The sequence below is a fragment of the Hemiscyllium ocellatum genome, chromosome 36, assembly GCF_020745735.1.
Source record: "Hemiscyllium ocellatum isolate sHemOce1 chromosome 36, sHemOce1.pat.X.cur, whole genome shotgun sequence".
Classification (NCBI taxonomy): domain Eukaryota; kingdom Metazoa; phylum Chordata; class Chondrichthyes; order Orectolobiformes; family Hemiscylliidae; genus Hemiscyllium; species Hemiscyllium ocellatum.
This window is the reverse complement of record NC_083436.1, coordinates 37,105,557-37,209,353: the sequence shown is the minus strand read 5'-3', so window position 1 is coordinate 37,209,353 and position 103,797 is coordinate 37,105,557. Positions and strand designations below refer to the sequence as shown.

General features: G+C 41.9%; 1 protein-coding gene across 2 annotated transcripts; it reads left to right on the top strand.

The window, feature by feature from the left end:
- Positions 1 to 19,595: 19,595 nt before the first annotated feature.
- On the top strand, positions 19,596 to 97,175 carry LOC132833336 (alpha-synuclein-like). 2 transcript variants are annotated; one of them, XM_060851521.1, is made up of 7 exons: positions 19,596 to 19,786; positions 19,889 to 20,025; positions 21,098 to 21,139; positions 36,828 to 36,973; positions 92,264 to 92,356; positions 96,570 to 96,598; positions 96,718 to 97,175. In XM_060851521.1, exons 2-7 carry the CDS (start codon positions 19,905 to 19,907, stop codon positions 96,785 to 96,787), a joined length of 501 nt encoding a protein of 166 aa, XP_060707504.1. In that variant the 5' UTR covers positions 19,596 to 19,786; positions 19,889 to 19,904; the 3' UTR covers positions 96,788 to 97,175. The 2 variants fall into 2 exon arrangements, with proteins under 2 accessions (XP_060707504.1, XP_060707505.1); XM_060851522.1 differs by having other exon boundaries at positions 96,737 to 96,809.
- Positions 97,176 to 103,797: the final 6,622 nt, after the last annotated feature.

The window sequence follows — 103,797 nt, the reverse complement described above, 5'->3', positions numbered from 1 at the left end:
TTTGACCATCTTAGTTCTGCTACGATGTTGATACCTCTTTGGTTTTGTATATGTAGCAAAGGCTTTGTAATACTAGGTGTGACAATGTGAATTTCATAGAATCAGACAGTACAATAGAGGCCATTTGGCCCATCAAGTGTGTTCTGCTAAAATTATGCTACACCTAACTCTAGTCCCACTTATCAGCATTAGGCCCATAGCCTTAATTCTTTCGACCATTTCAAGTGTTCATCCAAAGGCTGTGAGGTTACCTGCCTCTATTACCCTCCCACAGCAGTGCATTCCACACCCACACCATTCAGAATATTTTGAGGGATTTGGGTCATCCTCAATAAAAGCAGAAAGGATAAACATAGATGGGGAACTGGTGTTACCTAGTGTGCAAAGGACAATAATGGTTTCTATAATGCTCTTTTATTTGTACTGTACTGTTTGAACACTGTAATATATTATACCTCACATCCTAAAATTAACACGCCAATAAAGAGTCAACTTTGAATCATTGAATGTCAGTCCTAAAGGTCTTCACCTTTTTTTCTTACATAAGGCCTAAGTTGAGTCAGCTGTTTCACCTTAATTGGCAGAAGATATTTTAATTTGTTCAGCTCTCTTTGCTATGACTGCATTTTTTTCTGTAATTAATCTTTGAGCTGTGGAAAGCTCGGAGCTTCCTGTCAGATTTGATTGCTTATCAGACATCTACTTAAGGTCTGTTTGAAGACGAATGGTGTAGCTTTGACATTTGTGGCAGGATTACTATCTGGTATCTCCACAAATTAGAGTGAAATAAGTTGTAGGATGTAACAGATGACCTGCTGTTATTTTGTGGAACCGAAGCTAGGATCATGCGAGCCAATTTAATAGGAAATGAGATTGCCAGCAACCTTTTGGACACCTCTTCTGAATTAGGGAATTGATTTATCTGAGGTTTGTCTGATCCATGGTCATGTGATCTCTCCTATTGACAGCACCAGAATTTTTTTATTAATTGTAAAGTACTTTGGTTACAAATAAAAGTTGTTGGTGCTGAAGACCATACAGTACAATTTCAGGATAACTGTTCTGTTACCATGTTACTGACATACTGTTGCTTGCTTTAACCTTCCACCACTGGGGTGGATGATAACAGCCCCAAAGAGAAGCTCTGGTGAAAGATCGTTGACCTGAATCATTCAGTCGATTTTTCCTGCAAGAGACGGGAAACTGGTTCAGTTCTAGATTGTGAAGTTAGAAGTGACAGTGATTGTCCATGAGTTGGATTCTTACTCAGGTAAGGGATATACCTGCCATCCAATTACACTGTGTCACGATGAGAATAGATCCTGCAGGATGACTGCCTTTTTAAAATAGTTCTCAAAGTATTCCTGTGTCTAAGACAGTAAAATTGTGGCTTTCAAACCAGATTGTCAGCAATCACTGACATACACAGTTCTCTTGGTAAGCTCATTTCTACCTTCATTGAAGCCAAACCCAGAGAACAAATCAGTGCATGCGCAATCTTGGATGTGTTTAAGGTAATCTTTGTGCGTAGAACTCATCTGATATATTTATCTCCACATAGACCACTACCTTGTGCTTCTTATCACCTTAGGTAGCTCTTCTATTGTTTCCTTATTCTATATTACTCTAAGTAAGATGTGTAACTCAATTCAATGTTTTACACCATGCCACTAACCTTCATAATATATTTTTCTCTCCTGTTTCACCCTAAACACAACACAGTATTGCTATATTAGTCATAGAGATGTACAGCATGGAAACAGACCCTTAGGTCCAACTCATCCTTACTGACCAGATATTCTAACCTAATCTAGTTCCATTTGCCAGCACTTGGCCCATATCCCTCTAAACCCTTCCCATTCATATACCCATCCAGATATCTTTTAAATGCTGCAATTGTACCAGCCTCCACCAAAATTCTTGGGCAGTTCACAGCTACCAAACCTTCTTCCTGGTATTAGCCTAAGCTACTGATACCGTGTAGGACAGATGCCCACGTGAAGTTTTTGTCAGAAGATAGGGATAACCTTTGACGAACAATGAATTGGTTTATTATGTATTACTTAGTAGTTAGTTACATTACATCTGAGATACATGATGCTCTCTTGCGATGCTCAATTTATAAGTAAGTTAACTTTACTGAAATATACTGAAATAAAGCAACAGCTTTATTAACAAGCAAAAAAGGGCTAGCCGCTCCCAGGATCGATTCTTTTATCCCTTCGGGGTGGTGCTGATCTCATTGTGTCAGTTAGCCCTTCCAGGTACTAACTGCCTTATACAACAGTACTTTTTCTCCTTCCAAACTATATCACTCACATTTCCCATCTGAATTCCTAACTAGACCTATTTCATAATAACATCCTGAATAACAATAGCCACATCAAGCAGGTAAGTCTAATTGTAATGATTGTAACACTTGCATTGCAGTGCATATATGAATGAGTTAGAGAGATTCTGCTCAGGTAAAATCACTTCGCTGCTGGCACTCCCATCATGAAAATAGTAACAGGTAAGGTTGCCAAAGTCTCAGTAGAATGCTCTCTCATTAGAAATAAACGATTAACGGTGGTTTAACCAGAGGGTCACCATGTCTCAGAGGAGGGGAGAAATTGAGAAGGAGAGTACTTTATGGTAACCTCAATTGGAGCCAGAATTGAACCCAAGCTGTAAGCATTGCTCTAGACTGCAAGCCATCCACACGGCCAGCTGAGCCGACCAATACATGTCACTAAAATAATGCAACACGCACTATTGAAGTGGAATTTTAGTCAAGATTTTGCAATCAAAAAAAGTTTAAAATTTCCAGAAAAGCTCAGCTGATGTGTCAGAACTGTTCAAAAGATTTCATGGCAATGTTAATGTTGGACACTGGGACACGTTGAGTCCCATGAAACCAATTTCCTTAATTCATTAACAGTACAGGCTAACCTTCAAATTATAATCATTTGTCATGGTGCTGATTTAAAGTTCAAGTTGGTCAGGTCTCTCTAACATTACAAAATCTATGAATGAGCATTTCGTCCATGCCTATAATACCATATGCCTGTACCTAAATTATCATGTCAACTTGTGAACCTCATTATGCAGGTTGAGGAAACCAGCTCAAGTGAAATCAGGTATACTTCCTTATTACTGTCATTTAGCATATCTCCCTAGTGTTAAAATAGAATTATGTTTTTGCTTTGAGTTATGAATTAGAACTTACATTAACTCTTTAACTGGTCACTAAAACATATGAAGATATAATTAAGGTAGTTGGCAGTATGGGGAAGAATACACAGAGCTTTATAACAAACAAGCTACCTGTGTCTTAAGAATCCCTGCAGCATGAAAGCAGGCCATTTAGCCCATCAAGTTCACACTGACCCACTGAAGAGTATCCCACCTGGACCCACGCCTCTTTCCTATACCTTTAACCCTGCATTTCCCACAGTCAAGACACCTAACCTGCATATCTTTGGACTATGGGAGAAAACTGCAGCACCCAGAAGAAACTCACACAGACACAGGGAGAACATGCAAACTCCACAAAGACAGTCACCCAAGGGTAGAATTGAACCCGAGTCCCTGGCGCTGTGAGGCAGTAGTGCTAATCATTCATGTATTGTATCACCTGAAGCTGAATAAAACATAACAATGAGACTCAGAACAACAAACAAGGATATTCAGCAGCTCATAGCTCTCTTGTGGAATCAGTCTATTTCTTTTAAAGTGTTCAGTGTTTAGCTAACTATGTATCAACATTAATTTTGGCAAAGCAATTACTAAAGCTGCTTTGGTGAATGATAATTGAAATAAAACTGTTCTCAAGCTATGCATGAAATAAGGAAGTTGTATTTTCTCATTAGGAAGTCTTATGATAACACCAGCACAGCTTCTGTCTCTCTGATATATTAGCTCGATACGATTCAACATTTTGTTTTTAAACAAAGGGTTCCAATCAGAGTCAGTTCTTAGTCAGAATAGTGTGATTTCTTTCTGTTGTTTTTAAAGTTCACATACATGAAATAAATATCCTTTGAATTCCTAATTCAACTCATTATCAACAGTCACTGGTAATGTGTATGAAACAACTTACTAACTGGATGGTGTTGAGCTCCTTGATTGTGTTCTGGATGTAGGTTTGCTCACCAAGCTGGAAGGTTCATTTCCAGACGTTACGTCATCCTATTAGGTACCATCTTCAGTGGGCCTCAGGCGAAGCACTGCTGAAAATTCCTGCTTTCTATTTATATGTTTGGGTTTCAACCAACTAACACAAAGAAACCAAAACATATATATAGAAAGCAGGAATTATCAGCAGTGCTTCGCCTGAGGCCCACTGAAGATGTTACCTAGTAGGGTGACGAAACATCTGGAAATGAATCTTCCAGCTCAGCGAGCAAACCTATATCCAAAATCTCAACCTGAGCTACAAGTCTTCTCAAAACTCACTTCTTGATTGTGTTTTGGGAGCTGCATATATCCAGACATGTGAAGGGTATTCAAGTACCTTGTAAATAGTGGTCTGGATCTGGAGAGTCAGAAAGTGAGTTACTTGCTGCAAAATTCTTACCCTCTGACTTGCTCTTATAGACACAGTATTTGTATGGCTAGTCCAGTTAGTTTCTTACCTGTGGTAACCCCAGGATGTTGACAGTGGGTGATTCAGTGATGGTAAAGCTGTTGAACATCAAGGAAAAATGGTTAAATGCTCAACATCCATCACTGTTGTTGTGGTTCTGTTCGCTGAGCTGGAAATTTGTGTTGCAGACGTTTCGTCCCTGTCTAGGTGACATCCTGAGTGCTTGTGAGCCTCCTGTGAAGCACTTCATAGGAAGCTCCCAAGCATTGAGGATGTCACCTAGACAGGGGATGAAACGTCTGCAACACAAATTCCGAGCTCGGCGAACAGAACCACAACAATGAGCACCCGAGCTACAAATCTTCTCACAAACATTGAATCCATCACTGTTGTTTGAGAGTAGGCTGATGGGCTGATAATTAGTTTGATTGTATTTTTCCTACTCTTTGTGGACATAACTGGGCAATTTTCCACACTATTGGGTAGATACCAGTGTTTGTACAGAAACTGCTTGGTATGATACATGACCAGCTCTTGAGCACAAGTGTTCGATATTATAGTCAGGGTGTTTTTAAAACCCTTAACTTTTGGTGTGCCAGTACATGCAGTCTGTTCCTGATATCACAATATTAAAGAAACTTGATTGCTGCAAATAAAACAATATCTCATTGTTCACCCAGATCTAACAGAGCACCATTATCTCTGATAGGATTTCCTTCCCTTTCATAAATTACTCCTGATAAATAACACTTTGTTATTTATCAGGACTAGGGGTCAAAATGAGAAAATTGTTAAATTGCATTAAAATCATAAGTTGATCATGCAAATCATTGCCTAGATTTGGCTCTAGATGGTTTATGACTTGTCCATTCAATAGAGGAATGCAATATGTAATGGAAATTATGTTAGCACTTTTAGCACTTGGAAACTGACCATGAGCAGAAGGTTTGTCCATTGTGAAACCTCCCTGACTGTTGTTCCATTGATTTAAAAATCATGTCAATTACTATCACCTTCAATGAGACTGTTGGGAGTTGCACAATTGCTTTAAATTTATAGAATTCCAAATGGTGCTTATACCCTATTAAAAATGAATAATACAAGTGATAGTTGCCATCATTTCATTCATTGGCAAATTATGGATACTTTTGCAAATCGTATATGCTTCTGTTGAATGTAAAAGAAGTAGATTTTATTGGATTTGAGATAGTTTAGAGGAATGATCCGCTAATATCATGCAAAATTAATAAGGCCAGGCTAGGTTGGAAAACAGAGCCAAGACGGGGTCACAGCAGCCAACTGTGATGTTCTGACTGGAAACATTGTGCAGAAGAAAGAGGTGAATGAAGACAGGGAGCCAGACAGTCTAGAATCAATGAACATGATACCTTTATTCTGAGCACAGCGGCGTCTTGTAAAGTGGCAGCAAGTCACCTGCATGATGTCTCACATATTACACAGTTACCAAGTAGTGCAAGTTGATTTGGAATGGTCAAGGTTTAGTGCATTAACTTGATACACGAGGCAGCACATGAGCATTAAGGTCACAGTCAGTTAAAACTATAGGTCAATCTATGGCTTGATATGAAAGAAAATAGGAAATAAACATTGGTTCATTTTGCTCCTTTTGCAGCCACAGGATTTCCAGAAACACTTTTCAATAAGCAAAAGTGGAGTGGGGTGGGGTGGGGTGGGGGGTGGGTCGGGGGTGGGGGTGGTGGTGATGCTAGGTGGGGACAAGTGTGGGGGGAAGATAGAATCAGTCAGCCAGCTGGCAAAACAGACTGATGCCAACAGCTTGGGTTCAATTCCCACACCAGGTGAAGTTGCCATGAAGGATTCCCCTTCTCAACCTTTCCCCTCCCTGAGGTGTGGAGACCCTCAGGTTAAACCACCCCTCTGTCATCTCTCTGTCTAATTAGATAGCAATCTATGATCGGGTAAAACGATGGTGACTTTACAACAAATTAAGTACTTTTTAAAAGTATGGTTACTGCTGTTAAGTAGGAAACATGGCAGCTAATTTGTGCACAGCAACTCCCACAAGCTGCATTGTAATAATGACAAGATATCTGCTTTCCCACCATTGATTGAGAGATTAATGTTAAGCGCGTTAGCAGTACTAACTCCCTTGCTCTTCTTCAAAGTCATGTGCTGTGCTATGAGAAGGAAAATGAGGTCCTAGGATAATATTTTTTTCTGAAGGACAGTACCTTTGACAGTGCAGTACTCCCTCAGTACTGTATTGGAATGTGCATTTTAATTCTTTCCCTCATGTTCCTGGAGTGAATCATGAACAGCCTATCTCCTATATCAGAAGAATGGTACCAACTGCTACTTACAGTATAATAATGAGTAAATAACATATCTTGTCCATCTGACAAATCGTAAACCTACTTCATTTATATTGCGATATTGGCAACACTAGCAACACAAAAATGTATTGCTCATTCATTTATTGCTCATTCCCTGAGATCATTTAGAACCGTCACATACTGTAAAGTTGTACCTGAGTAGAAATAGCCTGGGATTTGACCCTGAAAGACATCAATAAAATAGTGAGGATTTTTGTGGAATTCTGACAATTTTCATTATTTAACTAAAGCCAACTCACAAACTAGGACGTTCATTGCACTAATGTTATGTTTGTCATATTGCTCATGTTTTCTGCATTGTGTGATTAATATGCCCTGTTTAAAGTTTGGAGTATTTTATATACATGGCACTATCACTTTCTGATTAAAAGTTAAACCAAAGTCCCATTTAATCTCTTGGGCACATTTAAAACATCCCATGGCACTTCCAAATAAGAGAAGAGTTCTTCCATATGTCCTTGACACTATTCATCTCTGGATTACTGTAATTACAGTAAAACACCTGGTCCTTATCACATTGTTGGCTGTGGGACTTCACAATGCACAAAATAGGAGCTGTTCTAATGTGCTTACATTTTCAAACAATGGCTCCACATCAAAAGTAACTTCTTGGGCAGTATAGTGCATGGAGGATGTCAAGTTGCCAGAGACACTATAGAAATGCAAGTACTTTTTTTGCATTGGATGGAAAGAAAATCAACATTAATGGAACAAACTGAATATTATAAACAACTTGGACTCCAGTCACCCACTAAGGTTACTAGTTGGCTCCAACTGGACAACTGCAGCCTCTGAAAATGTAACATAAGATTTGAACACAGACAGCCTAAAGATCAAGAAGCATGGATTATTTATCCCGCTAAAAACAGAAGAAAATTGAGGATAAATAAGGAACTGTTTACACTATACACATGAAAAGAGGACATGGGTGAGGAATTGCTTTTTCTGACTCCTGTCTTCCCATTAGCCCTCTATCCACCAAATACACTTTCTCTCTTTTTCTCTCTCTTTCTCTCTTTCTCTTATGGAGCATAAGTCCATTCAATGGCTCCAGATGCCCTCCTTCACCATCCCCATCGGCTGCTTGAGTACATCAATCAAAGGCTCTCAATGCCCAATCTTGGGATTGGAATTTGGGAAGGAGCAGCCATCACCCTATCATTGCAACTGATCCCACAATATCTCTCCCTCCCCACCCACATTACTTACCTGTAGCTTGGGCCACTTTATAGTCCTGAGAATCCTTAAGTATACTTCTGGCTACAGCCACCACATCGCTAATGGCAGTGGCAATCGCAAGAGCTTTCAACCTCTGAATGGTCTCCTGATTGGCTGCAGTCCTACCCCTGGTGTGTTGATTTCAGGCAAAGGCTATTTGTGGCCTGATTAACTGATTGGTTGGGTTTTGGTGTGGAAAAAATGTAGAGAATCACCAGGAGACACAGCGAGTCCCTCAAGAAGTAGGTCTTTTATTTGCAAACAAAAAACCATGACATTGAGAAAGCAGATTCTCGAATGCCCACAAACCTCAGGGTCTGTGGATTTTTTAAAAATCATGTTTCTGTTAGTTCCTCAGTCTAGCTACATAATAAACCAGTGCTGTTAGTTCCCATTATCTCTTTAGTTGTACATTCTACTTAATGTTATTCTAATATCACGGTTAGATATTCAGTGCTAACTCTTGCAACGATGGTCTTTCATTCCAGATCCTACTTAATACTTTCCTAATATCATGATTAGATATTTATTATCAGCTCTGCTACAGTGATTGTCCATTCCAGACTAACCTGTCATGCTAGATATTTAGCTATTCCATCTATTACAATCATCTCCTGTCTCAAGCTAACTCTACTAACTATTAATTAGGTATTTTAATGTCATGTCCCAAACATTTATGGTCCCAATCCTGTCATAATAACACTTAACAGAGAAACTTGCTCTATTACTTGTGTTATCTCATCTCTTCATAGTGACCTTTCAGCTTAACCTTACTCTGCTAATTGGTGCCGGTGGAAGACAAGAGGGGATAAGCATAGTGGAATGCTCCACCAGTGGTCTTCATGCTTTAACCCTTCCCATGCTTTCATGTTCTTTATTTTCTATAGTCTCCACCCAAACGGCAAGATCACTGATACCACAACAAGACATAGAAATGTACAAACTAGTAGCAGAAGTAGGCTATTCGGCCCTTCAAGCATATTCCACCATCCTGTGAGAGTATGGCTGATCCCATGTACCTGCCTTCGGCCCATATCCCTTCTTATGTTTGCTTAACAAAAAATTATCTATCTCAGATTTAAAGATAACAGCTGGTCCAGCCTCAACTGCCATTTGTGGAAAAGAGTTCTAAACATCTTCCACCCTTTGTGTATAGAAGTGCTCCCTGACTTCTTTCCTGAATGGTCTGGCACTAACCCTCAGGCTATGCCATTTGGTTTGAGAATGTCCAACAAATAGAAATGGTTTATCTTTATCTAACCTGTATTTTCCTGTTAATATCTTGAAGACTTCAATCAGCTCATCCTTTAATCTTCTAAATTCTAGAGCAAACAGGCCTAATCTCTCCTCATAACTTCAACTCTAAAATCAGGTATCATTCTTGTAAATATATATTATACTCCCTCCAAGACCAATATATCTGAAGATGTAGTGCACAGGTCTACTTAACATAATCCAAGCGGGGGTTAACCAGGGCTTTTATATAACTGCAGCATAACTTTTATATCCCTATACTTCAGTCTTCTAGATATAAAGGCCATTACACAAACTTAATGTTTCAGGTTGGTGAATTTTCGCCAGAACTGGAAAAAGTTCGAGATATCATAAGTTTAAAGAAAGCACAGAAGGAAGATAAGTGGAGAAGGAAACAATAGGAGGGAAGATCAGAGACTGTGTAGTGATTTAACAAGGTCAGCCAGGTGGACCTCATAGATTATGAATTCCCCGAGTGTGGCAGTTAACCTGGTCCAATCAGGGAGTCCTGGTTGACAGATTTAAACGAGACTGTAGTTGAATGGAGATTCGCGCACTTTGTGTCTCTCTTGTACCTGCGCGCATGCACCATGGGTGCTGGGGAGGGATGGGCACTGCCGCAATTGGACGGTGGTGTGAGGGTTTAGAAAAAAAGGGAAATAAAGAAGAAAAAATGGAAAATATATAAACAGGAATGTCAGGGGTTCTGTTCACTCTGAGAGCTGGCTCTTGAGGGGAAAAAAAATTAAACGGGACTGTCAGAGTTTCTTTTACCTTGAGGGCTGGCTCTGAGGAAGCCGGACCAGAGTCAAGTACCAAGCACAGGTGAATAAAAGGTGACTTGGTGATGAGTTACTGGCCTGTGTGGAGTTATCTCAGATTGGGTGGTGGTAAAGGTGATTAAATGACAAAAGAGGATAATGCTGAAAGGCTAAGGAAGATGGTGGTAGAGCAGGGGAACAAACAGAAACTGGCTCCAGAGGACGCATAATGACAAATGCAAAATAATAATCAATGATTGCTGTTCAATAGAATGAAAACAGTAGTTATGATGTGAAATGGTTGAACTTTGTATTGAAGCTGAAGTCTTTAACATGTTTAACCAAAAGAGGAGGTCTTTTTCCATTTAGTTTCAACAGAATACACTCAGAGGCTGAGAATAGAAAGGTCAGATTGGGAATGGATAAAAGAAGTTGAATGATCTGAAGCTCGGGGTTGCTTGTATTTTGAATAGGGCCTGAGCTCCTTAGAGGCTGGCTCAGGTGGTGCTGACTAAATGTCTCATAATGTTGACTGAATAAAGAGAAGAACTGAAAATGTGTTGCTGGAAAAGCGCAGCAGGTCAGGCAGCATCCAAGGAGAAGGAGAATCAACATTTCGGGCATGAGCCCTTCTTCAGGAATGAGGAAAGTCACTTTTCTCATTCCTGAAGAACGGCTCATGCCTGAAACGTCGATTCTCCTTCTCCTTGGATGCTGCCTGACCTGCTGCGCTTTTCCAGCAACACATTTTCAGCTCTGATCTCCAGCATCTGCAGTCCTCACTTTCTCCCTGAATAAAGAGAAGAAACCTTTTTCACTCAGCAAGTGGTTGGGGTATGGAATGTACTGCCTAGAAATGTAGTGAAGGCGGGTACAATTGAGATATTCAAGAGGGTATTGGATGCTTTATTTTGGAAAGTAATAGGATGCAGGAATTTGGTGAAACGACAGGAAAATGACACTAGATATTGCAGACAAAAAAAAATCTGTAGATGCTGGAATCCAAAACAAATAGGCATGTGGCTAGAAGAACATAGCATGCCAGACTGCATCAGGAGGTGGAGAAGTCGATGTTTGGGGTGTAACCCTTCTTCAGGATTGCATGTTACAGAAAGGTTACATCTGAAATGTCAACTTCTCCACCTCCTGATACTGCTTGGCCTGCTGTGTTCTTTCAGCCTCCTGCCTGTCTATATTACATAATAGAGTCAGACTAGATAACAGAGGCAGTACAAGCAGAATGGATCAATTAGCCTCTTTTTGTACTATAATAATTCTGTGAAGATCTGAACCAACAAAAACGTTTTTAAAATGGCATCTCTTTAAATGTGGTATAAACAACTGCAACAATGCAGACTTATTGAATATTGCATTTATCCACTTGGTGATTTCCAAGACTTATGTTTTTCCCACACTTTCTGTTTGTAATGACTTTAATGAGCTATCAACCTCTGCACATCAAGTAAAAGCAGAAGGTGGAAAGCATTGGTTTTGATGTTAAAAAATATAATTCCTATTGATATCCAAGCAATGAGCACAGAGCTATGAAATTTCTCCTGTAATTCCATATATAAAGATGCACCTGCTTGATTTTAGAACTGCTAAGCTCATAGTCACTTTGACCTTCTGGTAATGACGACAAATAGTTTGTATTGTGATAAAGTAACAATGTTTTGTTTTTCTTTCACCTGAAGAAAGGGATTATTACATTCTGAAGTGCTTACTGAAGTATTAGATGACAATGCCAAAGAAGCTGACCAGCGATTTAAGTCTCTCATGCTTCAGGCTGTGAGTGAGCATTGCAGATTCATTGTGTTATTCTGATTTACAAAACCTTTTCCCAACTATAACCATCATGTGACTGGAATTGGTAATGATGTCTTCCTGAAACTCAGTTTGATAAACATGCAACGAGACATTAAACATAGATTCTGGTAACTTTTCACCTTTATGTTCTTGTTGCAGAACAATCCTTAAACATATAATCTGAACTTGTGCCTTTATAATTTTAGTCTGCAATGTCTGAGCCAATAAATACACTGATAATGATGGCAAAACCGTGTGTGCTCAATATTGTTAGTCTTCTGAAACTGATAGCAACTTCTGCAAGACTACTCATGCGCCAGATTACATGGAAATCCAGAAGTGGCCGTCATACTGTTCCAGAGATTATGCCATTGAATCACACCTGCCCACCCAACACCCCCATTCTGAGATCAATAAAGAATCAATAAACATGTGGGAATTTTCACATTGACATTGTTCACCAGACTGTTAAAAAATTGAACTATTAAGAGACAAATATAAGGTAAAGTTTCTTTTCATGAAGACAAATCAATATTTGAGTAAACAAAAACAGAAATTGCTGGAAAATGCAGCATGTCTAGCATCATCTGTGGTGGGAAAACAGAGCTAATGTTTATTAAGGCGAAAGTAAGGACTGCAGATGCTGAAGATTACAGTCGAAAGTGTGGAGCTGGAAAAGCACAGCAGGTTAAGCAGCATCTGAAGAGCAGGAGAATCGATGTTTCAAGCAAAAGCCCTTCATCAGATTTAAAGATTTTTAAGTCCAGTGACTGTAAAGTTTGGAGTGATCTTCCAGACAAAGCAGTGGACACAAGGCTCCTGGAATTTATGTTTGGTTGGTCCTATGCCCACTTGTCCCATAATGCAGTGCAATTACCTTTTCAGCACTCCCTCAACTATTTTATATGTAGGATAAACTTTCCTCTGCTAAGCTCTTGGATTGTTGATATATTTCCAGATTTTTGCGTAGTCACCATCATGAAATTTATTTTCCTTTTGTCCATTTAGTGTTTTTAAGAAGGTTTCATTTTTAATTTGTTGTAATTAGTGTTACACATGCTGCTTCCAATATATTTTCACCTTTTGTGAAAGCTGAGACTGTGATATTTTCCAGTGGTTGTTTGAGGGTCTACAGAAGAGGCACTGTTCTTAGATAACGAGAAGTTTTATTACAGAATAACAATATGTACAACCATATTTGGTCAGGTATAATTACCAGAACCTTCCAGAGTTGGTCCAGTCTGTTCCCTCCAAACACTTATCTCCATCCATAGATTGAGTATAACCTCAGTAAAAGTGTGGTACAAATGTAAAGTGAACATTAACTGCTTCAGAATCATTACCATATGCAAAACCTCCCTCCCAAGCCTTTTTTTCCCCATTGTTAACTCAATATTCAATCACGGAGGTAACTATATCACACTTACCATGGCCCTATCTGCTCTCAGGTTTCTGGTTGTGGGTGGTATGTTCTGATTTCACACCCTCATCAGATTGTACTCTCTTCACATTTGAAACAATGGTCCTCTTGCTTCAGGACTATTAACTCTCATTCTGATCTATGGATTATTTCACCATTGAAGGATCTCTTTATCTCTTCCATGTTCTTCAGAGATGACCATATTCCTTGTGCACCTTGCTATTAATCCAAAACCTTATGTGGAGGTACCATTAACCTCCTGAATTTCCTTCCTGGAAGAAGCTGATCCTTTGAAAAGATTACATCCTTCCTTGTCATATCCTGGATTTCTGGACCAAGTAATATCTTTCTCACTGGAAATAGTAGAGAGCCCTTTGATTTTGCAATAAATTTTCAGTTTTTTTTCCTACTTGACAATGTGCTGAATCCGTGAATGTCAATCTTTCTCACATAGAGCCTGAAGCAGCTTATTTCCCTGGAGTTACCAGTCAACAAGGACGTCTTCACTCAGCATTGTTGCTTGTTTGGTGAAGTAAATTTTTTTCAGAATATTGATCGTGTTACTGAAAGGTTGTTATGCAGTCAGCGATATGCTCATCACTAGCATGGGCTGCTTCGTTAGTTAAAGAGAATCAGTGAAATATTCCTGAGGGGGCCCAAGTGGATTGTGCTGCTCATTCCTCTTCTCAGTACTCACTTATTCTCACAGGTTTTTGCTGGGCGTTAGCTTCTGATCTGCCTCCATTGATGACAGGGCTGTTTTGCAAACTTGCCATCCCTGTATAATTGCCACCCCAATCCTGCCACATGACGAAACTGGAATGGCTTCTGTGCTGATTCCTCAATCATACTGAAAACTTGCCACCATTCCCTCAATCCTTCTCTCCCCAACAGCTCAGTTACTGACATCTCGGTGGAAACGTTAGCCAGATTAAAATTTGGAGCAAGTGCTGGTGAGCACACCACTGCCGTGTTTCCGCAGCTGAGCGAGGGGGAAAACTCCCAGGTCACTGGAACTCGGAGGACTGCTGAAGATCAGGCACCTGCTCAGCCCCAGGCAGGTCAGGAGTCTGCCTGCAATGTGTAACTTCACTGATGTGTACAAGCAGACACAAGAGCAATAGGCATGTTTGTCAGGGACTCTGGGCAACCTGACCCAAAGGTTGTGGGACTGCAGTAATACAGTTGGGACCATGCTGCCTCAGACGTGCGAGTGTTTGGCTGCATCCGCAAGATGGCACTCCATCACTCTAGCCATTGCTGCTCAGCACCAGCAGCAAGGTAACAAGGAGGCAAGGGGCCTTGACCTCCTTCCAGGAGACCCTTCTCCACAAGGAGGCAAGGCAGTGTTATCAACTAGGGAAGGAATCACACATTGGAAAACCCCAAACACCTCCTTTCAGGACACTCCAGAGGTCTTCCATCTCCATCCTGCCTACTGTGCCTGTCAGTTCTGAACAAGGGTTACTGGGCCCAAAACACTAACTTTGCTTTCTCTCCATAGATACTGAGTTTCTCCAGCAATGTCTGATCTTGGAAGGACATGTAGGTGGCACAGATGACATGTCACTGTAGATCTGTAATCATATTTGTTAACGTATGCTTACTGTTCTCCATTTGTTATGTGAGCAAATGCCCGTCCATCCTCAGCTGCTGTATTGAAAAAACAGAACTGAACTATCCTCGGAGCCACACAATATTATATGGTCCAAGGTTTGAAGTAAGCATCTCCTGCATCATTCTCAGGCTCTAGGAACTTCAAAGGTGCTTGCTACATTGGCAACCAGGGTGGTTCTTACCAGGCCACAGTGCATTGCTTGTGGATCTCAGTTATTAATGGGGCTGATTCCTGGCTGTTGCCCAATGTGGTCAAGAAATCTTGAGACAAGGATTTGAACTGTACATAGAAGGTTAATTCCTAAGGTTCACATAGCATGTAATGTTCAAAGGTGTCTTTCAGCTTTACTGTATGGGTGCCTGTGTAATGCTGTTTCCCATTGAATGGCTTAATCACTCAAAATCAAAGGTCCCTCTCTCACAGAAGGAAGCACTTACCCCATCCACACTGGGTGTGGTAGCAGCCATTTTCAGTTCCACGGCACCATTGTTTTCTATCAATCTTCATGCAGTGAGTCTCTGGCTCAGCCTCTCACAAATGGTGAACCCTCAGTATACACATTCTTTGCTTGTTATCCCTTGCTATCAACCCCCACCGACCCATCGATCTAAATCTTTATCTCCCCACTTTAACCCTCTAGTCCCAGGCTGGAAACATGTCAGATATTGTAGAGCACTGCTCCCTCTGAGGGAGGCCAGGGTGCCACTAATTGTTGATGACCCAATGTCCCATATTACCACATTCTCTTCAATGTTCAACCGTGTCCCTGTTACATGTTGCATTGTCCCCATATCAGAGTTGAAAAGTGTGGTGCTGGAAAAGCACAACAGGCCAGATAGCATCTGAGGAGCAGGAGAATCAACATTTCGGGCAGTCCAGCACCACACTTTTCAACTCTCTCCTGCTCCTCAGATGCTGCCTGGCCTGTTGCGCTTTTCCAACACCACACTTTTCAACTCTGGTCTCCAGCATCTGCAGACCTCACTTTCTCCTAGTTGTCCCCATTTCATAACTACAATCCCTCTGCAAACCAGCATTCTGTCTCCAATTCCCACAATTAAACTCCCAATTTTCCTCCCATAGCAATGACCCCTAATAATCATCCCCTTTTCATTTTAGTGAATGGACCCTAGGACTGACAGTAGCCCATCCTATTGAGTGACTTCAATCGACAGCACCAAACGATGAGTGACCAGAGCTCTGACTGATATATGTACAAATCCTCAACTCTCTTTCCACAAGTCCCTGGCTAGTTGCTCTAAACTCACAGGGATGACCATAAATTACTCACTGCACTGCAGACTCATAGACCCTGATCCTGACTGCCCTGAACAGTCGACTGACCATACTCTGATATTGGAAGCTGCCCTGTGCAGGCATCCCCTGCTTGAAGGGTATATCCCTTGACTTGACTGATGTCTACTCCCTTTAGACTTTGAGACATGACCATTTGCTGATACTATATGTACTGTGTTTGTAGTGTACTTGGTGTGTACTGCTAGCCCTGAATGCAGATGTGTGATTGACATATCGTGGTGCTGTATGGTAATACGTCCACTACTTAACTGATGACCGTTGATACAGTCGGTTCTGCTATAACACATTTCTTCAACGCAAATTGGCTTTAACGCGATTAAAAAATTTAGACCGTTATTTGTAGTACACAAAATGCCCTTACCTATATTAGTTATAATATGATTCTGGCCCCATTAACTTAAATGTGGCCTGTGTAGATTTTTTTATAACGTGAGATCGCACAAGAAAGGAGCTATTGCGTTATATCAGAACTGACAATAACTGGGTCAAAATGCCTAGCTTTCTGTTGCACAAAAAACCAGGGAAACACTGATGAGCCTTTAAGCTCTGGCTGAAGTTCAAAAACGCAATGCAGACATGCTGTGAGTGTAGATGTTGGCACAAAGTGAATGAGCGCTAAGAGAGCAAACGAGAAGCCTTGAGATACTCCATGGAATAATCCATGATATGGGTGCCTGTCCCTGCACATCAAGTCTTTTTGCAAAAGCATTGCAATGATAGGTGCAGTGTTGGAATCAGAACCATATTGTAAGTGGATCAGAGGAATACCATGATGATGTTGTGGGGCTAGTAAGTATCAATGCCAATGTATGTAGACAGTGGCCAGATGTGGTCACTGCCTATGGAATGTACTGTATGATTTTGGTGCTGGTTGTCCAAGATGAAGGTACAAAGGGGCAAGTGACAATCTGGAGTCACCAGGTACCCACTGTGACTTTGTTGGGAATTTTCAGTGTCTAGTTCCAGCTGGTTGGTGGGAGACAGGGAAACTGCACACTAATGAGATGTTAATACATCAAATAGGCCTCATGCTGCTCACTGGTGAGAATCTCATCTCATTGTTCAACATTTGCATCTACTGAATGACAAAAAACATTTTGCTGCCTATCTCAACTGATTTTCCCAACTTTCTTACCACAGCCCGGGTCGTTCAGGGGCAAGAAACCTCGGGCCAGAAAAGAAGATTAGAGTGAGTGTTGGTTGGAAGATTCCATCCCATGTATTCTATGTATCAACAGCAACAAACGTATTAATTTTCCCAGACCTCGGGGTAAGGTTGAAATGGCGTCAAAAGTGCCAATGTTTGACACAAGACTTTGCTAAACAAGAGAGACAATTTACAGGTACTTCAGGGGGTGAAGTTTGGTGTAGACACCACAGGAATGGCCCTACATGGGTAAGAGGTGTGGTTGACATGAAGTCAGGTCCAGTGATGTACAAAGTTTGAGTAGGTGCAACGATCCTGAACAAGCATGTGGAAATTCCAAACATGCAAACAGTGCAGGAGGAAATCATACTTGACTCCTCGACAGCCTTCCCAAATGTTCCAGAACCTATGGGTTCTCCATCCCTGTCAAGCATTGAAAATACCTCAGAATCTGAGATGGACACATTGGATATCGTCACCTCGACAACTTTGCCACCTGAAAAGGAAAATCAATTTCTTCCGAGATGCTCCAGGAGCAAGAGGAACAACATGAAGCTGTATGCTACATGATTCCTGCACCAGAAGCAAAGTTGGAGGAATCTGACCAATGCCCCAGGAGGAGTTACAAAAAAAAACTGACCTCTCTCCTGAAACTCGGGAGGGGGACGGATGCAGTGATTGTAATGAGGTTAGCCAGGTAGACCTCACAGAATATGAGTTCCCTGATTGGACCAGACTAACAGCCCCAATCATGGAGCTCTGGCTGACAGATATTAACAGGAATCGAGAGTGTGGTGCTGGAAGAGCACAGCAGATCAGACAGATCTGAGGAGCAGGAGAGTCGATGTTTCAGGCAAAAAGCCAAAAGCCAATGATGAAGGGCTTCTGCCCGAAACATCGACTTTCCTGCTCCTTGGATGCTGCATGACCTGCTGTGTTTTCCAGCAACACACTCTCGACTCTAATCTCCAACATCTGCAGTGCTCACTTTTGCCTAGATAATAAGAGTGTCAAACATTCTGTTCACTCTGAGAGCTGGAGTAGTGTCAAGGACTGTCAATATGTAAATAAGGGGTGTCTTGGTGACAGGATACTGGCCTCTGTGGAGTTATTTCATTCATTGCAATCACTTGCAAGATTTGTTGAGGCAATGTTCCATTGTTGAAGTGTCACATCTACACTCCCTCACATATTAACACAGAAAATCTTGGAGAAACAATTCCCTCAGCAAATATTAATACAATTACTTCATCCCTCACAGGCCTTACTTTAATGATTTTTCTTCCCACAGTGCAATCAGATCTTATTTTACACTGACTTTGTTTTTCATTGCATGGAATGAAAAATTAATTCAATTTGACTAGTGACTATTTCTTTCTGCTCTATTTAGCATTTACACTTCCCCAGATGGCAAAAGTCACCAGTTTTTGTGAGGCTGCTCCTTGTGACTTTGCGCACAACGCATTAAGAAAAATAAAAAAAATTACTATCAAAATATTACAGAAACAACACAATTATTGAGGAGGCTTTTTTTTAATGCTGTCAATACATGACCTTATTTAATTTGCCATAAGAAACAAAAATAGGACCAGCAATTAATTTAAAATCTCAAAGAAATGTTCATTTTCACCTGTCTGGTTACGATTGTCAAGAAATTACATTAAATTAAACCCTATCACAGTAATGGAGGGAAGAGAGTCTCTGTAGTTTTTTTTTACACACGCTATATTCATTGCAAATCTACCAGACACTACAAAAAAGGGTAACGTGTTAAACATATATTGCTGTGCATTTCTCCATCTGAAAGACTTGAAATACTGCAGGGCTCTAATCTTCAGCGCACATGGCAACAGAGGAATAATTTCCACAGGCGAGACAGATCCAAGATGATGAAACATTACCTTCAATAGAAGTTGTTGATGTGTTTTATGTAAATGTTGGAGCCGAGGGCGTAGAGGAAGAGAGAAAGGTGGAGGGGAGGGGGCGGAGTTGGGTGGTCGTTTGTCCCACTGGTGGTGGGAGGTGGGTTGGAATCGAGAGATGAAAGTCCTTCACACCAACAAATCAGGAAGCACGTTTGCCTTCCTCAGATCGGGACGCAGTGGGGAGAAGCTGGGCTGCTGAGTTGGAGTCAGAGCCAATCCGTTCCAACACCAGGCGCTGGGGTGTTCGGTAGTTTCAGCTCTGCGCTGCGTTTAGCTCAGCCATCCTAAACCAAACCTCGACGCTGCAGTGATGTACTGAACGGCTGGGGAAATTATTTCTCTTTCTCTCTCTCTCTCTCTGCCAAATAAAACCAAACGGTAAACTTGCCCATTGCGTTTGTGGTTCTATGAGATTTTAGGTGGTTTCAGTCATTGTGGATGCTACTTATTGTGTGATCTCTCTCTCTCTCTTTCGTCCAGTGACCAAAGAGTAGCCATGGATGTTTTCATGAAAGGGCTGTCCAAGGCTAAGGATGGGGTAGTAGCAGCCGCCGAGAAAACGAAGCAGGGAGTGGCAGAGGCGGCGGGAAAAACGAAGGATGGGGTACTGTATGTGGGTAGGTAGAAAAATTAATGTTTCACATGGCAAAGAAAATGCAGTGTTTGACGTGGAAAAACTCCATTCACCTAATCTTACACCTTGGGGGGAGGATGTGGAAGAAACCGGAGCATTAATAGAAAGCTTTTCTTTTCTTCTCTGGTAAGAACGTGTGTAAGTGGTTGCCAATCAGGGAGAAAGGATAGCTGACACTTCCAAATCCGAAATGTTTAAATTGTAGAGCAGCAAAGCATCAAGTGTTTGGATCCGCGAGGTAAAGAGATTTATATAATATATATTACAAAAAGACAGGACTAATTCAGTGCAGTTTTGTAAAATGTAAACTGTTGGGTGCTAAAAAGGAATCCATTTTTTTTCCAACAAATTAAAACGAGTGTAGCATTAGATATGTGTTAAATTCGACGAGGGGGAAGGTTAGCGTCAAGGTCATTTCACTGCTGAATTATGAGGACCTTTTCTGCTGTGTGCACCGAGATTGAGACATTGACCTGTGTCAGTATAAGGTCAATTTCATTCATTTCCTGGAATTTGAAATTTTAAGAAACTAAAACCAGAATTTCATTTATTTTCCACTAATTTAAGGTTTTTAATTCTGCCCTTGCCCTCCCGTTCCTTTCTTGCACAAACCTCAGAGCTGTGATTATTATTAGTTTTGTTATTAAAACAAACTGTTTGGACATGTTATGACACAGCTCAGGGGCAGGTGGGATTTGAAGCTGTTTGCAGGCTGTCAGTTCTCCCGCGGTCCGTCCAGAGGGAGGAGAGAAGATGCAAGGGTGGGGATGGGGAAGGCAGAAGGTCCTGTGTGAGTGGAACAATGGTGTGTTTAACCCTTTCCTGACAGGTAGCTCCTTGCCCCTTGCTGTTTCCAATCCCCTTGGCTCTCCCCCAGGTGACCACCCACTTGTCAGTTTCGCCAGCTTGAACAGCTCTTGATAGTAGCTTTTCATTCCTTTCCACATCATGATGACTTAATTTGACCTGGGGAAAGGGAATTTGCTGCTGTGATTTGTGACAATTTATTAACAGGGGTTTTTATATGTTTTCTTCTTAAATGTATTTATCTCCAGGCTCCAGGACTAAGGAAGGTGTATTTCATGGCGTATCTTCAGGTATCAGTAATCAATAGAATTCTGTAATGTGTGTGCTAGTCTCTTTGTCCACGTGTATGTGTCTGTCTGTTTCTAGGTACAGAATTAGGAACACAGAAAGAGGCCATTCTGCCTTCCATCCTGTTCTGCTATCCAGTTCGATCATGGCTGACCTATAAGTGAGCTTGGTCTTGTAATCCTGAATGCTTCTGCTGTCAAAACTCCAATCTCCATTTTGAAATTTTCAATTAAGTCACGGCCTCAAATGTTTTTGGTAGAGCAAGTTGGAGATTTGCACTACACTTTGTTTGAAGAATTAGTTCTTGACACCACCCTTAATTAGCCTAGTTTAAATTTTAATTTGTGTTCTGCTCACCCCCTTCCCCCCCCGCCAGAAAAAGTACTCTGTCTCTCTCTCTCTCTCCTACCAACTCCTTTAATCATCTCAAATCATAATTTGAACACCCTTCATCTCTTGTACTTAAGGAAATGCAAAGCAAGTATTTCTCATAAGTTAACTCTGTTAACCCCAATATGTACAATGGGCCAGATTGGCCTGTCGAATGGATTTGAATTTTTCTTTGATGCTACATCTGAGAGGAGAAACAGCCACTGTTGCAGGAAGCATGGCGTGAATATCCTATACTTACTACTGGCTTTCTGAGCAGTGAGTGTGGTTTCACCGCCAGATCACATGTTTAATGCCATTTCCTGTTGGCAGAACCTCCAATGTTGCACTGTTTTGCCTCTGGCATTGTGTGACCCATAAAACAAGGGCGAAGGAGATCCACATGGAGATTAAAGCTTGGCAGGCCACTTGGACTATTTCTGTGTGATAAATTTCTATCCAATGCAGGTCACCATTGAGACAGAAAATGTTAGAAGATGTAAATCAAGAAATAGTAACATTGGGGCTTGAAACTGTAAGAGTGCAGTGTACAGCCAACAATGTACCCTAGCTCTGTAGAACTTGTGTGGATACAGGTTAACTCAGTCTTAAAACTGCACCTTAAATGTTGCATCTTGTGTTTAACTGTTTACGTTTCCTGTGTTAAGTGTCTGAATTAATTCCTTTAAGCATGTACAGAGAAAACCGGGACAAGCTGGTAAAAGGCAACCTCACAAAACCATTCTTCACACCAAGAGAAATTAACTTGTTTGATTTGGTTTTTCAGATGGTGCCAGAATCAAAAGTTGCAGACTTATTGAACTATTTTAAAATGATGAGTTCTGTGAGGTTGCCTTACCTGTGCAAACCTTGTAACAGAATTATTTGGAGTACTGTTGTGCTAAGGCGTTTTTGGTGTCTGTGACAAATCTGATATTTCTACATGTAGCAGTTTTCCATGTGACTACCACCACTTGCTAAACTTGTTGAAAATAGAAAAATGATCATGTGTGTAAGTGCTGATGGATGTCAAACAGGCAGCAAGGAGCTGTCTCTCAGTGACATGTTTTGATTCACTCTCTGATCACTTTCCCTTCAATTTTTAATTTGAGTCTTGCTCCTTATGTTCCCTCATGGTGCAGTTCCAAAGGCTATAACAGGCCTCTCTTACGTCATTCAACAGATACTTATTTTGTGCCTGGACATTGGCTGGTAATAGGTAATCAAAGCCAAATAAACAATCGCTACGTCATAACAGGTTCGCAAACAAAGTTGGATTTTTGAACAATAATTTCTTGATGTCTGGTCTATTGACAGCACTGAGTCTCACAGCAAAGACTTTTATCCTTTCCCTTGTTGCTGTTTATCAGCAGCTGTCCCCATTTATATCACTTGACTGGCATTTAGGAGCCTCTGACTGCTGCTGTCTGCATGAACTTGTTTCTACTTTTCTACTTTGGAGATTTTTTTGTTTACATTTGCAGAGGCTGGCATGTTGGAGAAGAAGCTTATTCCTCCCAGTGCCTACGGCAGCATTGGTTATGTAAGCAAATGCTTTCCAGAATATCAAGGCCAATTGATGTGGAAGGATAGCCATTGCAGCTTTGTATTTCAAAGAAAATAATCGAAGTCCAAGGGAAGACTTAATGCAGGTCTGCCACCAGTTTTTTTTAATTTACCCCCAACACTACCGCCTAACTGCGGTAGTGCTTATTTTTTCCCCCGGCACCCATGTTGTGTGTGTGCAGGTGTGAGACACAGTGAAAGACACAAGGTGCACGAATCTTTATTCAAATTTCCATCACCAGGAAGAAAGGAAACCCCTGAGTGGCCAGTGACAAGCAGTGCCCTTCATATCAAAGGGCAATGCTGTGTGCTGCCACCAGTTGGTGGCCATTTGCCCATGTTGCTTATTGGCCCCCAAGACAATCACTTAGTCAATGGGATGAGGGGTTTATGATTAGATCAGATCCCCTACAATGTGGAAACAGGCCCTTCGGCCCATCAAGTCCACACCAACTCTCCGAAGAGTAACCCACCCAGACCCATTTCCCTCTGACGAATGCACCTAATAATATGAGCAATTTACCATGGCCAATTCACCTGACCTGCACATCTTTGGACTGTGGGAGGCAACCCACACAGACACAGGAAGAACATGCAAACTCCACGCAGACAGTCACCCAAGGCTGGATTCGAACCTGGGACCCTGGTGCTGTGAGGCAGCAGTGCTAACCACTGAGCTACCATGCCTCTACCTCTAGTTTGGTTTCTCTCTCAGAAAATGTGGATCTTCTCTGCAGTAATATGTAGTTGAACAAGTTGGAATTGATGTACGAGGCTCACTCTGTAGGAGAAAGATGGAGGCAAATGAAAGATGGATGAAAGAAAGTAGGCAAATGGTGGAGATCAGAGTCAAAAAGTACAGTGCTGGAAAAGTACAGTTGGTTAGGCAGCATCTGAGGAGCAGGAGAGTCAGCATTTCGAGCATAAGCTCTTCATCAGGAATGTGGGGATGTGAGAGCCCGGGGGGCAGACAGATAAATGGGAGGGGGTTGGGGCTGGAGGGAAGGTAACTTGGAAGGTGGGTGTTGATGATAGGTGGGAAGGGAGATGAACAGGTAGGACAGTTCCAGAGGGTGGTGCCGAGTTGGAGGGTTTGATCTGGGATGAGGTGGGAGAGGAGAGATGCAGAAGCTGGTGAAACTGACATTGATCCCGTATGGTTGGACAGTCACAAGGTGGAAAATGAGGTGTTCTTCCTTCAGGCATGGAGTGGCTAGAATTTGGCAAGTGGAGGAGGCCCAGTACTTACTTGTCCTTGGCGGAATGGGAGGGGGAGTTGAAGTGTTCAGCCACAGGGTGATGGGGTCGATTGGTGCATTACTCCCAGAGATGTTCTCTGAAACATTCCGCAAGTTGGCGCCCTATCTCCCCAATGTAGAGGAGACCACAGAGAGCAATGGACACAGGAGATGAGATGTTTGCATGTGCAGGAAAATCTCTGCCGAATGTGGAAGGATCCTTTGGAGCCTTGGATGGAGGTGAGCAGGGGAAGTTGTGAGCGCAGGTTTTACACCTCTTGTGGTGGCGGGGGAAGGTGCCAGGAGTGGAGGGTAGGTTGATGGCGGGGGGGGAATGGACCTAACCAAGGAGTCATGGAGGGAAGGGCCTCTGCGGAATGCTGAAAGTGGTGGGGAGGGAAATATGTCTCTGGTGGTGAGGCCTGACTGTAGGTGGCGGAAATGGCGGAGGATGGTGCACTGTATCCGGGAAGTTGGTGGGATGGAAGGTAAGGACCTTGTTGTAATTGGAGGAGTAGGGTTCAAGGGTGGCGGTGTGGAAAGTGGACCTCTGCACTTGAACCCCACCCCTCCAATCGCAACAAAGATAGAACCTCACGGTCCTCACCTTCCACCCCACTAACCTCCAGATGCAATGCATCATCCTCCACCATTTCTGGCACACACATTCAGACCTCACCACCAGAGATACATTTCCTTCCCCACCGTTTTCAGCTTTCCACAGAGGCCATTGCCTCCATGACTCCCTAGTTAGGTCCATGCTCCCAGCACCTTTCTTTACCATGACAAGAGGTGTAAAACCTGCAACCACATCTCCACCCTCGCCTCCATCCAAGGGTCCAATTGCAAACACCTCATTCTCTGTGTCCATTGCTCTCAATGTGGTCCCCTCTACATTGGGGAGACAGGACGCCAATTTGCGGAATGTTTCAAAGAACATACGCACCAATCAACCCCACTGCCCTATGGCCAAACACTTCAACTTGCCCTCCCACTCCGCCAACAACATACAAGTCCTGGGCTGCCTCAAACGCCAAATTCTAGCCATCTGACGCTTGGTGGAAGAACACCTCATCTTCTGCCTTGGGACTGTCCAACCACATGGGATCAATGTTGACTTCACCAGCTTCCTCACCACCCCTCCCCCACCTCATCCCAGATCCAACCCTCCAACTCGGAACTGTCCTACATGTCCATCTTCCTTCCCATTTATCCTCTCCACCCTCCAGTCTGACCTATCACCATCTACCTATCTTCATCTACCTATCAAATTCCTAACTACCTACCCACCAGCCCCACTCCCTCCCTTTTATCTCTCAGACCTCTTGGGCACCCCCCACCTCACATTTCTGATGAAGAGCTTATGCTCAAAATGTCAACTCTCCTGCTCCTCAGATGCTGCCTGACCTGCTGTGTTTTTCCAGCACCACACTTTTTAACTAGGCTCATTCTATTGCCTGCCTGTAGTGACGGGAAGAATAGAAAATATGCAGAACTTTAAGGAGAAAAAATCTTTCAGAAATGTAAACCACTTATGGTGGCTAATTTTCACTTGTTTGGGACTGAGCTGTAATTGACATGGTGATTGGTGCGAGGCAGGGACATCTAATATGTCAGAACTGGAACTCACACTTTGTGTTCTGCTGTTGATGTAGCAGCTAGCTGTTGGTTGATTTGAGCTAACAGGTACTATGTACTAAAAATGAAGCATCTATATCTTGTTTTAATCTAGTCTGCTGTCCCCTTAAATCATATAAGGTGTATGAATTATGAGGCAATACAAAGTGCCCCAACTGTATTTTATCCTGTCTTTTTGAACTTTGTTATAAATAGAATCCGTACAGCATGAAGGTAATCCATTTGGCCCATCAAGTCCATACCAAGTCCTCCAAATAGCATCCCACACCTCATCCCTGTAACCTTCCATTTCCCACAGGTAATCTACCTAACCTGCACACTTTGGGCAATCCAGCATTGCCAATCCACCAAACTTATACACATCTTTGGGCTGTGGGAGGAAACTAAAACACCTAGAGGAACCCCCATGTAGACACAGGACGAATGTACAACCTCTACACAAACAGTCACCCAAGAGTGGAATTGAACCCAGTTCCCTAGCTGCTGTGAGGCAACAGTGCTAAGCTCTGAACCACCCTGTTGCCTCAGCAATATGTTTGAGAGGAATTCTACTGGAAGATTCTCATATACAGTTGAAAATGTGTTGCTGGTTAAAGCACAGCAGGTCAGGCAGCATCCAAGGAATAGGAAATTCGACGTTTAAGGGCTTATGCCCGAAACGTCGAATTTCCTATTCCTTGGATGCTGCCTGACCTGCTGTGCTTTAACTAGCAACACATTTTCAACTGTGATCTCCAGCATTTGCAGACCTCATTTTTTACCCGAAGATTCTCATATACATACAGCTTTTGGATGGCATGAATATTTTTGAATTGATAACAGATTTTTTTTGTCAATGAGGTTGTCAGTTATGAATTTATATAATGTGTTGGCTGCAGGTTAAGAGGAACAAGTAATTCATTATTTTGGTTGCATTGAATCAAACACATTTCAGATAGCTCCCCACAAATAGAAGAAAGGAACGCTGAATGTAGTAATAGTTTTTTTTTACAAGATACAAATTAACATTAGATTTAAAATCTTTTACTACTTACAATTTCAACGACCTGAATTATGCAGTTTTTACTTTAATTAGTCATCTTTGTTACTGAAGGTGATCAGAAGTAATGACCTGCTGTGCTTTTCCAGCACCGCACTTTTTAACTAGGCTCATTCTATTGTCTACCTGTAGTGATGGGAAGAATAGTAAAATGCACGAACTTTTCTCCAAAACAAATGAGCAGATATAAACAAAACTTGGCACACAGGGTATGGCCCTGAAGGGAAAACTGATTAGTTTTCTGCAGCAGAGCAGATCCAAATCCAGAACTTTTAAAACGATCAGTTAACATACAAACATATGAAATAGGAGCAGAGGTAGACCATTTAACGCCTTGAACCTGCTCTGGCATTCAATAAGATCATGACTAATCCTGTCTCAAGTCCACAATCCCTCCCAACGCTGGTAACTTTTGTGTCTCTTGTCAGTCAAGAATATTAGGAAATAGATGTAATTGTCTTGTTTTTAAACAATGTTGTGTATATTTTGTTTAGAATATTGTTGGTTTATATTTAGGGTGGTGTTTATTTGAATTGCTGTGGATGGATTTGTCACGGTTGTCAAAAGGTGGGCAGAGTATTCAGATCAGGTTGTTGGATTTGATTCGGCTTAAATCCTCTTCAGTCAGTTGGAAGGTCTCGATGAAAAGATTTATTTTCAGTTTTATACCTCCAAAGCATCAACCAGCCAGAGAAAAGCACCAAGAAAGAGCTGTACAATTATAATAACATTGTGTTAATACCAGTGTGGTAAAGTTATGCACTCTACAAAGTGCCTTTCATCTGGTTTATGATATAATTGCTTGTTTATTGTTAAATTTGCTCATTACCTTACTATTAGAGTTAGATTGGATTTACTATATTATCACTTGGCCAACAATAATTTCAGTTGTTGTGGTTCTGCTCGCCGAGCTGGAAGTTTTTGCTGCAAACGTTTCGTTCCCTGGCTAGGGAACATCATCAGTGCTGTTGGAGCCTCGTGTGAAGCGCTGCTTTGATGTTTCTTCCGGTATTTATATTGGTTTGTTCTTGCCGCTTCCGGGTGTCAGTTTCAGCTGCAGTGATTTGTATGTGGGGTCCAGGTCGATGTGTCTGTTGATGGATGTTCTTGCCATTTCTGGGTGTCAGTTTCAGCTGTAGTGGTTTGTATATGGTGTCCAGGTCAATGTGTCTGTTGATGGAGTTTGGGGATGAATGCCATGCTTCTAGGAATTCTCTGGCTGTTCTCTGTCTGGCTTGTCCTATGATAGTGGTGTTTTCCCGAAAACACCACTATCATAGGACAAGCCAGACAGAGAACAGCCAGAGAATTCCTAGAAGCATGGCATTCATCCCCAAACTCCATCAACAGACACATTGACCTGGACACCATATACAAACCACTACAGCTGAAACTGACACCCGGAAACGGCAAGAACATCCATCAACAGACACATCGACCTGGACCCCACATACAAATCACTGCAGCTGAAACTGACACCCGGAAGCGGCAAGAACAAACCAATATAAATACCGGAAGAAACATCAAAGCAGCGCTTCACACGAGGCTCCAACAGCACTGATGATGTTCCCTAGCCAGGGAACGAAACGTTTGCAGCAAAAACTTCCAGCTCGGCGAGCAGAACCACAAAAACGGATACCCGAGCTACAAATCTTCAATCAGATTTTAAATAATTTCAGTAGCTTGAAAACAACTAAGAGACCAGAGTTTTCTGTTTACTCCATGCATGTTACTGAACATCATCCTTTGATAACTCTTCACGTAGACTCGAAAAATTGAGCCTCACTTAGAATGACCAGGATAGACAGCCAAAATATCTGGACCAAGTAGGACAGAATAGATTGAAAATGTAGCACATGGCATAGCAATAAATGCAAACTACTATAGATGCTGGAAATCTGAAGTAGAGAATGCTGGAGAAATACAGCAGGTCTGTGGAGAGACAAACAGTGTTAATATTTCAAGTCCAATATAACACCTCTTCAGAATGACTCTATCTTCATGGATGTTGCCAGACCTACTATGTTTTTCCAGTCTTCTCGGCGTTTGGTTGTTTGTTGCCAGAGGTAGTTGCTCATAGAGGACAGTTTTTGCAACTCCTCCAGCCACCTTGTATGGAGACTCCAGGTTCCTGTAAGTGCAGTATTCCTTTAATGCCTGCTGATCCACTTCCCAGCTAACATGGAGGCTATTTTCTTGACCCAACCACTTACTTCTCCAAATAACAAATTAAGAAGTTAGTGATCAAGTGATCACTCACATGATTTTCTCACAAATGTCATTGGGTGTAATGTACAGACCTAGGGACACAAATATGAGGAAAGTAAGTAGTTGCAACAGAAAGAAGAGAAAATTTATTTCGCTCATTGTGATAGGTGCTTCATTTCTGTGTTCCTTGTTGTGGTTCAGTGAATGAAGTAAATGTCTAATTGCAATCTTTGTGTTGTTACCTACCATTTAGTTTAAAATTTCTCAAGTGTCTTCCAAGACCAGAAAATTGAAGTGATAGCCTTTGTCCACTTCAAATTCAGTCATACACAATAAAGTGTTGAAGCTGAATTCAATGACCTTTTTTCTTTATTCATTTATGGGATGTGGGTGTTGCTGGCTGGCCAGCCTTTATTGCCCTTGAGAAGGTGGTGGTGAGCTGCCACCTTGAAGCGCTGCACATGCTATGGGTTGACCCACAATGCCATTAGGGAGGGATTTCAAGGACTTTGACTCTGCAACAGTGAAGGAAGGATGTATTTCCAAGTCAGGATGGCGAGTAGCTTGGAGGGCAACATGAAGGTGGTGGTGCTCCCATATATCTGATGCCTTTGTCCTTCTAAATGGAAGTCGTCATGGGTTTGTCCAGGACTATCAGAGGAACTTTGATGAATTTCAGTGAAAGACTGCTTATGGAGGAATAATGAATTGTGATCAGGAGCATTACATTTAATGAAACATCAGTCATATACTTTTAGAACAGTAGGAAATCCCACGGAAGAAAAACAAGTAATTCTTTCACAAAATTGAGGGAGAAAGTTAATCTTACACTCCTAATGAATTGACCAGATTGAGAGGGGAATCTAATTTGTACTAGCATGCTATATTTATCAGTTGTATTAGTGAATAGGTTAAGAACAGAAAATGACTTCAGCTCCCCCACCAACACCCCTATGTGCTGCTTGAGATGTCACAGAAGGCTTGTCAGTGTCTGTCAAATTCTGACAATATTACTACGCACAAGAGTGTGTGCTGGAGCATAAAAGACACAGAACGTGGCATGTTCAATGCTTCCTACAGAAGTGTTGCAAATTAATTGCATTCTGCTTCTGAGAGAGATCAGGAGGAGTGTTGTCAAGGAGATGCTGAGTGAATATGACCACAACTTGCAATGAACTGCTTTTATCCCCCTCTCTTCCAGATAATGAGACTGGAGTTCAAAATCCAAAGTTGAACTTCTGAGGAGGATTCCATTATTTGTCATGTGGCATTGTTGCTTCAAACTTAACATTGCTATTTCGGTTTCTAGCTTGGTTTGTTAAATATATACACAAGCATTAAGGTCAGGAGTGAGAATTCTTTTTAAAAGGAGAGAAAGGGAAAGAGGTGATGGTATGAGCCTACTGCTTTCCCTGATAAATGCACATTCTAATCACCTGTCAAAATGTACAAGGAGAAAGCTCTGTGTGAGTTATCATCTCATTGTAGATTATTCTCGCAGCAGTCTCATGTCTGATGTAAATTAACTGCTTGCTGCAAAAAGGATTGAGATAATTATACGTTTGTATTGTACTTTCCTTTATTTCAGTGTCTAGGTTGTGGGTTGGAACCAAAATTTAGGACTGTTGATTAACTGTCAATTTCCAGAATACTTTGGAAGATATTATCATTAGGATAAATACTGTCTGTATATAGATGTAAGCATTTCAGATAATGATAATGAATTATCGCAATTTCTGTTTGAAATGGTGATGTTTTCAGTTTGAGGTCAGGCTGAAAGTGCTTTCTGTGAAAGATCTCCTGAGATTGAACAATCAATTATGGCATTTTGTACAAAGATTATTAAGTGGATTTCTATTTGATGTGAGTATCACTCACCGTCATTGAGTTTGACCAAGCTTAGGGTACAACCTAACCAAGTACTTCACTATTCTCGATACAGGATCAGGTCCCTCCTTCAATGTCATTGGTCACAGTTTCCAGTTACAAGCTAAACCAATGGGTGGGCCAGTGTTATGACAGCTAATGCATTAACAGTATCTGAAATGAGGCTGAAATTTTGGCCATCCAATTTTGGTGAAAAAAAATCCATTTGGATTAAAAGTTTCTTTTCAAATCACATTTAATTATTCACTGAAATTTGCATGGACATGGACTTGGCCCCATGATTTGGCTATTCTGTCTGCATAACAGAAGGTAGGTTTTCAAATCATTGTTGTAAAGGGCAATCCATTGGGTGGCACGGTGGCTCAGTAGTTATCACTGCTACCTCACAGCACCAGGGACCCAGGTTCGATTCCCACCTTGGGTGATTGTCTGTGTGGAGTTTACACATTCTCCCTGTGTCTGCGCGCATTTCCTCTGTGTGCACCGGTTTCCTTCCACAATCCAAAGATGTGCAGTCCAAAGGTGAATTGGCCATGCTAAATTGCCCATAGTGTTAGGTACATTGGTCAAGGGTAAATGTAGGGGAATGGGTCTGGGTGGGTTACTCTTCAGAGAGTCGGTGTGAACTTGTTGGGCTGAAGGGCCTGTTTCCACGCTGTAGGGAATCTAATCATATGTTTAGCTGAATAGAATTCTCAGTTCTGTTGCTTGCTCTGTACAAGTTGAAGATGTTCAGTTTCAAACTGCACAGTTCCATGTTAGGAATTCACTTTGGTTTATGGTCACCAAGAGATGAGACAAGCTTTCTGTCCAGCTCAGTGTTGCAGAGAAGAGCAGGGGCTGATTCTTGGGGCCAAAATGATGAGCTATAGGATAGGCTGGAGTAATCAACCAGAAGGGATTAAAGAGGCACCTTGCGTAAGTGCCTCTATGATCTAGGCATGTTTCATATGGATGGCAGGGAAAGAGGAAATAGTTAAAACTGGTGAAGGAGAAATGTTTGAGATGGCTATCCAAAAGTTTCGTACGCCAAGTAGACAACATTTGGAATTGTCATTGTGTAAAGGTAAAAATTTAGGCTTCTTTGAGAAACTGAGATAACCACATTGTCAGTGTTTTATTCTAGATGGATGAATGAGCCAATTGCAGAGACAGTATCTTGCAACAATACTTATTGGGATCTAATGCAGTCTCCTAGCACATTTCCCTTATCCTCTTACCTTCAATGACCACATCAACATTGGGTAAATTTATCACTCAATGATAAAGTGATATAATACAGGAGGAAATACTTCCAAGAGCTCAAACAGCAAAGGTGAACTGAAAAAGCGGTCCAATTAATATTTCTCTTCTGATATTTCCTCAGAATCCCGTAGTTCATTCTCTTCAAATATTTATGCAATTCCCTTTTGCATCTTCTTATTTAAAATTGTTTCTGTCACCATCTCAAGCGATGGATTCTACAACATTATAACTCGTTCAGACCTTTTTTATTTCTCCTTTGTTCTTTTGCTAATCATCTTAAATCTATATTTTCTGATTAGTGATCCTTCTGCCACTGGAACCTGTTTTTATTTTCCTTTTTTTATTCTATTAAAGCCATCAGAATTATCATGGTTTAAACACCTCAATAAACCCTCTTTATTTCTTCTATTTAACAAGAATAACCATAGTTTCTTGTATGTCTCTATTTCACGGAAGTCCTCCTTCCCTAATACCTTCTATAAAATTTCCTCTGGCTTCACTGTCCTTTTATTAGTAAGATACTCAGAACTACACATGATACTTCAGCTGAGACTTAACTAGTGTTTTATAAAGGCTTAGCTTAATTCCCTTGCTCTAGTCCTCTTATACTATATTTGCAATGCCACGTTTAATTTTTTTAATTAATTCACAGAATATGGGCATCGTTGGCCAGAGCAGCATTTATTGCCTTTCCCAAGTTGCCCTTGAGAGGGTGGTGGTGAGCTGCCACCTTGAACTACTGTAGTCTGTTTTTTGTATGTAGTCCCACAATGTCATTAGGGAGGGAGTTCCAGGATTTGGACCCAGCAACTGAACAAACTGTAACCCTCATGATGTTGTCAATGGAGTGATGGTAGTGCCATTGAATGTTAGATTCTCTCATTGAAGATGATCATTGCTGGCATTTTTGTATTGTAAACTTTACAACTTTTTTCCGTCTTACCTTTACACAGAGTATCTCAAAGTTGTCTTCCTTCTCTTTCCAATTACGTATAATATGAGACGCAAGCATGAAGTATTCCACTTAACGAAAACTGGACTGCATTTAAGAATCTTTGAACATCCCCAAAGTAAACGCTAGACATTGAATTAGTTTTGGGTGCAGTCACTGCTGTTACATTGGAAAATAAACAATTTTCTTGTGGAGATGAAATGTTAAACATTTGCTATTTGTGTTTTGCTCTGGATTCATGGAACTTTAATGACTGTGTGGCAAAGAGATTTAGAATCTGGTTATTTTTTAACTTCAGTTCATCAAAATTGCTCATGTAAGTGATTTATTACTTATTAGGTGCATATCTAAAATTATAATTTCCAGACAAATCAAATAAACTCGCAGTATGTTCATTTCAATACATGTGGGTGTATATTTCAAAAACAAAATCAAATTGTAGAATGATGAGTTTACATATCTGCATTGCAAATAGAGAAGAAACTCCTTCAGCAATTAATAATTATAAAGCCTGATGATGGTGAACCAGTGGCTATCATAACATGTGGTTTAATTCTTCTACATACTTAGTGTGGGTGAGTAACGTAAGTCACCATAGTCCTACTGGACTATAAGTCCTGTCTCTTATTAGGGCGATACAACTGTTGGTAGTTTAATCTGACAGTCATCACACCTCAGGTGAGGGTCAAAGTTGGGAATGAGGGACCATCATGATAACCTCAGCCAATGCAGGAATTGATCCCATACTGTTGGTGTTACTCAGCATTGCAAACCAGCTGTCCAGCCAACAGAGCTAATTCAGCCACTAGCATGGGGGAAGAGAGGTAAAGAAACACAGAACTGCTATTGTATGTTGATGGTGAGAAACATGTTGGCAGGAGGTAGGAGCAGATGTCCCTTTTTGTTTGGGAAGGAGACATGTTGCAGTTGAACAAATCATTGAAGTTCAAATTCCTTTATACACCTTGCTGACATTTAATAAAGTCTGTAAACTTTATTCTATGCTACTATTTACTCTAGGGCACTGGTTTCATTCAATGAATCTTAATTAGTTTTACATTTGCTGCTTTATTGCAAAGACCGCTTCATTCATTAGCAAGCCCACTATGGTTCCACAGATCAAAGCAAGTGAGAGGTTTGGTCTCTACACAAGGCAATGGGGAAAGGAAACACTCTGTGAGGTGGTCAAAGAAAGGGTTGCGGACCATCCAATTGATCTGTGACAATGTTGGTCTACTCACCATGAGACTTGATGGAATAATTAGGAAAGAACTAACAGTTACTTGGTAGCACAGAACATTGCTAGAAAAAAATATATGTTTAATCAAATCTTTTTGTTTTGCACTCAGCAGGCAAGTTCACAAGAAATACCAATGTAAAGAGAAAATCCATACTGAATGTGAGGAGAGTGCTGAGTGTTTGGCAAGTGGACTCCATCAGTTCTCTCCTCTGAGTGTATTATATATTCATTTTCAATTGTCCTGGTGAGTGCGAAATGAAAAGCTTTCGACAAAATGCTTTTTCATCCAGCAATACTTAAGAAAGAAGTGTTTCCTGTGGCATTTGAGCTGGTAGTCTGCTCTAGATTTTAAAATATTATTTGCTCATGGGATCTGGGCATTGTTGGATACATCAACACTTGCTGATCCCTGATAGCTGTTTGAGAAGAAGGTGGTGAGCTGCCTTCTAGAACCCCTGCAGTCCTCTGAGTAGGGATGTTCAGAGTTGTTAGGCAGGGAGTCCCAGGACTTTGATCCAGTAATAGAATGGGAATGGGAATGTAGCTACACATCAGGATGGTGTGTGACTCAGAAGGGAGTTTTCAGATGGCTGTGTTCTCATGTCTGCTGCCCTGCTCCTTCTAGGTAGTAGAGGTCACTGGTTTGGAAGAGTTATGAAGGAAGTTGGGTGTGTTGGCTTTTGTAGGTGGATCATACACAGTCACTGAATATTGCTCATGAGTGCAGTGAATTTTGAATCTGTTGGTTGGGAAACCAATCAAGTGGGGATGCTTTGTCCTGGGTGATGGACAAGCTCTGGGGAGTCAGCAAGTGAGTTACCCCCTGCAGAGTTCCTAATCCCTGGCCTGCTGTTGTATTTATGTATGTGGTCCTGGTCAGTGGTAACCCAAGAATGTTGATAGTGGGAGAATGCCATTGAATGTCAAGTAGCAGTGGTCAGATTCTCTCTTGCTGGGGGTGGTCATTACATGGTACTTGTGTGACACAATATTTTTTGCCACTTACCAACCTAAACCTGGATATTGTCCAGATCTTGCTGTATTTGGGTATGGACTGCATAAATATCTGAGGAGTTGTAACTTGTACCATCATCAACTTTTGACTAGAGTTTTCCCCTAATTCCCATTTATCCCAGTTTTGCCAGGACTCCTTGATGTCACAGTCTGCCAAATGCTTCCTCAATGTGATGGAGAGTCACACTTCCCTTCTGTGTGGACTGTTGTAGTGAAACAAAGAAGTCACTCTACACATTCCATCTTTTTTAACATTCCTATAAGCAAATATTCCATTTTTGGTTAGTTACTACTAAACCACAAGAAGCTATTGATCAAAGATAAATAGTTCTATCACTGGTATTCAATATGTTTTTCAACCAAAGTCTAGTAATTGCTGACAATTGTGCAAGTCACACTTGTGTGAGCAATCTGTAAACCAATTTCAAAGACTGGTAGAGATCAATAAAGCTCTCTGTTCTAAGAAACTGAATTGTCAGCCCCAGAAAGCTGGCAGCCATTATGTCCGCTTGCCTATTCTTTTTAGAAATAAATCTGGCCGTTGCCTTGGTGACATGCTGTACAATCCTGCACTAAAATGTTGAGACTCCTGCCCATCTGTTCAGATTGCTGCAAGTGGCAGCAAAGGAATGTGTTTCAGACTGGTGTTGGCTCAGCCTGAATTCCTGCCCCTATCTTGATGTTACAGGAGAAAAGCTGCATGTGTTTGTGTAGGTTTCATTGGCAGCTTACTGCATCCTCCAAGCACTTCACGGTCAATGGAATACTCTCAAGGCAGCAGCTTACATACACACAGTCTGGTCTTAAATTAAATAACTAAAATATCTTGCCATTGGTTAAGGTATAAATGTTGACCAGGATGACTGAATGCCCTTAGTGGGCAGAGATACTATGAAAACCCACAGTTAAATGTGATGGAGTGGGTGGTTGTGCCTTCAACTGCTCTGTGCACTAAGTCCTTAAAATCTTCATCCTTCTCTCTCACATTCTACTTAACACAGTCTGATCAAACTTCAAGTCACCTGTCCTAATGTCACATTGTCACATTTTGTGAAGCACCTTGGGGCATGACTATGTTGAAGGCATTATATAAGTCTAAGCTTTCGTTGGTTAGAGTATTGTTTAAAATATTCTAATCTGGAAATTGCAACTCCATCTGAAGAAAATGGACCAAGCCACTGTCCAGCCCAGGGCTAGTACTGTTTTGCCATTCATGTACAGATTGGAAAGGGTGACTTGTCTTGTGTTGTGACTTTTCAATGAGTCTGAATGTTCCCATTGCTTCTCTTGTTAGTGGCTGAGAAGACCAAAGAGCAGGCGTCTCTGGTTGGTGGTGCCATGGTGACTGGAATGTCTACAGTTGCTCAGAAGACCGTGGAAGGAGCTGGAAACATTGCAGCTGCTACAGGTCTGGTGAAAAAGGATCAATTGGTGAAACAGGTTAGCTTTTTAAAACTAATCCCCTCCCTTCCAGACCCATCTCTACCTGGGTTTGTCTGCAAAATGAATGACTTACCCGGCTCCCTCATATCTGTTTTATTGCGGTCTGATACAGTTTCACAATATCTTTTTTATTTGCATTGTAATGACAGTGAGTGACGTCAATACTATCTGAATGTAATCTTCTGTCTCCGAAGAGACCCAAATGGCTGAAGGCTTTGAAGGAATAATATAAGCATGGAATGATTATATTAAAATCTATTTTGTCAGCATGTTAGCTGAGAATCACTGAGAGTATTAAGCTGCACATGCAGGAATAGACTGGTTATTTGAAACTTGTGAAATGCATTGAACCACATAACTGCTCTGTTAGCCAGCAAGCAGTATTGGAAGAGCAGTTGCATTTTAGTTGTGCTCTTAAGGTCAATTTACTTTGAGAAAATGTGAAAACAAATTCTCTGAGAGAAAAGCTCCCTTGATTAGGAGTCTGTAAAGAATATGTCATATGAAGCTGTGAAATTAGAATCATTTTAGAACTAGTGAAAGCTTTTCATGGTGAGACCATGGAGATAAGCAACAGAATGGAATTCAGAGCTTGAAGTGATGAGATTCCTTCAGTTGATATCTGCACATCTGGATGTTAACTGTCTTGAGTGCAGGTTGGAGCAAGTCTGGTGAAAGGTATCTTTAAGAAATGCATTCAAAGTCTTTGGTTTGTTTTACTAGAGGGATAGAATGCAACAGCAAGTAAGGTATGCTAAATGGATTACTGATTACACTCCAGTATTGTGTTCAGTTCTGGATGTCTTACTTTAAGAAGGATGTTGAAGTTTTAAACAGCGTGCAGAAGTGGTCCAATAAAGAAGTATTTTTTAATTGATTCAAGGGATATAGGCTTCGCTGGTTGGATCAACATTCATTACCTGTCTCTATTTGCTTTGGGGATGATGGTGGTAAATGGCTTCTTGAACCATTGAATTCCATGCAGTGTGGGTACACTATTAGGGAATGAATTCCAGAAATTTTACCTAGTGCCAGTGAAGGAACAGTAATGTAGTTTTCAAATCAGTATAGTGAGTGGCTTGGAGGTCAACCTGCAGGAGGTGGTGTTCCCATATCTCTGCTGCTGTTGTCTTTCTGAATGGAAGTCAAGGATTTGGAAGGTGCTGTCTCAGAGACTTTGAATTTCTGCAGTGCATCTTGTAGATTGCACATACTGCTGCTACTGAGCTTTGCTGGTAAAGGGAGTGAATGCTCGTGGATGTGATGCCAGTCAAGTGGATTGTTTTGTGCTTTGTCAAGATTTTTGATTGCTATTAGAGCTGCACTTAGCTGGGCAAATGGGGAGTATTCCGTCACACTCCTGTCTTGTCGATGGTAGACAAGCTTTAGGGAGTCAGAAGGTGATTTACGTGCCATAAAATTCCCAATCTCTGACCTGCTGTTGTAACCACAGTATTTATACTTGTACAAAGCTTCTCCATGATCATTTTAGAACCAACCAAGTGCTTTTGAAATGTAGTTGAAAAGTGTGGTGCTGGAAAAGCTCAGCAGGCCAGGCAGCATCCGAGGAGCAAGAGAATCGAAGAAGGGCTTATGTCTGAACGTCGATTCTCCTGCTCCTCGGATGCTGCCTGGCCTGCTGAACTTTTCCAGCACCACACTTTTCAACTCTGGTCTCCAGCATCTGCAGTCCTCACTTTCCCTTTTGAAATGTAGCCACTGTTATAGGAAATATGACATCTAATGACACATAGCAAACTCCTTCAAACAGGAATGTGTTAATGGGCAATAATCTGCTTTTGTGATGTTTAACAAGGATAAATATTCACCAGGAGTGAGGAGGGCTGTGTGGAAATGCTGGAAAAGTTGTGAAGAGATTTGATGGAAATTAGTAATTTGGATATTGTAATTAAGAAAAGACTGTTGGCCGCAGGATAATTGACAAAACCAGAAGCAACATGAGAGAAAGTTGTCATGATCTGGAAAGATTTCTCTGAAAGGCTTTTGGAGCACAACATTAAGTTCTGGTCTCCCTGCTACTGGAAGGATGTTATGAAACTTGAGAGGATGCAGAAAAGATTTGCAAGGATGTTGTCAGGGTTGGAAGGTATGAACTATAGAAGGAGGCAGAATAGGGGCTATTTACCTTGGACTATCCAAGACTGAGGGGCGACCTTATGGAGGTTTATAAAATCATGAGAGACATGGATAGGGTGAATAGTCAGATCTTTTTCCCAAGGAAGGGAGTCCAGAACTGGAGGGCATAGGTTTAGGGTGAGAGGAGAAAGATCTAAAAGGGACCTAAGGGACAACCTTTTCACACAAAGGGTGGTGCATGTATGCAATGAGCTGCCAGAGGAAGTAATGGAGGCTGGTACAATTCCAACATTTAAAAGACAGCTGAATGGGTACATGAATAGGAAGGGTTCAGAGGGATTTGAGTCAAATAATGGCAAATGGGACTGGATTAATTTTGAATATCTGGCACAAGTTGGACTGAAGGGTCTGTTACTGTGCTGTAGGTCTCCATGACACTCTGGAAGCAAACTCAATAGTAACTTTCATGAGTAACTTGAAAAGGTTTCTTTGAGAGAGGATGTTTACAGGCCTCCAGGGGGAAAAAAAACAGGAACATTGGATTCACTGGGTAGTTCTATCAAAGAGTGAGCACAAACACAATGGACCAAATGGCTGCCTCCTATGGTGCAACACCATATGATTCATATTTGATGATGGGTCCTGTTCCTTCTCAGAGGAGAGTATTTTTCTCAGGTGTACAGATATGTCTTCCTATCCATCACTTTGTAAACGCATATTTCCATTAGCTAATCACTGATGGTTTACAAGAAGTGAAAATATAATGGTTTGCACATCTCTCCAACTGACTCAATTCTGATGATTTGTGGCAGAGCAGCACTTTGTACTTGCAAAAAGAGAGGCTATGTTTGGGGGTAAACAAACAGGCATTCAAACTCCATAAATTACCCTTTGTAAAACCATAGTTGAATCCTGAAACAATACACATTCATCAAGCCCAGGTTTACTATTAGAGTTAGCACACGTAACAAATTGGAAATAAACAAGCAGCCAAATGATAAATGTGTCACATTTCTGTAATTGATGGGTGGATGAAGCAGAGCACAGCAACTATTCACCACTGATCAAACTGTAATTTGAGGTTCATACTGAGATGTGTTTAAAAACAAAAGGACATCTCTTTTCAATTTGGTAAAAGTAAAGTTACCATAGTACTGCTATCTCCTTAGAGAGGGAGAGAGATGACTGGTGGTGACTTTAACCTGAGGGTCACCCTGCCTTAGGTGATAGGGGGAGGTTGAAAAGTTATGATTTTCCTGGTAAACTGCAGCAATTGAATCCATGCGTTAGCTGGTTTGCGATGCAGAGTGATGCTGTCCAATCAACTGAGCGAACCAAACCCCATTTCACCATGATAATATTATTGTAGAAAAATGGTGTACAGAAGGGAGGCCATTCAACACTGTGCGGCTAGGTGTCCAATTGTATAAAGTTTTGTGATCACATTTTCCTGCTGTTGCATGCTTCGCTTCAAATTTTATCCAAATCTCTCTTTTCTTTAGAAGGGAAGAAGTGTTTTCAAATCCTCCTCAGCTTCTCAGCAAATAAAATACTTTTCAGTGTCATCGATGTTGGAACATGGGTAAATGCAACAGTCTGTTCACTTAGAACAAAGTCTCAGAGATAGCAGTGTCATAAATGAGCCAATAATCTGTTTCAGTGATAGCTCATTGAGGGGTAATTGTTGGTCACACCACAGGGAGAGCTGCCATCCTATAAAGACAAGAAGTGTTCGATAAATTCAGCAGGTCTGGCAGCATCTGTGGAGAGAGAAACAGAATTAACTTTGAGTCCAATTTCTGTACAAATCCTGTCAGACCTGCAATGATTCTGCAACATTTTCTGTTCTTACGTCAATCTCCAGCATCCTCAGCATTTTACATGTTGTAGAATCTTTTACATCCCCCTGCAAGAGGAGACAGGGCCTCCATTTAATGTCTCATTGGAAAGGCAGTACAGCTAACAGTCCTGAGCTGATGTGCCACTCAGTGTTTTGAGTCTTTAGAGTGGGGACTCCACCTTCTGACTCTGAGGCAGAAGTGCTACCACTGAGTGAAGGCTGATGTTATAAGGGATCATTTAAGCATTTGGTGCTTGAACTAACACCACAGAGGCAGGTATCCCATTATCAAGTCACCTTTTATTTACACATGGAGTGTCCTTGACACAATCCAGCTTCGTCAAAGCCAGCTCTGAGTGAACAGGATCTCTGACACACCTGTTCTTTTTTTTATCAAAGGAGACAACAATGAGATAAGGGAGGAGTTGACTAAAGTAGACTGGGAAAAAAAGACTATATGGTGTAGGATTAGATTAGATTATCTACAGTGTGGAAACAGGCCCCCCCCGGCCCAACAAGTCCACACCGACCCCCCGCCAAAGAGCAACCCACCCAGACCCACTCCTCTCCGACCAATGCACCCAACCCAACGGGCAACCCCAGCATGGCCAATCCACCCGGCCTGCACTTTGCTGGACCGCGGGAAGAAACCGGAGAACCCGGAGGAAATCCACGCATGCACGGGGAGAATGCGCAAACTCCTTACAGACAGCCGCACATGGCCGGAACCGAACCCAGAACCCCAGTGCTGCGAGGCAGCAGCACCAACTACTGAGCCACCATGCTGCCCACACTCCTGTTCTTACCTGTCACCCAGGGCTCCCTGATTTGGGGCTGTTAATCTGGTCCAATCAGGGAACTCGCATTCTGACTTTATTAGCACTGCAGTGATTGTAACATTGAAACCTGATGTTGATTGGAAATTGGTGTTCACAACATTGAGTATTTTAACCTAATGTTCCCAAACATTGCTTGAAAGAGAAACTGAGACTTTGGAGCCTGTGATGGAACAGATGAATGCTCAGCATCCTTAATTATTTGATGGACTAAGAATGAAGGCAATGTGTTCAGGGTCAGCTATTGTGTTTCCTACAAGATGGCAAATTACTGAGACTCTGTCATTGGAGTTTAGAAGAAAGAGAGATGATCTCATTGAAACATGCAGGATTCTTAAGGGGCTTGGCAGGGTAAATGCTGGGAGGATGTTTACCCTTGAGAAAGTCTCTGACCAGAGGCTGTAGTCTCAGAATAAAGGAGTGCCAATTTAAGACTAAGATGAGGAGGAATTTCTTCAGTCAGGGTTGTAAGTCTTTGAAACTCCTTGCCACAGAGTTAGTGGGCACAGAGTCCTTGTGTATATTTAAGGCTGAAACAGAGAGGGTCAGAACAGGAATCAAGACTGATAGAGAATACTCAGGAAAGTGAATGTGAGGAGTGTTGGGTCAACCACGATCCTTTTTGAATGGCAAAGCAGGCTTGAAGGATTGAAAGGCCTTCTATTCCTGTTCCTATTAGTTATGATCTTACAAGGTGGCAGCTCATCCCACTGCTGTGCTGGTTTCCTACAAGACCTGAGAATAGTTGTGGGAATGTTCTGAGTCATCTACATTTTGTTTAGTGAGGATTTTCATTGAGTTAAATCTGTGAACTGATATCACGTACCAGGAGGATGAGCCACAATTGCAGGTCACCAATACGATTAGGCTGTCAGCCTTTTTCACAGTTACTGCCCAGCCATGTGAAGCTCTGACACAAACTGCTACCTTTGTTTTGCAAAAGTATGTTTTATTCATAAAATATCCATACGTTTATAACAAAACATTTCAAATCCAACGTGGCAGAAACACAATATAAAAGAACTTTTCCCAATTCTCTTGGGTGGCTCAATGCAGTTGCAAAATTGTAATGTTAGCTAAGTACAGCAAGAACTATGCAAATTCCATTACTGTCATAGAGCCCAAGAGGTTCTATCAGTTCCCAATCCCTTGACACAATAGGTCTGAAAGCCCTTAGAAAGTGGTCTTTCTCAATTTGTGATGATGGTCAGTTGGCTGGACAGCTGCTTTTGTGATGTAGTGATGCCAACAGTGCAGGTTAAATTCAAGTGTTATGTGTGCCTCAGCATGTAGTTTTGGACCAGGGCACAAGCCAGTTTGCAAAACACTGTTGAAGATAACTCCTTGTACTGGAAGGCCAGCAGCTCTTGGGCAGACGGAGTGTTTTTCACTGAATCCACAAACACACATTGAAGCTACAATTTGAATGCTATCTGGGATGGGCATTTCAGTATGGGCAGCAGAACCTTCCCCTCGAAAGGCCCCACCCCACTACCAACTTTGGCTTTAAGAGCTGTTTCTATTATAGTGAACTGTGGAGAGATGTGTCATTGCCCCAGGAAATATAGAATCCCTACAGTGTGGAAAGGGGCCATTCATCCCATCAAGTATGCACTACGTCTCTGAACAGCATGCCACCCTATCCCCATAATGGGGCATTTAGCATGGCCAATCCACTAACGTGCACATCTTTGGACTGTGGAAGAAGATTGGAGCACCTGGTGAAACAGACTCAAGACACTGGGAGAAAGCTCCTCACAGGCAGTCACCCGGGGTTGGACTAGAACCCAGGTCCCTGGCACTGTGAGGCAGCAGTGCTAACCACGGTGCCACACACTGAGGGATGAAGAGGAGATGAAAGTGACAGTTGTGCTGAGCAATGCCTGAGCCATCTGTTGCTTGGATGTGCGATGTGACCAGGGGTTCACAGTGCTAACTGGGAATGAAACACGAGTGTAATAGCTAACTGATGATGGCATTGGTCCCCGAGTGTCACACTTACCCTTGCTGCAGATGGCACAAGCTGTGCCTTGGGTGGCATGCTGAGCCAGTCCTAGCTGGTAGATTTATAAAAGTGTGCACATATGGTCTGGCGCTTGTTATTGTCCTTGGCAAATCTTCACAACCTTAAGTAGTATTTTCAAACCAATTTAAAAAAAATTGGATCAAAATGAATTAATACGAAGGCTTTCAGTGTTATGGAAGAAGTCGCTAATAAAATAAAATGTTGTTTTCAAGAAAAATTGATGTTAAGCTTTGCACAAAGACTGACAGGTTGACCCACCAGAGGACCTTTACTCACAGGACCAGGGTGGAAAGAGCAATATCTGTGCAAATCCAGCAGAATTCTGCTGTGTTCATTTTCAAAAGAATTGGCATTATGTTTGGGCTCAGGCTATGGACATAAGACATTTGGCTTGCAAAATGCACCAGATTGGATGCCAATTTCCCACAGAGTTGCTCAATCTGTTCCCCCAATTCTGAAATTTCCTTAGGGAAATCTTTCTAGCCAGTATTTTTTTTTGCACTTTTAGTTTGTGATTTGGCAGTTAAAATGGTTTTCATGAAGTCTGTGCTCAATGGTTCCAATATTACCAATATTTATCCTTTGTTCAACAGGAATAAGACAGCCTTTCTCGTCATTATCACACTGTTGTTTGTGAGAGCATTTCATATTCAAATTGGCTGCCTCGTTTTCCACATTATAGCAGTAACCATGCTTCAAATTTATATCATTGGCTGTAAAGAGCTTTGGGACATCCAGATGTGGGGGAAGGTGCCACATTAAAGGAGGTATTTCATTTTTCACCCTTTCACATCACCTGGGCTCATGAAACAAATGGAGCATGTCTTTGATTGAACCCAGAATCTGCCAGATTCCCGTGGCTGAGTTCTGCAGAGGACACTGGAGGATTGATTGGTTGAGCCACTGGGTGAGTTGTGTGGCTATTATTCATGTTTTTTTTTGGTGGGCAATAGAACATTAATAGCAGTTATCTCCGGTTGAATCCTTCTGTTGGAAGGTTCCTCTGGCAATTAAATTAAATCTTTCTTTAAAGAAAGCAGAGTTATGCAATGTACATGCACAGCTTTAGTCATTCCTCTGATTAACTGCAGAGAGAAGAATGGAGACCTAGATTAATTACATTGGTTTCATTCACTTGAAAGGTTTGGAAACCACTAAAATATGCAAGACCATTTGCAAACTCAATATCCATTTTCAGACAATATTCTTAAAATGATATGACACCAAAAATCTGAACAATTGGACAGCTGTCTGTGCCCAAAGCTGATTATCACCAAATTAATATTAATTAATATCAGGCTGATTTTTAATGACTAAAATAAAAATCCTAATAGGTTTAACACTTCAATTTTCTTATGTGATATGCGCTTCATTGATTTTCACTTCTTGCCTTGATAATTGGTTTGATAAAAAGTATATTTGTTGAAGTCTGAGCATGAACAAAGAAAATTTACAGCCCAGGAACAGGCCCTCCAAGCCTGAGCCAATCCAAATGTACTATCTAAAACTGTTGGTCAATTCCTAAGCATTTGCATCTGCTCCCCATCTACTCATGCATCTGTCCAGACGCTTCTTAAATAGATCTACCGTGCCTGCCTCTACCACCTCTGCTGGCAATGTGCTCCAAACGCCCACCACCCTCTGTGTGAAGTACTTGCTGCATGCATCCCCCTTAAACTTTCCACCTCTCACCTTGAAAGCATGGCCTCTCATTATTGAATCCTTCACCCTGGGAAAAAGCTTGTCTCTATCCACCCTGTCTATACCCTTCATGATTTTGTAAGCCTCAATCAGGTCCCCTGATTATTGATTGTATCATTTAAGCAATATCAATAAAACAGAGGCTCTGATCATTATACCATTGCTGTTTTGGGATCTTGCTGTGCACAAATTTGGCTACTGAGTTTCCTGCATCAGCATTTGCCGCTCTCACTGCCACGGCCCAGGTTTGACTTCCAGTCAGGGCACAAGTGTTTAACTGTTCAACGGGGTGGGGTGGCATGGTGGCTCAGTGGTTAACACTGCTGCTTCATAGCACCAGGGATCTGGCTTTGATTTCACCCTTGAGTGACTGTGTCTGTCTGTCTGTGTGTCCTCCCATAGTACAAAGACATGTAGGAGTTGGATTAACTATGCTAAATTGCCCATAGTGTCCAGGGATATGTAGGGTATCCATGGGAAATTCAGGAATGCAGTAGAGGGAGTGGGTCAAGGTGACATGATGTTCAGAGGGTGGTTGTGGACCCAAGGGACCGAAAGGCCTGCTTTCACCTAAGGAATTCTATGGTTTCAAAAAATAGGTGATGATGCAGCATAAGTATACTGGCTATGTGATACAGCCAAATACATAATGTCACATTTTGGTTGTCAACGGCACTATATAAATGCAAGTTTGTCATTTTCTTTATGTCCTTCCTTGTCACTAACATTCCACGCCCAATGGGCAGTGTTGACGCACATGGGTATTGAGGACAGATTTCAGAAATTGGAAAGTTTGGCTCAAATCATGGACACAAGTATTCCAGACAATCCCTAGGGAGCTGCAAAGTCTGTATTTGGTTATTTCAGTGACTCCGAAAGGGCATCATCAGAGCTCAGCTAGTGAGGAGGCAAGAATCCGCTAACTCCTTCTTGGGAAGTACAAGTTTTCCTTGTCCTACTATTCCAAGGGTTTGGGAATCTCACTGAGTCATCCAAAATTTGTGCAAGGCTTAACCGAATTGATGCAGGAAGAATGATTTCCCCCTAGCTGTGGAAAGGGGTGGTGCAATGGGGGGGTATCTCGAACTAGGGACACAGTCTCAGAATAAGGTGCAGACATTTTAGGACTGAGAAGGGAGAATTTATTGAGTGTAATGAATTTTTGGAATTCTCTACTCCAGAGAGCTGTGGTAATTCAGTAGTTGAGAATGTTCAAGCTGAAAAGTAATGTATCTCAAGATATTAACAACATCAAAGGCTATGAGTACGTTTGGGTAAATGGCATTGAGGTAGGAGGTCAGCAAGCTCGAGGGGCTGAACTGCCTACTCCTGTTCTTTTTTCCTTCTGTTTCTATCAAAAGAACTGTTCCTGAAGGTACGACCCCTTGCCTTTCACAGTAACTGCAGGTTACCTTAGTAAGTAATCTGTCAGTCGTCTGAAAGGTAGTGACTCACAATAGGAGATGGAATCATATTGAAAACCAGTTCTCTGTTGTTACAAGTCATCTGCTTGAATAGCTGTTCAATGCTTATAATTTGTATTTTGATTCACTCCACATTTTCAAACTCTTTATCAAGCTCAAAAATCACCTCTTTGTTGTAGGAAAAAATTGTCTATCAGGAACAGGTCACTTAATTGTTTTCTTTTAAGATACCTGATAATGTTGTTGATTTTCCCTAAAGTTTTTCATTGGTTGGAGAAACTCAGCAGGTCCGTCAGCATCTGTGGAAAGAAATAGATTTAAAGTCTCAAGTCATGTATGACTCTTCTTCAGAGCTAGAAAAACTGACGAAGAAAGGCCTCAATGTTTGAAGAGTCATTCCAGACTTGAAACATTAACTGTTATTTCTGAATCCTCTATTTCTAGCATCCAGCAACCCAGCATTCTCCTTGTTTATTTGATTTTCAGTGACCATAGTATTTTGCAATTATTTCCTCATTTGTTGTTGGTCTACAGACTAATGCCTAATGCCTCTTCCCAACTGTATGTACATGCATGAATTATATATGATTGTTCTCCTAGCACAGAATGTCAAGTGACAAAAACATACTCATCCAAATGCCTGTAAAATTCTTCAGCAGCCTCTATCATCTTCAAGGGAAACCTCTCGAGTGCTATACTCAGAATACACGGCAGGCAGTGGGCGAATTTCTCCCTGAATTTCGCAAAATCTCCAATGAACATTAAATCATAAAGACAACCAATGAGAGAAAGTTTGCACCTGTTCACGGGAGTGACAGATTCAATGTGGAGCTGCTCTTCCAGTCATAGATTCTCTCTCTCCCATGCAAGCTGGTCCAATTGAATGAGTGTGACCCTCTATGTCTACAAATGATATCACCACATGAAGCAGAGGAAGGGCAGGGGTTGGCCCCCTCCAGGTCTCTGAAGGTAACAGTGAGGAGGCAGGAAGAGAATCCATTGCAGGTAATACTGGTTATATCCATAAGACCATAAAACTAGAAGACATAGAAGCAGAAATTAGGCCATTTAACCCCTTGAGTCTGCTCTGCCATTCAATCATGGCTGATAAGTTTCTCAACCCCATTCACTGCTTTCTCCCTTTATCCCCTTGACAATCAAGAACCTATCCATCTCCATCTTAAATGTACTCAATGACCTGGGCTCCACAGTCGTCGTAGCATTGAATCCCATCGATTCACCACCCCCTGGCTGAAGAAGTTTCTCCTTGTCTCTGTTCTTAAAGATCTTCCCTTTACTCTAAGGTTTTGCCCTTGGGTCCTAGTCTCTCCTACCAATGGAAACGTCTTCCCATCATCCACTCTGTCCAGGCCATTCAGTATTCTGTAAGTTTCAATTAGATCACCCTCATCCTTCTAAACTCCCTCAAGCATAGACCCAGAGTCCTCAAATGCTCCTCATATGTTCAGCTTTTCATTTCTTCGGCAAAGTGAAACAGAGTGAGAGCAGTCCCATTGAATGGAGCAACAATAAAGATGAGCACAAGGAGTGTCATGTGTTACAACATGGGTGAGGAATGATGGTCACGGACATGTTGCGATTGTATTTGGGGTAGTTTAGTGGCAGCTAAATCAGTACAGGAATAGAGGGTTATGAGGAAAGGGTAGGAAATTGAGTGTGAGAATATTGGATCAGCCACGATACTGTTGATTAGTAGGCCATGCTCGGGCGGCCACACTGCCCACTCCTCTTTCTGTTTTTTATGGTCAGCAGTGGAAACCCGACGGGAGGGCTTGAAGCATGAAGCTGTCAGCAAGATGGACACACTTCCTACCGTTGTGAACTCAGATGTTGTGGAATTTCTATCCCCATCGTCTTTAACTTACTGGAATGTGATAATTGAAATAGTCTTGACAGCTTAAGGTCAATAACATTGAGTTTCTCCAGTGGTTCTGCTGATCGAACAGGAATCAGCTTAAGGCACAGGACTCAGAATGGGTTAAAGCCCAATCCCTTAGTTGATGGAGTTAACCGATCTCAGCCCTGGAGATTACTGGAGATTTGCAGCTGGCAAGAAACCAGCTCAGAGTCCCAGTGGACCCATTTGAGAGACAGGGTGATTATTTCTTTCTTTTATTATGATGTTAAACATTGTCATTTCAAAAGTACACGATGACTAAGTCATATCCCTGATGCCTTTTATGACTGTATTAATTCTTAACCCAATGAATTTTGGTCTTATTGTTTTATGCAATTAAATCTACTTTTCTCCACTCCTTAAATTCTGTAGTGGCCTCCATCTTCTTTGTGGGAAATGTCTCCAGTGCCGTGCTCAGAATACATGGCAGCCCACACAAATGCCAGCTTCCACAAAGTCTAAGGCAAGATTGCTGTAGAATTACATACAGCAGCTCTGATGTGTGCAGCTGTGAGAATACCACTGAGAGATTGGTGACCAACCAAATGGAAACATGACCTCCTGTCAATTTAAACATTGATGTGGACACACCTGGAACACACAGAGCCACAGGACCTTTTATATTCATCCAATGAATGGCCCTTCAGTTTAATTTGACTCTTGGCCCAAATAGTCAGGGTTGTGAGAATGTAACTTTTCATTGGAAAGATGGCACTTCCAACAAGGCAGTGGTCCCACAATATTAAATACACTGAGTTGTTTGTGCTGAGCATGTGCAAAAAACCTGGAGTGGGAGCCCACCATCCACAGAGTGCTACCGACTGAGTCAAGGCCATTATTGACAGTCATACTGATCAGATCTTCTGCCAGTAGTGAATGTTGTTTCCATTTGATTGGTCTCCCATCTCTCAGTGGTATCCTCACAGCTGCACGCATCAGAGCTGTAATTCAATGACAGTCTTGTCTTGGACTTTGTGGAAGTTGGCATTTGTGTTAGGGCTGAGAGAGCTTGTTCAGTGAGTTGCCCTTATTGCAAAATCCACATTTCAGCTTGCTGCTCTCAAGTCATCTTGCGATATCCTTTTTCTTTCTCTTTTCTGACTGTCAGCTGTGATTGCATTCCAAGAGTTATTTTGTGAGAGTTCTGCTGCTTTGCTGACTCTCAGTCAACATGTTACTGTTTATTGAAGGAGGTTTTTTATCCCTCATGCACGAGTTTATAATCCTACGTATGTTGCGATTTCTGAACCAAGGTTTCTCCAATATCCAGGAGCTGGAGGAAATTGCCATTTTGTGAATGAAACCAGAGAAACCTGGTGAGATGACAACAGCTTGCTTTCATGTTGCACCTTTTAATGTAGCGCAGTAATACAAGAATGTCGCTGGTGTGTTATCAGATAAAATTTGGTCCCAAGCCGCATAAACTAATACTAGCACGGGTGACGAAAATCTTGCTAAAGATAGGTGTGGGGCTGTGTCAGTTCACTGCTGTGTAAGTAAATGTTGCTCCTCTTGTGGGTTCATTAACTGGCACTTGCTTTTTTTCGGTTTTACTCTACAATTTCTCTTGGTAAAGCTGAGCTGCTTATTAGAGCTTGACTTGATGTTACAACTCAGCTGTTCTGATTTCATCAGTGTTATTATTGGTAGCAAAACCAGTGCAAAATGTCATGAAGACAGATCTAGCAGGCAACAAAAACAAACTCTTCCTCCCCCAAACCATGGCCAGCAGCACCCTGTACCAAGGCGTATGTACACAGAATCATACAGTACAGAAGAGGTCCTTTAGCCCATCAAGTCTGTACTGCCAAAGTGATACTAAATCTACAGTCGTCCCACTTTCCAGCACTAGCTTGTAGCCTTAACTGTTATGACATTTCAAGTGCTCATCCAAGTACCTTTTTAAAAGGTTGTGAGGTTACCTTCCTCAACTCCAACTCCCCTCCCAGGCAGAACATTATATACACACACACACACACACACACACACACAATATGGTTTGTGAGCTGCAAGTCTCTCTGTAGAGTAGCATGTATGCAGTAAAATGGAGTCTCATCGCAAGGTAGCTTTACTACCACCATCCTCTTTTTAGTGGAGGACCTGCTGAATCTAGTGTAATAGAAGAAAGCCACCCTTTTGGATTGAACTTAAAGTAGCTTATTGCATATTAGAATTAGTTACAAGTTGCATTGATATGATGCATGTGAGAGGCATCTCTGATGATATTCCTTTGAGATCCTTAGCCATTCCATCCACAAATCCATTTGAGCTCATTCTAATAGATGATGCTAACAGAGCCCCTCTGAAAAAACAGCACAATGCTAACACACAGGAGGATCATACTCAGTGCTGATTCAATAACCATGTTTGAGTTTGGAATCAAGACTGGATGATTGGGATAAAATCCTTGTGCTTGGGTATCTGCTGAATGAAGTGAATTTGACCAACTACCATCTTAGCACCCAATGGATATGAATCATCAGTATTCTGCCACAAATGAAAGGATCCAGTGATGAATTGCCAGTTCTTATTAATGCAGTCCCTTTCTGCATTTTATTAATTCATTCATGGGATGTGGGTATCGCTGACTGGGCCCCACATCACGGCAAGTCTGGAGTCACATGTAGGCCAGTCTAGGTAGGGGCTGGCAGGTAAGAATGTTAGTGAACCAGACAGGTTTTTGACAATTAACAGTGCTTTGACTTACACTTTGTTCCATATTTTTTAATCCAATTCAACTTTCACTATCTATCAGGCAGGGATTTAAAGCAGTATATTAGCATGGGTGTCTGGATTGTTAACTCTGTTTCTCTCTCCTCAGATACTACTAGACCTGCTGAGTTTCTCCAGCATTCTGAGTTTTTCTGGACTACTGGGTCAGTATGTGATCCCTCTGCTATCACCACCCCCATGCTTGGAGTATATTTAGGGTTGCAACTTTGGCCTCATTAATGAACGTTCCAACAGTATATGTAAAGTTGATTTATTGAAGTAAAATTGTGCTCTTTAACTGGTCCATTGTTACAGGTATCATCAATGCAAGGGCTAGCCAAATTCTTTAGCAGTGTTTCTTTTGGAACCTTAGGCCTAGATTTTCATCTTCTGAGGAAGTGGAGTGAGTTGGGATCATTCCCAGCTCCTAGGGTTAAGGTGTCAGGAGAGATGGAATTTTCATTCCTGGGATGAGGGCGGGTGTTAACAGGAGTTCACCAGAGGCAGTCTGGTGTAGAGCTTAGCTGTTTAAAGTGTCTTCCTCAGTTGTATTAGAGTTCATCCCAATTACAGTGAAACAGGCCTTCACCCCACACCCCATCACCCCTCACTCATATCTTGCACTCTTTGTTCTCCAAGCACTCCCCATGCCCAATCTCTTCCCACAAACAACTCTCCTAGACTCTCATGCTCCTTCCTCTTTCCATTCATCCACTGTGCATAAGCAATGAGTCCCATAGTAACATAGAAACTGGGAGCAGGATTGGGCCATTTGGCCCATTGAGCCTGTTCTCCCATTCAAAATAATCATGACTGATCCTCTATCTCAATGCCATATTCTCGATTTATTTTCATATCCATTAATGCCTTTAATAACTGAAAATCTGTCTGTCTTTTTTCCTGAATCTACGGAATGGCCTGGCCTCCACAGCTTTCCATGGCAGCAAATGCAACAAGTTGACCACCCTCTGGGTGAAGAATTGATTCCTCCCCACAGTCCTAAATGGCCTATCCCTATTGGTTTTATATGCAAAACAAAAAGCTTTTTAAAAAGTCAATCATTGACATTTTTGACTGTGGCTACATTGAAAGAAAAACACTTTGCTACTACTAGACAATAGAAGTGTCAATCATCCAGGGCCTTTAACGTTCTAAGAGCCAAAAGTGAAGACAATTGAAACCACTTAACCCCAAGGCAGCAAATGTGAAATCGATAGTAGAGATCAGAGCTGTTAATTAAACTGAGGCTCAGGTGTCTCGAGACTAATGGACCTTTGGAGTTTCCTCCTTCCTAGACTGTGATTCCCTGAACTTCCCAGCACATTAGTTGTGCCTGACCAGTGCTTTATAGAGGTTCAGCATAACATTTTTGCTTTGGTATTCAATTCTTCTAATTATGAAGCCCAAGATCTTTACTAATTATTCTCAGAATACGTCCTGTTATCTTTCCGAGGTTGAAGATACTGGACCCCCCACCCCAGCTCCATCTGTTCCTGCAAACTTTTCAGAACTGTGCACTTAAACCTATATTTCCCCTCTCAATTCCTTCTGTGATTCACCTTAGTTACCTATTAAATTACATCTGCCATTTATCTACAGATGCTGCTGACTTATCTACATCATGCTGCAGGTGATTGTGTCATCTTCTGTGCTTGCCATTTAGTATCATCATCAATGAATTTTGAAATTGTACTGTCTCTGTGCCAATATTCAAGTCAGTTGTACGTAGCAAATAAAAGCAGTAGGTCTGACGCTGACCCTTGTGGAACAGCCCTAAGGGGCATGTTCTGGTCTGAAAAATATAATGTGACTTGCTGTTTTCTGTCCTTTGGCCAATTTGTTTACCCAAATGGGTGTTGTCTCTGCTAGTCCACGAGCCTCAATTTTGTAAACCAGCCATTCTTGTGTTACTTCCTTCAAATCTTTTACAGCTTTGTCAACCTTGTCTGGTCCTTCATCAAAAATTCAGTTCAGTTAGCCAAGCGTGATCCATTCCTGCTGGCTATCCTTAATTAACATATCCTAAATTTAACCTGATGTGCTGCCTTATTTTGTTTTTTCCAATTGCCGTCTTACTCTTCAAACATCAAATAACATGAAATTTACAACACAGCATTAAGCTGTTTGACCCTGCTGCACTGGGCTGGTTCTTGTGTCTCATGTGTCTGCTTCCACTTGGAACCAATCTCAAAATGATACATTTTATTTATGTAGCATTTTCAATGTGGGAGACTTCAGAGGTGTCATCAGACAAAAATCAGTGGCAAGGCCAAGCTACAGATCTTGGGACAGGATCCTATAAGTAAGGAAGCCTTACAATTTAAAACTCCAGGCTGCTCGAAGAAAGATGTGAAATATTTTGCATGGACAGCAATTCTCGTGTCATATTTTTCTCTTTTTAGCATTTTAGTCTTCCTTGTGTATCCTTCCTTGAACACTCAACATGAGTGTGGAATACAATGTGGTAGTTTCCTCACCTTTTGTCTGTCCAAAGCCTGTCCACCATCTACAAGGCACAAGTCAAGAGTGTAAAGGAATAATCCCCACATACCTAGATGAATGTGGCCCCAGCTACACTCAAGGTGCTTGATGATATCCATGATGAAGCAGCCTGTTTTAATTGGCACCCTGTCCACTGCATTAAAAGTGCAACTCTTTCACCATAGATACACCATCTGAGTGCTCAATGCCATCTACAAACTGGCAACTCACCAAGATCCCTTCAAGAGCAAACCTTTAACCCCAACCCATCACAAGATGGCATCATGGAAACTCCCACTCAAGCACCATCATGGAGTAATTGCACCCCCTCAACTGCAGCAAATCAAGAAGACAACATACTATCACCTACGCAAGGTGAATGAGGGATGGGAAATAAACATTGGCCTTGTCAGCAATACTGTAAAGAGAACATAAATAAAATATGCTGACAGTCTGTTTCTAACATAGAAAACAATGCCTTGGTACACCCCTCAACCAGTTGGGCAAAAAAAAATTGACAGCAGCTTTGGTATAGAGGGATGTTCTGACCCAGTATGTGCTTAAAATTTGGTTTAATATCTAACATCCTATAGCTATTTTTCAGGGCATATCTAACTCAGTCAATCATTAAACTCCTTCAGGCATGCAGAGCAAACTCACATACCACTAGTTCAAATTGAAATTCTAATAGAAATTATACAAACGCAGTCTGCATTATCATCATCATTGGCCGTCCCTCACAGGCAAGGATGATTCTCTTCCACTCTTGGGATGAGTTCTGTAGGTGGCTATACAGATTGATGTAGCTACTGCAGGCTCTGTTACACTTGGGGCAGAAGCTGGTCAGGGTGGGTGGAACATTGGTGTGACAGCGCGCTCCTTGCGTTGTTTCCACCCGGCTTCCATTGGCAAGTCTCGAGCTGCTTGATGCTTTCCCGGATGCATTCGCCTGCCATTTTGGAGCTGGGAGTGAAGAACCTGCTTGGGGAGTCTCGTATCAGCCATGCAGACGATATGCCCAGCCTGTCATAGCCAATCAAGGTAGGGTGGGGAGATCAGTGCTTCGATGCCAGGGATGGTGGGCTGCATTTCAGAGCGTTAAGCAAAGGCCACAGTACATCCCTCTGTTTATGAACCTAAGGATTTTCGAGATCATACAGTGTAACAGAGGCCACTTAGACCTGAGGAAGGGTTATACCTGAAGCATTGATTTCTCTATCTCCTGATGCAGCAAGGCTTGCTGTCTTCTTCCAGCCTCCTGCTTGTCAACTTTGGATTCCATCATCTGCAGTTTTTTTGGCTCTACTACCGGAACAGGCAGTGCTTCCAGATTATGCAAATATATAAATTATAAACAGAAGGAGACCATTCAGCCCCCTTGAACCTAGGAGAAAGTGAGGACTTCAGATGCTGGAGATCAGAGTCAGAAAGTGTGACCCTGGAAAAGCAGAGCAGGTCAGGCGGCATCCAAGAAGCAGGAGATGTTTTGGGCATAGGCTCTTCATCAGGAATGCAGGTTTTGGAAGGGGGGCCCAAGGGGGCTGAGAGATAAATGTGTGAGTGGGGAGATAGTAGCTGGGAAAGTGATAGATAGATGCAGATGAGGGGTGATAGTGGTAGATCGGAGAGGAGAGTGGACCAGATAGATGGGAAGGAAGATGGACAGGTGGGACAGTTCAAGAGAGCGGTGTCAAGTTGGAGGGTTGGACCTGGGATGAAGTAGGGGCAGGGAGATGAGGAAACTGGATGAGGTGGTCGACTTTGATGCTGTGTGGTTGGAGGGTCCCAAGGTGGAAACTGAGGTGTTCTTCCTCCAGTCATCAGGTGGCTTGGATTTGGTGGTGGAGGAGGCCCAGGACCTGCACGACATTGGCAGAGTGGGAGGGGGAGTTGAACTGGTCGGCTACAGGGCAGTGGATTGTTTAGTGCATGTATCCCAGAGATGTTCCCTGAAATGTTCCATGAGTTGGCATCCTGTCTCCCCAACATAGAGGAGACCCCGTTGAGAACAGTGGACACTGACGAGGTGTTTGGATGTGCAGGAAAATCTTTGCCAGATGTATAAAGATCTTTTGGGGCCTTGGATAGAGGTTGGGGGGAGGTGTGGGTGCAGGTTTGACACATCTTGCAGTGGCAAGGGAAGGTGCCGGGAGTGGAAGATGGGTTGGTGGAGTCACAGAAGGAATGATCTCTGTGGAACACAGATGGGGTGGGGGGAGAAATATATCTGTGGTGGTGGGGTCTGATTGTAAGTGGTGGAGATGGTGTAGGATAATGTGCTGTAGCTGGAGATTAGTGGGGCGGAAGGTGAGGACCAGGGATGTTCTATCCATGTCGAGGTTGGAGGAATGGGGTTCAAGGGCAGAGAGATGTGAAAAGTAGAGGAGATGCGCTGGAGGGCATTGTTGGCCTCATGGGAGGAGAAATTGCGGTTCTTGAAGTAGGAGGTCATCTGGGATGATGGAGGTGGAGGAATTGGGAGCAAGGGATCGTGTTTTTACATGAGAGAGGGTGGGAGGAGGTGTAGTCTAGATAGCTGTGAGATAGTCTCACTGTGAGATAGATCAAGATCAGTCAGTTTGTGCTTTGAAACAAAGAGCTGTCCTGTCTCTCGGATCCAAAGTTCCTCAAGCTGCAAACACTTTTAGGAAGGGTATTATTACGGGTGGCACAGTGGTTAGCACTGCTGTCTCACAGCGCCAGAGACCTGGGTTCAATTCCCACCTCAGGTGACTGACTGTGTGGAATTTGCACATTCTCCCCGTGTCTGCATGGGTTTGCTCTGGTTTCCACCCATAGTCCAAAGATGTGTGGGTCAGGTGAATTGGCCATGCTAAATTGCCCGTAGTGTTAGGTAAGGGGTAAATGTCGGGGTATTGGTGGGTTGCGGGTCGGTGTGGACTTGTTGGGCTGAAGGGCCTGTTTCCACACTGTAAGTAATCTAATCTAATTGAATTTCACATTCCCATCTGCCTCCAATAATCTTAGTTTCTTATTTATTCCTTCCTTAAAAATATTCAGTAAACGTGCTGCATCATCATCTGAGGCAGAGAATTCCAAAGTTGCACAATCCTCTGAGAATAAATAAAATTCTCAACTTTTTTACAAAAAGGGTGACTCCTAATTTTTAAAGAGTCTGGATTCTCCCACAAGAGGAAACATCCTTTCCACTAAAATAAAACAAAGAGCTATCCTGTCTCTCGGGTCCAAAGTTCCTCAAGCTGCAAACACTTTTAGGAAGGATATTATTAAGCTGGAGAGTGTTCAGAAGAGGTTTACCAGGATGTTGCTGGGAATGGAGGGATTGCTTTTATGAGGAGAGACGGGATAGGCTGGGATGTTTTTCAATGGAGCTTGAGGGGTCACCTTATAGATGTTTATAAAATCATGAGGGGCATAGATAAGGTGAATGGCAGGTGTCTTTTCCCTCAGGTGGGGGATTTTAAGAACGGGGGCATATTTTTAAGATGAGAGGAGAAAAATTCATAAAAGGGGCGATTTTTTTTTACATAGCGTGGTTTATGTGTGGAATAAACTTCCAGAGGAAGTGGTGGATGCTGGTACGGTTATAGCATTTAATAGATGTTTAGATAAGTACATGAATGAAAATGTTTGGAGGGACATGGGCCAAGCGCAGGCAGAATGGGCTAGTTTAGTTTGGGATTATGGTTTCCGTGTTGTATGTCTCTGTACTCTATGACTCTATAACTGCAGATGCTGGAAATTTGACACAAACAGAAACAGAAAGTGCTGGTCTGGCAGCATCAGTTACAAAGTTAAAAATCACCCAACACCAGGTTATAGTCCAACAGGTTTATTTGAAAGCACTAGCTTTCAGAGCCCTGTTCCTTCATTAGGTGGTCGTGTGATTTGTAATTTTGTACATGCTAGTTCAGCACCGGCATCTCCAAAGCACCAGTTACAGCTGCATGACACTGCAATCTTTTGCTGTAAATTTTGTCTTATGATCCTGCTCCACAGCTACCTGATGAAGGGCAGCACTCCGAAAGCTAGCACTTCCAAATAACCTGTTGGACTATAATCTGGTGCTGTGTGATTCTTAACTTTGTCCACCCCAATCCAGCACTGGCACCTCCACATTATGTCAAGAGAGAAGGGGTTAATGTTTCAGGACAAGTATTATCATTCTACACATTCACCGAAGTGCTGACATCCTTCTGTATGAGTGATCACAGTTGTGTAGCTGAGGCTGAACCAATGATTTATGAAGGTTGAGCATAACCCCTTTGGGTGGTGATGGGTTCTAATAACATTGCAATTCTTGTCCTTTTGACTGGAGTAAGTCAGAGAGAGGGGTGTGCATCAAGCTAGCTTTAGTAACTTGGTGCATGAATCATGTATACTATGACTGCTGTTTTAATTATGTTATTTAATAAGCAATGCATGTCATTTATATTTTAGCACCATTGATGTTTATTAATAGAAATACTGTTAATATGGGTATTCTTCCTGGAAGCTTTAATCTAGAATTAAAGACAGCGTTCTAAACATTTAGAGAACTTTGCACTGATTTGTGAGAGACAGCATGAATTTGTGAAGGGTATGTCATGTCTAGAAAACCGAATCGCATTTTTTGGAAGAATTATGTCCTCAATAGACTAGCAATTGTCCACCGATGTCATTTACAGAGATGGCCAGAAGACATTTCATAAGATATTAAGTAATCATCTGAAAACAAATGTGGAATTGAAAGCAAATTATTAGCCTGTTTAGGAGGTTGGCTAAGTGATGGAAAACCAAGATGAAGGATACATATGAAAGTCAATAGAAGTGACTCATGGTTGTCCTAAAAAAAAGCTGGCTTGGAGCCTCAAGCATTCACTAAGCTTATTAAAGACTTATATAACGTATCCTCAAGGTTGTTGATGTGACAAGAATTGGTATAGTCGGGTAGACAGGAGCAAACCAACACAGAAATGCAGAAAGAGAATTTTGATGCAAGTAAGCATGAGGTCATATAATTGTGCTTCAAAGTGGATCAGTTCAAATATTACTTAATGGGTGAAAGGCTAGGAACAATGAAGGCTGAAAGAAGTTTAAGCATATGAATGACAGATTGCCAAAACATAATGGTCCGACACAAAAATAATTAGCAAATTTGCAAATTAGCAGATTAATCAGATGTGTAGGTTAGGTGAATTGGCCATGCTAAATTGCCTGTAGTGTTAGGTGAAGGGGTAAATGTAGGAGAATGGGTCTGGTGGGTTGCTCTTCAGAGGGTCGGTGTGGACTTGTTGGGCTGAAGGGCCTGTTTCCATATTATAAGTAATCTAATCTAATCTAATCAGAATGTTGCTATGGTTCCTTAGATTCTGAGGTGAATTACTATAAACTAAGTTTGAATTTACTAAAGTCTGGGAGTTTGAGGGGTAGTTCAATTGAAGTCATGAAGATATTTGAAAACAATTGATGGGATAAATAGATATAGAATGGAAATCTACCTCAGAATATGCAGCAATTGCTCACTCAATGACTAATTTTAATTCTGAGAGCAATAAGAGTTTTATTAACCAAGTATATTAAGGAACAAGAAGCCAAGGCAAGTTTAGATGGAGAGAAGCATTGAAATTGAGTGGCCAAAAGATTTAAAGGGCTGAATGGCCTACTGCTATTAAATATAAACAGAAAATATTGGAGAAACTCAGGTCTTGCTGCATCCATGGAGAGAGAAAAGTTTTCTTGAACTTGCACTTGTGGAGAGAGAAGCAGTTAATGCTCCAAGTCCAATATGACCCTTCTTTAGAATAGAAGAAGGGTCATACAGAAATGTTAATTCTGTTTCTCTTACCATAGATGCTACCAGGTCTGCTGAGTTTTTCTAGGACTTTGTGTTTTTATTTCAGATTTCCATCATCTGCAGTTTTTTTACTTTTATTGTTTTTGCTATGTTTCTAATATATTCTCCCTCATTTAAAATCAACAGTGGTGGGCCCTGTAAGCTGGAGATGCATGGACACATCCTGACTGTATCAGGCATCTCTGTCTAATTTTAATAGAGAAGACAAATGGTAGCGGAGAGATAAGGAATTTGTGATTTCCTATTAATGAGATTAGACCTTGAACTTATCAAGGGTAACATGAGGACTGTCTTTTCATTTGACTGAAGTACATTCTTAACATGAAACCGTCCAAAGGCTTGTCTGCTTCTAAAAGGTCAAAGGAAGTATTTTCTGCCTCCAAGAGTAATCCTTGTAAATTCAAGATGAGATAAAATCATTTAGGTTCTAGTAAATATCGAGCTGCAATGAGTAATGTTTCTCAGCTTCTCTTTGCTGCTGTGGCTTTTGCCATTGGCAATAGGGTCAGTTTTCTTTGTGGTTGCACTGGGCAATGCTTTGCTCTGTTAAGCTAATTGTTGTCTGTTCCTTGTTCCCTTTCTCTTCCCTTGCTGCATGATGATCTCTGCTGTCATGGCAGACTCATTGTTAACTTCAGTCATATTGCATTGGCAACATCCAAGACACTCTGCATAGGATATAGGTTTAAAAGCCAGTGCTCAACCAAATCTCTACGCGGTGTGTGAAGTGTTAATAATTGTTGATCACTTTGCAGTGGTATAGGGTCATTCCCCAACTATATAAGACAGGGCCAAAATTGGAATCAGGGCTCCCAGAAATTGTTTATGATTCTGTACAATCTCACTGTCTCTGGCGCCTTCAGTCAGCTTTTAGGGTCTCTTACCAACGGTCTGCTATTTCTCATTTTCCTCTCTACTAGGCAGCTTTCAGCAACGTGCTCACAGATTTCCTGGTTCTGCACACACTCACCTTCTTAAAATAGAAAAAAAACCTCAGTCTTTTCTATTGAAACCTGCAGCTCCATCTCCAACCTCACTTGCCTCTCCAAAGCCCTTAATTGGGCTGCTTTCAAAATCTATGCCTACTTTTCCATTTACTTCATGTTTGAACCTCTCCATTTCAAATTAAGTTGCATTATCAACACATAACATGATTAAGAATGCTCTTTGCATCTTATAATATTTGAAGAATTTCAAGGATTTTGGAGAAATTAGCTGATTTGCAGACCACTGCTCTGCATCCCTGAAAGTAGACTGGCAGGTGCTGCAAGCTGTGAGGAAAGCAAATGGTACATTGGCTTTCATTGTAAGTTAATTGGAGTTCAGATGTAGGGATATATTCCTTCAGTTGTACTAGGCATAATGTGGAGGAGCTGGTGCTGGGCTGGAGTGGACAAAGTTAAAAAATTACGCAACACCAGGTTATAGTCCAACAGGTTTATTTGGAAGCAGTAGCTTTAGCACAAGTTGCTATAAATTCTGTGTCAAGGGTTTGGTGCTGGAAAAGCACAGCAGGTCTGACAGCATCCAAGGAGCAAGAAAATCAACATTTCAGACAAAACCCCTTTAATTATTTCCTGATGAAGGGCTTTTGCCCAAAACATCGATTCTCCTGCTCCTCGGATGCTGCCTGACCTGCTGTGCTTTTCCAGCACCACACTGGACTCTAATCTCCAGCATCTGCAGTCCTACTTTCACTATAAATTCTGTGTCTTGTGGTTTTATGCTCCACAACCACCTGATGAAGGAGCAACTCTCCGAAAGTTGGTGCTTCCAAATAAACCTATTGGACAATAACCTGATGTGTGATTTTTATCTTTATACAAAGTATAGTTAAGTCCACACCTGGAGTAGTATGTGCAGTTTTGATGTTCCTACTTAAGAATGGATGGGAGTCCTAGAGGGAGCGTAGCGGAGGTTCAGTGGACTGATACTGGGGATGATCGGACTGTATCACGAGGAGAGAGTTGTTTGATTGGGTCAGTATTTACTACAGGTATGCAAGGGGATCTGATTAAAATTATATACAATTCTAACAGGGCTGACAGACTAAATGCAAGGAGGATACTCTCCCTGGTCTCAGGACATGGAGTAGACCATTTAGAACTGAGATAAGGAAACATTTCTCCAAAGGATAGTGAACTGGTGGAATTCTCTACCACAGAAGACTGTGGTCACCAAGTCACTGAATATATTCAAGAAAGACGCATACACAGAGACTAAGACCCACACCCAGGGAGGCACGCTCACGGAGACAGAAAATGCATGGATACACACGGAAATGGAAACACAGACACACATGCTTGCAAACACAGATACACACAATTAATTATTGCCTCCAGTGATCTGAGGCTGGTTTGTGTGCTGTGCGCCAAATTTGTCCTGTTGAGGTTCGATTTTCAGTTGCTGAAGAAGATTCCAGTTTTATCACCAGCTACAATTTAAAATGGTTACTACATTTCAACTCCCTTTCACAGTTGTCTGAAAGCGGTCAGAGAAGAATCCATCAGATGGTGTGCGCTGTGTACTGTGGGAACCCTGACGTTCAGACGGATTGAGCCTTAAAAGCACCAGTCACTGCGAACAGCTTTCATTCTTTTTTATATTTGATATTGTATTCTGGTGGTACCATTCTAATCTAAGTGGTTACGTTCTGAATACTTACTTCAGTTTTACTGTCAGAAGGTTGTCAATATCTGTTTTCATTTGAGTTGACAAACTTCATTTGTCTTAGCTGTGTGTCCTCCTTGGGATTTGTCACCCAAGTGTCAACTCATCCAGGCGAACGGTAAAATTGACAACTCAGTCAAGGTAGAGCTTTGATAACATGTGAAAGAAGGCTTATTATTCAGTGTTCAAATTTCTGAATTGAACAACAGGATGAGATAATAATTTAAGATACGCAAACCTCAAGTAATCAGAGTGAACAGAAGGTGTAAATAGAGGGGTGTTAGAACATATAATCCACAATTGAGCAAGGTTTGACCAGATGTTCCTGGAGGATTGTAGCCTATAATAAAAATAAACAGGAAGTGTTTTAAGGGATATGTACCCAAATGCTAGCAAATGGGACTAAATTATGTTAGGAAATCTGGTCGGCATGGACAAGTTGGACCGAACACAGGGTCTGTTTCCGTGTTGTACATCTCTGTGACTCTGTGCGATATGGGTGATGCTGCTGTAATTGCCCTTGAGAAGGTGATGGTGAGCTGCCTGAATGTGTGCTGTTGGTGGACCCACAAAGTACATGAATTGCAGGTACCTCAAAGAAGGTTGATGTTTGGAATGAAGAACAAGCACTGTTTGAGCAGGCTGGACCTGTACTGCCTGGAATTTACAGAAATGAGAGATAATCTTGCTGAAATGTAATATTCTGATGCGGTATGAGTAGGCAGATGCTAAGAGGATGTTGCTTCTTGTTGAAGAGTCTACAGGTAGTGGCATTGTGCTGCTGAATATATTCAGGGATGATTTAAACAATTTTTTGGTCTACGTGGAATTTAAAGTTCATACGGTGATAGATTTCAAAATGAAATTCATGCCATAATCAGATCAAATCTCATTGAGAGAAGGAGCAAGCTTGAGAGATCAAATGGTCTAACCCTGTTCCTATTTCTTAAAGTTTTATGGAACTGGAACAAATTTTCAGAAGCATTTATTTGCAGAGATACATATTACAAGTGAGCACTTTCTATTCCAATAGTCCCAATTTCAGACTGTCTCAACTGAAAGGAACACACGAATCATCTGTTAGTGCCTACCATCTGCACACAGCATGGTGGCTCAGTGGTTAGCACTGCTCCCTCACACTGCCAGGGTCCCAGGTTCAATTCCAGCCTTTGGCAGCTGTGTGGAGTTTGCGTCTCTGTGTCTGGTGGGTTTCTTCCAAGTGCTCCAGTTTCCTCCCACAGTCCAAAGATGTGCAGGTAGGGGAATGGTCTGGGTGAGTTAGTCTGTGAAGGGTCAGTGTGGACTTGTTGGGTCAAATGGCCTGTTGCCACACTGTAGGTTTTCAGTGTTCTAAAGATTGGAACTGTCAGTCCAACGGAGTTCCCAATCGGGTAAAGGAGTTGGGAGGTCATGTTGCAGCTGTACAGGACATTGGTTTGGCCACTTTTGGAATACTGCATTTAATTCTGGTCCCCCTGCTATAGGAAAGATCTTATTAAACGTGAAAGGGCGCAAAAAGGTTTTACAAGGATGTTGCCAGAGTTTAGAGGTTTTGAATTATGGGGAGAGGCTGAATAGGTTGGGGCGACTTTCCCTAGAAGTACTGGACTGGAGATTGGAGTGTCGGAGGCTGAGGGGTGATTTTATAGAGGTTTATAAAATCATGAGGGGCATGGATATGGTGAATAGCCAAGGTTTTTCTTTCCCAGGGTAGGGGAGTCCAAAACTCAACGGCAAAGGTATAAGGTGAGAGGAGAAAGATTTAAAAGGGATCTAAGGGGCAGCTTTTTCATGGAGAAGGTGGTGAGTGTATAGAATGAGTTCCCAGAGGAGGTGTTGGAGGCTGGTACAATTATAACATTTAGAAGGCACCTGGTGGGTACATGAGTAGGAAGGTTTTAAAAGGATATGGGCCAAATGCTAGCAAATGGGGCTAGATTATTTTAAGATATCTGGTCTGCATGGACGAGTTGGTCCAAAGGGTTTGTTTCTGTGTTGTACATCTCTTTAACTCTATGACTCTGTCATCTGCAAAGCCAGAATTGCAGTGGGCTGTTACAAAAAAAATTTGTTCTCAAGTCCCATCCTACTTTTGTTCTCTAATCAGCTAACGATGATGCGGGCAGGTCAAATTGACTGTCTTGAAACTCTACAAAAGAGGTATTCTTTTGTCATGATGAGTTGGATAGAAATAGATGTAGCGGAAGGGTGTGGGCTTTGATCTCTACTGTCAAGCATCCAACCTCCTTACCTCTAACGTCCTTTCAGATGAACCTTAAGTCTGTCTAATGACCACCTGCCCAATATATCCTTATTTGGTTGGATGTCAAATTCTGTTGGGTCATGCGCAAAATACCAGTGGGAAATTTACAACAACAATGCTGCTAAATAACTACAAGTTATCGTTAAGGTAGTTTGTAGTTTGCTTGTTGCTCAATCCACTTTGCATTTGGTTGACTGATTTTGGCCACGAAGTTTGCCAAAGGAGGAGGTACCTATTGGGAAATGGCAACACATTAATGTTCCAGTTCACTTTTGCCAATTATCTGAAAGCAAGCTTCATTTTTAAATGCTACTTGTACAATCCCATCCTTCATCTTTTTGTTTTTGAAAGCTGTTTGATTGTGCATAAGAAACACTCATACACTAAAAGGGAGTGGCTGCCTTTTTGATTTGATTGACCTGTAAATATTTGAACAGGCATTACAGAGTTTCAAGTCATTGACGTTGTGTAATCATTTGATCCTTGTTTCAGGCTTAGTACCTCACCACTGAGGGTCAATATAATGATTTATCTGCATACCCATATCTGAGTTTTGTGTGTGAAAGAATACCTACAAAGTACATTGCTTGTTCATGACATACAGTAGCTCATTAATATTTAAATCGGATTAACATCACCTCCCCCAGCTCCCACATCTGTGAATATGCATTTTGAACAAGTTTCAAGGAAAGAAAGAATTGCATTTGCATAGTGCCGTTCATAACTTCTCAAAGTGTTTTCAAATGTATTTCTGCAGTCACTGTTGTAACATAGGAAACTCAGCAACCAATCTGCACACAGCAAGCTCCCACATATAGTCAGGTGACAACAGTCTGCTCCAGTGACATTGTTTAAGGGATAAACTCAATCACAAGAGTGTGGAGACCTTGCCTGTTCTCCTCCAAAGAGACCCAGAGAATCATTGAGGCCCACTTGAGATAACAGCCTGTCCATCAACATTTCCTCTAGAGTTTAGCATTGATTGACATCTCTGGAGTGGAATCCATAAATGTCAAAATCCCATGAGAACATTACCAATTGAGGCATGTCTGATACCATTGACAGCTAGGTGGCATGATTGATTTTTTTTTAAATCCTGGCAAACTATTAACCAGTACACTCTTTTACTGTTGCTGGTCTACAATATCACTGAATGGTAAGAGACGGAGAGATACCAGTTGATCAGTGCAGTGGGACTGTATCCATGCAATCTTGCAGGATGGCAGAATTATAAACATATGAATTACAAACAGCAATAAGGCCATTCAGCCCTTCTGACTTATTGCTTTTAATACGATCATTAACTAATATGATTTATGGCCTTAAATCCACATTTCTGCCCTCGCTAAATGGTAGCCATGATGCGGAGGTGCCAGTGTTGGACTGGGGTAGACAAGGTCAGAAGTCACACTACACCAAGTTATAGTCCCACTGGTTTATTTGAAATCACAAGCTTCCAGAGTGCTGGTCTTTCATCAAGTGAAGTCAGGAGAAGGCACTTCATCTGATGAAGGAGCAGCGCTCCGAAAGCTTGTGATTCTAAATACACCCTTTGGAATATAACCTAGTGTTGTGTGACTTCTGACCTTACTAAATGGGAATGGGGAGTGGGAATGCAGCAACAGGAAATTTGAGTCAAAACATTTTATGGATCTGGATGAAAGTGATCCAAGTTGTGTTTCATGAAACCTTCTAAATTTGTCATAATTTGTCTTCACAATGTGCTCTGGTGTTGTTCCTGACTGATCAAGATGTTGATGAGCATTTGCACCAGACAACTGGAGAAGGACTAATTAATCTCTCACCTAAAAATCAACTCCAAAAAAAATCTGTTGGCATTATGAGCGTGCAATTGTGTGACCTCCCTAAGCCACATTCAATAGGCACGTTGATCAATTTAACAATAAAAGCTGTGGTCCAAAGGAACCAACAAACTAGGTTATGATCTGGAATATGCTTTTTGATAGGCCGGTGGAAGCAGATTCACTCAACTTTCCAAAGTGAACTGGATAAACACTCCTAGAAAATGTTGCAGATTGATGGGGATCAGCAAGGGAGACAGTCCACTGGGTTCCTCTTAGAAAGAGCTGGTATCATAACAGTGGGTCAAATAACCTCTTCCTGCTCTGTGAGATCTTAAAGGGTAAGATTAACTTCAGCTTCCTAAGCTAAAATGAGGGCCAGTGGTTTTCCTTTCATTGCACTTTTCTGTTCTTACTTGATATCACCTATCGATATATTCTTCTACCTCCTACCCCTCATGTACTGACCTAACCTTCCCTAAATTGTCCCTAGTACTTTCCTCAGCTACTTCTTATTTTATATTCTCACTGTTCACAGGGCAAAGGGCTTTACCCTGAATATTCCTTGTGGCATTTATTAGTGACTGCCTTCAATTTGTGGGCACGCATTTTGGATTTTCTGTGAAATGGAAATCTCTTCTCTCTCCTTCAACCCTAACAACCGCATCATAATTTTAAAGGTGTCGGTTACATCACCTCCTGAATTATTTCAATTTTTCAATATTGCTATCGAAAGCAAAAGAACAACCCTGTCTCTACAGCATCTCCCGTAGACTGAATGGGCAGCATATGGTTGAATAATGAATAATTTAGTAAGCCCAGAATTAACAGTAACCGCCATGTTTTTCAATTAGCTCTGAAATAGCTCAGCATGTATGTTATCTTCTGGTTAAAATTGTCAAATTAATGCAAACCTGTACTTGTTTTTTAAATAAGAAATCAGTGCAAGTGAAATCCATAATGAATTTTTAAAAGTAAAACACAGACTTATTTGAACTGGAGGAGAAAATAATAGGAGACAGGGGAAGTGCAAGAGACTAGCTGCAAATGGATAGCTCTTATAAAGAGTCAGCAGGGATATGACAGTCCCTTTTGGCTACTCTTCTGTAAGATAATTAGTCTTATACAATATTATAAGACTTACACAGCAAAGAATGAGCAGTACAGAACCCTGCATTATGCACAAGCTGTTACAAAACAAGAAGTTTTTTTCACTGACAAGTGGCAGCATTTATTGACCATCCCTAATTACCCTTAAGCTGATTGGCTCTCTAGGGTATATCAGAGGACAGGTAAGATTAAACCATATTTCTTTTGGTTTGGAGTCAAATATAGGTTGGTCCAGGTAAGGATGTTTGTCAAGGACATTAATGAGCCAGATGGGTTTTTATGACAATGGTTTTGGCATCATCATTAGACTGCCTTTGTTTAAATCCAGATTCTATTGAATAAAATTCAATTCACCATTTGCCATGGTGAGATTTGAACCTATATGAGGGCTAGAATACGCACCAATGAGATTGCCACAATGCCACCCACTCCTACACTAACTGTTCCCATGATGCCCACATTATAAATGAATAATAGAAAAAGAACTAACAGAAGAAGACCATTTGGCCCTACGATTATGCACTGCCATTCAGTAGGACACTAGCTGATCTGCTTCCTGAATTCCATTGTTCCAGCCATGTTCCATATTCCTTGAGAGACTAAATGTCTGGCACTCTCAGCCTTAAATATGTTTAACAATAGAGCATTTGTAACCTTCTGAGATTGTGAATTGTATGTATTCTCTATCATAAGGGTGAAGACATTTCTTGCCTTAGTCATAAATGATTGGCTTCCCATCCTGAGATTGCCATGAAAAATCCAAAGTTTTGTGAAGATATAAAAGGGATCTAAGGGCAGCTTTTTCACGCAAAGGATGGTCCATGTATGGAATGAGCTGCCAGAGGAAGTGGTGGAGGCTGGTACAATTGCAGCATTTAAAAGGCATCTGGTGGATATATGAATAGGAAGGGTTGGGAGGAATATGGGCTTGGTGCTGGCAAGTGGGACGAGATTAGGTTTGGATATCTGGTTGACATGGACGAGTTGGACTAGAAGGTCTGTTTCCGTGCTGTACATCTCTATGATTCTCTGACTCTGTTATCGCTTCTTTGCACTGAATCTTGGATGGAATATTAATTGGATAATGCTTCAATGAATATCCCTCATCTGCAACCAACTTGGAATAGGGAATGTAAAGAAGGGAATTGAAAGTCCTGGGGTTCTATTGTGTGTCTACCATTATAAAGATGCTGAGAAACATTATTTTGAAAAGCAAACATCTTCTCTCTGATCAGACATTTACAACATTGATTATCCCCAGCAGGTGAGTAGATGTATGATCAGCATTAGTTGTCATCTGTTGATTTTCTGAAGCTGACATCTGATTGCAATGTAGTCTGTTCTTAATGTCTGATTGGGATCCACAAATAAAATGCTGGTAACCATTGCAAAGACTTCATTGTTTAACTGACTTGAAGTTTGCACATTACTGCACTTCCAATCCAAGGATCACCTTCTCTAGGGTAATTAGAGATGCTAGCTAGCAATGACCAGAGCCCATGAAAGAATCAATATTTATTTAAAACCTCACTGCTGCAGAGATGATCCAGTTATCCTATCTTCCAGATGTAAAACAACAACAAAATGCATTGCGTAACAGCTTTTTATTCTACAAGTGTTCCAGAGGAGCATTATCAATGTAATTTGACACCCAGTCTCATCGAACATAAAACATTACAACGCAGTACATGCCCTTCGGCTCTCGATGTTGCACTGCCCTGTGAACCCAATCTGAAACCCATCTAACCTACACTATTCCATTCTCATCCGTATGCCTATCCAATTATCATTTAAATACCTGTAAAGTTGACAAGTCTACTACCGTTGTAGGCAGTGCATTCCATGCCCCTATTATTCTGAGTAAAGAACCTACCTCTGACATCTGTCCTTTATCTATCACCCCACAATTTGAAGCTAACGCCCCTTGTGCTAGTCGTCACACCTTAGGAAAAAGGCTGTCACTGTCCTCCGAATCTAACTCTCTGATTATCTTATATGTCTCAATTAAGTCACCTCTCAACCTTCTCTCTAACGAAAACAGCCTCAAGTCCCTCAACCTTTCCTTATAAGACCTTCCCTCCATACCAGGCAACATCCTAGTAAATCTCCTCTGAACCCTTTCCAAAGCTTCCACATCCTTCCTATTAAGCGATGACCAGAACTGCAGGCAATACTCCAAGTGTGGCCTCTTCAGAGTTTTGTACAGCTGCAGCATGACCTCATGGTTCCAAAACTCAATCCTGAGCTGAAAATGTGTTGCTGGTCAAAGCACAGCAGGCCAGGCAGCATCTCAGGAATAGGGAATTCGACGTTTCGAGCATGAAGGGCTTATGCTCGAAACGTCGAATTCCCTATTCCTGAGATGCTGCCTGGCCTGCTGTGCTTTGACCAGCAACACATTTTCAGCTGTGATCTCCAGCATCTGCAGACCTCATTTTTTACCCCAAAACTCAATCCCTCTACCAATAAAAGTTAACACACCATATGCCTTCTTAACAACCCTATTAAACCAGGTGGCAACTTTGAAGGATCTATGTACCCGGACATCTCTCTGCTTATTTACACTGTCCAGAATCTTATCATTAGCTCAGTACTCTGCATTCCTGTTCCACCTTCCAAAGTGAATTACCTCACACTTGTCCACATTAAACTCCATTTGCCACTTCTCAGCCCAGCTCTGCAGCTTTTCTATGTTCCTCTGTAACCTGCAACATCCTTCGGCACTATCCACAACAATACTGACCTTAGTGTCATCTGCAAATTTACGAACGCGTCGTTCTACACCCTCAACTAGGTCGTTTATAAAAATGACAAACAGCAGTGGACCCAAAATAGATCCCTGCGGTACACCACTAGTAACTGAACTCCAGAATGAACATTTCCCATCAACCATCATCCTCTGTCTTCTTTCAGCTCACCAATTTCTGACCCAAACCGCTAAATCGCTCTCAATCCCGTGCCTCCGTATTTTGTGCAGTAGCCTACCGTGGGGAACCTGAATAAATGCCTTACTGAAATCCATATACACCACATCAACAGCTTTACCCTCATCCACCTGTTTGGTCACCTTCTCAAAGAACTCAATAAAGTTTGTGAGGCAATGAGGTGACTTATTGTGAGATGACAAGTGAACGAAAGTTGGCGAAAGAGAGGTTGGTTTTCCAAAATGTCAAAGGAGGAGAGAAAGAGGTGGAGATGTTCAGGGAAGGGTTTGTACATTGCTATTGATTGCAAGGTTGCCAGTGATTGGCCAGAAGGAACTTGGGGATGCATGATAGGTCCATGTATGTAGAGCATAGAAAGCAGAATGACTTCACATACAGTCACTACAGTGCAGATCGAAACACTTTACCGTTGATGAAATACAGTCACTGTTGTAATGTGGCAGTCAGTTAGCGAACAGCAAGTTCCCACAAACAGCAATCATGTGATAATAACTAGGTAATCCATTTTATGATCTTAATTTGAGGGGTTAATGTTGATCAGGGCATCAGGAAGAATTCTTTCCTGCTGTCTTTTAAAAGAGTATCTCAGGATATTTTAGATACAACTGAATATCAGGAAATGCCTTGGTTAAAAGAGTTAATACCTCTAATAATCCAGTACTGTATCATTACTGGAGTATCATCATTGATTTTTGTGTTGAACTCCTGGAGTGAGATTCAAACCTATAAATCCTTGCCTCAGGAGCAAGAGAACTATCAACTGAGCCACAACTTCCATGGACATGGTCAAACTCATGGATATGTCAAAGATTGGGTGAGACATAGGCTGTTTGCAAATTTGGATGAGAATTTTAAAATGTAGATGTTGCTAATGAGCTAATGTTGCTGACTGCGAAAATTCGTATAGAAAATACAGCATGCAGACCCTTTCCCATCTGAAGCATGATGACACAGCGAATCCAGAGAAAGTTAATGTGAACTCTTCTTAAATGTCAATCAGTTGTATCATCGACAATAATGTGGAATATCTCCAATCCAAATTATAAGGTAATGTGATTTACCTATCAGAAACTGAGGCCATTTCTGCAATTAATGTTATTCATTCATTCAGTGAATCCAGTGAGCCATTAAATAAATCATACTTGTAGGGCTTAAACACATCTTTGCATATTTATTTCTCTGCTCATTATTTTTAATCAACTTGTTCAGACAGCATGGGGCAACATGGTGGCTCAGTGGTTAGCACTGCTGCCTCACAGCTCCAGAAATTTGGGTTTGATTCTACCCTCAGGTGATTGTCTTTGTGGAGTTTGCACATTCTCCCCGTCTCTGCGCGAGTGCTCTCTGGTTGCTCCAGTTTCCTCCCACAGTCCAAAGATGTGCAGTTTAGGTGGTTTGGCCATGTTAAATTGACCATAGTATGCAGGGATTTGGAGGCTATGTGGATTAGCCATGGGTTATAGGATAGGGGATGGGTCTTGTAGGATGCTTTTAGGAAAGTTGATGTGGACTCAATGGGCCGAATGATCTGCTTCCACATTGTAGGGAGTCTACATATGACAACATATCACTGGGAAAGTCAGGACTTGAATGTGGACCTCTGACCCATAGATAAGGACTCTGCTGCCTGACCTGCTGTGCCTTTCCAGCACCATACGTTTTGACACAAGGTTGCTATTGTGTCACCATAGTCTTACCAGACCATAGGGACTGCTCTTTCATTCAAGAGAAGCAACTGGTGATGATTTAACCTGAGGGCCACCAGACCTCAGGCAAGGGAAGAGGTTGAGAAGGAGAGACCTTCATGGTAACCTCAAACCGGTGATGGGAATTGGGGCCACGCTGTTGGCATCACACTGCTCTGCAAACCAACAATCCAGCCAACTGAGCTAAACCGATTCCCCATGACACAGGGTTACCACCAGTGTACCGTAAGATCCTTACTTTCATTTCTCTGCTTTGTTGACTATATCTAATTTACAAGTTATTTTTATGTCTGTCAAACATAAATGATTTTAGATTTCCCAGTCTCATTTCCTGAGTTGCATTTGTTAATGTAGCAGGATCCTATTTGACTTCTTGAACTCTACATTTATTTTGTAATAGCTTCCAAGTGTTCATTTGGATCTATAGTGGCTTTCAATGGCTGATTTGAAAGTACAGTTGGAGATTGAGGGGTGACCTTATAGATATTTATAAAATCATGACGGGTATTAATAGTGTGAATAGCCAAGATTTTTATTTCCCAGGGTAGTGGAGTCCAAAACTGGAGGGCATAGGTTTAAGGTGAGAGGGGAAAGATTTAAAAAGGACCTAAGGGGCAAATGTGTGTGAGTGTATGGAATGAGCTATCAGAGGAAGTGGTGGAGGCTGGTACAATTACAACATTTGAAAGGCATCTGGATGGGTACATGAATAGGAAGGATTGAGAGAGATATGGGCCAAATGCTGGCAAATGGGACTAGTTTAGGTTAAGATATCTGGTCAGCTTGGATGAGTTGGGCTGAAGGTTTTGTTTCTGTGCTGCACATCCCTATGACTCTGTGACTCTAAGAGGCCATATTTTCTATGTGGCATGTTTAGTCCTATCAGTTGTGCAGAGAAAGTTCTTTTTCATGCAGGGTTTGTTCCATTTTATTATTAGCTGGTAATCTTTTCAGGTGAGTAGACGTACCTCTTCTATGTTGTTACTTAAAGTCTGTGTGGCGTAGGCTTAAAAATTTGGACCAAGAAATGCAACTATGATTGCAACAACATGCATTGATGTTGTACCTATAAAATAATTTGTTGCAACATGGAGACAGACAGCCAAACCAAATCAGCTTTTCTATCTCTATATTCACAACACAGTAAAATTAAATCCTTCAATGACTGTCAAAATTGACGCCAATGATTTATAACCAGACCTTTGAATAACCAGTTCCAGACTCAGCAAATAATTAATTCCAGGCACCAGTTTGTATCTTAAGCAAAAGACTTAGCTATTTATTAACAATATAGTAACTTTATCAGTGTAAAGTTAACTGACAAAGTAACCTAATTGGTCTGTCTTATAAACCCAAAAAACTTCAATTTTTGTCCCATTCATACAAAAGACAGACAAATAACTGTGCAACAAGACCTGGGTGTCGTGGTGGAATAATCGCTAAAGATTGGCCAGCAGGTGCGGCAGGTAGTGAGACAAACTAATGGTATGCTAGCCTTCACAGTGAGAGGATTTGTATATCAGAGTAAGGATATCTTGTTGGTTATACTGGGTCTTGGTGAGGCCACACCTTGAGGGTTGTGTGCAGTTTTGGTCTCCTCATCTAAGGAAGGACATTCTTGCTATTGAGGGAGTCCAGCAAAGTTTCACCAGACTGATTCCCGGGATGGCAGGACTGACTGACATATGAGGAAGGACTAGATCAACTGGGCCTGTACTTGCTGGAGTTCAGAAGAATGAGGCGTGATCTCATAGAAACATAAAATCCTGATGGGACTGGACAGGCTAGAAGCTGGAAGAATATTCCTGACGTTGGGGAAGTCCAGGGGTCATAGTCTGAGAACAGGAAAGTCGACGTTTCGGGCCAGAGCCCTTCATTAGGCTCTGGCCCGAAACGCCGAATTTCCTGTTCCTTGGATGCTGCCTGACCTGCTGTGCTTTAACCAGCAACACGTTTTCAGCTCTGATCTCCAGCATCTGCAGACCTCACTTTTTACTCATAGTCTGAGAATAAAAGGTAAGCTATTCAGGACTGAGTTGAGGAAGGATTTCTTCATGCGGAGACCTGTAAACCTGTGGAATTCTTTCCCACAGGAAGCTGTTGTAGTCAGGTCATTAGATATATTCCAAGGGGAAGCTGGATATGACCAGGGGATCAAGGGGCATGGGGAAAGGGCGGGAATGGGATACTGAGATTGCATGATCAACCACGAGCATACTGAATGGTAGTGCAGGCTTGACGGGCCGAATGGCCTACTCCTGCACCCATTTTCTATGTTTCTAAACAAACAAACATAGTAAGGGCTAAATAAAAGAAAATAACAAAACTGACCAGATTAATTAAGTGGTTTTCAAAATGCATTTATTCCATAACTTAGGTGATGCTTTCTTGGTTAATTTTCTGAAAATGTTGATCAAGATCACTTTTACAATTCACTCCAATAAAGTCAATAATATTTATAACTTAGTTTCCTCGTCCCTGAGTATCCAAGAGCTGCTCACAGCTGGTTAGATAGGGAACTTTCAAAGTTTCATTCCGTAGCATCAACTGGCAGATTCCTTGTTTTCACAGAAAACATAGTCCAAAACCTAAATCAAACTCTGACCCCTCCATGACAGATTGACCATCTCCTCCATGAGATTCCAATTACCATTCAACATCTGTTATCTGCTTGAGCATAACGTCTTTTCCAAACTTGCTGGAACCAATTCCCAGATGCAAATCTCGTTAGTGGCCAATTTCTGCTATCTGTTTAAACATAATACTCTTCCTCAGTCATCACAATGTTGATCAGGAACCAACCTGCAACTAACTTCCAGGTCTGGCCTCACAAATAAACAAAAGCTTGTTTGGTCTGTTTTTCTTTTATCTGTTGAATAAAAATAATGAAAACATCAGCGAGGGCTGCAACAGATTAAAAGTCTCAGGGCACTTTATGGAGACATTATTGATGAAATGTAAACAAGCCACTGGGGCAGATGGTCTTAAGTGGCTCTTAAAAGTGGAAGGTGACTTGGAGAGGCTGAGAATTTTAAGGATAATATCAAGCGTTAGGAATATTAAACCCAGAGCTTCTGCTGAGGCCAAACTGAGAGGACTATTGAGATCCTGGAGCAGATCGCTGAGACAGAAAGGGATGAGGCAAAGAAAGGATTTGCAACCAACGGTGACAATTTTAAAATCGGGATACAGTATAACCAGGAGCCAAAATTGATCAATGAGAAAAGAGGTGAATCAGACCTATCAACATAATCCCGACGCTATAATGGACAGGCCCAATATATTTGATGTTGGGTCTTGGCCTCATTTTATTGAGACTGGCAAAATAGTAAGATATTTATGAACTTCCCCAGACAGAGGTTTTTGAAAAGGCAGGAAGACTGGTCAGTGACCGTACTGGTCATACGGTCGCTCAGTGGTTAGCACTGCTGCCCCACAGCACCAGGGATCGGGTTCAATTCCAGCCTTAGGTGACTGTAAACTCCCCACAGACAAATTTTACCTAGATCTGTGTAGGTTTCTATTGGCTGTTCCAGTTTCCACGCTGTGCAGATTAGCTGGATTAACCATGCTAAAATTGTCTGAAAAGTGTGCAGGCTCAGTGGGTTAGCCATGGCAAATGCAGGATTACAGGAATAAGGCAGGGGTATGGGTTTGGGTGTGGAATCATTGAATCTCTGCAGTGCAGAAAGAGGCCTTTGGCCCATCGAGCCATGGTTGGATGCTCTTTGGAGGGTCATTGCAGACCTGATGGACTGAATGACCTCTTTATGCACTGTGGGGATTCTATACTGCAGCTCCATTTTGATGTATGCAAGATAATTCGGGCCAATACATCCCATTCGCAACTTCTTATTGATTATCCTTCTGGGCAGGCAGTTCCCCAACCAAGGGGATTGAAATGGTGGGTCACTGTGTTCCTGGCACCAAGCCTTGAGTAGGTCCTGAGAAAGGGAGCAGCACAAGAGCCAGAAATGATCTTGGTCAATGTGTTGAACAAAGGAGGACCATTCCTGCACCTGTACCTCCCCATTCAAGTCAGTTAATCTTCAAAAAAAGTGTTTCTTTTATACCAGGGGCCTCCTGCAATGTCTGGAAGACTTCTGTTTAGGCTGCACGAGGAGCACGTTTTCCTGAATATGGCTGAACTGCCCCTGGTTGGATGGAGTGGAGCCAAGGAAACCTCAGACTAGCCATGAGCCTTCGATTTGCAGAGGTCTCACATCAGTTCAACTTGATGCAGCTGCAAAATTTGTCATTTTCTATTGTGCCTTAACAATCAATGGAGTATCTATCTTTAAATACTGGTCAACTTTTCATTTTGTGAGTTGCAATTCCCCATTGATTCTAGTATTATGTTATTTAAATGATCCCACTTGGTCTGGGGACTGAATCTAGACTGCCTCAGTTCCAGTCCTTTCCTCTGTCATTATATCCCTGAAGTGGTTTGTTTTATAAATTGAGCAGTATCATCGAGCATTTAGCCGAAGGCTATTTGTTCAGGGATTCATTATCTCTTGCTCACATTTATGAGCAATTCATTACTTGTTCTCAGTGAGGAATTCACCCGACATGATCAACTGAATATTCGATAAGCTTATGGAAATATAAAGTAGGTATGTGGAGTCATATTCAGGTCAGAGGACGATTTGTATCTTTTAAAGGAGTATAAATGTTAACACTTCAATTTGTGGGATGAGTCCCTCAAGAGTATGAGCAATTACTACATGTTAATTAGTATAGTTATTAACCTTTCACTTGTTACAACAGTAATTTTTCAAAGGGACTGCCTCTACATTTGAATTGGAACAACTTGCAGGCCTGTGGGGTAAGAGGAGGATAGTGGATGCACCTATCTAAGAGCTAGCACAGACAGAATGGGCTTAATGGCCTCATTGCAAAAATGGGAGGACACTAATATAAATTATTCAACAGGTGACGAATTTCTATTGTAAATTGACTTGCAAACAAATGTTCTTGGGCTCAGAGTGAATAGTTCAACTAGAAGCTGGCTTCATCTATTCCTGTGATTTCAACAAACCTTAGATCTCTGGTCTCTCGTACTTCCTCGATTTACGTATTCCCACCTTTAGCAACTGTGCTTTCATCTGCCTAGTCCTAACTTCGGAGGTTCCTTTTTATCTCTCCATGCGTCCTTAGTCTTCCAAGACATATGTTTCAAATCTATCCCTTTGACATTAGTTACCCAATGTCTCTTCATGTGGCTCAATGTTACATTTTGTCTTCTTATAATTCATTCATGAGATGTGAACATTGCTGGTTAAGCCAGTATTTATTGCCTATTCCTAATTGCCCATTGGGCAGTAAAGAGTCATCCTCATTGCTGTGAGTCTGGATTCACAGGTGAGGATGGCAGATTCCATCTGTAAAGGAAATTAGTGAACTTGAGTCTTTTTTTCTAACAATTGACAGTTTCATCTTCGGAACAAATTACTGCAGATGCTGGAATCTGTACTGAAAGCAAAAAGTGCTGAAGATCACAATGGGTCAGGCAGCATCTGTGGAGAGAGAGAAGCTAATGTTTTGAGTCTAGATGACTCTTCATTAGAACTCTGACTTGAAACATTAGTTTCAAGACCTGCTGTGATTTCCAGTACTTTTTGTTTCCAAAACGGTTTCATGGTCGTCATTAGACTGTAAATTCAAACCTTCTACCAACAGCAATGGTAGAATTCAAACTCAGGTCCCCAGAACATTACCTGGATCTCTGGATTATTTCCTGATGAAGGGCTTATGCCCGAAACGTTGAATTTCCTGTTCCTTGGATGCTGCCTGACCTGCTGCGCTTTACCTGCAACACATTTTCATCTCTGGATTATTGTCCAGTGATAATGCTAAGCCATCACATCCCCTGAATCCTTTTAAAAAACTTAGTTTGTTTTAGTGCATTAAAGGCTCGATGTAAATGTAAGTTATTATTGAAGAGACATCAATAAATAGCTCTGGATTTTGTCTGCGAATCAATTGTCATTAGCCTGATTCACTAATTTGCTTGCTTGTTCCCGGTTTTGGAGATGGGGGTCACCACTTCCTCCGTTGGTTGCTGAGGATCTGAAGTGAAGTGATTTAAAGCACTCTCTATCCAATGCCCAGCAGGAGGGTGTCTGCCACTACTAAGAAAAAAACACTACCTTTAACTTCTCCTGTAATTGGTGCCACTTTGGCAGTCACGCTCAAGGGGGCCATAAGAAACAGAGGTTAGCAGATGGAAGTGTCATGCAAATGTGCTCGATGCAGCTCGTTTGAGTTTGCACCATGTTGTCTGAGTAATGGGGAAGGAGGATACTGGATACTGTTATTAAGTAGAAAACAGGGATGATGGGACATCTTCTCATTGACATCGCATTTACAAGGGATGTTTTGCAGCATCAAAGGACCGTAACCATGCATAATGTAGTCATTTGCTCACACACTGATGATGCCAATTGGATTGCAATGGAGTTATTGGACTTGTCTCAGAATGACTCTTGGAGAAGTTCCTGAGTTTCAAACTAGTCAGATCAAATAATATAGCACATAGTTAATAAAATGACCACTATTAATTGATAAACAACTATGTCATCTCTCACTTTGGCAGACAATTTTTCTTTCTGATAGAGACCCACACCATTTCTGTCTTTGCTGGTCCATTCCCAGTATATAAAGTGAGTGAATGGAGTAGACAAGGAGAAGATGGGGCAGCACCGTGGCTCAGTGGTTAGCACTGCTGCCTCACTGCAACAGGGGCCCAGGTTTGATTCTCAGCCTCAGATGACTGTCCGTGTGGAGTTTGCACATTCTCAGTGTGTCTGTGTGGGGCTTCCTCCTGATGCTCCGGTTTCCTCCCACACTCCAAAGATGTGCGGATTAGGTAGATTGGCCATACTAAATTGCCCACAGTGTTCAGGGATGTGTAGGCTAGGTGGATGAGCCATGGGAAATGCAGGGTTATAGGGATAGGGTGGAGGGGTGCATCTGAGTGGGATGCTCTTCAGAGGGTCGGTGTGGACTCAGTGGGTCTGCTTCCATACTGTAGGGATTCTAAGATGAGCACTGAATCTGAGATTGACCACCGAGGAGTGAAATCAGGAAGCCAGTTGTATTTTGCTCTGAAATGTCTCCCAAATCTTTGGAGCATAAGATCATAAAAAATATAATAAGCAGATCTAGTTTAATATGCCATTCAGGCTGATCTGATTATGGTCCTAACTCCACTCTCCTGCCTGACCTTCACTCCCTTGTCAATCAAAACTCTGTCTAATTCAGCCTGGAAAATAATTCATTGACTTGGTTCCCACCATTCTCAGGGGATGTTAGATTAATTAAAATGTTCGTGACTGAGTTGAGTGTATTTTTCTTTGATATCACTTTCAAGGAGCAAAGGTGAGGAAATAGATTTAAGGTACACAGGGCCTAATGGCCTATCCCTGTTCCGATATTTTATTCTTTATCACTGGCCGGAATTGTGTGGAGGCGTCTGGAGAGCAGACAAGACATACTTTATCTTCTCTGGGGAGGGCCCATATAAACCTTGAGCCACTCAGGCCGTAAAGAAGCCATCTCTGAGCCTTCCTCAGGATCAGACACCCACAGGGTGGAGGAGAGTGGAGGCTAACCAAGAGACTATAAGACATTGGAGTTTGGTTGACCATTCTGCCCATCACATCTGCTTTGCCATTCAATGAGATCATAGCTGATCTGATGATCTGCAACTCTGCCTTATTGCCTTTTCCCCATCCTCATTGATTCCCTTCCCACATCTACCTTGTCAAGTCCCATAAGAATCTAGTATGTTTCAATTAGGTTCCCCTCTCATTCTTCTGTATTCTAATGAGTTCAGGCCCATTCCAATCAACCTCTCCTCATAAAATGAACCTTCTCTGGACTGCCTCCCGTGCTAATACACCTTCGATAAGGGGCCCAAAACTGTTCACAGTCTTTCAGCCATGGTCAGGAACTTGCACCCAATCAGAGACTGCTCAGCAATGCCACTCAGGAGAATGGCTGCTGTTGGGATAACACACCAGGGTTTGAAGGTTGTTCCAAGCCAGAAGTAGGAAATAGCAGGAGGAGGTTCACAGCTATAAAGGGGACAGCAACAAAAGGTGGAGGATGGTTAATAGCAGGTTCACCCCTCCCCTCACCTCATCCCTTTCTGATATCCACTGCCTTTGAATGAAGACTTACTCTCAACACCCCTCTCTCCCAAACTATGAGAGAAAAGACAATGAGCCCTCACTTCACAGGTTTACTTTTCAGACTGCCCTAGTGGAGATAGTAGCAGTGTGTACTATCTACAAGAGACGCTGCAGAAATTCAGCAAAGATCCTCAGACAGTACCTTCCAAACCCATACCACTTCCAACTAGAAGGACAAGGGTACCAGATACATGGGAACGCCATCACCTGCAAGTTCCTTTCCAAGCCACTCACCATTCTGACATGGAAATATATCGCTGTTCCTTCACTGTCGCTAGGTCACAATCCTGGAATTCCCTCCCTCAGAGCAAGATGGACTGCAGTGGTTCAAGAAGGCCACTCACCACCACCTGCTCACCACCTTGGGATGGGCAGTAAATGTCAGCCCAGCCAGTGATGTCCACGGCCCATGAGCGATTTTTTTTAAAACTTATATTCATTTTGAACCCTTTCCAACCTCAGGACATCTGTGTGTTTGACAGCCAATGAAGTATTTTTGAATGCAATTGCTGTTGCAGGAAAAACACCAGCAATTTGAACTTGGCAAATTCCCACAAACTGTAATGTGATAATGACCAGATAAGCTATGTGTAGATGTGACTGAGGGATAAATTTTTGCCAAGACCTCTGTCTCCCCCTTAAGTAGAGCTGTGAGATCTTCACTGACATATGTGGTCTTGAATCATCATCTTCTTGGCCTGCGTCTTGGGGTTTGATGCTGCTGACTAAAGCAAGTGGGCTGAAGCTAGGAAATTGTTACCTTTTCCTCACACACTTACTGGGTGAATTGAATCTGAGTGTAAGGTCTATTGGACAGTCCCAGCAGAATATAAGAGACTGTTGAGGATAGGTGGCAGTGTGTGGGAAAGAGTGGGTTGGCACGCATGGCCTTAGGAAATGGGTGGGGGAGTGAGATTTGATGCCGAAGTATCTGACGTTCATAAAAAAGTCCCCGAGAACAAGCTGCGACACTTGGCAAACTCTGCGGCCACCTCTGATCTGCATTTAAGGAACGATGGGCCCAATTTGAACATGCATTGACCACCCATATTGAAAATCATGCCACTCCCAAGGCAAAGGTTCAAGACAGGAAATTTTCTGACTTGAGCTACCTGTTTTTGACACAATGTCAGTTTGAGTTTGATTTGATTTGATTGTAGTCAAATATACCTAAGTACAGTGAAAAGCTTGGTTTGCAAGCAATACAGGCTGATGATAGTAAGCAAGGACATACAGATTATAGGGTGCTTAGCCAGAGTGAGGAACATGGATTACAGTGCCCAGGAAGTACACGAAGCAAAATCAACATGAACAAGATCAGCATTATTTGCAATTGGACAGTCCATTCTTCTGTCTAATAAAGTCAGGGAAGACGCTGTACTTGAACCTGTTGGTGCATGTGTTCAAGCACCTGTATCTTCTGCCTGGCGGAAGAGGTTTGGAAGAGAACATTACTGGGGTGGGAGGTGTCTTTAATGATGTTAGCAGCCTTTCCATGACAACGGGTAGTGTAAATGGATGGAAGGTTGACTTACGTGATGGTCTGGGCTGTGTACACCACCTTCAGTAGTTTCTTACGCTCCTTGGCAGAGCAGTTTCAGCCAGATGGAATGCTGCACCTGTAAAAGTTGATGAGAGTCCTTATGGACAGTGAGCAAGAAGGTGGTAAATGGAGTATAATATTGGGGAATTAGGGGAATTGGACTTGTAACTTCAACAGAGACAGATTGAAGGGGTGGTTAGTCTAGCTGAAGTTATTGTAGACATTGTTCAATTTCACAGCACCTTCCCCTCTCACTCCATACAATGAATTTCACGGTCATGTGGGAGAAATTATAAATTCAGTATAAGCCCTCAGCAAAATGCTTAGCAGAGCCTTGTGCTCTTTGCTTTCTTTCACTGCGTCTTTCCAATCTTTCGCTGAGATGGTTAACTGTCACAGCCAATGCAACAAGTAAGGTTCCTGAGTGTTGCTAGGGCCTCTGGCAATTTGATTGGGAAAATGCAATAGTATGCATTTCTCTGGAGAAATCAGTTCTGCCTTGGAGACAATTAATTTTTAAGGCTCTTGCATATTTAGTGTTGAACGTTTATTAAAAAGCAATCTTTCTGCTGTGGGAGGCTTGAGCAGATGTTTGAAAAATCAGTTTTGTTTTAGGTCAATTGCAAATGGAACTAATTGTATCAGTCCATTGGTTTTGTGGCAGGTGAGTTGTCACAGGGTGTGACAAATTACTGCTTTCTCTGGTAGTGGATCTGATGCTGTGCATGGCCACGCAGACAATCTAATGATTGCCAAAGGGATTACTTGCGTGTCAAGGACGAATGACGTTCCTGGAAAGATGACGGGATAATTTGACAATTTCCCAATTGACGTGAGCCGACTGAACAGAAAGTGGGAAATTTGTTTGGCCGACATGTGACTCCAGACTCACAGCAAAGTGGTAGAATCATGTTCCTGCCCTCTGAGCAATTCGGGTTGGAGAATAATTGCGGCCTAGCCAGTGATAAGACCGTAAGACATAGGAGTGGAAGTAAGGCCATTTGGCCCATCGAGTCCACTCCGCCATTCAATCATGGCTGATGGGCATTTCTAATCCACTTACCCACATTCTCCCCGTATGATGCCTCCATGCTGTGGAGAAGCATCTTTAAAAATCAGGCCGCTCTCCCTTTCATTTTCCTCATTTTATTTGCCAATCTTTTCCATCAATGCTCCTTCCTCAGAATTCTAATTACCATGTTAAACTACATCTCCGTGTGTGTAGAGTGGCTGGTAGCTGAAATCAGATTAATTGCCTCAGAAACTTTCTTTGAATGTTTGAGAATTTGAGAAACCAATTGACACACAGAAAGAGGCTATTCAGCCCATCTGAAGAGACCTCATTGCTTAATCTGACTAGCTCTTTCAAGTCTTCCTCTCCCCCTTAACCCTGTGAATTTTTTTTTTCAAATAAGTATCCACCTCCCTTTTGAAAGCTAAATTGAATCTGCTTCAACCCCACCTTCCTTTGATGTATTCTTAACGCATGGTTAAAGCAACTTGTCCTCACCCTCTTGCAAGTGAGTCCTTTAGTTTCTGTGCCATCTGCCAGTTCAAATATTTTCCTCTCACTTAATTGATTAGATTGTCAGAAATGCAGAAGGTACAAATCTAATGAATGCCTTAAGGTCAACATGTTCTGCAGATTAATCGAGCCTTATCAGTGATGTAATTACTTCCATGTGCTGCTTCGACAAGTAAAACATCATTTCAGATTTTTAAATGGATTCTGTCATGGAACACGGGCATCGCTGATTGGCCAGCATTCACTGCCTATCCCTTATTGCCTCTTGAGAAGGTGGTGGTGAGCCTCCTTCTTGAACCACTAAAGTCCATGTGCTGTAGGTTTCTGGTGCCCAGGTCAATGCCAGGTAGTCCATTCAGTTTCATTTCCTTGTTGAGACTTCATAGCGATTGATACATCTGAATGGCTTGCTCGGGTCTGGAGTCACATATGGGCCAGACCAGGTGAGATTAACACATTTTCTTCCCTGGAGGACATTAGTAATCTGGATGGTTTTTCTGATAATAGTCAAAAAGGGTGGTGCTGGAAAGGCCAGCATCTGAGGAGCAGGAGAGTTGCATTTTAGGGATAAGCCCTCCTGATGAAGCGTTTATGCCTGAAACATTGACCCTGTCCTGCTGCTCAGATGCTGCCTGACCTTCTGTGCTTTTCCAGTGCCACCCTTTTCGTTTCTGACTCTCCACCCCTCGCTTTTTCTGACAATAGTTTCATGGCCATCAGTACTCTCTTAATTCCAAATCATTTTTGTTGAATTCAAACTCTGCCATCTGCCTTGGTAGGATTTGAACTCAGGTTCCCAGAACATTAGCTGAGTTTCTGGATCAGGTCTAGCATTAATACCACTAGGCCATTGCCTCCCCTTGATACAAGTTTGAATTTTTAGATCTAGCTGGAACTGGAAAGATGGATGAGGTAGTGGAATGTTGCTCCAATGGCCTGAAATCTGGTTCCCCAGTTTAACCCCCTCCCATCCTGCGGTGTTATTAAGAGGTGGGTGGGAGTGAGGGGGTAGGGGCTGTGTGGCAGTGAGCATAGCTGCCTGGAACTGACCGATCAGCAAGCCTTTGGACTTTCTAGGTGTAGCAGTCATTGATGTCCAGTGGAGAGAATTCTCATCACCCCTTCCTTCTCCCCTTTATTTCCTCATTCACCCCATCCCCACATTCTCCTTTCTTACCTATCTGTCTCTCCTACCCACCTATCATCTCCTTACCCTTCCTCCTCCTTCTTTTCACTCCCCCATTCCATGTTCCTTCCCTCTCAACCACATCTCTCCTCTACAGCTCTGCTCTTCTCTCATCTGCTCCCTCTCCTCCTCACTCCCCCATCCCTTCTTTCTCCCCTTTCACCCACCTCTGCTCTCCCCTCACTCCCTCCCATCACCTGTCTTGATCCTCTGTCATCCCTTGACCATCTAATACCACTCACCTCTCCTTTCCCCTCCCTTCACTTTCTCCCTCCTGCCCCCCTCACCCTTCAATCCTTCCCCCCTTTCATTTCCAACTCCTGCCTTCCCCTTGCCCTTCCCTCAACTTCTCCCCATCTCTCTTCTCCCCTTCTCATGTCTGCCCTTACTCCTCCCTGTTAACACACACACCCAATCTTTCAGGAATTGGAGAGAGGGTGTGGATCCATTTTTGAGAATCTCTCTCTCTCTCTCTCTCTCTCTCTCACACTTTCTCTCTCTCACTCTGTCTCTCAGTTCCCTGGTGTTGCTAGAGGGCCTCCCATTGATAATCCAGCTTTGAGTCCTCCCTCATAGTTCTCAGTGGGAAAGCAAACTGGCCCTGTGCTCATTAATTGGCTGTTGTGGAGCGAATCACATTGGGTTGCTGTTACCCATACTATAGGGCCTACAAAGCCCTCTTTGAACTTGACAGTGGGGTTCAGAAAGCTGTGGGGCAAATCCTACCCTTCTGTGTCATGGAAAAGGAAGCCGAGTTATATGTGCATTAACTTCCAACCTGGAGAGGTTTAAAATGTGTAGGCCAGCAAGGTTTATTTCCATAGATCTTATTCAGTTATATGTCTTAGAATCATAATGAGGAAATTTATCTGAAGTATCACATTTGTGTATTTTTAATTGTTGAATAGAGTACTTGAATTGAATAGACACTCAATTAAAAAGCTTCCCTGCTAGTCCCTAATCAGTAGTCCCTCTGAGTTATAGAATAACAGGCTTTGTGCATTACAACTCTCTTGGGGACATACCTAAGTAGATTTGGACATGTTCACAGTTCAATTACTTCAACAGTTTTGCTTTCAAATGCCATAAAGTCAATAATTGTAACAGACTTTCATAACTAATGTGAAATCTGATTTATGGAACAGAAATCTTGCTGTTAGAGTGGACCTCCTGTCACCCTTGGGATATAATCAACTAGGTAAAAACAATGACTGCAGATACTGGAAACCAGATTCTGGATTAGAGTGGTGCTGGAAAAGCACAGCAGTTCAGGCAGCATTGCAAGAGCAGGAAAATCGACGTTTCGGGCAAAAGCCCTTCATCAGGAATAGAGGCAGAGTGCCTGCAGGGTGAGGAGATAAATGAGAGGAGGATGGGGGTGGGGGAAGGTAGCAAAACATACAATAGATGAATGGGGGTGAGATGAAGGTGATAGGTCATGGAGGAGGTTGGGGGAAGGTAGCAAAGAGTACAATGGGTGAATGGGGGTGGGATGAAGGTGATAGGTCAAAGAGGAAGATGGAGTGGATAGGTGGATAGGAAGATAGGTAGGGAGGACAAGTCACGGAGAGCACTGACCTCATGACTTGTCCTACCTGCCTACTTTCCTTTCCACCTCTCCACTCCACCCTCCTGCCTGACCTATCACCACTATCCCCACCCCCATTCACCTATTGTACTCTATGCTACTCTCTCCCCTCCCCCCCCCCTCTCATTTATCTCTCCACCCTGCAGGCAGTCTGCCTCGATTCCTGATGAAGGCTTTTGCCCGAAACGTAGATTTTCCTGTTCCTCGGATGCTACCTGAACTGCTGTGCTTTTCCAGCACCACTCTAATCCAGACTCTTGGGATATCTCAAGAATACATGTGTTCACTTGCTCTGCAGACAGGCACAGCAGCACAGAATGATCCCACAGATAACTGCTCAGTTATATCCTACCCTCTGGTCTGGTAGGACTATGGGTGATTAAAAAATAAATGTTGATTGACAACCAAAAATAATCCATTCCCATCTTTGAATAATACCCCAGGATATCTTACATGTGCTACGTATCAATTTAACATTGGAAGAGTGTAGGCAATTGTTCAGCTTTCCCTCAGGCACTTTTGAGTGCCAGTCTCAAAAGTTGGAAGTCTTTAATGATTTAGCAATAAATTAGTCAACAAAGCTATACTAGCATTTCTTACCTCTTCATTTGCACAAACCAATAAAACAGAGTATAAGTGGTTGTGACAAGTATCTTTATTACAGCAGCAAGTAAAGAGGAAATGATGTGGAATGTTAACAAGAGTCTTAGTGCGTCAGTTATAACTCATGGCTATAAACAGCTCCTGGAAGTGAAAACAATAACACCAGGGACCAGGTTCAATTCCAGTCTTGGGTGACTGTCTGTGTGGAGTTTGCACATTCTCCCCGTGTCTGCGTGGGTTTCCTCCCACAATCCAAAGATGTGTAGGTCAGGTGGATTGGCCATGCTAAATTGTCCGTAGTGTTAGGTGCTTTAGTCAGAGGGAAATAGGTCTGGGTGGGTTTCTCTTCGGAGGGTCGGTGTGGACTTTCTTGGCCGAAGGGCCTGTTTCCACACTGTAGAGAATCTAATCTAATCTAACACCCAGGATGCCTTTCGCTCTTAGACCCCAGTTAAATGCAAGCCAATTCGTTTCAGAATTGTTTTGCTTTGCCCTCATTGAACAGCTCTGGCTCACCTTTGGTCACATTGCCTATCTATCCATTGACCTCAGCAAGTTCCACCATCTTCTGTTCTAAGTCGCTCATTTCTTTTGTTTCTATTCTTACCCTGTCTCTCTTGGCGGCCCAGGAGAAGCAACCCTTCTTTCTCTCATTCAATCCACGTCAAACACACCCCCTTCCCCTCTTTTTTTCCTTATTCTACCCACCCATTGTTCAAAAACCATTACATCTCTGACTTAAAAACTGAAAGAACATCTCTATGACTGTATAACTGCGGATGCTGTAAATCAGAGACAAAACAAAGAAAGATTGCTGGAAAATCTCAGGTCTAGCAGTATCTGTCTTGTCACTTTTTTGATGACAAGTCACAGATCTTACACATTAACTCTGTTTTTCTTCCTCTTTCCACACTGATGCTGTCAGACTTGCTGAGACTTCTTTTCTGCTTTTTAAATTTCAGCGTTCCAGTGTCCGCACTCCTCGGCTAAGCTCCTCTTGCTGAGCTCCTGTACAGTTTCTATCACAGAGATGCAGAAATAATGGGAACATAGATTAAAAAGTGAAGATTGCAATGGTTTGAAGGCATTCACCTTGTGAAATGTTAATGCAGCAACCTGCAGATCGCAGAATGATATTAGCACTGCTGACGTTTACAGATTATTAATGATGTCCTTGGGAACTGAACTGTGCTCTCTACTAATTAAGGGAACTATCAGATTCTGTTTTTAATTTTCACAGCAGCATGCTGTACATCAGCAATGATTTAAAGTATTCTAAGCCTCCTTTTGTTGTCTGATCCCTTTCATGAATTCTCTGATGTAAAGTTCATGTCTCTCTGCTCCAGTATATTGGTTTGGATTTATCCTTTGGCCTGCTTGTGTTTATATGAGCAGATGTTCATGGTAGTAATTGGAGTGCAGTGCCATTGACTGTGAAACTTAGTTTATTTTACTCTTTATTATCTGTAAAGCTCTTCCTGTAAGGAACCAGTACTTTTGGTTCAAACCTCACACACAAGGCTTCCCAAAGTCTAGCCTGTGACCCCACTCTGAGGCAGGAGTGGCTCCAACTGCAACACCCCTTTAAATTTCTATGTTTTTTTGAAAAAAACAATTGTTTATGGTTTAACTGCTGAATCTTGTGAGGCCCAATCTGGATTCCAAAAACGTGTTTTACTTAAAAACGCTCCTGTGGTAACAGCATCTCACTCTCTCAACTCTCCACCAGCCCTGTGCTCACAGTATTTCTGCTCAACTCTTGACCCAGTATGGTGATAGCAATTTACAAACCTCAAAATAGGCTCACAGTGGGATGGTGTTTAAGAGACACTGTTTTAATATTCAGTCACAATGAGGGTTAGCCTTTTGGCGTGAATTTCTTGGTCTTAATGTGACTTAAATGAAAGTAAGAAATGGCTAAAGTGCATCCATCAAATTTTTTTTTGAATTTCTTGTATGACCTTTATGAGCTATTTAATTCCCCATCGTAAACACACTCACTCATTCCATTATCATAGAAGCGTGGAAGCACACCATTTGGCCCATCAAGTCCAGACCGACCCTTTGAGGAGCATCCTACCCAAACCCACCTCTCTACCCTATCCCTGAATTTTCCATGGTTAATCCACCTAGCCTGGATACTATGGGCAATTTAGCACGGTCAATTCACCTAACCTGCACATCTTTGGACTGTGGAAGGAAACCAAAGCACCTGGAGCAAACACATTCAGAATGTGCAAACTCCACACAGTCACCTGAGGGTGGCATTGAAGCATTCCCGTGAGGCAGCAGTGCTAACCACTGAGCCACTGTGCCACCCCAAATATGGCTGTAACATTTGTGTTCTATCACATGTACTGAACAGCTTCAGAATCAACCTGATCATGTCATTGTTTATTATCCCTACTTAAGCTGCTATGCTTTGGGACTTTGATTTTGGTTATTTTCACATGTTCAGAGTCCCCAATTGCTCCTTTAGGTGGATCTTGCATCCCCTATGATGATGAGGATGTTTTATTCAGCCTAGTATCTAGGTAAACAATGCAGTAGTGATCTCCCAAAACCTTAAAATGTGACAGTTCCTATCTAGGCATCAAGCAATAATGGGATCAAGCCGACTATTATGTCACCCATGGCCAAGGAGCTGCCAAAATGCATGGTGGTGGCTTTCTACAGAGGACAAGAGCAACAGATACATGGAACAGCACCTCTTCTTTCTCAGCGACATACCATCCTGACCTGAAGCTCTGTTGCGTTCCTTCACTGTTGCTGAGTCAAACAACCTTTCAGCATTGTGGGTCACCCTACACCACACTGGTCTGCAGTGGTTTAAGAGGGCAGCTCACTGCCACCTTTGCAAGGGCAACTAGGGTCAGGCAATAAATGCAGGACAGCTAGTAATGCCCACCTACCGTGAGTGAGTAAAAAAACGTTATGAATAGGCAGCCACAGCTGGTCTTGCCAGTGATGACCACGTCTCGTGAATGAATTTTAAAAAAACAAGAGCAATCAGTTTAATGAAGGCTGCAGAGCTGGAGTCTATTCTGTGTGTCTAAGGGATGTGAGCATCATTGGCAAGCCCAGTCTTTATTCTGCATCCTTCATTGACCTTGGGGTGATGGTGATGAGCCACTTCCTTGTAGAGTTGCAACCCATGTGGTGTTGGCATGCCATTAGGTGAGAAAGGATGAAACAAAGTGGGTATATTACAATAGATTATGTATCATGATTAATGTAACTGAGTTTGTGGCTATCTGACAGATCATTACTGACCTAACCATGTGCTTCCTTCTGCCAATACCAGGCAACCTGCCAACTGTGCTGCTTACTCATTATCAGTGCCAATTGACTGACACCTTGCCAACTGTTCTTGCTTTTCTGACTAGACCCCATCACTTTGCCATTCTGAACCAGTCTTGCTACTTAATGGACAGCTTGACAACTGATTTACCAGCTCCTCAGTCTCCTGGCAGTGTCATGATTCTCCAGAGAAGAAAAAGATCTTGTAAATAGCACACGGTTATATGTGAGAGGCAGCAAATCACAGAAACAGAGGTAGACTACTCACCCTCGCACATCTACATCATTATTCTGTTGCCTCGCATTTGATCTGTTGCTCAGCATGGTTCCATATTACTCTACCTCATAAAAAATGTAATGAAGTCAGACTTAAAATTTATACCTGATCTTGCCTTGACAACTATCTCATCTAAGAGAGTTTCAGATTTCCACTGCTTCCATAGTATGCCAGCGATCAGGTTTTCCAGCTGGCAAAAGATTGGGTCATGGTGGCATAATGGTAGTGTCAATGGACTAGCATGCCACAGACCCAGACTTACGTTCTGAGGACATCTGTTCAAATCCCACCTTAGTGGCTTGTGGAATTTAACTTCAATTAATATTCCTGGAGCACAAAGTTAGTCTGAGTGACTGTGAAACTATCATCAGTTCACGTAAAATCCCGTCCGGGTTCACTAACGTTCCTCAGGGAGGGAAGTCTGCTGTCCTTACCTGGTCCAGCCTCCATGTGACTCCAGACCAACAATGACCCTCTGAAATGGCTTCTAGCAACAAATGCCAGTGTTGCCCACTTCTCATGAAAGTAATAAAGCAACAGTGAACGCACGACTCCAACAAAGAACAAGGAATGGTGATTTTCTGATGCTCATGTCCAAATTTGTCATAAAATAATGTCCTAGCCCTTGTTAAATAAAGCCATTGCTTGTATTATTTTAATATTGTTTCATAGGATATGAAACAATATGTCACTGTCTAGGCCAACAGATATTGCCCATTCTTTTACATTGCTCTTCTGTAGCCCTCAGAGTACAAAGTCTGGTAACCATGGCTTGGTTAATCACACTTTGCCCTTGAGCTGCCAGGTCTAAATCTCCCTCCAGGGATTGAGGGCAAAACTCAAAGTTGACCTTCTCCACTGAGACAGTGCTGTCTTTCAGATGATTGTTAAACCAAGGCTCCATCTTTGATCTCCATCAAAGGTGCCATGTTACACTTTTTATTCCCATTTCCTGACCTGATCAATGGTTTTAATCCCTCAAACAACATAACAAAAATAGATTATCTGACCAATATCTCATTCCCTTCTGTGGGAGATTACCTTAAGTGTGTGAAGACTACTCTATCTCCTACATTACAAAAGAGACTACATTTCTAGAAGTATACGTCATTGATTATAAAGTGCTTTATGATGTCTGGTCATTTCTTTTCTATATTCCCCTTTCAAGATGGGAAATAAGTGACAGTCTTCACCCACTGCTCTCCCACTTGCCCCCTCTGCAAGCTTACTGGAGTAGAGGGCATTAAATTCAACCCAATGCATTGTTGTGTTCCCAGTTGCACAAAGGGAAATGAGTCTCTCTTGGACACAGAAACTAAGCTTTTGACTTTCTGCTCCCTGAGCAATATTGAAACAATCCATGGGCCAAGTAACTGTTAAACTCAGCCAACTCAGCGGGATCAGACTGGACCTGGGAGCTCAGAATCAGAGTGGGCACAGTAGCTTGAGACCAAATTGGGCCAGGGAGCTCCGAGTCAGACTGGGCCTAGTTCCTTGGAGTCAGACAGGACCCGGGAGCTCAATGTCAGACTGGGCCTAGTTCCTCAGAGTCAGACTAGGCCCTGTAGCTTAGCGTCAGACTGGGCTTGTTCATTTTGCTGTCCAACAGCCTTGCAGGGCATTCTGAGGATTGATTAACAAACAACAACACTAAACATTTTAAAATGGCATGTACGATTAAATCCAACAGTATTGATGGTGACTTACTCTGTTGACAGGATGAAGATCTTTTCCCTCAGGAGGGTGTGATGGACAGCACAGAGGCACTCCAAATTGACCCTGATACCGAAGCCTTCGGAGCAGCCCCAGGGGTAAGTTCATGAAATTGATCTCATTATGGGTCATTTAGAAAAGGAGAGCTTTAAACGAGCTTCAGGAAGAGACAATGCAACCTTAAACCAACAAATGTAAAATGCTGGACAGATGTTTGAATTCAAGAGTCTGAGATCCATTGAGAAGGTTTAAAAATGTGACACCGTCAGAACTGAACTTTGAGTCGGGGATTGTGACACCTGACTGCATGTTTCTGAGGGAAAACTTCAAAGGGCATATTACTGTTCAAATGCCCTTTCTTTCGGTTGTTTAAATAGCAGTGATGAGAACAGAGTACAAATATAGAGAAATGCTTTGTGGTGACTTCAGTTTTTTTTAATTTACACTTACTACCATTTTGTAAATACATATTCCCTTGAGCTCCCATGGACTTGCGTACAATTCAGGAAACAATTACATCCCTAGAATGTTTGGATTCTGAGGAAACTCTGTTTCCCTCTCCACTGATGCTGCCAGGCCTGTTGAGTTTCTTCAGTATTTTCTGTGCTTATTTTAAATTTTCAGCATCCAATGTATTTTGCTTTTATTTAACAATTACTTATGTGGGACTTTGAAAGTGAGTAAAGGGCATGATGTTAAGATTCGAGTAGAGAGATGTTACTTTAAAAACAAGATTTTAATTCCCAGTATGTTAAAACAATTGCACAAGAAGATTTTAAGTTCTAAGACTCTCACTGTAATGTTCAATGTAAAATTGACTATGACTGAACTATTTCATTATTCAAATAATGCGCTAAACTCTGGAAAAGATCTTCCATTTAAAACTTAACTGTCCAAAAATCACCCTCTATGAATATTCCTCATTCTGTCCCTTAAGTGGATACATCACTCTGCAGGAACCAGCCCAAAATAATTCCTACTTAATTCTCCCTTTTCTAGTGAGATAACTTGTATTCCTTTCATGGAATTGATATTCATGGTGCATGTTACCACAGAAATCCTTTCTCTGAGATAAAGTGAGGCAATGAATCTTCTTTTTGTCTTTAAAACCTCATGATTGCATTCTCTTGAATCTGAGTGGAAATTCCCACCAGACTCATGTATTGTAAAACATAAAGCCTTGCAGACTCTCTCTCTCTCCCCCTCTTCCCCCTCTCCCTCTCACTTATTTCATCACTCTCTTGCTGTCTCCCTATCTCCTTCCCTTTTGCTGTCTGTCTCTCTCGCTCTTTCATTGCAGGCTTGAGGATAACCCTGTACTGTGGTCCTACTCCTCTCAAAGTCCATCTCAAAAAACATATGGGCCTTGTATCCAAATAAAAATGCTGAGTAGCTTTTGACCTTTTGACTCACAACTTCATTCCATTGTGAAACCAAATTGATAATTGGTATCTAACCATTTACAAAAGCTAACACATCCGAGTATATTTTCGAAATTTTTGAGTTGAACAGTTTGTCAGTGCTGATGCTTTTGCCATTGTCATTGTCTGAAGACATTGACCCTTTTTCTCAATTAAAGAGTCTACGTCCCTTTCTAACTTCAATAAGAAATCCTAATAAGAAATCCTTCAGTAACACAACTTTACTGTCAACAGGTCATATGGCTATCCTCAATCTTCCTTTGTATCCTAAATTACACGCACTGTCCCCAAACACAGTCTACAGAACCTCACACTTGTAATAAGGATAACTTGACAAGGTAGATGTGGACAAGCTGTTCCCATTTGTGGACCATGAGTTTAGGACCAGAGTAACTGAAGGTAAGATAGCGGCAATCAGATTTTGCAATAGTTTGGAAGAATTTCTTTTCACAGAATGTAAGAATTTGGATACTAATTACAACACGGAGTATTTGGAAGAGTTCACACTGCTGCATTTTTGGGGTGGATTGAAGCTTATGTGGGACACACCTGGCAACAGCTGGGATAACAGAATCTGTTAGGAGGAAAGTAATTAAGAGAGAGATTCTTGTACATTATTTTTTAAAAATATCAACAGAGAGCATTGGGTCTGAGTGTCCTGTTTCTCTGCTGTAGGTTCTTGGTTCTCCTTTGAGCCCATGGAGACCAAAGGCTGGATATTTTCAGTCCTTGATTGGATGTGCTTTGGACAGAGGGTGGGTACCATAATGTAGGGAGAGTTCCCAGCCCATTACTTTCCGACCAGCCTCTGAGCTAGCCCTGCAATACAAAGGACATGTGTAAAATTGACAGCCCATCCACCATTATTCAGCTTGTTTATAATTCAATTCATTGCAATATATTCATTGCAATATTAAGTGGCCCATACCAGAATATAGTTGGCACAAGCAGCTTGGCAAAAGTTGGAATTGTAATTTTTGTTTAGCATGCTTAAAACAGTGGGAAGGAAGTGAAGTGTCTGTACTAAACAGGAAAACCAAAGAACTGCGGATGCTGGAAATCAGAAGCAAAAACAAAGATGGCTGGAAAAGCTCAGCAGGTCTGGCAGCATCTGTGGAGGGAAGTCAGAGTTAACATTTTGGGTCCAGTGATCCTTCTTCAGAACTGATTGTAGCTAGGAAATGTTTGGTATATCTGCTAAAGGAGAGGAGGAAGGGGTAGACAATGGGGGAGGATGGAGTCCAAAGGGAAAAATGGTTGGGCAGACAAAGGAATAGGTGAAGGTCGGCCTGGGAGAATGAATACCTGCTAATGGGAGCCATTAGTGTCTTACAATGGGTTGTCTGTAGTAGCAGCCCATGTGATCAAAAGGTCTGTTGTGTGGGGTTTTGGGGGAGTTATCATTAGTGGGTACCCATCAGGATCACATATCACCCCACTTTACCCCACCAAGGAGACAGTACCTCCCTTTCCTTCCCACCCACAAGTTCTTGACCAATCTCCCCAAACTGCAAAATGAAAAAACCTCAAAGTGCCTGGCTCTAAATTCATTTGAGGATCCACCAAGCCTTCCCATGGACCTGGGTGTGATCCCAAACTACCAACCAGTTTGAGAGGGTGTGGGGGTTCCTATGAGGGGTGGTAGATGGACTAGGAACTGGTTGTGTCCACCTCCACTAGTTTATGGGTTCAGGGCAGACCCATCCAGTCAGCTGACCATTTTCCAGCTTCTCTCACCCCTGCCCCGGAATGTTCCTCCCCAGGTGGTGTCAGGATCCCTTATCCAAAAAATGTCTCAACTGTTATTTGGTAAATGGCCTACCACTGGAGACTAAATGTTAACTACTTTGCCAGTTCTGGTTGCTGTCTAGCATTGCCTGCTGGGAATGTGAGGTCAAAGGTCAGGATCCACACTGACACACACTCTCAATTTCTGAACCCATACAAGTGAGAAACAGGAGACACCAGTGAGCGTTGAAAGTACAAAAGCCAGTTAAGGTTGTGAATCCTGCAGTGAGTAACTCACCTCTTGACTCCTTAAAGCCTGTCCACCATCTATTTACAAGGCACAAATCAGGAGTGTGATGGAATGAGTGTAGCTCTGAACAACTTTCATGCAGCTGGACACCATCTTAGACAGAGCAGTCCACTTGATTGGCATCCTACCTAAAGCATTCAACATGTAAGTCTCGACCACTGATGCACAGTGGCAAAGTGTTGGCCATCTACAAGATGCACTGCAGCAACTCATCAAGTCTCCACCACCTTCCAAACCTGAGACCTCTACCATCCATAAGGACAAGGGCAGCAGATACTTGGGAACACCAGCACCTACAAGTCCCCCTCCAAGCCTCTCTGGATCCTGACTTGGAAATATATTGCTATTCCTTTCACTGTTACTGGGTCAAAATCCTGGAGCTTCCTTCTTAGCCCATACCACGTATAGCACAGAAGTTCAAGAACGTAGCTCACAACCAACTTCTCCAACACATTTAGAATTGGGGAATGAATGCATGTGCACAAACCGGGAACAAATGAGCATTTTAAAGAGATACATTTTACATATGGAGGAGGTAATACAATTACCAAATTGTCATCTATCTGAGTAGCAGGGACAATGTGGGCAATTGTTCAGCCTCAGAGGTCTCGAAGTCCCTGTTATCCCTCGGCCAATCTCACCAGGTTTTAATTACCAATTCATGCAGTTGGGGCCCCTCCATCAAGAGCGGGTGGGAATTCAGGATCAAATACCAATAAAAAGCACCCTGCTGGCTCAGGCTGGTAACCATGCAGAGATAGCACCTCTCAGGGGCTCATCCTGACACGGATAGAGAAAATCGGAAACTTTTGATTGTAAGCTGATGTTTCTGTCCTTCTCCACCCTCTACAGGATGAATATCAAGATTATGAGCCTGAAGCGTGAGTATCCACAGACCTGGGCGCACTGACCAAGAACTCTTTTATTGCTCCTTCTCTCTTTTTCTATGTGAATGTACTTCAAATTCAGATATTACTGGTTGTAAAATTCTTTCTTTAAGTGTGTGTGTTTTTTTACAGTGTTCTTTGAAGTCTTCCACCCGCTGTACTCAAGAGTGTTGTGGCTTTTGACCAGGCCTCATTCCAGTGACTCCCTCCCACTGAAATGAGGGCCTGGGAGAGGACCCTCTCAGTTCTATAGACATAGTGTTTGGGTTCAACAGTACAAAACTGCCTATCTGTCTCATGCTATCCTGTGTATGTGTAAAAAAGAAAGGTTTTGTGTGCCTGCATCGTGTGTATGTGTGTGTTTAATGTGTCTGTGAGTGTGCGCGTTTGTGAGAATGTGTTTGTATCTCTTGGTGTTACCTATTTACTGCTCCGTTTTCTATGTATGACAATTCCGTTTGCTGAGAACTTTGTTGTATGTACAGTGTATGCAATGGTCAGCATGGAGCTATGCACATTACAATTATCTACTGTGACACTGGAAATCAGTTTGTGCTGGTGGGTTTTTTTTGACGAGTGTATGTAAATATCTGGTGTTTCTGTGAAACAAATTAAACTGAATATGCAAAACTCTGACTGCTGTTGAGTCTGTTCCATGGGTTATGTTGCAGCAACTTTTGTGGTGAAGCCTGAAGACACCAGCTCTGGGCCAGTGCAGAAAGTGGGAACTCCACTAACTTGTGCTTGGTACAAGTTTACATCCTGACATTTTAGTTCTCATCTGTTATTCCTTCAGGGTGAAGCCCTGGTTACCACCTTCCATGGGGTGAGGAGAATAAGAGGAATTAAAAGGAGAGGTGGGGTGAGTGCATGAAATTACACAATCAGCCATGACCATATTGAATGGTGGTGCAGGTTTGAAGGGCTAAATGGCCTCCTGCTGCATCTATTTTCTATGTTTCACTGCCTCCAGGCAGGCCAGCCTACCCTGAACCAATTTAATGGCTGTCTCTCTGTCTTCATTGGCACAGGGCAAGACTTCTGTACCTCAAGGAAGTCTTGTCTTCAAAAGCAGGTAGCATTTAAATGTGGCTGTCTCATCCCAATAGTCACTAGGGTAAGGGGTATCCCCAAGAAAGTGGTGCCAAGGTCCTGGACGTCCAGGGAAGGCCTGATGTTTGACTGGTGAGTAAGATATGAGCAGTGTTGGGTACTTGCACAGCTGCCCTGATGCCTGACTCTGCCCTCTTCCCCCTTCTGTTAGCCCTCTCCCAGGGGCAGGTGGAGAGAGAGTGAAATCACAGCCTATATCTTGTTGTGACAGAGTGATTAACTTCATTGTGAAATTGAGAAGAGTCTTGGAAGTATATTCCCTCAGAAGCCTAAAGAAAAGGGAAGTAACTGTTAGGAAAGTGTCCCTGGATTAAAATGTTGGTGTAAAATGTCATTTGTTCAGCAAAAAGGTTCCTTTCTTAGAGGCTTCACTCTACAAAAACATTTTTTCTGTGTTGCAGTGTGAATCAGAACTGAGTCATTTGGGAACAACACCATGATTCCAAGGGACAAATTCTGAGGAGTGGTTCCTCAAGCTAGAGATCTGTTCCCCAGAATGGAGAAGGTTAAAGTTGTTCCATAAAGCGTAATCTATGAGCTAACCTGAACTTTACTCCCACTGTGATATAAGGTACAGCCATTAGGTGGAGCCTCAGACAGTTGGAACAGATATGAATCTGGTATTGGTGTCCTGACAGAGACACATTTGTCCTGCTCACTACTACTTAGTCATGGTTAATATGCCTCAGAGTGAATATAACATACATACATTAACTAAGATGTAATAACCACATTGTATTATCTAAGACAAAAGGGCCTTCTACTGAGAGTTACTCATGGTCCATCCTGTACCACAGACTACTGAACAGTCCTTAGACCAGCATGGAAAGAAATATTGGTGGCAGCTTCTATATCAACCACAAGCTGCTGGTGTTTGGTACCCAGGCGTCACATCATCCGATAGCGGTGGCCTGCTATGCTATTTACTACTGCAAAGGGCTGATTTGATCAACATTTTTAAACTATTAAGGGAAACATAAGATGGATGGAGAGAGAAAGGATTCCCACTCGATTAAGAGTCTCAGACTTAGGGACATTGTCTAAACATTTGCTGTGTGGGTTATTGCTGGCTTTTGGCTCAATGTCAACCATGAAACAACATTTTAACTGCAATGTGAATGCAGATTGGTATAGCAGAGACATTGAGGAAGGTTAACAGAGACACTTGAGAGTTGGGGCAGTTCACATTGAAACAGAAGAGAACATACTGCAACATAAAACTAGAAATTGGTAGCAAACACATAGAAGAAAGGCATGGTCTTTCAAGAGAGAAAGAGTGAACATTTCAAGCTGATAACCATTTCTGAAAACAGTAAGATGTTGAAGATTTAATGGGGTGTAATAAGTAAGGAGGATGACCAAAGTAAGGCAAGAAAAGTCAAGGATTAAAGGCCTTCTGTACTACAGAGGATATAATCCTCTTGGTCTCACTGAATATTTACAGATAGTGCTGCAGTAAGGAAAACATAAAGTCACAATAAAATGTTTTTTTAATAACTTTACCTTGCCACAAGGCTGCAGGAGTGAGTAAGATCATGTGACATTGCATCAGCTCCTGTGTGATTAGATTCTGATATAACAGCAAGTCACAGACTTAACCTTCTACACCACAAAGGACTGTAGAGATTATAGGACAAAAAAGGAAGATGGTGCAATGTGCAGTCTGGTAGCAATGACTCAAGTAAAGAAGCAAATGATAGCTCTATAGGAGATTCCAGCAGAAGACCAGAGGAGGATAGAAGTATGGGAAATCTAGATCAGATTCCCAAAACTTGGGAATGTGCCAGGAGAAAATCATGTAAAGCCAGGGATTGTGGACCGGTCACTATGCCCAAGAAATAAAGCAATACATTCTGGGGAGTTTAGTTAAACATGTAATTACTGAAAATGACTTTCAAACAGGCATATTAATACAATCGAAAATTATCATTCACTCAGATAAATGGTCTATTTCACCATTTGGCTGAAAATTGAGCAAGATGGATAAGGTTTTCCGTTCAGACCTTGATCATGCCACAGTTGGTGCTGAGCAAGTAAAGATGCACTCCAAGGTCAGAGGAAATGAGGACTCACTGCCATGAGTGTACCAAAACACTTGAGCCCAAGAGAAACCTTTCACAAAACATCTCAGAAACACAACCTCGCCCTTCCAGACAGTTTTAACCTCTTATGGGCTCAGTATTTTAAATCTTGCAACTAAACTTTCTCAAGATTAACAGGCAGGAGCAGTAGATTTCCTCTCTACATTCCATTGCCTGGTGCAGCAGTGTCACCTATACAGCAGATAGGTTCCAGGCTCCCTGCTCTGTGCCGAGTAGAGAGGAATAGGGTGCTGATGTTTGCTCTGACTGCCTATTTAATGCAGACGGGAAAAGTAAGACTCTTTCGCTCGTTATGTTTCACTCGTTATGCTGGACAGTGTGATGGATGGATGAACATGGAATCACACTCTGCTATATTATTGCGCAACCTGTCCAGATCCACTGTCAGAAGAAAAAGAGAAAACAAGCTTGCATTTCAATAGCAGCCTTTTTGATGTCAGAACACTCAAATCATTTTAGTCATAATCATAGAGGGCTACAGCACAGAAAAAGGCCCTTTGGCCCATCAAGTCTGCACCAGTCAAAAATCAAGCACTTAACTATTCTAATCCCATTTCCAAGTCTTGGCACAAAGCCTTATATGCCTTGGTATTACAAGTATGCATTTAAATACCTCTTAAATGTTATGAGGCTTTCCCCCGCCATGATTTTAGACAGCAAATTCCACATTCCCTCCTCCCCCGGGTGAAATTTGTTTCCTCATTTCTCCGTGAAAGCTCTTACCCCTTAACTTAGATCTATACTTCAGTCCAACCCGTCCATGCTGACCAGATATCTCAACCCAATCTAGTCCCACCTGCCAGCAGCCGGTCCACATCTCTCCAAACCCTTCCTATTCATATACCCATCCAGGTGTCACTTAAATGTTGCAATTGTACCAGCCTCCACCACTTCCTCTGTCAGCTCATTCCATCCTCATACCACCCTCTGTGTGAAAAAGTTACTCCTTAGGTCTCTTTTATATCTTTCCCCTCTCACCCTAAACCTATGCCCTCTAGTTCTGGACTCCCAAACCTCAGAGAAAAGACTTTGCTTATTTACCCTATCCATGACCCTCATAATTTTGTAAACCTCTATAAGGTCACCCCTCAGCCTCCGATGCTCCAGGGAAAACAGCACCAGCCTGTTCAGCCTCTCTCTATTGCTCAAATCCTCCAACCCTGGCAACATCCTTGTAAATCTTTACTGAACCCTTTCAAGTTTCACAACATCTTTCCGATAGGAAGGAGACTAGAACTGTCAGCTTTCATTTGCTAATAAAAATGCTGTTGAGAAAATCCCATTCCTTCACACAGAATGGTGGAAACATCCCAGCAAGTTAAATGTTAAACCACAACAGGCTATCACCAGCCAAATTCATTTTAGCATTGGTCTGGTACTTTATAGTTTAATTTTAGCATTACAGAACTGGCAATTGCTGGATCACTTTGTTTACTTATTATTTGTCGTTTAATCCTTGCAGCTCTATTAGTGAGTCAATCCGACTGTTATGTCTATCATTCTGCAATGGTTAGTGATATTCCAGTGGTAAACTGGTTTTAGTTCTCTCATTTCTCATTTGCCATTAATAAAGCCTGTTTGGTCATTTAAAGCCTAATTCATGGTCAAATGAAGACCTCATTGTTGCAGAACTTCATGCAATATGTGGTGAAGCCAAAGTGAAATATAATGTAAAGGTTTTCTATTCAATTGTCGGATTTGCTACAAATTTCTGAGGAAGTTGATCAACAAAGCTGCATTCCAGATTACACAAAATGAACCACAGCACTGAACTCAGAGAAACAAAAACAATCTGAATTAAAATGTCCTGTTGTTTATTGTTGCTACATCAGTCAGATTTGAGGCTGACACATTTCATTGTGACCTCATGCTGTTTCATTAGTAACTGTATTACAGATTTCCAGAGCTGTTATGGATTTGGACCATATATTAACTTTTTCTGTACCTTGGTTAAATCCGTTATCTTCTATATTTTGGGAGGTGCTGGGAGTTGGAATAATCTTATACTTATTGCCACCACCATCAACTTCAAGGACTTTGCTTTGGGAAGAGTGGAGGTTGGATTGTTGAGTGAAGATTGGGTCTGTGGCTGGGCTGGCATTAATTGTCCTTGGTGAGCTTTCTTCTTGAACTAGTCCATTTGTTCTCGGTAAACCAACAATGCCATTAGTCAGGGTGTTTTAGGATTTTCAGCCATTGACACTGAAGGAGCAGCAATATATTCCCATGTCAGGATGGTGAGTGACTTGGACGAGAAATTGCAGCTGGGGTGATGATGTTCCCATGTATCTGGTGCCCTTGACCTTCTGTATGGTGTTATCCATTGGATTTGGAAGGTGCTGTCCAAGGATCCTAGGCAAATTTCTGCAATGTATCTTGGAGAGGGTACACACTGCTGCTACTGAGTGTCAGTGATGGAAGGTTTGTTGAAATTTAATGAAATCAGACTGTCCACAATTGAAGGCACAAGGCTGTCAAATAGAACTTTATCTGTTCACGAGGAAACAGTGTTTACACTGACAGATGCAGGATTAAAAATAGCTCTAGGTTTGAGATCCAGGTGAAGCAGTGTCAACAGGTACCTCCAACTTTAGCAATCATCGAAATGGAAGTCTTTCACTGGCAGGCTGTAACCAAGCAGCTTTCTGACAAGTTTTAACCGGCAGCCCATTTGCATTGTTTCACAGACCAGAGGGGACAATCTTTCCTTGTTCATTCTATGAAAACCCTTCTTAATAACAAAAATTTTATCAAATCTTCTTGTGGCCATCTCTGCTACAGTTGAAATAATTCTTGGCATTTCAATCCGTTTCATAATTATAGTTCCTCACCCCTAGTGTCATCTCAGTCAAGCTTGAATGTTCTTTCTATGTTAAGAAAGGTTACAAAACCATGGTTGAGCCATTAATTTGGAGAGCGGGGTGGGTGGGTGGACCTGTGTCATTGTGGTAATGTCTCTAGAATAGTGGAACCCAGGTTAATCATCTGGAAACAGGAGTTGAAATCCCACTGAGACAGGAGTTGAAATCCCACTGAGACAAACTCTGAAACTTCAATTTAAAAAGTTAATCTAAAAGCAACTGATGCCAATTGTTATCAAAGCACATCTGATTCACTAATGAACTTTGAGGAATTAAATCTGCTTTCATTACCTGGTCCAGCGCTATACATTACTCCAGACCCACAGCAATTTAATTGGCTCTTAAATATCCTGTGGGCAATAAGGGTTGGGCAATAAATACTGATCAGCTAACCATGCCCTCATCCCATGAATGCAGAATAAAGAAAGTCATAAATGCCTACTTACTCTTGTATACACTGCCTCTGTTCACAAATACTTTCCTCTTGTCGGGCATCATTAGGTTCAAACACCATGTCACCATGGAGAAATGTAAATTGGTGCACTTAATAAGCTGTGAGTTGAGAAAAAGATCAATCAAAGGGACTTAATTGCAACTAGTTTTATTGAGTGCAGACTCCCACAGTGACAGATTTGGGTAATGGAAGTAATTATGGACATATAATAGATGTAGAAGGTGTGTCTTTAGCCGCAGATTCTTGTTTACTAATGAAAATACATTTGGAAGAGAACCACGGGGATTCAGCTAATGAAACTATCTCACAGCAATTCTGTTTAAATCAGTGATAATGTAAGCGAATAATGCAAATTCTATCATCTGGGAGTATTTGGCAATCAGATCACCAAGATAATTGTGAGCACACAAATTTATATAAAAATAATATGCAATGGAATTGTTATTAAATTTACTGATACATATGAAAACAATCGATATAAATGGGTATGGAAGAAAATTACTTCGATAAACCAGGACCATCATGATCAAATGAGTCAGAAAATAGCAGGAATTTCTGATCATTTTCTCTCAATCTCTCAATTGATTCTTTTCTTTATATTCACTTATGGCATGTGGGTGTCACTAGCTGGGCCTGCATTTCTTGCCCATCAAATTGCTCTTG

What these genes read in the sequence shown, in the direction of transcription:
- LOC132833336 (XM_060851521.1), top strand. Translation starts at nt 19,905, where the DNA reads ATGGATGTTTTCATGAAAGGGCTGTCCAAGGCTAAGGATGGGGTAGTA. An exon ending in ATTTCATGGCGTATCTTCAG is followed by an intron (nt 21,140 to 36,827) that starts GTATCAGTAATC and finishes TTCTCTTGTTAG; the next exon opens with TGGCTGAGAAGACCAAAGAG. An exon ending in CAAGATTATGAGCCTGAAGC is followed by an intron (nt 96,599 to 96,717) that starts GTGAGTATCCAC and finishes TCTTTCTTTAAG; the next exon opens with TGTGTGTGTTTTTTTACAGT.